This window comes from Haemaphysalis longicornis, unplaced genomic scaffold (assembly GCF_048455015.1).
Source record: "Haemaphysalis longicornis isolate Haplotype H1 unplaced genomic scaffold, Haemaphysalis longicornis Haplotype H1 scaffold_3, whole genome shotgun sequence".
Classification (NCBI taxonomy): domain Eukaryota; kingdom Metazoa; phylum Arthropoda; class Arachnida; order Ixodida; family Ixodidae; genus Haemaphysalis; species Haemaphysalis longicornis.
The window spans coordinates 170,058,163-170,202,341 of NW_027526335.1; the positions used below are offsets into that span (position 1 = coordinate 170,058,163).

Sequence of the window (144,179 nt, forward strand, 5' to 3'; positions counted from 1 at the left end):
TGCCCCACATGTGGGACCAGATGAAACCAGAAGAAAACCAGTAGGGCATTTTCACCTGAGGAAGTTGTCTTTTTGAATGTGCATGGGTGATGTATGCATGCGCACATAAAAAACAAGATCCGAGTGAAAACTAGCAGAAGGTTGAGAAAATGGATGGTTTGCGGCTATTCTCAATTTTCTTGCTCATTACACCTAAATAATAACAAAAATTGGTGCTTACGTAAAAAATTGCTTCCGCGAACCGTCCTGTCTCCCAGACCAGAAGACTGACCTGCCCCTAGTAGCGATCACTAACACGAAACCATCAAAATTTTGGCGTGAATTTAGGTAGGCGCACTCAAACTCTGTAACCTACAGCCTGACAATATCGCAGGATAAATAAATTGGTTCTGATTTTATAAATTCAGCTACCCTGATAAATTCCTGCTGCCCGCGTCGTCGGCGACGAACTTTTGGGATAACTGCCGTGTCAGAAACGAATTTAATGTACCATAATCCAAAAAGTGTACCAGTGTTCCGAGGCTGCTCAAGCCACTCAAGCTTTTGTGGTGTGCGTCCTCCTCACCCACCCGCTGCATTTGCGCACTTGAACTGCACCGGAACGCCAAACAGCGCTAAGCCTTTTTCCCTACTGGCATCCCTCGCTAGCGCTGGCAAGTGTAATCTACGCGGTCTACACGTAGTCGTGGTTTGTAGATTTTCGTGACTGGCCGTCCCTGTCGCAATGGCGCAGGAGCAGCAGCAAGCCACGCTTCTGAGCGTGCACATGGAAGGTAAGTTGCGTTCGCACACTTTGATGCCCTGTGTGGTTCGAGTGGTGCTCAGAGCGCCATGGCGGGTTTGGTGCCACCGTTCTCACCTGAGCAGCGCGCCGACGGATGGACTGCACGGCCGCCGGGCGCGTGTGCACTGCACACGTTGTGCTCGTAGGGCGATCGGGTCAATCTTTTCGAATGGGGAGACACATACGCCGTGCGGAATTTCTGCGTGCGGTCGCGCCTGTGGTCGCGCTGGTCATTGCACGGCAAGGGGAAACGCGCCCGGTGCTGCCTACACCCTTTCGAAACCTGCGTGGTCAGTTCACATTAGTGTAGGATCGTCGTGTTCCGATCAGCGACGCGTCGAAATCGAAAATTTTCATTTTGAAGTCACCCGCGGTGTAAAAGTTCAAAGCCAGTTGACTGAATGTTGCGCGAGAACTTGTGTAACGTGTCATTGCTTTGCGTCTCACTTTTATGTACAGCGTACAGGCGGTGCGGGCGATTTGTGGTGTACCGGTTAGCCGACGGTGTGAACACCGCCCGAACTTACGCTGTTGTGTTCAGCGGGTTTTACACGCGCTAGCGGACAAAGGCTGAAAAATTCCACGCGTTCTCAATTTGTTTGCAATGCTTGAAGGGAACGCGATGTTGCAAACCTGACAGCGTCGCAAACGGCGACTGTGAGACGAATTGTATCTACCTAATTGTTTTCGTGGTTTTCTCACAATGTAGGCAGGGTGTAAAAAGGAAAGAGAAACCTCCGCTTTAAATGCCGTGGGTGATATTTCAAAGTTCGTATCATTCCAGGGACCTTTGAAATTAGCGCTTTTCTTGTTTAAGTTGTACCACGCAAGTGCTAGTAGCTCCTGCACAACTAAAAATGAAATTGTCAGTCAACGCCGTGTCTGTCATCCTTCTACTACTTTGTGCATTGAATTGTTTCTATAGATAATATTGCCAACCGTCCAGGCCCCTTTATGCTAGTAATGTATTAGGGAGATCTATTATAAATTCCCTGTTTGTTGTAGCATGTGTGGCTTTTAATCAAACGTAAAGGAAAGCATGAAAGGGCGGAAAATTGCCAGCTACGCACATGGATTGTAACGCCACAAGGTTAGCCTACGCAGTGATTTATATCCCCCTCCCCCCAACACCCTTACAAAGATTCCACTACCACGAGCACCCCGCCCATGGATTTATACCCCCTCACCCCCAACATCCCCCAGGAAAATTTCGACTCCCCCCCCAAATTGAAATCCTGGATAGGATAAACCCTTGAGCCAACGCCCACTGCAATGTATAACCGTTTTGTGGACTTGCAGTTCAAACTCATATTGAGGTTACAACTCAATACTTTATCATAGCAATAAGGGGGAGATTGAGAAATGGGTACAGTGCAAGAAAATGTGGGAAATCAACATGATTTGAGTTGGAGGCAAACGCAATGAGCGTTGAATATGCTACATCAACTCTGACTGGCTCTCATAACGGAGTGAAAGCATTTTGAATCGAAGCAAGGAGTGCCGACCATTTTTGCAAAAGAGGATTGAGGGTCCAGGCTAGCTCAAGTTGTTTTATTACAGTTTCGTTGCCCAAAGCACAAATAAAGCAAATGGCTGCTCTGCAATGTGCTGCAGTGTTAGGAATGAAGGAAAATGTCAGCTTCGTTTCATCTAGTCTCATAACCCGATTGCCAATTTCCTGTTCCTGCTCGCCAGTGTCGATTTGGTGTACGTACTGTCGGGATTTGGCTTGACAACTTCACCCCTAAAAACGTACTCATAGTAGGGGTGGTCAGCAAACAACAAAAACTTAATAAAGCTTGCACTGGACCCACTGGCAGCAGTCAAACTACAGACAGGAACAATCAATTCCAAGTACCCCTTGCTGTGAAACAAAAGCATTTATACTCGGATTATACACAATATTTTCTAATGATCCCTACATGTTGGTGGGCAAATACGAGTGACTCAGGTTATGCACAATATTTTATAAGCATCTTTTAAAGGAGCCATGAAGAGAAAACACAAGTTTGGTTCATTCAAAAGATTGCCTCGTTAGAATCATGCTGACACCACTTTTAACATAAACTTCGCTCAAATACACTATATAATTAGGAAAAAAGGGAATGGCCGTGCGACCCACTAGCTCATTTCCTGCAACACAACCTATGATGTCATATGCCCTGATGTGCGATTGGCTGAGGCCAGCAAAAGCAAACACAAATTAGGCAGGCCTTAAGATTGGTAAACGAGCTATTTGCATGATTCAGGGCACATTTTTTTTTAGCAGTAAGAATTCTAGGGTGAACAATTAAAGTTACGAATGAACATGTAAACACCGAAGCAGTTAGCGTGGCATTTTGCCTGCTTGCATGCTGACACTGCCTAACACGGCTGTTGGACGCGACATCACTGAGCAACTGGCATAAGCGACACGGTCACTTACATGACCATGTTTGTCGAGTCATAGCTTACGTTTTAGGAAACCATTATTATGAACCATAATAAAAATATGGCAGGTATAGTAGGCCAGAAGCAAAGTGCAAACACTGGTACTTCAGTGGTATTGCAGCGCCATCTGTGAAAGTGGGCGATAAACAAGATAACCAAACGGCTGTCTGTGAGATGGTAGCAGCCCGGGTCAGCAGGCTATCCTTAGTTTTTGGGCCTTGCTGTGGATACGTCATTGTCGACGTCACAAAAACACGCGCTTTAGCGCAAGAATTGAAATTTTAACAGAAAATTTATAATTTCTCAGTGAATAAAGCATTGTTTGCTGCCGGGCAAGTGCTGAGGGTACTAGAAAACACTAAATCTTTCGAATAAAACAAACTTGTATTTTGTCTGCATGGCCCCTGTAAGCGTTGGTGGCCATGGTCACCAACATGGTCACATCTATTGAATTTGCCTCTGTTAGGTCTCCGCTGGATGATGTATTGACCTTCAAATTACGGCCTTTCCTCTCTCGTCCAATCATGGTGGACTAAACCTCCAGAGCATTCTATGAGCTGACGGTTCGAGTGAAACTTCAACTCTAACGTACTCAAATGACGTGCAGCTGTTAAATATTTTCCTCCTTAAATGGGCCATGAAGACAAAACTCAAGTTTGGTTCATTCGAAAGATTGCCTCGTTAGAATCATGCTGACACCACTTTTAACATAAACTTCGCTCAAATAAGCTGTATAACTAGGAAAAAAGGGAATGGCCGTGCGACCCACTAGCTCATTTCCCGCAACTGAACCTATGATGTCATACCAGCCTGCTCGGAGGAGGCCTCCAAAAGCAAAAGCAAACGCAAATTTAGCAGAACTTAAAGCTTGCCGAATGAGCTATTTGCGCTTTAAGTTTAGGGCACAAACAGTCGAAGTTATGAAAGCATACGTAAACATAGAAGTACTGATGCGTACTGCTGTTCGTACTGCGCGCACGCACTATGCTTCGTTTAGATGCACACACTGCGGGGCTTTGGGTTGTCTCTGACGACACTGGCCGATTGACACAAGCGACGGTGTCTGACGTGACCATCTTTGTCGAGTGAGCACCATGTTTCATGAAACAATTATTTTCTCCATGAACAAAAAACAAGCCAGGTTTAAAAACGGTCACAAACAAACCAAAGGCAGAAAATGGCTTGTCGCGTTGTGGTGGCGTTGACTAACAGTAAGCAAGTCTCCGCTCCACATCAAGTTTAGCTGAAAGTCCTGTTCTTGTGATGTCATTGCAAAAGTCGTTCAAACACACTTTTTGGCGCGAGAATAAAAATTTTAGCTGAAATCGATTAATTTCGCAGTGAATAAAGCATCATTTGCTTCCGGACAAGCGCTGGGGGCGCTATAGAACATGAAATCTTTTGAGTGAAACAAACTTGTATTTTGTCTTCATGGCTCCTTTAATGGCAGTAAACTGTGGGTTTCGCATGCTTCAGGTTGAAGTTGCACTGTGCCGAGGTGGTCGGTGGGTGATTTGCTTCAATACAATGATTTGATCCCGCTCACTTCCCTTAGACTTGCTTGTCAATTACTCCGGAAGATTTCACTCCTTGGTGGGCGGAACGGGCCTGCTGACGAGACAGCGTTCACAACCGCACTGTGACTGTGTCCCTATGACTGAGCTGAGGCTGCTTGTTTTCTTGCAGCTTTGGAAATAATGTCTAATCGGTACCTGTCAGCTGGAAGGCAGCTTGACATGAGGTGGTATACGTACGACAAAGATCACTGTGGTAGTGTGCATTTTGGACACTCAATGCAGACAAACGCAGCGGTCATCTAGGTGAAACAGTTGACCGTGACCCAGTTGAACTTCAATTCACTGAATCTCACTTGAGTGATGGTTTCAGAGAGTAGTGTTTTGGAAATTTCAGCAGACAAAGTTTTTTCGCATGTACTTTTGTCTGAAGTCTTTATGGAATCATGACACCATAGCATCCTTGATTTCTTATTGTTTAGAGCACCATCCTTAGTAGGGTTGGAGCCTTTCCCTGAAAAAAAAAAAAAAAAAAGGCCCTTGGGGGGGCGTGGTTGAGTTTTTGTTGATAAAGAGACGCCATGTTTTGTTGACATGCAATTCTAATTATTGCAGCATTTCGAAATCTCCCGTCACTTCCAGTGACTCAAGATTTTGGTTATGGCTCTGAATGTGGTTGTGCTGAAATGAAAAGTAGCTGAACACACTTTGTCCATTAAAAGCTCTGTTCTCCCCTTGCTGTTCCTCCCAAAGGTCCCCCAACCCGCTTGCCCCCATATTTTCTCTGCTCACATGTCTTTCTGTAGCTTGTCAATACATATTTATCATCGTATCTGCGGAATCTACGCTTATAAAATGCAAAAAACAAATTCACAGCACAATTGCCAAAAAACCGGCCAATGATGGCCGGTTTTAAGCACAAACCGGCAATCGACCTGCTGCATGACTAAAAAACCAGTCGGGTCGGACAAAAGCTGGGCAGGTGGCAATCCTAATCCTTAGACTCTTCCCCAAACTTTTAATTTGGAATGGCAAGCAGTGGTGTTCACAGCAATTGCTGTGTCCGATTAGTCCTAGATTCTGGCTGAAGTCGCACACATGGGTGCTTTTAGTGCCTAACATGCTATACGTTATTGTGAAACTGTTGTAAGGATTCTTTATAGGTTATCCTTTTGGGACCTTGTTGTTGTAGGCACAGAGAACTGTACATGGTAGATAGCCTCGCATGGAATTGGCTAAGGAACCAAAGGTATACAACTTTAATGGTATAGTCTGGCAGGGGATCTTGCTGAGAAGTAAAATCTAATGTTTTTGCACTGAAGCTATTGTAGGATTGTTTTGCAGTTTTTTTGCGGGACCCCTTTCATTCTACACAGCAACATTTTGGCAAACCGACTTGGAAACCAACCAAGGTTGCACATCAAGTGGAGGGCTCCGGATTAATCAAGTTTTGACCAGCTGGGGATCTTTAACGTGTGCCAAAATCTCGAACACACGGGCGTTTTCAGTTTTCTGCTCCACGTGAAGAGCGGCCACCGCAGCTGGGATTGAGCCCACGTCCTTGGACTCAGAAACACAACACCTTAGCCATCGAGCCATCATGGCGGGCGCTTACTGGAATGTCACAGCTTTGTGCAAGCGTAGGTGGTGCTGACTGTGCTACCTAGCCAAACAGGCAATGATTGGTTGAAAAAAATTTAGTGTTGATAGATACTTCATTGACAGCTGATTAATTTATTGACGCTTTTTGCCCCTGGTATGACGCCACATTACACTGTCGGCACTCTCCCTTTTTGAGATGTACCATCTGAAATCCTCAACAAGCAAAGCCACTGAAGTAGTCGCTCACAAAGTCTCTCACAAACAGGATCGTCCACTTGAGGTGCTAAGGGGCCATTGTACTTGAGGGAATCTCTGACGAATTCTGTGTAATCTGCAGTGGTTGAAAGCTGAGACGCCCCAGTCCAGTTGAAGGCACAGACTGGCTATCAGTCATCCGTAAAACGGTAGAAAATCACTGACCGTGAAAGTTCATAAAAATGTACATTTAAGCTGTTCCTCGAAGCGTTTGTCGCAATGCAAAAATAGAAGGGAGGGGTATGGGGCAGGGCAAAGCTCATGCACTTTTAGCACTTGATACAGGCAGTGCGCAATGTGCAATGAAGCATGCTTTCACATCAGCTGAGTGTGTCGCACAAAAAATTAGGTCCTACAGAGTTTTCAGGTATGCCCAAGGCCTACACAGTGCTCTATCACGCACTACAAACAAAAGTGTAGCAATTGTGTGCGGACACACAATTCTCGCAAATAGTTGGTTTTGTACTGCTTACCTGGGCTTGCAGTTAAAGACTTCGTTTACAGCGGTGTATGCAGTGATGCTCAAACCAGCTGGTTATTTTGACAACTCCTTCAGTTGTGTTTTGGCATGTTGTAGAAAACCAGTAAGTGTTCTCAGGTGGGATGTGCTGCCTTGGGCACCAAACAAGTATAGTCTGCCAGCAAAAATAAAAGAAATGAACAGATTTGCACTTAGCAATGCAATGCCTTTCTAGCCACGCAACGATACCGTGTGCCATCAACGGAACAGTTACTGACATTCGCTAACAGAAACACTGTCAGGCAAAAGTAGCTCATCAGGAAAATATCGCCTTGTGTTGTAACCAAGAGTGTACTTGCTTTAAACCACTTACAGGCTTTATCTACCAGTGTGCTGCCCCCTAGATATATGCTAAATTATCATAAGATGGTGCTATTAATGCTTTCAAGTAAACAATTTTAAATCCTTCCTCAGTTATCTTAAAGAATGGTGCTTTGTGCTCGGTTGACTGCGTCACTAGATACCAAACTTAAGGGCTGAACTGTTTTTTAGGCTAAGCTGCTAGTTTGTGTCCTGGTCTCTAGTGAAGAAGTCACCAGAAGTCAATTTTCTGTTCTGTTTTTACACAAAATGTACTAGTTCTAGCGAAGGTACTTATTATGTACACCATTATTTAAAATCCTAAGTCATTTAAAACAAGTTAATTAAATTCCAAAGTCCACTCATAACTAATGCTGCCTGTACATATTTATTAACTTATTTCTTTGTTTCCTGAAAACTAGCTTTTGTGCAGCAAAGCTGTTTATGCCTAGGTTCCCGTGCATTTTTCGTGTCTGTCAGTAAATCTGGTGTGGTGAAAATGCCTTGTAGCAAAGCCAACTTTATCGCGAATGCTCAGCATAAAGTGGCTATAACTCTCTCTTTATCAATACTTTCCCCAAAACATTCATATGGCGATTGGTGGCTAAAGTGAGTATATCATTATGCCAAGTTCCATTTGCTTGTCATGATTAGTTAGTTCGGAATAAAATTTTAATTGTTATAGAATTCCACCTTGCTGTGCATACATGGGCTTCTGCAGGATAGAAACGGACAGTCACATGTTTGTCTGCTATGATTAAAAACTCTAGTCATTTCAAGTCTGATTAACTAATCGATTATAGTCACTGCTGTTCCCAGATGACGAGAAAAATAAGTACCGTATTTTCCGGTGTATAAGTCGCGTTTTTTTTTTTCTGAAATTTTCGTTGGTGCGTGTCATCCACCGGTGCAACTTATGTATGGAATGAATTTGGTACGTGGTGGCTGCGCGTGGTCCACCCTCGAAAAGGTGGCTGTGTGCTGCGTGATGTCCGCGCACGTTAAGAGACACAGTTCTGTGGTCTAAATGAATGAATTATTTGTTAGCGAGTCAGAGGAAGAAGGCTTCGGTGGTTTTGCCTAATCGCCGTCTGTAAGTACATGCCATCCGTTTGTATCAGTAAACCATTTTTGAGAATTTGTCTAGACTTTGCATGGTAGCTGCATGTGTCTAGCGCTGCTTACCGGGGGATGCGTTCAGAGGCGGCGTCCGCGCAACCATGTACTTTTGCCATGCTTTCTAACGAACTGATCCTCTATGAGTTTACCTGATTAACAAGTGCGTTTTGTACATCGGTGCGTCTTATATACGTCTTTTTCTGGAAAAATTGCTGCTTTGAGGGGGGTGCGACTTATACAAAAGTGCAACTTATAGACCGGAAAATATGGTATAGTGAAACCTCGTTACAAGAGGCACTCAAGGGAACCGGAAAATGTGTCTCTAGTAACCAAGGTCTCTTATATGCGATGTTGCTAGCATGGCAAACATAGGAAAACCAACCAAACCGCTTTCATTCAAATGTCTCTTATAACCAAGTGCCTCTTGTAATGGTGTCTCTTGAGACGGGGTTTTGCTGTATATGCACATTCTCTATCCATGTGGGCGATGTGTATTTTATATAGCTTAGCTGGTCATCCATTTTCACAGAGTGGTATGGCTCGTAATGTTTCTTTCCCCGTACTGTTGTGTGCAGGTAAACCGGAAATGGTGATCCACGTGGAACCCGACGGCACGGCCGTGGTGCCGGTGGAAATGACCCAACAAGACCTGGCCGGCGGCGGTTCCCATAGGCCTGGCGGTAAGCAGAAGCTACTCTTGATGCGGGCTCTGGGCAGTTGAAGTCACCACAGAGGAGTTCAAGCAAAATGCAAAACCTACGATGCGAGCACAAGCGACGACTACCAAACATTCGCTGGTTTTTCACTGTTCTACAAACATGACATGGGAGCTAACCCACGCTGACAGGCAATACTGAATTGCTGTACAGATTATCAATGGACAACCAGTGACAACCTGACTTTTTACTGACCTTGTACTGTTCACACACATCACATTTGGAGCTAATAATGCAATGTTTAGGGGCAGTGAAGATAAACTTTACTTGGTAGCTGGTGAGTGTCGTCTTCCAGTTTTCAGGAATCACTATGCCCTTTGACTCCTTCAGCAGCTTGTTCCTTTAACAACTTCTTCAACCGTCATGATGAAATCTAAGGCTTGATGAAATCTCGTTTGGTCGGGTTGGAGATTCCTAATTAAACGGGGGATCACCAACCAAAGGTTTATTAAGAACAATGTTTTGGCTTTCATACAGAAACCTTCTTCACTGACTGTTCTTTTTTCACTGATTGTTTTTTTTTAAGTGACCTTTGCTCGACGATGTCACATTCTTTGTCCCGATGCACTTTTGCTACGGCAGGCGGGGTAAATGCCGATTTCCCCCTACTTGGTGTAGCTGCCTCTAAACATGTAGTAGCATTAGCAAGAAAAAAAAGCTGGGGGCTGCTAAGACACAGTGAATGTTTATTGCTTTTTGTGGTTGCTTTCTGCGTTAGCTCCCTGATCACGAGAAACATGTGTAGAAGCAAACCTTACTGGTATTTAACAAGAACATTTTATTTTGAAGCGTTTTTTTTTTTTTTTTTTGAGGGGGATGTAGTGAGGGGGGAATAAACATGCATGATGCTTATTTCAAATTATCTGCATAAGCGCATTTAATGATGTGTCCATGCTGTTGAACTAATGTCCGATATGACTGGCTGTTAGCTTTAAACTTGCAGCTAGAGCTCTTGACACAGTAATCAGGTGTGACTGCCTTGAAACCGTGAGCGGCTTGCTTGTTTCGGCAAGAAGCCACAGGCACCAAAAGTGCCGTAGCATATCGGCTCGAAGTTGGGTAACAATGCCAAATATGAATTTTGCAACGCGGAAACAAAGCCGGAGCTGTTGTAAACTGTTTGTGAATGGTCCTATGGTATATTTAGAACTACAATGGCACATTAAACAATGTGCTGTGGCAGTAAAACTGCCTAGACTCAAAAACTAACTGCGCAAACAGACATTACTTGATATGTTCAGCCAATTTCAGTGATCAATGATGTCTGAGTGCAAATCCATCGACTGAAAATTGTCTGTCGATTTACTGCTGCTGCACTCATAACAAAAACCAAGCCCTGATGCATAGTAATTACAAGTGGCATGCCTTTTTTCTTAAGTAGCAATGACACACCACAACCACTCCCAGTTTTTGCACTCAGGTGGTACAAATTTGTGTAAAAAAATTCACGTTTTTGTCGGATAAATGAGTGCAAAACTGATTCCAAGAGGACATTTCCTGATCTGGCCACCATTTAGGCTTAGGTACTTGTAAACATGCCTTGAAGATGGTGAGAGAAGCCACTGGGGTTGTCATTAAAATTGAAGGATTTCGAATAGGTGCGCGGTAACAAGAGTAAAACAAGCAAGGCATTACTTGTTGTCAAGTATTTGAAACGTTGGTAGGACATTTTAACTGCATAAATTCTCCTAATTTGATTAAACTTGGTTCCTAAATAACAAGCGTAGTTTTGCTTGCTGTGTACCTCCTTAAAGGAGCCATGAAGACAAAATACAAGCTGTTCTGTTTAAACAAACTAGCCTTTAGCAGCTCACTCAGCTCCATTGCAGCTGCGAAAGACTTTCTTTAACCAGAAAAATGCGAGCTTAACCTGAAATTTAACCAAAAAATTATTTAACATAAAAAAATCCTAAATGATCCTAAAAACACCTTCATGTTGTCTCCATGGCTCTTTAAAGAAGTTATGAAACCCTATTCATAATCATAAAAAACTGATATAGTTGCCTTGAGTAGTTTGTGACGATGCCTTCCAGCAATTCTTGCAGCCAGCTGCGGCTGGAAACATGTTCGTAGTTAATTTCAATTGACTTGGCTGTGAGCTACTTCAAAGTGCCACCACTAAGTGAAATCATTAGCAGCGTGACGAAAGATGTTCCGCGCTTCGAGAACTGGCTGGTTCTGTGTTTCACGTCGTGTAGCCCTTTGCGGAACCGGAAATGCTCTCTTAGGCTGCCGTTGTGGGCGGTCTTGTTTCACCAGGCGAGGTCTGTTGACGGCATCATCAGGTTTGGCAAAGTGGAAAAAAATTAACGCTACATTTTCAAAAACCAATGGAAGGCCAATATCATGAACAGGAACAAACTGAAACATGTCCCAATTAAAAATTAAACCCACTAAATAACGTCGAAGTACACGAATTTGCAAATTACTTTGCAAATTTCCCGCGGCCCGGTTGCTGCTAGAAGCTTGCGGGGGCCAATGCAGACCACAGCAGAGATGCGAAAAATGCATGTGACATGATGGGTTTGTGATTGACGTCGCAACCTGCAGCTTTGCGGTCACAACAGTAAGGCACGTAATGCCTTCAATCATGACTTAAAAGTTAAAACGTCCATTTGGGCTGCCGGTGACTGAAACCAAGACTGAAACCAAAACTGAAACTAAAACTGAAACCAAAACGCACCTACGCTACTTCCAACTGAATTTTATTGAACAAGGATGAAATATATATGGCTATAGACACAGCTGACAACGGATACACGAAAGATAAGAATTGCACGAAAAATTAAAATAATGAACCAACGCGGTGCCGTCCTACACGTATTGCACGTGCGTGCCACGACCAGTTCTTTTTTAAGCTGTTATTTTTAGTCATATATATTTCACCTTCGTTCAGTAAAATTCAGTTGGAAGCAGCACTTTTACTTGTCTTCTTTGTCCCTGCTCTCTTTTTTTGTGCACTGAAGCTGCAATTTATTGAATATCAACTAGCCCAAACCCAAGCCCTTCTTACTTGAATTTCGTCGTTAGTTGGTGGGAAGGTATTGTTTACGGCATAAAAAGCCCCGGGCCATCTCCACTAACGTGAAACCTGGGGAGGGTGCGTAGCAAGCAGTGTATCAGAGTATTCTTGGCGCCTTGGCGTTTTTGCCAACGGAGATGAAACCGTTGGGGGGTAGTGGTTTACAGCTTTGCTGTAAAAGTCTCGTGTCTTTGAAGCACGAAGCTTTCTTGCGTGAGGCATTGGAAAACGAGTGTCCCGTTGTTTTTTTAGTATGCGTTACGAAGCGTTCCAGCAGCGCAAGGCGTAAACGGGTGTCCCGGTGCTTTAGTACCATGACTACATGAGATGATGCTTATGACGACGACATGAGATGCCAACAGCCCAAGCCCCTGAGGGGCTTCGTCCCTCAAAACAAAAATGCAAAAATCTGGTGTCAGTACTCCGTTAAGATGCGGCAAGGCGATGACACCGTGACGTGAAGTCCTCCTCCTCCTCCTCCTCCTCCTCGTGGCACGCAGGCGTGGAGTGGAACACGCACGAGAGCAAGGTGCTGCTGGAGCACTACGTGCGCTACGTGCCCCAGGTGGGCCCGGACAAGAAGTTCCGCAGCAAGAAGGAGATGTTCAAGCGCATCGCCGACCAGATCTTCGAGGCCACGGGACAGCGGCGCACGGGCGAGCAGTGCGAGAACCGCTACAAGACCATCATGCGGCGCAAGCGCCGACACTCGGACCTGCCCACCCTCAGCACGGCACGCTTCCTGCTGCGCTCCGCCATCGCCGCCGACTCCGACAGCCACCAGGTGCGCTTCCCCACCTCCGTGTCCTCTTTTTAAACGACCTTCCCTTTTCTTGGGCTGGGTAGGTGTAAACGTGTTATTCTGCGGGTCTGCTCGCTACTGGAGGAGGAAGGGAAGAGGGGGTGGGGGGGGGAGGGAACGAGTTGGTGTTGTAGGATTGCTCGTGTCAGGATTTTTTGCACTGCTTCAGTGTTGTGCAAAGAAGCCAGCCCACACATTCAAGCAGTGCAGTGAAGCTTAAATATTCGCATGTCGTGCATCACAGCTAATTTTCCTTGCTCTCTAATTTGTAAACCAAATATTTGGAAACTTTGAACGCTTCGAAAGGTGCCACTGTGCTGCTAATCAAATCAAATAGCAAAGACTACTCATGAAGTATCGAAGTCTCAAATACCATATTTACTCGTGTAATGAACCCACTTTTTTTGCGGAAAATTCGGCATGAATTTGGGGGGAGGGTTCATTATGCGGGAAAAACATGGCAAGAGATTTTTAAAAGTTGCAATTTCATACAATAAAGTTGCTAAGAGAAGCGCTGTCAGAGCCTTACCATTTTCGTAAAAACACATAGGTAATTATGTAATGAAATTTATATTTTATTTGCAACTCGCCATCGTCCCCCTTCGCCATAGAGCTTCCCTCCTCACTGAAGTCGCTTGCGGCCGCACTTTTGTTGTCGGCATCGTCTTCCATGCCGTCAAGGCACTCCAAAATTTCTTTTCCGACACCAGCAAACTTCCTTTGGACCCACGAAACACACGGCGACCCCTGTTCACCGCCGGAAAACCTCTCGTTTTCTCCCGTAGCCTACACGCACTGGGTCAACACTGAAGTGCCACACAGCTGTGCCATTTCCATGTGCAGCGCACCATGCTCCGCCACCATAGTTTAAAACACCGCGCAGCAGGACCACAAAAAAAGGTTGGAACACAGCTGAACAACAAAACCACAGAGCGTAATGGCGAAGGCGCGTAACAGCAAGAGCAGAGGAGTGCGGAGTACGTGTAGTGCTTTGTTCGCACGCTGGCGGAACAAGATTAAACCTCAAATAGCAGGGAAGGAGTGCGGAGTACGTTTGGTGCTTTGTTCGCACGCCACAACGTTTTTATGGCGCAAGGTTTGTTTTGCATTCAACAAGTGGTGCACCGCAAATGGGCAATTTTTAAATTTTAAGCCACGGCATTCGTGCTCACGTCTCCGGCTACTGATGAGATTTGTTTTTCTTGGAATGCATTTTTAGCGCGTACTGTAGCATGATATCAAGTTACTGCGATCGTCTACAGCATCAGCAACCATGCTTAAAATAGAAACATTACCACCGCATTTTTTATTCAGTGACAAAAAAGTAAATTCCCAACAAGAAACGTGGGGGAGGGTTCATTACGCGAGTAAGTGCGGTATTCCCACACCCCTACTCATTTAACAGAATGGCACGAAGTGCTTGCAAATTGTGCGACATGGAAGGTACGTGATCTGTCACGCTTTGACCACTTTGTGTTGTCATCTAGTACCATGGACATCAACACTTTTTTTAGCTAAGAGCCTGCAGACACATACATTAACACTGAAAGAACGATGCATTGGCTTGAACGACTGTACCTGATGACATGATGAACGTCTGTTGGGGTTGGTATCATGTTGTTTAACAGTGATGCATGTTGTACAAGACTGGGAGCTAGAGGACGTACACTATACAAATTGTCTGCCCCTCTAACCGCTGCCTGCTTGCACCACGGCGCAGATGGAAGAGGAGGAGGTGGAGGAGGAAGTGATGGAGGATGGGGAGGTCAGGGCTGAGCAGCTGCAAGTGGAAGAGGTGGGCGACCAGGGGGGAGAGGAAGAGGAGGACGGCGAAGACAACGAGCCACAGCTGCTGCTGGAGCTGGCGGCCATGGGGGACGAAGAGCACCAGCTAGCTCGACGCACCAACCGCCGGCGAGCGGCCAACTCGGGGCTGGACCAGCAGCAGCTGCTCGACCGGCTTCAGGAGCTGCACGAGCGCCGGGAGCGCCGACGGGACGAGCGGGAACGTCGACGGGACCTCCGGCACGCCGAGCAGATGAACCTCCTGCGCAGGATTCTCAGCGTGCTCGAGCGGCCCGTGGCGACGGCAACGACGACGCCCACACACGTGCGGGTTCTCTCGTCGTCGCACCGGTGAACTCGGCTTTGGGGAGAACGAGTGATGTGAGAAGTGCCGCACTGCTTCGGTGCAAATGTGTTGGATCTGTGCCTCTAGTACGTCTCGCCGGGCTGTTTTCGAGAGACGCTTAATTGTAGATGTGAGAAGGTCTCCACCCATGCGCACGCGGTGAACTGCAGTTTCGGGTTCAGACTTCGGATTCAGGTCTGAGGTAAGAGGTACTCTGGAGGAGATGTGTTGGTTCCGTGTCTCTGGTACTCGGCACTGGACTGTTTTCAAGAGGCACTTGTGGATTTGAGGTGTGCATTCGGTACACTTGACATAGACTTTAACTGCTGGTAAAGGATGAGAGACTGTCTGCGCACAGTGCAGCAAGTGGGTTGTTGTTTGTTCAAAAGATCCAGCCACTGTTTTGAAATTTTTTGTGTCATTCCAGACTTTTGGAGGTGGTGGAGGCGGCTATGTGTGACTGAGTGATGCATGCGTTCTGGATACCGGGTTTGCAGCCAGTAAGGACCTAAGTGTAAGCGTTAATAAAAAGAATGTTGGAAACCATCGTGCGCTATAAGTAAACAAGTGCGAAATTGTGCTTTTTTCCTCTGCTGCTTTTGGTTCAACATTGGGCAACCTTCAGTCTGGAGCAGAAGCTTGAACAGCACCAAAATATGGAAGCATGGTTATCCTTTAGTACTGTTGTGTGTATTTTCACGGTGCCCTATTCAAGGTTTTGCAAGCAAGCATTTAAAAGTAGGAATGCTTGTGTGTCTCGACACTATCACAAATGTGACCAAGCACAGGTGCTTGGTCACAATGCAGCCAATGGGAAGCATTGAATTCGTTGCGGATTTTTCAGTTTTTTGGTCTACGGGAAACGCCCTCTCCCTTGCCAGTCTTTTAAGGTGGAACTTGGTAAACAACCCTTGCGGTGTCAAATGTAAACTTCAATGGTGAATGTATGCTGTGTCTTAAAATTCGCTCAGGCTTCGTGCCTTACACAATGCCCAATTTTGACTTGGTGAAATGACATCTCCCACCACCACGAGAGCACATCATCTTTTTAAGGCAAAGCTTTACTACTTTCGTCCAGCGATTTCGCGGTGGATGCACACGATGACCTTTTGACTGGAGACACCCCCCTGCGACACACCCCTCGAAGCGCATCGCGTGATTTGCCCAGACCGCTGTTGGCGCTGCTGTGGGCGCCGATAGTGGTCACCAGCGCCGCTGCGGCTGAGGCAGTTGACCACCCCGGCAGCCTCCCATGCATGCGGCGCTGGGTCTGGCTACGTCACTCATCTCGCGCCCAGCGAAGAGGAACGGTGCTTTCGCTATGAATGAACGCCGCGTTCGCCTGGCCTTCTTCTGTGAGCGTTGCACGGAACCCAATGGCTTTGAGACGGGGTTGGCAGTACAGCTAAATCAAAGGTTAACCAAGCAAAACCAAGACTCAGCCAGACTAAGCCAAGCTTTTGCTTTGCATATCCAAGGTTAGCTGAGCTGAGCCGCAGCCATTTTTTTTTTTAGCTACTGGGAATCATCAAGCTGAATTTAAGGGCTGTTTTTTGGGGAGCCATTGAAGCAGTCGGTAGGATTCTTTTTTGGAAATTCATGGGCGAGATTTGAATCTCTCAGAAGATTCTTTTTTTTTTACATCTTTTTATTCGGTTAGTGCTCAACTACTCTCAACTATTGGCTGGAAATCAACAAACCATTTGGCAGATGTCCATGAAGACATCGCATGCCTGAACCTTTGGACTACCCTAGACCTGAAAAGCCTTAATGTAAACAAAAAAAAAATTTTTTTTTTCATCTAATAAATTTTTTTCTCTTTCCTGTGAGACTTGAATTGCCCGCGATGAATATTGCAAAAAGCAAGATGTCATTTGTATGTGCACACACACTTCTTTTTCTCACAACAAGCTTCTGCTGTACTGCACATTGTTTATTAGACGAACTTTTAACAGTTTACAAGTGCATTCAAACCTGTAAGCATACCACTTGTCTTTTTTTGCATGCCGAAAAACTGTTTGAAAAGCCATGTAAAAAAGGCCTGTCTCAGTGATACAGGCACACACTCTGTTTGTAAATAAACGATGTAAATAAAGTTGTTTGGGGAAATTCTCTACCCCTCCTTGAAGCCATGGTAATTTGTAACTTCGGACATACAAGACCAACTTCAATATTAGTTTCTGTAGCAAGCGTGATGGTTCTTCCAATTGTGGGGAGGCAGGTCAGTCTTCACTGTCTGGAACAATTCTCGCGAGCCAGAGAGTTAGCGGGCTCTTGTATCCTCTGAAACAAGGGGCCGCAAGTCAATGTGGCAAGTGTTGCGCAGGGTTTTGTTGGGGAGTATTGGTGTGAATGGCAATGGCATTTCATCCTGTTTATTACTGTTGTGGGATGAGGGTATGACGGTATGAGGGTAATCTCACTCCTTGCAAGAGAGAAGCATCTTCATTGAATATAATTCTGCCCTGTGTCCAAACATTCTTCAATTGGGGTTTTAATGCATTTTCCCGCGCGGTGGTAGTGCTGTCATTTAGATTATGTGCAAGTATTGCGACTCCTAGTTGAAACTTGAGCTCGGCAAAGGGCATTTTTGAGAGGTAAGCTCTGCAATTGGTATTCGAACGTGTGAGATGAGTATGGTATTTATTCGAATATAGGTCGACCTTTGGGGAGGGGGAGATGCTACCGAAAGTTAACAGTCGACCTGTAATCGTGACCAAAGTTAGCAAGCTGACCGCCGGAACGGAGTACCTTTACCACAGGAGGAGTACCTTTACCACAAGAACAGTCTGTGCTGTCACTGATACTCTGTAATGTTCACACAGCCGTAATAGTGGCTGGCGGTTTATTGAAGCGGTGTACAACTACATCTACACTCCAGGACTTCCGAGTTCAGACTGCGCAATGGAGCGCGCTCCCACATATCGTCTTCCACTGATGCACTGCTTATTTTCCGTTCGGAAAAGGCGGCACCAGGAACTCGCCGGATCGGTGTCGCAAAAGCACATGCGGCGTGCCATTTCACGTATAAACCAGGTTTGTGGCCTTGGGCAGCAGTATATGTCATTTCTCCCTCCTTAGACAAAGTCCTTGTAATGATCAGGTGCGAGTCTGACCTCTGGAGGTCGCAGCCGTCAAGCTGTATGAGGGATGGACGATGATGCAGCTTGGGATGATGCCGGTACATTTTTTACACAAAAGAATCATTTGCAAATTTCCATTTTGTTGGTTGTTGCGAGGAGTGTTTTCCCTGGCTTGCGGTTCTGCGTATGTGATCCATATGGCGCCGTACTACCTCTCTGGTAGAACATTTGACGAGCCATGATCACGGACTGATTTGACGTCGAAGCTCGTTTGGAGTTCAGTCAGGTTCCTTCCGGAATTGGTGGATGAGCTCACACTGCCCCCCTTCCGAGAAGCGTTGTGCTTTTGCCCAGTCCACTGCAATTTCCTTTATTTCATTCCCCATTGAGGATTTCAGTAGGCCCAGAAGGTGGAAACGATTGTGGCCGAACACAGCGTTAGCGGGTGTTGTTCCTGTTTTGCTGTGGACTGTCGTATGCTACCGAAACAAAAACTGGGAAATCCGGCATTGTAGGCTGCCCGTGTCTGTTGGTAGCAGGATGGTACGTTGCAGATGTTATGGCTTATACTCCATTCACAGTGCAGAGTTTCTTGATTTCACTTGAGATGAAAGCAGTTCTGCTTTGGACACAACTTTTTTCAGCATGCCAAATGTGGCCAACAAGCTTCGTAGCACGTTAATAGCGACTTCTGTCATTACTTGCGTCACGTGACAAACGCCCACTACAGCAAACTATACATGTACTGATAGCCATCAGGTGTGCCAATGTTCCAAGTTTTCCCGACGACTCAATGAGCACCGACGTGACGTTAGAAATAGTAATCAGATGACGAATTCCATTGCTAAACATGGGCGTCATAATTATCACGGAGTTTACTGGGACAATGACGCTATTTGAAAAAAAAATGTGTTGTCTTGACGGAAGCTTAAATCACCTATGATTTATGACAACGCTAAAGTGACCAAACGTCCCGCTTGTTCGGTTGTGGTCCCGCTGTCTCCCGCAGGATGCTTCTGGGACAGTGTTTTGCCCCGCCCTCGGCCGGAAATGTGGAAAATGGGTATCAAGCCCAGTGTTACTAATGAAAAGCTGGAGGAATGAAAAAGCCAAAAGAAACAGCTTGAGGAACTTCGAGAAAAGAGCGTACGCAAGGGGACTAAGCAAAAAACTGTTGTGTGTTTCTTGCTTAGTTCCAATGGCTGAGCTGTTTTCTTGAAGTTACAGTGTATCAACAAACTGTTCAGCACACCCTTTTGCGTCTGACGAACGGTGGGTAGACTCATTTACTTATTCAGCAAATAACGCATCATTGCTCGTCGAACAAAGGCCGAGAAAACTACGAAACGTATGATCTTTCAGATAAAACAAAACTGCATTGAGCATTAGCATTCCATCAAGCTATATGCCACGTTTTTCCTCCTCCCCCTCCCCCCCCCCCCCCCCCCCCCCTTGTCCCGTCCCGCTTTGGGTTCTGAGGAATCTGGTCACTTTAGACAACGCCAGCTGCGCATGCTCGTTGTGTCACGTGCTGGCTATACATAAAGTGATGGCAACTTTTTGCCTGTCTCAGAGAAAATTGAACCCAAATGTGGTTCTGAAAGGTCGGATAATTTCTTTTATTCTTGGTCAGTGTCCAAGTCTTATCTTGTTGTTTCCTTATATTCTTTTTAATCAGTTTGGATTGTTTAGGCACCGGATGTGCGCCTTTCGAGCAGCTGCGATCGACTGCCACCTCCTCCGCTAGTAGCAGCATGCTTTCCCGCAATGCACCGGTGACGTGCGGGCAAAGGCTAAGGGCAGGGGAAAGTGCTTGTGGAGCCACTCTGGTCTCCTTGACATTGGACCCACTCCACCATTTCGCTTGCCTTTTGGCATCCCTCAAATGGCCCACGTCAGCACTCTCTAGATGTCAAATCATAGCTGTGTGCTAATAGAGTGCATCATCAGCATGCAGCAGATGTAGACGGATGACATACACGGATGACAGTCAAGTTGTTGGTCTTCTGACCAAATGATGTTCCAAGTTGACCGCTTTTAACAGCAGAGCTGTTGTTACTGGCCGTAATTTCGGTGTTGCAGGAAAAAATACCAAGAAAATGCGGAGCGCTCGCGAGCGCGGGCGTCCCGGCGACTGCCGAGTGTTCTCAGCACGTGCAGTGGCTTTAGCAAAGAAACTCCAGCGCTTTCGTAAGGCGCTACCGCGCATGTAATGGGTGGCATGAGGAACACGATGATATCGATGCATATGACGATGACTACCACTAGCACTAGACGAAACATGTAAATAAAGGATTTCAAACAATTGCTTGAACAATTGCACCCAAGCCTATAAGCTTATGCGAGCTGGATATTTTGCTGTATTTGTAGCCAGACAATCAAACATTATAATTATTATTATTATAAACTACAACAAATGCGCTGTGATGTGTCCTTTAGTGCTCACGTATGAAGAAAACCTGCATCTTCGCTACGATTCAAGCCTTGCGCGCTTAGTGCAAGCTTCTCCAGTCGAGCTGGTGGAAATCCACAACGCTGAGGATGACTTTGCATCCACCACTCGCTGCAAAGACGACGACGACGACCTCTTCGATGCATATGACTACGATTACCAGCACCGCAACGATGCAAATAAACAGTGATACTGAAACTCAACAATGTGTCCGGCAGTGTTTCCGTGAGCGAGGGGAGCGGACTCAGCCAGAACGTGAAGCTGTGCTTAAGTGTGTGGAAATGGGTCTGACTCGGACGGTCCTTTACTCGCGGCTGCCGTGCCAACGGTGCCAGCATGGGGGGCAGGCAAGCGACAAAGGCAACCGACGCAGGCCTCCAAGGGGGTTTATTCCCAAAGCCACCCTCGCACTCCATCGTCTGCGTCGTCGACGGGTCCCGCGTTGCTTGAGTGACCGGAGTCGTTCTACCCCGGCACTACCGGTGGACGATGGTTGGCCCAGGCTCGAGGGTAACAGCCGGGTCGCTCCGCTGCCGCACGCCGTAATCTCTGCTGCCCCGCTAGTAACGAGCCTCACTGCGATGAACTAAAGATGAGTGAGGGCAGCTAACTGCAGCGGCATAGGACATCGCTTGCAGTTCACGGAAGGCCTCTGATAGCGTGGATGTCCCCAGTGTTTGTGAAAGTTTTTTGCATATCACCGTCTGTTAAGGGTGTCAGAACTTGAGGTTGTGGTTGCTGGAAATAGTTGCTGCAGCTCCACTACTGCACAGATAGTGCATTCACTAGTCGATTATTTTGCTTTGTGCAGATTTATTGAAAAGTGAAAGATGATTGAAAAGTGAACACAGAGCAAATGATTTAAAAGTGAACCAAAACTCGAATTTAAAGCATACACCATATACTGTACGTCACAGAAAGTGGGAAGAGTGAAAATATTAAAGAGCAGCAATGATACTTTTCCCGTTTTTAATAACATGCGAACATGACCCATGTTATTACAACCTTCAAGGCTGTCTTGCAGCCGTTTATACATAGATTCTAACATGGGCTCAAAGGGACACTGAAGGAAACCAGCTCATACGAAAGTTAGACTGCCCCAAAGCCTTAGTGTTTATTCGGCCGTGAAAGATGCTTTAATTTCCAGGAAAGTATCAACTGAGAAACGCCTTTCATCCCCCGCGCCATTTCATGACGTTTCGCGTGACGTAAATGGAGACTGGAAGCCATAGAGTTTCATACTAATATATACTAGAGGGAAATCTGGCGCTGCATTCGCGTGCCGCCGTGGGCGGCGCCATTGCAGCTAGCGATGTTCCTCGCCTCCTTGGCTTGGTCAGCCACATGGCTTGTTTTTCGTCTTGAAGCCAAAAGGGGTAACACTTTTTTTTATTCATCTTCCATGAAGCTTCTAAATAATCCCTGGCAAATCAATCTTTATGAAGCTTTAATTTTTTAATAACAGAACAAATTCGATTAATTTTCTGCAGTAATCTTGTTGCATTTTTGCAGCCAAAGGCAACTTTTAAGCCTGTTCGTGAGCCATGCCAAGGACAAGTGGAACGTGCCTGTCCGGTACATGACGGCACGCTCGCCGAAGCGCGGCTCCCCTAGACGGTGGCGCCACATTTCCCTCTAGTGTATATTAGTATGAAACTCTATGCTGGAAGCAAGTGAGACAGCGGTGTGGTCTAGAGGGAAAACAAAAACCTACCAAGCAAATTATCGCGGCTGCAGGAGCCACTAGTCACGCTCTCGGCGCATACTACGACAAAACAACTTGCCTGTCTTACATTTCTGCAGACTGCTGCTCTGTGTGCGCCAGCCTCAGTTCCGCACGGAACGTGCAATGGTGGTTAACAACGTGAAAGTACAGCGCGGCCTTTTACTTTACATCCAAAACGTCCAGCGGACAACGCAGCCTCAGAGAGAACGATGTCAGGGGTGCTTTATGCTTTACAGTTTCGTTACGGATAGCCTAGTTTTAGCCGGTTCGATGCACTTGGCTTGATGGGTGGCGCCATCTGTTAGCCCCACTTTTAACCGCACCCAGTGCCTAGTACGAAAACAAGCCAGTACATGTGCATTTGCACGCTGTTACTAAGCAGGCGTTTGTATGCACCTTCATCCAAAAACTCGAAAAAGACATTTATATTTACGGCTTGACAGACGGGCTTACATAGCACAGCCTTAGTACACATACAATTGAAGGTAACAGGCATGTGACTACGCTGGGCAATGGTCGAATTAGTGTCGCATGATGGCCGCCGCGAGAACAGTCTGTCTTGATTTTACCTAACCGGCCAAACCGCTTCCGCTCACTGACTAGCCAGAGTCACTGTTAATCACTGATAGTGACGCTGGCTAGTCAGTGAGCGGGAGCGGTTTGGCCGGTTAGGTAAAAATCAAGACAGACTGCTCCCATCCAGTACAGCAATCCTAGCTGGTGTCGTTTCGCAACTGCAAATGATCAGTCTGTCTTGATTTTACCCAACCGGCCAAACCGCTTCCGCTCACTGACTAGCCAGCGTCACTATTGATAATTAACAGTGACTCTGGCTAGTCAGTGAGCGGAAGCAATTTGGCCGGTTAGGTAAAGACAGACTGTTCCCGCGGCGGCCATCATGCGACACTAATTAGACCATTGCTCTACGCTGAACCTGCAACAACCATCGCGACTGCCACCGGCGCCACAGCTTGGTAACTTGCGAATGTCAGCACGGCTTGAATTATACCTGTACATTTATAATTGTTTACGGCTTATGAAAGTGAACGTGCAAAGAAATATTTTATGCGGGTTTTTTTTAGAGCTCGTGTGCGCGCTCCTTGTTCTGTTGCTCTTCACGTGACTCTTGGCACATCCACTCAACTGCCGTTTGCACCATCTCTGCTGGGCAACTGATAGCTTCATTTTTTGTTTATTCACTAAGTTATACTAAAGGTACCGTATTTTCGCGCATATAACCCGCACCAAAAATGCGAAAGTTTCAGGGGTGAAGTAGAGGTGCAGATGATATGCAAGGTATTTCTTTTGGTGCGTTGGGCCACAATGCCCCTACAGAAGTAATAGTGACTAAGCCACTACTACTATCTCACTGAAAGTGCTTGTTTTGCAGACACAGCTCAACAACATACCAACCTGAAAAAATGTATGTGGCAAGTCCTCTAGTTACATAGTCAGCTAGGTAAGTTCTTTTGCCTAAACAAACGTGTAATGTTGCTTGAGTAGTAGCTTTGGCCCACCCTTTTATGTATAAAACAGGGGTGAGACAGCCCAAAGAGATTTCGGAGCAGTTTTTGGAGCAGCGAAATGTCGATTTTGGAGCTGAAGAATCTTGATTCAGAGCAGTTAGCGACATTTATTACGTCGTCTCATGAGCTTAAAAAATCATTTTTTAGCAATTTCGGGGGTCAAGTACACTTTTCAATCAGTTTTAAATACAGAGAACACTGAAACAGCCTTACGCGAAAGTGTTTTTTAAGAGTATATCACAAAGTACTAAAGGCGCTACCTTTTTACAAACTGGTGATATTGTGTTTCGAAAACTGCCGTTCACATAATCAAATTTAAGGGCTCTGCAATTATAGCGTGTTTTTTTACCCTTTGAACGATCAAATTAATATTTCTGTAATCCCAGGCTGCATTTTACGAGCGAGTGTAGTCACGGCAACAGCTGAGATTCGAGCTGACGGTCGCATAGCCCCGCCAGCCTATACCTGTTTCAATCCCCGAGGCGCACGTTCCCCCCACTGTCATTTGAGTAGCGTACTATGTTTAGCCACCTAGATTTTGGCATTAAACTTCACATCAAGTGCTATTAGTCGTGTGCTAGGGTAGCCATGCAGTCCTGCGGCTAGTTGGACGCTGCCTGAAAAGGTCGCGGTGCCACAGCGCAGCCCGCAACTTCCGTGTCGACCGCTCCATTCCAGAGGCTCGCAATCTCGCTTCGAAACACAGCAACAACTCAGCGTTTTGTAACGCCACAACGGGCCAAAAAGTTCACTTTGCGAACCCCGATTATAGACACGCGCACCGCGTTTCGCCCTCAAGGACAAACCACGCCAAAGTCGTGGGCATCCCATTTCAATGAACTTCTTTCGAGCCGCGCAGCTTCCCGTACTCTGGCACCAATCTCAAACCTTATCCCCGCGTTAACGTCACTGTTCAGAGCCACAACAGATAGAATGAATAGACTGGAACCCAGCTTATAGCGTAATATAAAAAAGGGAAAATATCGGCGATGCGCACTGCGCGCCTGATGCACCCAGCAGCAGTAGCCGGATCAGGTGGCGGTCATATGTTTGTTGCCACAGCGATGCCTAATCAGGAAGGACGTTTTAGCGAATCCGGACGAAAAGCCAATCGTGTTTGCGCAAACCCGAACGGAAAGCCTGCGCCCATCCTGTGTCTTCTTTTTCTTGCCCCGTCCGAATGCGCAGTTTTAAGTATGAATAGCCCAACAACATGCTTTGCTGTGTTTTAGAAGCTATCGCTTGCTTTGTTTCAGTCTGTTACTTTGTGCTGTTTCTGCGTTTGCGATTGACCGGTGGTAAAAGCAGTGACTGGGATGTGGGAGTCTTTATTTCCTGCTGAAACTGACATGAGCATCAAAATCCAGACTGTTTTGGAGCAGTTTGGCGCAATTTTCGTGATTTTCATGCTTTTGGAGTAGCTTGGCGCAGGAAAACGGCATTGTATCAAAAATGGGCAAATTGCGCAGCTGTCTGACCCCCGATAAAATATGCGCGCAATACGCCGGAATATATTTTCTTTTATTCGTCGACGGAAAGTGCGGGTGCGGGTTATATGGGGGACCGGGTTATACGTGCGAAAATACGGCACTGTACCAGAGACGGGCATTCTCGTTTTCTGGGGACGCAAATTTATCTATTTAGACCAACTTTGATTTCATCTTCAGTGTCCCTTTTCACGAGCAAAACAAAAGAAAGTTTAGAAGAAAGATCACGATGTACAGTTACCAACTGGATAAACAGCACTGGCGTTCTTTCCCACTGCTGTGGTTTCGACTTCACTTCACTCATCACTGTCCCCCACAGCGCTATCACCCTTGCCCGGGTGTAGCGCACGCATGTGGTATCGCAGGCAATGCACGTCTCGAAACTCCTTCCCGCAGTGCAGGCAGCGCTGCTGCTGCTGCCGGTCGTGCGCCATCACCTTGTGCCTCTTCATGTCGCCAAGTCGTGCGAACCTCGCGGGGCACGTGTCGCAGACGTGCGGCCGCTCCCCCGTGTGGGTGAGCAGGTGCGTGTCGAGGTTGCCTTTCTGGGTGAATCCCTTCCCGCACTGCGAACACACAAACGAGGACACCTCTCGCATGTGTGCGTACTGCCTGTGTCGAACCAGACTCGAGGTATGGCTGAAGCACTGGCCGCAGATATCGCACGAGCGGGGCCCCTGCTTTGCATGCACCGTCCGCAGGTGTTTCTGTAGATGGGCGCCCTGGGTGAAGCTCTTGGAGCACAGCGAGCACACGAACGGCCGCTCGCCCGTGTGCGTCTTCTCGTGCCTGATCACATGGGCGCTGACCGGGTCCAGGTAGCATGGATAAAATGAATGCGAACGCTTCAATACAAACTGCTCCCGACACTGCCGCTACACAGAAAAAGGGACAGACAAGTGAGTTTTTGTCGCGTGTGTTTTCTCTATCCCAAATGAAAGGGCATCACTTAACAACGCTTAAGGGGCCCTGAGATGGATTTCAAAGTGTTTTTGTTTGTGTTAGAAAACTACTCTATAGTTCTCGTAGAAACAAATCCAAAAATAGTAAGCATATTCGCTCACGCTAACAAAAGTTATTACCCAGACGAGACAGAACTATTTGTTGGCTCGGCGGCTTGCGATAACGACATAGTCCGACCTCTTTCCTCCATGTCCGAGGCGAAGCACTCATTTCATGGTTGGCCGCCGGAATGTCCGCGATTTTTGACGGCGGCGGTCGTTGGTTTACAGCGTCGTCGTTACCATGGTTACTTCAGCGAGTAGGTCGCGCCTGGACTACAGTCGCCAGCGATAGTGACGTTAAAACATGGTCACCATGACATATTTCTTGCTCATACAGCTGTTTCCTATTGCAGCGTACAAAAGCATAGCCCTCTAGATTAGCATACGGGAAAGCGATGAAGCTGCCGGTAGGGGGTGTGAATTCACTGTCGCCGTCAAATCCAATCCAATCCAGTTCAAGAAGTAACTGAGCAAAAGCACAATGTGTCGTAGTTCTTTTTCCAGCCAGTAAGTAGCCACTAAACTGGCATTGGCGGTTAATCCAAACATCACTTAGTGCATACTAAAACGTAGTTCCCTGCTGACTATGTATTAACAGGGCTTGACCGTAGAAGACGCTGCGGAAAGAGGTGTTCCTAGGGGACATGGAAGGCCCTCATAGTAGACTGGATTCGCACAGTGCGGGATCGACGTCCTGGCACACTCCTAGACCGTCCCAACAAGCTCGTGACGAACGCGCTTCGTGGGCACCGACGATATCTTTGAAACAGGTGCTCTGCGACCAGAGGACGGACCTTGTCATTGTGCCTAGAAGTTGAGCTCAATAAGCAATTAAAGAACCTGTAGCCGAACACTAAAAGAGGATGGCTGGCGAAAATCTGCATGCTACCTCAACTGCACAGGCCACCTCTAGCAACAGCTTGCACATGGGTGCCGCATGCGTGGCATTCAATGCCCAACAAAATGGTAGAATGCACTCGGAAGAAGTGTCGTATAAGCAACACCCCTGACGGAACCAAAGACGATATGCTGTGGGACGCTGCCAAAGACATTTGCGACGAGTGAGCCACTGAGCAATGACGGGCCACAATGCATGGCCAGCGATGAGCGATCGTTTTTGGACTTAAATTTACAACAGTTTAAACAAAACATTTTGTGCCTAGTATTCATCCTCACCACCACCATCAACCTGCTCGGGTCCACTGCAGGACGAAAGCCTCCCCCATTGGCCTCCAACCACTCCTGTACTGCGCTGTTCGAGTCCACAGCTTTTACCCCTGAATTTCTAAACCTCATCCCTCCATCGGGTTAAAGGCCTTCCCCTTCTTCTATACCCATCTCTTGGTATCCATTCTGTTACGTAAATTGTCTACCGGTTGTCGGTTCGTCTCACTACAAGGCCAGCCCAAGTTCATTACTTTTTCTCTATTCGAGCAATGATATCGTCAACTCCAGTTTGTTTTCTGATCGAGGTAGCTCGTTTCTAGTCCCCGAGTGTTATTCCTAACATTACTCGTTCCATGGCCGTTGAGCCTACCTGAGTTTGCTTTCTAGTTCTTTTACTGTTTTGCTGATTTGTATGCTTCAGTGTCAGTCGACCTCACTCCATCCCGTCCTTATTCCCATTATACACCAGCTCATACTACTTCAGCAAGCTCGCAGAAAGGCAGGCATTCTTAAGCCTTTCAGGGTCACGGACGTACATATACGTCCTCTGCAAACACCTTCAAAATGGTCAATAACGTATATGTACGACATCGCTTGTACGTTTAAAAAATGCGCCTTTTTTTGCCAACTTCTCTTGCTTGGCATGTGCTGCCACACTGCGAAAATATGTCAAATTATTTTCTTGCGCCGATGGCTCTTCTTTTTATTTTTTTATGAGTTACTTCAGCGGCGCGCCGGCTATCGCTTGCGCATCTGGTAACAAGGGGGTGCGCTGGGTATCGCCCACCGGGCGCCTCTCACTTCTTGCGCTTGCCACAGGCCAAGGGTGCCTGTGAAACTGATGAGGCTCTTTTCTCCCCTTTTTTTTTTGTATTTTATAGGAGCGGTGCGCCGTATATCACTCGCGCATCCGGCCGCGCACCCGCACGCAGTGGCTGGTTTGGGTATCGCCCTCCGAGCGCTTCCCGCTTTTTGCGCCCGCAAAACTGATGTCTATCTAATTTCAATTCACTCAAAAGATGCCCGCTTGTTACTCTCTCGTTTTTATTTAGAATTTTTTCTCGTGTTACTCACGAATAAACTACACGTATGTAACAACACAAACGATTTTTTTGCCACTTTATGGTCACCCTAAAAAAAATTAGGATAATTTTTTCTCGAAATAGATCCACCCGAAGAATTTAAATCAGCAATAACAAAAACCGACCGGCAAAAAAACTCGACCCTCAAAGGGTTAACAGAAATGGAGCAAGCGTTTACCCGTCCTTTCTATGCAGGGTACTGCCTTTTACTGCCACCTACTAAACAAAATATCTCTGCCTCCTTTTCCTTTGTGGAAGCTCAGGGTATATTGCACATTAAAACTCACTTGACTTTACTCGAATAGGGGCAGTAGGAACACTGGAACCTCCCCAGCGGCCGCTCACTCTGCTCGTCCTGTGGCCAGGCATCACCCGAATCCTCTGAAATTGTGAAAAAGGGAAGCCAGTCTTCAGACTTTTCACTGCAACAGGCATTCCGAACATAGTCGCTAACATGGAAAGTGCACATTTCCGTAGACGCTGCATATTGCACAGCACCATTTCTAGAATTGGCGTCGCAGCTGAGAGAGGCATCAATTCCGGAGCAAAAAAAAAAAAAAAGACCTTATATGATACAGTTACTCTTTGTGGAAACACCGATACATCCAACAATTTCCATTTTGCATATCTGACACCATTTTATTTTGCTATCACGTCAATCTTCCGTTTTCAAATTTCTACGGCTTTTATCCCCTCCCCCCACAATACTCTGAATTTTTGCAATGCTACTCATGATTTTAACTTCATGCAGAGTCGACAGCCCTAACCAGCAGCCATGCAAAAACTGGCAGCTGAGAAAATAGCAGCGAACTGATACTTATTTGCAATGTATTCAAATGTAATAAGTAATCTTGATTCATTTGTAGAATCAAATTCTGCACTGAATTCATGTCCCTGGCCTTCCAATAGCCTCGTTTCATTCTGATAATGAAGGACTCATCCATGAAGACTTGGCCAATATTTAAACAGTGCCTTGAAGCATATGCACACAGTGGCCTTTGCTGAAGCCTAAATTCTACTATAGGAGAGGCCTTGTACTAGCTGGGCTTATAGGAAACGAAATACCTAACAAGGTGCTGTAGGAAAGCTTTCCAGGAAAGTAAATAACATGCACAAAATATATATAGGATTTGACGCTCCTGTCATTGGCGTTGCTTCATTAATACCCAAGTCTGTTCAAGGGACAGTTGCCCAACCTATTGCAGCACCCTTCTGAGCTGAAGGCCTCACTGCGGACATATTGAGAGTACTAAGGATTAAACACAAAGAAAACACGAAACATACTGAAAAGACGTATAACACGCAGCCTCTCTGATAAAGCACAAGTGCTCGAACCAAAGGTCATCTTAATCGTTCCAAGTTACACGAGCTTTGTGAAGTCGAGGTTATCTACCGGGCAAATGCATGATTATATGTCATTTAGAGCTCCCTTCAAAAAAGGACATTTGGGTGCAAACCTGGCAGACAGAATACAAACGTATTCCAAAACAGTACAGGGTTATCTCAAGAGGCCAATCTATCACCGATCCTGTTCAACACTGTTACAACCACGCTCACGTACAATGTACAGGACATTGAAGGTGTTCACTTTACCATGTAAATAACGTCCATTCCGGATGAGCCAAACAAGCACTCCATTACGTTCAGCGCTGTGCACTAATAACAAACAGCTCTCTGTATTAAAATTACGCATCATTTATGCGCTAAACGACGCATACCCATCGGCGACTCCACGTAGTCTGAAGATAGCGTGCAGCTCAACATTTGAAGTACTACCACATTTCAGATCTGAGAGGGGCTGGGTTCAGGTTCTCGAAACAGCAATTTCTCAAAAGTGAAGCACCACAGAATCCCTCAAGAAACTGATTCGAAAGTGGTGCAAGCACTTCGTCACCATCAAAAGGGTACCGAACAAACCCATCGGCACTAGATTATGGGCCACCAAAACAATTTTTACAGCAAAGCTGTGTAAGTCCATGCACCCAGCTCTCATTCTGGTGAAGGCGCTCAGTACTGCATCTCCACTTCTCCTCACCACCACTGACACCTGTGTTTCACTCAGCTAATTGACTAGGAAGTACGCTCAACCACAAATCACGCACAAAGTGGCTTCTTTCGTTCCCTCCTTGGACTACTCCCAGCTTTGCTAGTCATCCTTTTCCACAGAGTGGAAGGGCACTGAAATTTTTGGAACCTAAACATTGAAAAACTACTCTTGCACCAATCTTGAAAATTACTTTTGCATCCATGTCCACATGACAAGAAACAGATGCAGTACCCTAAGAGTACCTGAAAAAAGTGTTGCCAAGTCCTTTAGAAATAGCAGATACCTTAAGCACGAAAGAAAACTGGCTGTCAGCCGTGAGTTACACGAGTTGCTTGGCAGAAGTTTATAGGAAGGAAGAATGCTTAAAGAATTCTACCGCTCCGCGAAATGTTTGAAGAGTAAACCTAGCCAAGAAATCACAGCCCAAAACGTATACTGCAAGTCATAGAAAGCACAAAGTGTGAAAATGTTAAAATATTGAGCAGCAAACAACTTCGCACACCCTTCACAACATTTGAACAAAATGCGTGCTACCGAGTCTGCAGGGCAGTTTTAAGCAGTTCATACACTCCGACATGGGAATATACATAAACAAACAAAATAATGTTTTTTAACAAATAAAACAGGGATGTACAAACAATACAGCTGCCTTTAGCAGAACAACATACACTCCAACATGGGCATACACAAACAAACAAGCAAAAGAAAGTTGTCAACAAATACGAGAAGTGGAAATATTACCGGTTTAAAAACAACACTCTTGACGGTATTACTATTTCCCACTGCTGTAGTTTCGGCTTCAATAAATACATTATTACTCCAACAGCACCCTCGCTCTCGCCCTAGTGTTGCGCACGCACGTGGTCTCTCAGCACGTTCACACTATCGAGCCTCTTCCTGCAGTGCGGGCAGCGATGTGGGCACTGCCTGTCATGCACCGTCACCTCCTGTTCCTTATATCGCCATGTGTATCACAGGTATGCGTTGAGACGGTCTTTGTGAATGAATACAGTCGAGCCCGCTTATAACGAACACATCGGAAACAGAAACCGGTTCATTATATCCATTTTTCGCTATATCTGAACATAAAATCAATGCATACAAATGGTAATGGGAAATGAAGATTTGTTCGTTATAGCCGGGATTTCGTTAAAACCGGATTCCCTATAAGTGGGCTATACTGAACCCTTCCACATTGCGGACACGCGAACGAGTGGCCGTCTCGCACGTGCACAAGCCACTTGTGCCAAGCCAGGTGCGAGGTCTCGTTGAAGCACTGGCCGCAGACTTTGCACTTGTGGGGCCCCTTCTTGGCATGCACTGCCCGCTGGTGTGTGTCTGTAGACTGCCTTCCAATGAGAAGCTTTTCCGGGAGAACGGGCAGATGAGGGGCCTCTCACCGCTGAAGCATTATCTCGTGCATGGTGACATCATTTCTCGCTGTGTGTAGGCTGCCTGGAAAAAAGGCATGAAAAGACTTCAGAACCACTTTTTGGCAGCACTGCCTCTACTTGAATATTAAATCAGCGGCCATGAGATGCCTATTAAAATTATGACTTTTAATGGCTCATGATGACCTTGGGATTTAACGCGCCGAAACTACACAGGCGATGAGGTGCACCATATCGGAGGACTCCAAATTAATTTTGGCCACGTGGGGATCTTTAACGGGCACCAAAATCTCAAACACACGGCGGGCGTTTTGGCTTTTTGCATCCAACAGAAAAGCAGCCGCCGCAGCCGGGAATCGAACCCGCGTCCGTGAGCTCAGCAGCACAATGCTTTAGCCACTGAAGCGTAAATGCCATCGAGCTGTAATAAACCAGTGCTCCCAAGAATTTAAAAGCCTGTTGCACCAAGCAAGAAACAACTTTTCTTCGCACACCCTAACAGATTTTATGACAACGCAACCGAGAAAAATTTGGCGTTACCCAGCTAAGCCAGACAGTGGAATATGTAAGATGGAAATAAATGGCATCTGAAAACACACACGAAATAGTGAACTCATTTAATTCTTTCTTCCAGTCTGTATTCACCCAAGCGTACCCAGTCTAAGGACTGCAAGTTGAACGTGACACGGCCATGCTGGAAATCGAGAAAACTGAACTAGGTACGTATTTTGACTGCTTACACAACTCGATGTTGAGAAATCACCGGGTCCAGATAAATACCTAAATGTGTTTCTTAACTCTTTGATGCCCAGCGTTGTTCAGGAGCAACAAGCCAAACAAGATTGTTTTTCTCCCAGGCTTTGTAGGGTTTTGGACATTTAACGGCATATATTGACCAACGAAGGTACCCGGACCTTCAAAAGTGAAAAAGAAAGGGCAGTACGTGCTTTTGCCCACAAAAAAACCAGAGAAACCCAGTCAACTCGTACCGAGCCTGGCAGCTCGATGGGCTTGTAATAGGCAAGAGATATTGTGCAATTTCGTTGTTATTACAAATGACAGCAATACCCAACTTTACATTTACAGTCTCCAATTAAACCATAAACCAAGCTGATCAAGGTAGCATTCTTGTTCAACTGACATGTGGAGCAGAAAGTGCTCGGAGTTGCTGAGGAGTAAAACCTCATTAAGTCCGTCTTGATGGAGCAAATTTTTTGACTTCATATTTGTGACGTCTGGAGTCCTTTTAGGTTAGAAAAATGTTTTCGTGATCTTAAGCAAGAAATTAAAGTTTTGAGAATCGAGGGTTGAGCATTATGCAGAACAACTTACCCTTTTCCTGCATAAAATATTTATGCTTTCACTGAAAAATGGTGCACTGCCGACAGACCGGCTACTAAAAGAATAATTCCGATTCATAAAAGTGGTAATAAATTTCTGGTAGACACGTATCAGCCCACTTCACCAACTGCTTGCTATTGAAAATCAATAGAGCATATCCTTAACAAAGCCATCATAGATTACCTCGAATCTAACAATATGTTGTATCCAAAATAACATGGATTCCGTAAAGGGCTGTCCATGGTTACACAACTAGCGGAAATAATACGAGACTTCACTGGCATAATTGATTTCAACTTCAACATGACGTAACATTCATAGACATTGTAAAAGCATTCAATCGTTTGCCTCATTCTAAATTAATAGCCAAGCTCGAATCCATTGCCATTAACAGCGAAGTAATACTTGGCTTACTTAACAAATTGTACCCAGTATGTAACTTTAAACAATGCAGATTCTAACAACCTTAGTGTTTTTTCCGGTGTACCCCAAGGGTCTGTTTTGGGGCCAACATTATTTCTTATTACATTAATTACATGTCTTCTTGTGTGCAACCAGCTGTAACTACGCAACTTTTCGCAGATGACTGCGTCATTTACACTACAATATGCAGTATTGATGACCAATTAAAGCTCAATTCTTCTTTACGAAACATTGCCCAATGGTGCGAGATGTGGGGGATGGAAATAAATGTGTCTAAAACACTGTTTGTCAGTATAACAAAAAATAAATGACCTTTATCATTCGCATACAATCTTAAAGGCTTGAATATTACTCAAGTTGACAAAGTAAAATATTTGGGCGTCACTATCTCACAAGACTTAAAATTGGATGAGCACATTACGAATACATGCGCCAAGGAATTTAAATGACTAAGGTTTGTGCGCGAAAAATTGAGCAGAGCACCTCCAGCCGTTAAACTAACTGCCTACAAAACTTAGCAGGACTCTGGTGCGAGTTGGTTGGTTCATGCTCATGAAAAGACTTGACAGCGCTGACGGAATAGAACTGAGAAATAGAAACATGTAGGACAGCGCCTGTAGGTCAGCGCCCGTTTATGCCGTACGTGTTTCTATTCCTCGGTCCTCTTTTGTTAGCGCTGTCACGTCATCTGACAGCTCCCCTGGCTGTGCAAAAAAGTTCAACAGTTATCAGCAAGCTGCAGCAAGAAACAAAAAGAAATTCCTGAGACACAGTTGTCCAGCCCATAACAGGGCCTTTTAAAAGAGACTGCCTCACCGGACGGGTATACTTTTCAGCATCAAGCGCACTAAAAAGCATCGCATAAAGTGAAACAAAAACATGCAAGAACCACAGCTCCCGTTAAGGCCAGCATAGGGGATCGCACTCAAGACCACCTTCATAATCAGACGTCATCACCACAACTCACGCCCTCTGTTAGTTTCACCACCACAGGCTTCAGACTGTCAGCAACACAAATGATGCAGTCCAGTTTCTTCACCGAGTCTCCTTGATCCACGTGGTCCCCCTTCGTACCAGCGACGTCTTGCACCTTCACTGCCTCGTATTCCCTGGCCACAAAACCTTTGACGTCAAAGACCCGGACCTGCTTGGGATTCAGTAGCCAGTGGTACAGCGTACCAGTGGTGGTAGGGTGGCAATTTGGAATGGATTTGCAGCTGTGGCTATTTCCTACAACAAGGTGGCCTGCTGCTGCAGTCGGCCTGGACGCGCGTTCGCACTTTCCACCAGCTTCGTAAGCTCAGTCCCTGGCATGTTCCTCCCAAAACCAATACCCTTTTCTTGCGCAAATAGCATCTCCTTTTTGGGGATGCTCATGTGCGGCAACACATTCCGCTTCACCGGTAGTGACGAGGTGCATTGTTCGTAACTGTTATGCTTTGAGGTGGCAGAAGAGGCAGCAATTTCTCAGTGAACCAATTCTGCACACTGTTTTCCGAACTTCTTTCTTTCCGCAAAAGACTCTCCCTGCACCTTCAGCAAACCTTTACAGTCGCAGTGGGTCCCATAACCTCTCGACCATTGGTACTTCGGACAGGCGATCCTGGTGCACGGTATCTACAGTCTCGTCAACACACAAACCAAACTGGACATGCTGCGGGCACTGGCACGCGCTTTTGCCAGTCTACCTCGGCGTCGAAACTCCGCAACCTCGCGCGGCGGTGAGACTGCACAAAGGGGCGTCGCGGCAACGAGCAGCGAGTTACGAGGCCGCTTTTTGTATTGGAATCCATGCTTCTCAAAGATCGCCTGGGTAGTTGAAGTGGATGTGGACGGCCAGTCCATTGACCCCAAATCTCGTTTCTCCGAACAGAGGCGTCCACGACCACTCACAACACGGCCAGGTCAAAGTTGCCCATTTTCTTTCTGTGGTCTTCTGCCGGCAAGCTTCAACCGCAACTCTCGGCGCGTCTCTCCTTTATCCGACGTTCACCGGTGACAGTAGAACCACTGCCGTGCACCTGACCATGAAATCCATGCTGCTGGGCCTCCAAAACGTTGGGGCGTCATATTTACAATCCGTTCGACTAGGCGTGAGCCAAGCGTACGTCTATCAGAGTCTTCTAAAGCGGCCGTCCACTTTGGAACGACGAACACGGTACGTCTCGGTACCATCCAGCGAAGTCGCTACAGTTTACGGTAGGGTCCTGCACATGCGCGGTGGCGTCCAGACGGTAGACGCAGGTAGACATTGCTGTACCGGAACGGTTTTTCCAGCTGATATGTTAATACCGTCATCTTGTGCCGTTACTGAGTGTAATTAGTCCAGGTAGGGCAGTCGCCGCTCCAGGAGGTGCACTTGAAATTGTCTCACCACTTTCTGAGGCGATACGGCGTGTGAAGTGCAGAGATATATTACCTCACTTTATGTGCTTTAAAGGGACCATGTAGACATGATACAAGTTTATTTTATTTGAAAGATTTCATGTTTTATAGTGCTCCCAGTGCTTGTGCGGAAGCAAGTGATGCTTTGTTCACCGCGAAACTAATCAATTTAAGTTAAAAATTTGATTCTCCCACCAAATTGCGAGTTTTAACGACGTCTGCAACAACACCATAAGAGCGGGTCTTCTAGCTAAACTTGGTGTCAAGCGGAGGCTTGTTTACCGTTAGTCAACCTAGATAGTGCCAGCATACATTAGCGGGTCATTTTCTGCCTCTGCTTTGTGTTTGACCATATTTGTACCTGGCTTGTTTTTGTTAAGGGAGAAAATAATCGTTCCGTGAGACATGGTGCTCGCTCGACAAATATGGCCCGTAATACGCTGTCGCTTGCACCAATCGGCCAATGTTGTCTGAGACGACCCCAAAGAGCCGCAGTGCTGTGCAGCTAAAACAAGCATAGCGCGCGCAGTACCAACAGCAGTATGCATCGGTACTTATACGTTTCCACGTGCTTTCGTAACTTATCCCACCATTCTTACTGCTATAAAAAAGAATGTGCCCTAAATTTAAGCACAAATAGCTTGTTCCCCAAACTTATAAGCTCTGCCTAATTTGCGCTTGTTTTTGCCGGCCTCAGCCAATCCCAGCGCTGGCGTGTATGACATCATGGGCTCAGTTGCGTGAAATGAGCTAGTGGGTCGCACGGCCATTCCATTTTTTCATAATTATATAGCTTATTTCAGTGAAGTTTACGTTAAGAATGGCGTCAGTATGTATCTAACGAGGCAATCTTTCGAATGAATCAAACCTCTGTTTCTACATGGCCCCTTTAAGCTTCCCGCTGATCCATGTCACTGACCACACCTCATTCACGCATTTACCATGTACTACGCCGTCACCACAATCACACAATCACAAGCCGAATGTGGTAGTTCGTCGAGCTCTAGGCCCTGATGCACACAATCATCTTCACCTCACAGTATTCGCCATTTCATAGCACGGCATTTGTTCGTGTGGTGATCTCTGGCACATGGTTGCATGTTATTGCTGATGGCAACGCGACTTGTAGGAGAGGAAGTGCAGAACGAACGATGGCAAACTTTGTCCTCGATTCTTCAGGAGATGTATCGGTGTCGTTGCGGACGCCGTTTCTCGTCGTCCGACGAGGGCTCGATCGGCACGGCGGCTTCACTCGTGAGCTGGCTCAGGACCGACGCTGCACTTGGGTTAAGTAACCCGCCACGACAACGTAACACGCGGAAAGCATTCAAGTTGAGAGCGGAAGAAATCGAGGCGTCCATAATAACACACAGAAAAAGAGACTTGGCACACGGCGCTGCATTCGGGCTCGAGGCGTGCGGACAATTTTGCAAGTTATCCGCGCGAGGCGTGCGGACAGTTTTAAAAATAATCCGCACGAGGCGTACGGATAGGGACAGTTGCCGAAACACGCAAACCGCAAACAGAGCGGTAAACGGAAACTCCGGATTCCGGTAGCACGGTAAACGGGTAAACGGTAACGCAAACACGGTAACGATATGCTAAAACTGGGCGAACGTCGGATAAAGGAGAGACGCGCGGAGAGTGGACCGCAGAAAGAAAATGGGCTACTTTGACCTGGCCGTGTTCACTCTAGTGTTGTGAGTGGTCGTGCACGCCTCTTCGGAGAAACGAGATTCCGGGTCAGCGGACTGGCCGTCCACATCCACTTCAACTACCCAGGCGATGTTTGAGAAGCATGGATTCCAATACAAAAAGCGACCTCGGAACTCACTGCTCGTTGCCGCGACGCCTTTTGTGCAGTCTCGCCGCCGCGCGAAGTTGCGGAGTTTCGACCCCGAGGTAGACCCTGGCGAAAGCGCGTGTCAGTGCCGGCCGCGCGTCCAGTTTGGTTTGTGTCTTGGTTTGTGTGTTGACGAGACCGTAGATACTACCGTGCACCAGGAGCGTCTGTCCGAAATCCCAGTGGCCGAGAGGTTATGGGACCCACTGTGACAGTAAAGGTTTGCTGAAGGCGCAGGGAGAGTATTTGCGGAAAGAAGAAGTTCGGAAAACAGTACGCAGAATCGGTTCACTGAGAAATTGCAGCCTCTTCTGCCACCTTAAAGCATAACAGTCACAAACAATGCACCTTGTCACTACCGGTGAAGCGGAATGTGTTGCCGCACATGAGCATCCCCAAAAAGGAGATGCTATTTGCGCAGGAAAAGGGTATTGGTTTTGGGAGGAACATGCCAGCGACTGAGCTTACGAAGCTGGTGGAAAGTGCGAACACGCGTCCAGGTCGACTGGAGCAGCAGGCCAGCTCGTTGTAGGAAATGGCCACATCTGCAAATCCAATTGCCACCCTACCACCACTGGTACACTGTACCACTGGCTACTGAATCCAAAGCAGGTCCGGGGCTTTGACGTCAAAGGTTTCGTGGCCAGGGAATACGAGCCAGTGAAGGGGCAAGACGTCGCTGGTACGAAAGGGGACCACGCGGATCAAGAAGACTCGATGAAGAAACTGGACTGCATCGTTTGTGTTGTTAACAGTCTGAAGCCTGTGGTAGGGAAACTCACAGAGGGCGTGAGTTCTGGTGATGTCTGATGATGGTGGTGGTCTTGAGTGCGATCCCCTATACTGGCCTTTATCGGGAGCTGTGGTTCTTACGTGTTTTTGTTACACTTTATGCAATGCATTTTAGTGCGCCTAATGCTGAAAAGTATACCTGTCCGGTGAGGCAGTCCCTTTTAAAATTAGGCCCTGTAATGTCCTTTTGTAATGTGACTGTTGAACTTTTCCGCACAGCCAGGGGAGCTGTCAAAAGCTTGTCTAAGCCCATCTTGGTGGGTTGTGCCCCTCTCCAGTTCTCCACTCTGTTTTCAGTTGCTTTCATGATGCTCGTGTACAGATTCCATCAAGAGTGCGTTTTACTTTTCTTTTTCAAGTGCACCTCACGCTTAAAAGTGTGCTTGTCAGGTTAGGCATTCTCTTCTGAAAAGCTCTGCAATATGTTTGACAACACTCTCTTTGTAAAGTTCTTTTTTTGTATTTTCTGTGGATTGGTAATAACAGCAAAAAAAGCTTGCTTGGTGACGCAAGCAGTGGTGATGACGGGATTGTCACGTTTTTTTACTATTTCGTTGTACAAGTTAGGCATTTGTCATGCCTATGAAAGTTTCACAGTGACGTTATGTTAGGTGTTCCGTTTATTCAGTAGACAGTTAACGGTGGCCCTCCTATAGTAGAATTAGGGTTTTGGATTTAGTTGATGCTTTGTGCGTAAAAACGACAAATCATTGTTGCAAGCATCTGCCTAATCTTCATCACAGAGTGGTTTACTACTAGGGCCAAAGATCTCATAGTGACCCATAGTGAATTGGCCTGGGAAGCTCCTTTCTGCTCTCCTTGCTGGCGTTGTAACCATGGTTACTCTACCTCGACTCACGAGTATGCAAAGAACGTACAAGACACATCCACTGGTAGTGATTCCGAGCTCAAACGCTCACCAGCGGTGCATTCTGACACGCCGTATGGAAAGACTAATCTGGTAACGCACAAGCGCTCGATGTGAGGCCGGTATGTCTGTTGTCTATGTCTAAACACTGATTTTCTTTTTTTAATCTTGTGTTTAGGTTTGCTTCAAAGAAAAAAATCCCGGGCCGACTCCACTGACGTGAAACCTGGGGAGGGACGAAGCATGCAGTGTACAAGTGTACTCTTGGCTCCTTGGCGTTTTTGCCAACAGACATGAAACCGTTGGGGGGTAGAGGTATACAGCTTGGCTGCAAAAGTCTCTTGTCTTTGAAGCACGATGCTCTCTAGCGCGAGGCGCAAATGAGTGTACCGGTGTTTTAGTAGCGTGACTGCATGAGACGACGATTACGACAACATTGACGACAGGAGACGCCAACAGCCCCAGCCCCTGCCCCTGAAATAAGAACTGAATCTACATTGAGGCTCATTTGTTAAGACACCGCATTATGTTTTCGTATTGGAGTCACCTGCCGTGTTTCCCCTGCATAGAAGTTGTTTGGCTGCTGAGCATGGAGGTGTGGGTGCAATCATGGCCGTGGCAGCTGTTGTTCTGATGGAAGCGAAAGACGGAAGCAGCAATGTGTTGAGATTTCGGCTCGTGTAAAAAAAATCTCTTGTGGTTTAAATTAATTCATAGTGCTTCACTGTAGAGTGCGTCACCGCCCAGTTCTAGCTTCAGCGTGTTGAACCCCCTAAATTAAAAATTAGTTGTGATATCCGGTGGTCCCGGGTATGTTGCAGCCAGCGCTGCATTTGCTTGTGTTATGTTTGAAAGCAGGATAGCTTCCTTGTTTCTGCAATGATATTGATTATTCTATTCTTTTTGAATCTGTATCTACGTAACATGAAGAACACACACTTTGACAAGAACCTCATGTTGTGGGGATTTATTGAATGGAACAATAAAATATTCTGTATTTGAGAAATGTTAGCATAAACCTTTATCTTTGAGTTGCTATGCCTATTCTAGCTACAGTGCTATGCATCACTCAATTTGCAACGAAATGTACACTTTCCATTACAGCGAGGATGTTTTGAATGTCTGTTACAGAAAATGTCAGCACTGGTTTTCATTTTTCACATTTTCAGAGAAGGCGGCCGACCCTGGGAAACAGCCTGAGACATTCCATCCATGCACTTCGTGTAACCTTCCTATCCCAAGAGAAGCTTGACCAGCACAGCGAGGACCCACTGGGCATGTTGCTGAGCTCACAGTGCAGTTACTCCAGTGATTGGAGGTGAGTTACCATATTCACTCAAATGTAGGCAGCAGGTGCTTTTTTATAAAATTCGGGGGTCGGCTTAGATTCGCGAATGCCACTTGCTCACTACCGCTAGTCACTAAAGGGTCGGTGCAGCCTAATTACAAGTTTCTTTTATTCAAAAGAGTTGGTGTTTTGTAGGGAGAGTATGATGCCTAAAGAGGGCGTGCTGCTCTGCTGTTGCAGGGCTACCACAGGCCGCACTATTGCCCCATAGCAGGCAAAGTGGATCGCAGCAGCCCACTAGACAGGTGTTTGGAAAGGTGAACAATGTAGTCCAATGAGCTTAATTCTGTCGTATTCCCAGCTGTAGATTTTTTAATTGGCGCAGACGAGAAAAAGGGCATGAAATTTATCAGGAGCAAGAACTTTTTTAACGTGCGTGGGTTATGCGACGCCACATGGAAAGTTGCTGCATCAGTCGAGCAAACATAAACACCGCAAACTACCATGTTGCAATTCAGGTTTCTAACCACCTTTGTTAGACTTTAGTGCAGTGTACTCGTATGTGCAGCTGCTCCAAGAAAGACCTTGCATTAAAAACTGGGCTAAGGGAAAGCGTTAACGCATGCTGGTTCATTTATGCAACCCACCACTTACGAACCAACACATGCCTCATTCAGGAACAAGAAACGTGGTTATGTTTTATTTGTTCATTTATCAATATTGTAGGTCTTCTGGAGGCCCATACAGGTAGCGGGCATAAGAGATGACAGGTATCTAATAAGATAAAAGGTCAAAGAAGTACAGTATTTTTAGGCAAGATATGCGGAACAGTGGAACACTTTTTCAGTAGCAAGTACATCAGCAGTACATTAGCTACATTGGGGCACTTGGAGTACACCAGAAAAAAAGAAAATACTAGCAACCGCTTGTTACACATGACAAAAGAGATGTACAAAAAAAAAGTACAATGTATCATTGGAAGACACTCTTTGCCCTATTACAACCCAAAAAATTACTATAGAGGCTCCGTTAGCTGCTGTACGAATGAAGAAAATTGATCTATAGTTGTATTATTTACAGTTTCGTTTGGTAGCTCGTTCCAAGCGTTCATAGCGCAAGGGAAATAGGAATATTTAAACGCATTGCTATGCGCACTGAAGGGCCCTGTGCATTTATCGTTGTTTTTCCTACTAGAATGGCAACCCGACATAGTCGTCGTTATGGATTTTATTGTGACCATAAAAGAGGAAATAAAAATCTTCATGGAAGCAACATTACGCGGGCGGGATAAAGTTGCTAGGTGCGCTTGATTGCGCATGTCCGTTGCGCTGACTTGCCAAGAATATTTTAAATAGCTAAATCTCAGAGCCCTATTTTGCAGTTTTTCAAGATTGTCGCGCAGCTACTTTTGTTGAGGGTCCCACAAAATACTTCAATATTCCGGAATGGGCCTGACGAGGGTTTTGTAGGTGTGAAAAGGTGTGACAGCGATAACAAAACAGGACGGAGAAATAGAAACACATAGGACACATATGGGCGCTGACCTAAATGTGCTGTCCTACGTGTTTCTATTCCTCATTCCTGTTTCGTTAGCGCTGTCACATCTTTTCATGAACATGAACCAACTAACTCGCACCAGAGTCCTGCTAAGTTTTTTAGTTTAACGGTTGGAGGTGCTTTGTTAAACTTTTTGCACAGAAGCCCCAGTTATTGAAATGCCTCATCCCATTTTAATACTTGTGAGAAAGTGATGCCCAAGCATTTTACATTGTCAACTTGAGTAATATTCAAGCCTTCAAGATTGTACACAAATGAGAAAGGTAGTTTCTTTTTTGTTAGATTTATAAACAGTGTTTTAGACACATTTATTTCTATTCCCCACATCTTGCACCATTGGGCAATGTTTTGTAAAGAAGAATTGAGCTTTAATTGGTCACCAATACTGCGTATTGTAGTGTAAATGATGCAGTCACCTGCGAAAAGTCGCAATGTTACACCTGGTCGCGCCCAAGAAGAGATGTCATTAACGTAATAAGAAATAATGCTGACCCCAATACAGACCCTTGGGGTACTCCGGACAAAACATTAAGGCAGTCGGAATGTACATTGTTTAAAGTTACATACTGGGTACGATTTTCTAGGTAAGCCGAGATCCATGCTGTTACTTTGCTGTTAATGCCAATGGATTCGAGCTTGGCTATTAATTTAGAATGAGGCAAACGATTGAATGCTTTTACAATATCTATGATTGTTACGTCAGGTTGAAGTTGAAATCAATTATGCCAGCGAAGTCGGTGTTATTTCCGCAAGTTCTGTAACCATGGACAGCCCTTTACGGAATCCATGTTGTTTTGGATACAACATATTGTTAGACTCCAGGTAATCTTTGGTGGCTTTGTTGAGGATATGTTTCATTAATTTACAACAGCAAGTAGTTAACGATATGGGTTGATACGTGCGTACCAGAAATTTGTTACCACGAATTATTCTTGCACGTAGCGAGTCTGTCGGAAGTGCACTATTTTTCAGTGAAGGTATAAATATTTCAAGCAGGAAAGGAGTAAGTTGTCCTGCACAATGCTTAAAGGAGCCATGAAGAGAAAATGCAAGTTGGTTTTATTCGAAAGATTTCGTGTTTTATAGTGCCCCCAGCGCTTGTCCGGATACAAACGGTGCTTTATTCACTGAGAAATTAAACAATTTAGGTTAAAATTTTGATTTTCCCGCTCAATCGTGCGTTTTCGTGGTCCCAAATGACATCACAGGAACCGACCGCTCTGCAGCCTAGAGTACCTTCATTCACGCATCCGCCGTACAGGGTAGAAACACGTATACGCTGGCGCTGCCATTTTCGGTTGCTCGCTCGCCGCCGTAGCAAGTCATTGTGTCAAAACCGCGCTAAAATTATCGCCGCAACGCGGTTTACTGAAGAAGTTTGAATCATATTGTCTGTTTCGCGTTGCTTGGTCTCGTGGGAAACGAAAAGAATAACGCGTTGAGCCCGTTGGCCCAATTGCGGCGGCACGGGACCGTTCAAAGGTTGTCTCCACCCTGTACAGCGGTGTTGGTTTGTTCCCGCGTTTCTTTACGTTCCGTAACCTAGATGGCGCCACCATACCGTGGCAAGCGTTTGGTTTGTTTTTGCCCGCATTTAAACCTGGCTTGTTTTTGTTCTGGGAGAAAATATTCGTTCCCTGAAACAGAGCTCGCTCGACAAATGGGGTCACGTAAGACACCGTTGGTTGCGTCAATCGGCCAGTGTCGTCTGAGACAACCCCAAGCCCCATAGTGCTGCGCAGCTAAACCAAGCATGCTGTGCGCAGTACGAACAGCAGAACGCATCAGTACTTCTATGTTTACATGTGCTTTCGTAATTTCCACTGTTTGTTCCATCATTCTTATTGCTTTGTAAAGAATGTGCCCTAAATTTAAGCGCAAATCGCTCGTTCGTCTAGTTTGTAAGCTCTACCTAATTTGCGTCTGCTTCTGCCAGCCTCCGCCAATCGCAGAGCTTAGCTCATGTGACATCATAGGTTCTGTTGCGGGAAATGAGCTGGTGGGTCGCATGACCATTCCCGTTTTTCCTAATTATGTAGCTTATTTGAGCGAAGTTTACGTTAAAAGTGGTGTCAGTATGATTCTAACGAGACAATCTTTTGAATGAACCAAACTTGTGTTTTCTCTTCATGGCTCCTTTAAGAAACACATTTGGGATTTTGTCTGCACCCGACGATTTCTTAACATCAAGTTGTATAAGCAGGTTCGAGATACCTCGTTTGGTTATTTCAATTTCTAGCATAGCTGAGTCACCTTCAACTTGCAGTCCTTGGACTGGGTACACTTGGGTAAATACAGATTGGAAGAGGGAATTAAATGGGTTAACTATTTCGTGCATGTTTTCAGTAACGGTGCCGCTGATTTCCATCTTACGAATTGTACTATCTGGCTTAACTAGGGAATGCCAAATTTTTCTTCGTTGCGTTGTCATAAAATCTGTTAGGGTGTGCGAAAAAAAGTTGTTTCTTGCTTGGTGCAACAGGCTTTTAAATTCTTGGGAGTGCTGGTTTATTACAGCTGGATGGCATTTACGCTTCAGTGGCTAAAGCATTGTGCTGCTGAGCTCAAGGACGCAGGTTCGATTCCCGGCTGCGGCGGCCGCTTTTCCGACGGAGGCGAAAAGCAGAAACGCCCGTGTGTTTGAGATTTCGGTGCACGTTAAAGATCCCCACAAGGCCAAAATTAATCCGGAGTCCTCCGCTACAGCGCACCTCATAACCTCTGTAGTTTCGGCGCGTTAAATGCCACGGTCATCATGAGCCATTAGAAGTCATTAATTTTAATAGGCATTTCATGGCTGCTGATTTAATATTCATGTAGAGGCAGTGCTGCCAAAAAGTGGTTCTAAAGTGTTTTCATGCCTTTTTTTCAGGCAGCCTACACACAGTGAGAAATGATGTCACCATGCACGAGATAATGCACAGCGGTGAGGGGCCCCTCATCTGTCTGTTCTCCCGGAAAAGTTTCGCATTGGAAGGCAATCTACAGACCCACCAGCGGGCAGTGCATGCCAAGAAGAAGCCCCACAAGTGCAAAAAGTCTGCGGCCAGTGCTTCAATGAGACCTCGCACCTGGCTTGGCACAAGTGGCTTGCGCATATGCGAGACGGCCACTCGTTCGCGTGTCCGCAATGTGGAAGGGCACAGTACAGCCACTTATAGCGAACCCGGTTTTAACGAAATCCTGGCTATAACGAACAAATCTTCATTTCCCATTACCATCTGTATACATTGATTTTATGTTCATATATAGCGAAAAACAAATACAGTAAATCCCGCTTATATCGAACACGGATATATCGAAATATTGCCTATATCGAACCCTTGTACAATTCTGGTAAAAATTACATGCATTTAAAACTTTTTATATCAAACAGGATTTTGCTCACAATGGACATATCGAACTCTCCCGCGCTGGATTTTTCACTCTCCTTAGGTATGCGGCAGGCGTTCCCGCAATACATGGGCACGCAGCGGTGGCACGGGTGTCGCTTGCGACTCCCGCGCGAGCTCAGGCGCGTTCAAACCGGTCATGTCATAGTGGACCAGCTCCACACATGCATGCCGTTGTAGCCGAAAGCACCACATTGGGCGCTGCGGGCTGCTTTGTCACCGAACTTCAAGTCCGCGCCACTAGCTGCCCGTACTTGCTCGGTTCGCTGGGTTCACTGTTATTCGCTTGTATCCATGCTTGTCTCCGCTCTGTCGAAGATGCCAAGGACTCCGTACCGCTTTCGAGCACGAGCGAAGCCATCGCTGCCGTGGCCCTGCTATGGCGATACTGCTGTGCCATTTAGGGCAGCAGTCTTGTGCTTGTCGACTGTTTAGATAACGTGGAGCAAGCAGTCACCAGCAACGCATTGTTCTCCAAGAAGCAGGCTACACTCACGCAGTTCTTCCGCCTAATAAATTAATGTTCTCTGTCCAAGAAAGTGTCGTATCAATAGTGAACTGCAGGGTGGTAAGAGCTCAGCGTTAGCTCGTGACTCCGTCGGCAAGATTGCTCTCATATAAGTTTTTTTTTGCTTCACTTTGTATATCGAATTCTTGCTATATGGAACTATTTTACAATCCTCGCGCTGTTTGATATAAGCGGGCTTTACTGTACAATGAACTGGTTTCCGTTTCCCAATGTGTTCGTTATAAGTGGGCTCGACTGTATTCATTCACAAAGACCATCTCAACGCATACCTGTGATACACGTGGCGATATAAGGAACAGAAGATGATGGTGCTTGACAGGCAGTACCCACATCGCTGCCCACACTGCAGGAAGAGGCTTGATAGTGTGAACGTACTGGGAGACCACGTGCGTGCGCAACACCAGGGCAAGGGCGAGGGTGCTATGGGGGTAATAATGAATTAATTGAAGCCGAAACTAGAGCAGTGGGAAATAATGCCGTCAACAGTGTTGTTTTACCCGGGTAATATTTCCACTTCTCGTATTTGTTGACAACTTTCTTTTGCTTGTTTGTTTGTGTATGCCCATGTTGGAGTGTATGTTGTACTGCTAAAGGCAGCTGTACTGTTTGTACGTCCCTGTTTTATTTGTTAAAAAACATTATTTTGCTTGTTTATGTACATTCCCATGTTGGAGTGTATGTACTGCTTAAAACAGCCTTGCAGTCTTGGTAGCGTGCATTTTATTCAAACGTTGTGAAGGGTGTGCAAAGTTTTTTGCTGCTCAGTATTTTAACATTTTCACACTTTGTGCTTTCTGTGACTGATGTTTCGGGCTATGAATTCTTGGTTTGGTTTACTTTTCAAACATTTCGCGCAGCGGTTGAGTTCTTTAAGCATTCTTCCTGCCAATAAACTTCTGTAAAGCAACTTGTGTAACTGATGGCTGACAGCCGGTTTTCTTTCGTACTTAAGGTATCTGCTATTTCTAAAGAACTTGGCAACCCTTTTTTTAGGTGCTCTTAGGGTACTGCATGTTTCTTGTCATGTGGACATAGATACAAAATTACTTTTCAAGATTGGTGCAAGAGTAGTTTGTCAATGTTTAGGCTCCAAAAATTTCAGTGCCCTTCCACTCTGTGGAAAAGGATGCCTAGCAAAGCTGGGAGCAGTCCAAGGAGGGAACGAAAGAAGCCATTTTGTGCGTAAGCTGTGACTGAGCGTACTTCCTAGTCAATTGGCTGAGTGTAACAAAGGTGTCGGTGGTGGTGAGGAGAAGTGGAGATGCAGTACAAAGCACCTTAGCCAGAATGAAAGCTGGGTGCGTGGACCTACACAACTTCGCTGCAAAAATTGTTTTGGTGGCCCGTAATCTGGTGCCAATGGGTTTGTTCGATTCCCATTTTGATTGTGACAAAGTGCTTGCACCACTTTTGAATCAGTCGTTTTAGGTATTCTGTGGCGCTTCACTTTTGAGAAATTGCTGTTCCGAGAACCCGAACCCAGCCGCTCTCAGATCTGAAATGTGGTACTCCAAATGTTGAGCTGCACATTATCTTCAGACTACATGGATCTGCCAATGGGTATGTGTCCTCTAGCGCATAAATGATACGCCATTTTAAAATAGAGAGCCGTTTGATGTGAGTGCACAGCGCTGAATGTAATGGAGTGCTTGTTTTCTGCATCCGAAACGAACGTTACTTCTTACATGGTGAAGTGAACACCTTCAGTGTCCTGTACCTTGTATGTGAGCGTGGTTGTAACAATGTTGAGCAGGAGTGGTGATAAATTGGCCTCCTGAGATAACCCTGCAGTGTTTTGGAATACGTTTGTATTCTGTCTGCCAGGTTTGAACCCAAATGTCCTGTTTTGAAGGGAGCTCTAAATGACATATAATCATGCATTTGCCCGGTAGATAACCTTGACTTCACAAAGCTCGCATAACTTGAACGATTAAGATTACCTTTGGTTCGAGCACTTGTGCTTTATCAGAGAGGCTGCGTGTTATACGTCTTTTCAGTATGTTTCGTGTTTTCTTTGTGTTTAATGCTTAGTACTCTCAATATGTCTGCAGTGAGGCCTTCAGTTCGGAAGGGTGCTGCAATAGGTTGGGCAACTGTCTCTTGAACAGACTTGGGTATTAATGAAGCAGCGCAATGACAGGAGCGTCAAATCCTATATATATTTTGTGCATGTTATTTACTTTCCTGGAAAGCTTTCCTAGAGCACCTTGTTAGGTATTTCGTTTGCTGAAATCCCAGTTAGTACAAGGCCTCTCCTATAGTAGAATTTAGGCTTCAGCAAAGCCGTTGTGTGCATATGCTTTAAGGCACTGTTTAAATATTGGCCAAGTCTTCGTGGATGCATGCTTCATCATCAGAATGAAACGAGGCTATTGGAAGGGTGTTTGTGTTTTCCTAGAATGTATTAGGGCTGCTTCTGAGAGTTCTTGGTTGCATTGTGTAAAAAATCATACTGAACTTTAAACAAAAAATCTATAAGAAATGTTTTGAGATATAAGAATAAATGTTTCGATTAGTAAGCGAAAGATGAGTTACTGCCTTGAAGTGCATTTTCTGAATACATAGCTGGTTTTCAACATTTACCAATACGTACACTTTTATTATACTTGGTTCTTAAATTCATTTAATTGCTCAAGTTTGTGGACTAAGAATTTACAGTTTCTTTATACACATTGGCTGCCCTATTTTAAGGTGGTCACATTTTAGTCTTCAGCTCTCCTAAACACCAGTCAAAGCTCTCTGTGCTTTGATAAAGACTCTGCTTCAGGGCAAAAGAAACGAAAGGCTGTGATAATCTTCTAATTGTTTATTTCTTTTGCATAGTGGATGTATTATTGGCTGCCCAGTTTTGACAGAATATGATTAGAGCTAAATCACGTTTCTCTTGTGGTAAAGGCAGTTTTTTTAAGTTGACTCATAGCTTTGTGAATAGGCTTGTGGCTCACCGCATTCAGTGAAGTTAGGGAGAACAACCTTTGGCCAGCCTAAAGCCGGGCAGTGTCGTAACTTTACACTGGAATAGGTGCTGTGTAGTCGGTTGAAGGCATAGTAAAATGGCTGTTAAATTTTTGATCTGAGTTTGGATGATGCTACTATACAAAAGCCACTCGGGGTAGAACCCTCAAGCAACCAGCACAATGCTAATAGGAACCGAAATGTGGCGGATTGTGTGCTTTATTGAAATTGACGCACGACCTTCATGGCTCGATGAACATTCATATTCATAGTCATGCATTGATGTTAGGAAAGATTGTTAAATGTTTTGTGGAAGGTAAAAGCAATGTTTGTGTTACAGTAATACTGTCACAGTCAGATCATTAAATAATGGTACATGGTTTGTATGCATCCTGCATGTTTGGAGGCTTGTTTCGTATATTGTGAGAAACTATTTGGGTGGCAATGTTCTTACTTGGATTTAAAGTCTAACATGGAAATGCCTGTCAGAATATTTTCTGAAATGAATCGTAGTGCCACGACTTGTGCACGAATGCATGAGGCAGTGAGGAATAAGTAGTGCTTAGTTGCACATGGCACTCCTCACAGTTGCCAGGGACATTAATATAGTGCAGAATTTGATTCTACAAATGAATCAAGATTACTTATTACCTTCGTACACATTGCAAATAAGAATCAGTTGGGTGCGATTTGCTCAGTTGCCAGTTCTTGCATGGCTGCCAGTTAGGGCTGTCGACTCTGCATGAGGTTAACATCATGAGTAGCATTCCAAAAATTCAGAGTATTGTGGGTGGGGGGATAAAAGCCGTAGAAATTTGAAAACGGAAGATTGACATGAAATCAAAATAAAATGGTGTCAGATACGCAAAATGGAAATCGCTGGATGTATCGGTGTTTCCAGAAGGAGTAACTGTATCATATAGGGTCTTCTTTTTTTTCCGGATTCGATGCCTCTCTCAGCTGTGACGCCAATTCTAGAAATGGTGCTGTGCATTATGCAGCGTCTGCGAAAATGTGCACTTGCCCTGTTAACGACTACGTTGTTCGGAATGCCTGTCGCAGTGAAAAGAGTCTGAGGACTGGCTTCTCTTTTTCACAATTTCAGAGAATTCGGGAGAACCCGGGGAACAGGATGAGCAGAGTGAGCGGCCACTTGGCAGGTTCCAGTGTTCGTACTGCCCCTATTCGAGTGATCTCAAGTGAGTTTTAATGTCTAATATATCCCAAGCAGTGATTGCGTGTAGTGGCATGTACAGCCTCTAGAGGGCATCTAGGGGATCTGGTGGCATGTGCATGGTTTCAATTGGCTTGGTTACTGCTGTCTGGGCTGCCGTCACTGACAGCCGTGAAACCACTTTTTACTGGTACCTTGGCGCAAGCCAACTGCAATGAGTTATGATGTCACCGAGGAAAGTTTTACTTATTTTCAATTGGCTGTCAACTTCCGCCTCAATGTCTGAGTTGGGATGACGCTGCAGCACACCGCGAACACCATCAGTTTGCGCGCTAAAATTGGCAAGGACTCCTTCGGGTTCTGGCCTTTAACGAGTGTTGCTGTCGGATAATGTTTTTACAAAAAAAGGAAGTAACTGAAACGGCATTTCCTGTTACAGTTACTCTGTAAGAAGGTAGCAGTGTTACATTTACAAGCTTCTCTAAATTAAAAGTAGGTAGCTACAGTTACAAGTTACTGATGTAACGTGTTGCTAGTAACTAGTTACGGTTCAAGACTCAACATGTTGTTGAAACTTTAGTCATTTATTTGTTTAATTCAAATTCCTTAAGTGTCTGTTGTATTGTGTGGGGTAAAATGCATTCAATTAAATTACTCATGGACAGTTGGTAACAAATTCTGTTTTAAAGTTTTTTTAGCTATTCACAGCTTATTATGTTAATGCACAGAATGAAAGGTTGACCTTAAAGCAGTTTTCTTTTCAGGCTTTCTTTATAATTATGTGTAATCTCTTCTTGACGTAGCTAGAGTGGTCCCCTACTCTCCTATTTTAGATGTGTTTGAATTCGTCCGCTCTCTTTTTTATGAAGTGGCCACAAAGCGGTTGACCCTAGCAACTGATACACAATGATTGTCGCATGTCGCAGTTTCCATTTTACTCTGACATTCAACTGCATGAACCTGTGCATCATTAAAATCTTGTCTCTTTACTTTTAATGGCCAAGTGGTGGCAGCCACCAATTTTTGTGAAGTGCATGTCGTCTAGCTCATACGAAAGCCCATGTTTCATATACTGGGGTAAGTGCAAGCAGAGTCCTTCAATGCTTTACTGGTCACGAAACTTCGGCACTCGTTTCATATAGAGACTGCGGGCGCCACTACAGGCGCCACCGCCGTACGAAGGGCATCCAGCCGCCGCGCGTGCGGCATAATTGGCCAGCTCTTGGCGTGCAAACGCTCGCTGCTTTTGGTGTCTGCGCGCTCATTAAGTGTGCTTTTTTTTGTAGTAGTTAGCAATGAATAGTCCAGTCATTGTGTATATCACCTGCCTTTAATGGGGTTTTATTTTTTGAAGGAAATTACCGTAGACTTCGGCCGCGAACGGCAACGGCTTCTGCGTCCTCTGGCACAAGCGCTGCGCCTTCGTGTTTGCGGTTTTTTAAATCTCTATTGCTTCTTTTCTTAAAGCAAAAGTTGTAACTACCACACATACGGTAGCTTGGTAATCACTGACTGCTGTGGGCCTATCGATAATACAATAAAAAAAACGAAGTACGGTTCGTTCAGAATACGCTAATGAATCCATTGATTGCTCTGGAATGCACAGAACGCTAAAAAAGAGAGCCCAATAGTATTGTCGTTTCGATGAGTGGGTACATACTTGAGAACATCTAATAATGCTGCAGAAATGTGAAGGATCAAAACACGAAGAGATATCTTCCACCCTTTGCAATCCTTGCAAAAAAAGGAAGCAAAAAAAGAACAAGAGAACTGATGTTACCTTACGCAACAAAAAATTTCAATATTAAGAAGGGAGACAAAACAGCGTGGTCCAGCGTACAAAAATTTATTTTTTGGTGCTGCGATGGGCAGCACAGGGAGGAAACAGAATATTTCCACGTAGCCAAGAACGACGCAAAGCTTTTCTGAATGAAGTTTATTAAAGCGAGTTCCTTCTCTACAAAAGACTAGAATGAAACACATACGTCGAAGAAGCAGTCTGCAGTGTGACGTGCACAGATGTACGTCGATAAAGTGAGTTGTGCGGCGTTTGCTATGCATGCATTACTCGCAGAACATTAATAATTTCAGATCCATGCAAATAGGTTCGAGAGCATTGTTGAATAAACAAAACATCAAGTTAGCGGCAGAGTGACAACCTTTCCATATGAAACAATATTGCCACACGGGACGTACGACAAAAAGAGCAAACGGGCGCTCCGGTTGAAACGCCACTTAAGAAAACCAGAAGCGGCCACGCGCGGTTGCAAAACAAACAAAACGAACCCTAAGAGATTATTCGCATAAATATGAAAATAAAAGCACTAGGACGTCCCAAAGCTTTTTTTACATGCGAGCCTGAGTGCAAGGTAATACAAGTTTGCAAACAGGTAATGAAGCACCGCTACTACCTGACTGATATGACAAAAATCCGGCTTTAAGTTAGCCTTGTGCAATTCTAGGTCCAGGATGCTCTCAAAAGGGTACATTGCTTTTTTCATTCTCACACTGCATTTCCACACACTGTCACACACTTATACAGGGTTCGCACAGGTCCTTGAAAACCTTGAAAACCCTTGAATTTAGAAGTGTCAATTTCAAGGCCTGGAAAGTCCTGGAATTTTTAAATGGTCCTTGAAAACCCTTGCTTTTTCTGGAGAGAACCAATGACCCTGTCTTTTCACAAGAATTTAAAGTGTTTGTTGTGGATTTTAGGTGTTAAAAATGTAAAGAAACATTGTAACAATCAAAGTTTCAGTGTATTGCATGAAATTACGAGTTTGGTGGATTGTCATTATTACGAGGCAACATTGGGAACAGCATTCCTCAATAGAATCCATGTCATGATACAATCCAGTGAAGGCCGGCTTCTCTTCTCTATCTTGCATGTTCTATTTAGTCTGTGGACGGCCGCTCATTGCATGTTTGCTGTGCCTCATACGCTCCATCTGCGTTTGCTTTTACGTGCAAATGGTGGACGTGTACATAGTTATTCCTGCCTTGCAGCAACGCTTGCTGATTTAATTTCAGCTCATATTCTTGCTGACAAAGCAGAAGATGCAGGCAACATTATGAAGTTTTGAAATCAAACAGCCTCAGCAAAACACCAAGAAAAAAGAAAGACCTCTAAATGCCAGCTGTCAAATAAAAAATAAAACTGGGGGAGCATTCACGAACCCGTTAGCGCCTATCTAAATGTGCAGTAATGTGCTTGGGTATTGGGCAATAACGAAATTTCGCACTGTGTTGAAAAAGTTGTAAATAATCGCAGATAAAACATAAGACGGCGGCCTTGAAAATGTGTTTTCTGGTCCTTGAAAGTCCTTGAAAACCCTTGAATTTTCGCCTTGGAAGCTCGTACGAACCCTGTTATATTCGAAGCTGAAATCTCCCGTTTCTTGCCTTGGAATGGCGCGCCTCCATTTCTCGCGCAGCTCCCCGTCGCTTTCTTTCGCAGCTCCCCGTCGCTCGGTCAACAGAACAAGGAAACAGTTTCTGTTGTGTCGTTGGGCAAGGAACGACATCCCGGGACGAAACACGTGTTCGGCATCGTCGTTGCACTACTTAAGTCGCATCACAACAGCAAGAGATGCACGTTACATTTTTTTCCCGCACAAAACAAACTCGCCTTGTCTCCGCCGTTCGAGCCAGCGCAACGCCGCCCAAGGAGTGACCTCAGTGAGATGGTGGTGCCACCGCGCAGCGGCCAAACGCAGCATATGCAGCTCTCCCATTGAGTTACGGAGCAGTTTCGTGACCAGTAAACATTGAAGGACTCTGGCGCAAGAAACTCCTGAATAAACAGGCAAAAATAATTGTAGTTTTCCACTACAATTTCTGGAGTCTGAAAGGTGGCGACGTGTAGTGTATGAACGTGACACTACGTTACATGTCCAAACAACTTCGTCAGTTTCAACGCGTGATTCAAAAATCGCATGAAGGAATGGGAAAAGTTGCACAATATTTTTGTTTTAGACGAGCACAAACTTTTACATACCTACTTCTTTTAGTCTCACGTGCAGTTAAAAGTGCATTGCCGCACGGATCACTGTCATGGCTGCCAGCCTTCATTTTGGCGGGAGTCATATGGCTGGTAAATCTCAGAATTCCGATCGCAAAAGTTCTAGGGCGCTATCAGCAAAACCATTTCGGATTTTGCTGCTCTTAAAACAGCTTCTTTTAATTGTTAAGTCACTGCCGTGAAACTTGTCAGTCTTGCTGATTTTTCCCCACTGATTTCAAATGTGGCATTGTTTTTTGGGTCAGTATGGCATTAATTAGAGATGATTAGTCATTTTTGGAGGAACAATAGACAAAACAGTGTTGGTCATAAAACTGTAATCTTTAAATTTACAGCTCATATTTACAGCTTTGTATTTACATTTACAGCTCATTAAAGGAGCCGTGAAGACAAAATACAAGTTAGGTTTATTAGAAAGAGTGCTTAGTCCCGATAACAATGATACCAATATCATCGCAATCTTTGAACAAGTAACGGAGATATTAAAGAAAACGTGGGAAGCAGTCGCGACCCCCTAGCCAATTTCCCGCAACTTTTCTATGACGTCACGGAACCTTGTTTGTGCAATCGGCGGCCGCCTAACTGACCTGTCGCGACGACACGACTGGACATCTGTAATGGGGCCTCTAGTTCCATTTGGCCGCATCACTTGAATGCTAACGTGCAGTTAACGCACTGAAAAATGTTTTATTGTTGGCCCGTATGACGTCATTCTTGCTGATAACACGTCACTGTGGCGCAAAATTTGAAAGTTTTTAAATACTTCTTGCTTTTTTTTTTTCGTTAAAAACCATCTTTTGTGGCTGTAATGGAGCTGAGTGAGATACTGAATCCTAGTTCTTTCAAATTAAACAAAGTTGTATTTTCTCCTCATGGTTTTATTGTTGGCCCGTATGACGTCATTCTTGCTCATAACACGTCACTGTGGCGCAAAATTTGAAAGTTTTTAAATACTTCTTGCTTTTTTTTCGTTAAAAACCATCTTTTGTGGCTGTAATGGAGCTGAGTGAGATACTGAATCCTAGTTCTTTCAAATTAAACAAAGTTGTATTTTCTCCTCATGGTTTTATTGTTGGCCCGTATGACGTCATTCTTGCTCTTAACACGTCACTGTGGCGCAAAATTTGAAAGTTTTTAAATACTTCTTGCTTTTTTTTTCGTTAAAAACCATCTTTTGTGGCTGTAATGGAGCTGAGTGAGATACTGAATCCTAGTTCTTTCAAATTAAACAAAGTTGTATTTTCTCCTCATGGTTTTATTGTTGGCCCGTATGACGTCATTCTTGCTCTTAACACGTCACTGTGGCGCAAAATTTGAAAGTTTTTAAATACTTCTTGCTTTTTTTTTCGTTAAAAACCATCTTTTGTGGCTGTAATGGAGCTGAGTGAGATACTGAATCCTAGTTCTTTCAAATTAAACAAAGTTGTATTTTCTCCTCATGGTTTTATTGTTGGCCCGTATGACGTCATTCTTGCTCATAACACGTCACTGTGGCGCAAAATTTGAAAGTTTTTAAATACTTCTTGCTTTTTTTTCGTTAAAAACCATCTTTTGTGGCTGTAATGGAGCTGAGTGAGATACTGAATCCTAGTTCTTTCAAATTAAACAAGTTGTATTTTCTCCTCATGGTTTTATTGTTGGCCCGTATGACGTCATTCTTGCTCATAACACGTCACTGTGGCGCAAAATTTGAAAGTTTTTAAATACTTCTTGCTTTTTTTTTTCGTTAAAAACCATCTTTTGTGGCTGTAATGGAGCTGAGTGAGATACTGAATCCTAGTTCTTTCAAATTAAACAAAGTTGTATTTTCTCCTCATGGTTTTATTGTTGGCCCGTATGACGTCATTCTTGCTCATAACACGTCACTGTGGCGCAAAATTTGAAAGTTTTTAAATACTTCTTGCTTTTTTTTTCGTTAAAAACCATCTTTTGTGGCTGTAATGGAGCTGAGTGAGATACTGAATCCTAGTTCTTTCAAATTAAACAAAGTTGCATTTTCTCCTCATGGTTTTATTGTTGGCCCGTATGACGTCATTCTTGCTCATAACACGTCACTGTGGTGCAAAATTTGAAAGTTTTTAAATACTTCTTGCTTTTTTTTTCGTTAAAAACCATCTTTTGTGGCTGTAATGGAGCTGAGTGAGATACTGAATCCTAGTTCTTTCAAATTAAACAAAGTTGTATTTTGATGCCCCTTTCAAACACCAAAGTTTAATGAACTGTAAAGTTAGTTCCAAGCAGTGAATAAAAAAACCGATTCTCTTATTGCACTCACCAGGGTTCATAGTATTGGAAAATATAAAGATTACAGTTTTATGGACAACACCCTTTTGTCTATAGTTCCTCCAAAAATGACTAATTATCTCTATTTATCTCGGGAACTCATTGGCTGGCTCAAAAAATAATGCTATTGTTGAAATCAGGGGGGGGGATGAAGCAAGGCTGACAAGTTTCACAGCATTTACTTGAAAATTAAAAGAAATTGTTTTAAGAGCTATGTCCCCCCTTAAGGGTTTTTAAGTGATGTCCTTTCATTCGAGATAGAGAAAACGCACTCGACACAAATAACTTGTCTGTCCCTTTGTCTGTATAAAGGCAGTGTCGGGAGCAGTTTGTATTGAAATGTTCGCACTCATTTTATCCATACTACCTGGATCCGGCCAGCGCCCGTGTGATCAGGCACGAGAAGACGCACACGGGCGAGCGGCCGTTCGTGTGCCCGCTGTGCCCCAAGAGCTTCACCCAGGGCGCCCACCTACAGAAACACCTGCGGACCGTGCATGCCAAAGAGAGGCGCCACTCGTGCGAGGTCTGCGGCCAGTGCTTCAGCCAGTCCTCGAGTCTGGTTCGGCACAGGCAGCTCGCACACATGGGCGAGAGTCCCTCGTTTGTGTGTTCGCAGTGTGGGAAGGGATTCACGCAGAAGGGCAACCTCGACACGCACCTGCTCACCCACACGGGGGAGAGGCCACACGCCTGCGATACGTGCCCCGCCAGGTTCACACGACTTGGCGACATGAAGAGGCACAAGATGTCGGTGCACGACCGGCAGTACCAGCACCGCTGCCCGCACTGCGGGAAGGAGTTTCGAGACGCGCATTGCCTGCGATACCACGTGCGTGCGCTACACCCGGGCAAGGGTGATAGCGCTGTGGGGGACAGTGATGAGTGAACTGAAGTTGAAACCACAGCAGTGTGTATAATAGCAATACTGTTTATCCAGTCAATAATTGTACCGTATTTGCACGAATATAACGCGAGGGTACATTTTGATGGCATAAGAAAAAAAATATTATTACTATTATAACGCGAACTCTTGAGAACACAAAACAGTGAAAAGAGACCGAAAGTCGACGTGCGCTTTTCATTTTTATTCTACTCGTCATCGCTGCTGATCTCCTTGTCACTGTCCGGGAAGATCGCGTCGTCGTTCGTGCCATCAATGTTGTTGGAGATGCAACACTTGAGGAAGGCGCGCCACACAATTTAGCGCGGCATAGCCTCCCATGCGTTCGCAATCCACTGGGCGACTTGTGAGATCGACGCCCGCTTGACGTGTCCCGTTGGTGTGAGCGCCTTGTTATTCTCGGCCAGCCACTCCTCGTACTCTCTTCGCACGCGATCCTTGAAGGGTTTGTTGATGCAAACATCGAGAGGCTGCAGTTGTGAAGTCATGCCCCCGGGAATCACCACGAGGTCGCTCTTGGCCTCCCTGATGGCGTTCTTGACTTCGTCAGTCAAGTGTCCCCTGAAGGCGTCCAGCACAAGCATGGACGTCTTCGCCAACGCCGCACCCGGGCGGTTGTCCCACACGACGCGAAGCCACTCGCGCATCATCGCACTGTCCATCCAGCCCTTCTCGTTGCACCTGATGTGCATGCGGGGAGGGAAAATCTCATTCTTCGGGATTGTCTTCCTTTTAAAGATGAGGAAGGGCGGCAGCTTGTGTCCGTCAGCCGTGCATGCCAGCATCGCCGTCACTCGAGTCTTCTCGTTTCCCGTTGTACGGAGGCGCACCTCCTTCGTGCCACGAACGTCCATGGTGTAGTTGGACGGCATATCCAAGAAGATCGGCGTTTCGTCCGCATTGCCAATCTGACCGATCAGGTACTTGCGGACTGTGCGTAAGCGGATCACGTGACGTTGGAATGCTATCAGCTTTTGTTCGTAGTCGGCTGGGAGCTTTTGGCATATTGAGGTTTTCTGGCGAAGTGAAAAACCAGCGCGGCGCATGAACTTCTGGACCCAAGAGTGACTAGCCTTGAAGGTGTCACGAGAGAGACCAGCCTCTCGCGCAAGCTTCCTCGCTTTCAACTGAATCGTTTCCGCATTCACAGGCAAGAATTGGCTGCGACGTTCCGGAATGAACTCTGCGAGTCCCTTTTCAAGGTCAGGGTAACGACCGCTCTTCGGTCCACGGAAGGCCTTCCGAGTAGGCGCGGCACGAAAGATCCGATTGCGGTTTTTCCTCCATCCCCGGATCGTCGATTCGTTCACTCCGAGGCGTCGCACCGCACACGAGTTGCCAACGTCTTCGAACAGGAGGATTGCCTTCTTCTTAAAGGACGCGTCGTACTGAGTCCTCTTCACCATGTGAGGTCCGTGGGTGCACGTAACACACGAAAAGTGAACGACTGTCCAGACGAGAAGACGGGGAAAAAAGCACTTCAACAGACGTGGAACAAAGAAATTCGAGTTCCGTTTGGCGCGACGCTGACGATATGCAGAACACGATACACCACCTCAACTTGGCGGCAGCAGCGAGGGGTGATCGGGTGACCAATTCGCTCTCGCCGTCTCCTTCATCCTGGTCATCCTTGGTCATCCCGCTCGCGCCTCGCCCTCGCGCTCCTCTCGCGCTGTGTTTTTGCGTGTGAGTCACAAGGGCGACGAGTTCTCCAGATTCGGTTTTCCTCCTTTCACTTGGCGCGATGTTCCCGTTCCTCGTTTTCTTCAACTGGGATGGCTTTCTCCCCTTTCTCCAGACTCGCGCGCCTCGTGGCTGAACTCGATTCCGAATATAACGCGAGGTGTGTTTTGGAGCACGTAATTTCGAAAAAAAACTCGCGTTTTATTCGTGCAAATACGGTACATCGTGATCTTTTTTTCTTCTAAAGTTTCTTTTGTTTGCTTGTTAAAAGGGACACTGAAGACAAAACCAAAGTTGGTCTAAACAGATAAATTGGCGTTCCCAAAAAATAAAAACCAGTCTCTGGGGCAGTACCGTATTTTCACGTGTACAACCCGCCCTCCCCCCCCCCCCGCTTCCCATATGACCTGCACCCCCACTTTCTGCCGATGAATAAAAAATGTATATCCCTGCATATTGCCCGCATATTTTATACATAAAAGGATGGACCAGAGCTACTGCTGAAGCAACATTACACATTTGTGTATGCAAAAGAAGACTACACAACTAGAGGACTTGCCAGACACATTTTTCAGGTTTTTCAGGTTGATATATTGTTGAACTGTGTGTGCAAAATAAGCATTGTCAGTGGGATAAAAGGGGCTTAGTCATTTTTACTGCTTTAGGGGCATAATGGCCCAACGCGCGTAGCGGTGAAGCTAGACCGAAGGAAATACCTCGCATATAATCCGTACCTCTACTTCACCCCTGAAATTTTCGCATTTTTGGTGCAGGTTATACGTGCTAAAATACGGTACCTTTAAAATAATCTTGTAAATAAACAAAAAATGAAGCTATCAGTCGCCCAGGAGAGATGACATAAACGGCGACTGAGCGGATGTGCCAAGAATCACGCAAGCAACGACAGAACGACAACCGCGCACACAAGCTCTCGAAAAAACACAATCTTTTCACAATAAATTTCATAAGTCATAAACAGTTATAAATATACAGGTAAGCCGAAGCTGCCAACCCGTGGCGGTCGCGATGGCTGTTGCAGGTTCCGCATAGTCGCATGCCTGTTACCTAGCCTCAACTGTACATATACCAAGGCTGCGCTATATAAGGCCATAAGCCGTAAATATGAATTTCTTTTTCGAGTTTTTGAATGAAGGTTGCACACAAATGCCTGCTTGGTAATAGCACACAAGTGCACACGTACTGCCATTCAGGTGCTCGTACACAGAAGTACACGGGCTTGTTTTCACACTAGGCACGGGGAATGGTTAAAAGTAGGGCTAACAGATGGCGCCACCTACCAAGCCAAGTGCATCGAACCGGCTATAACGATTATCCATAACAAAACTGCAAAGCATAAAGCGCCCCTGACGTCGTCCTCTCTGAGGCTGCGATGTTGGCTGGACGTTTTGCATGTAAAGCAAAAGGTCGCGCGGCATATTCACATTGTTAACCACCGTTGCACGTTCCGTGCGGGTGGTTAACAGAGCGGCAGCCTGCATACGTGTGAGGCGGGCAAGTTGTTTTGTCGAATACGCCGAAAGCGCGACTACTGGCTCCTGCAGCCGCGATAATTTGCTTGGTAGGTTTTTGTTTTCCTTCTAGACCACACCGCTGTCTCACTTGCTTCCAGCCTCCATTTACATCACGCAAAACATCATGAAATGGCGGAGGAATGAAACGCGTTTCTCAATAGGCAATTCCTCTAAAATTAAAGCATCTTTCACTGCCGTATAAACTCTGACAGGGCTACGGGCAGTCCAACTTTCGTGTGAGCTTAATTAACTCCATGGCAAGTGCCTTCAGTGTCCCCATGGAGGTCCCTTTAAGCACATGTCGGAATCTATATAAGGCTGAAAGACAGTCTTGCAGATTTTCATACCATGTTATTAGAGACATGAAAATTGTTCATGGCTGCATTTTAGCATTTTCACTCTTCCTGCTTTCTGCGAAATTCAGTATATGGTCTGCGCTTTAAATTTGAGCTTTGGCTCACTTTGTTGCATTTGTTGCCCTTAAATATATGTCGAGCAGTTTGTGCAACTCACAGCCATTCACCAGTTCTTTTGTGTTCAATATGAATTCTCTTTAAATGGGCCGTGCAGACAAAACACAAGTTTAGTTCATTCGAAAGAGTGCCCCGTTAGAATCATACTGACACCACTTTTATCATAAAATTTGCCTAAATAAGCTCCATAATTAGGAAAAAAGGGAATGGCCATGCGACCCGCTAGCTCATTTCCCGCAACAGAAGCTACGATGTCGTATGTGCCAGCTCTGCGATTGGCTGAGGCCGGCAAAAGCAACCACAAATTAGGCAGGGTTCATAAGCTTGTTGAACGAGCTATTTGCGCTTACATTCATAGCACGATCTTTTTACATCCGTAAGATCGGTGGGGTAAACAGTAGAAGTTATAAAAAAACACGTGAACGTTGAAGTACCGATCTGTTGGTACTGCGCACACTATGCTTGTTGCACCGCGGCGCTTTGGGGTTGTCTCAGACGACACTGGCCGATTGGCGCAAGCGACGCTGTCTTGCGTGACCATCTTTGTCGAGTGAACACCATGTTTCACGAAGCAATTATTTCCTACCTTAACCAAAAAAAGCCAGGTACAAATGCCATCAAAAACAAAGCAAAGGCAGAAAATGGCCCACCGCGGTATGGTGGCGCCATCTAGGTTGAATAACGGTAAACCAGGCTCCCCAACACTGTAGGTTTAGTAATTGCAGTCGCCATGAAAACAGAATTTGGCGGGAGAATCAAAATTTTAACCTAAATTGATTAATTTCTCAGTGAATAAAGCATAACTTGCTTCTGGACAAGCACTGGGGGCTCTACAAAACACGTCATCTTTCGAATAAAACAGACTTGTATTTTGTGTGCATGGCCCCTTTAAGGACTCTAGTTTGCCCAATATGAGATGTTCTGTTATGTTATAATGTACGCTGGGATTTATGTAATTTTGTTTTATTTTTCCTTTAATAAACGTATTTGAATTTAGTACCAAATTGCTTACATCGAACATTGTAAATTGTCCTTCGAGTTTATTTTTATGCAGTTGTCATTTGTCAGAATATTGAACAATGCATAGATAATGGGATTTTCTCGACTTGCAAACACTCCATGTAATTTGATAGGCTCTGGTGTGTTAGGAAAACGCATTTACGACTGGACCTTATATCAACGCATATTAATGGGCAGGTGTTTGGAATGATGTGAAATTCAGTGAAGTTTCTTGGTTGCTCAAGTGGGGTAATAGCGTCAGGATTGCTTTTAACAATGGCAAAACCAATCATTTGCCAAACCTTGCATTGAAAACACTTGACACATATCGTCAAGCTCAGCTAGTAACAAATGTCGGTAAACTGAATCTTCCCTCAATGGCAGTTATGAACGGGTATAAGTATATTATTTAGCATGTGTGGTCACTGGTTTGTTTATCACCAAAATTTTCCAGCACATCACAGCCTGTATTTTTATCTACACAGGGATTTATTTGGTTGACATCATCCCAAAGCTGCGAACCATGTGATGTGAATTTTTTCGTTACTGTTTTTTGCCCAAGCCTGGCTGCAAGGAGCTATCTTTTCCCATGCCAAAAACAAGGCATTCCTCTGGCTCTTCTAATGGAGGCAATGCGCTACTGTCTATATTGATTGAGAAAATTATAACTCTTTTTTCAGACTACTTTTGTGTAATCGATATTTTCTCCTTTTGGTTGTGTTTCTAGAACCGACTGTGCTTCAAAAAAGTTTCTGGAGAACACACTGGCAATAAATTTAAGGACCCACAACCGAACACGTCTCTATTTCTTCGACTTCCGCGATTTTGTTAAAGTTTCTAAGAAAGCACAAATTTACTCGAAGGTGGTATAGTAAATACGGTAGCCCTGCGATATGTTCTTGTTTATGGAACATCTGTTCAGGAGCAGGGGGTGCACCCTTAAAGGGACCCTGCAACACTCTTTGAGCAGTGCAAGTAAACCTGCGCGACGCTTAATTTACACTACCAGAAATACCTGAGCCAAACGTTACACCTGCGCGTGAAGCGGTGAGCGCACGAATCGCCGTGAAAGACGCGGAAAAACCAACCGTGCTCTCATCAGTTCTCCTCATTATGCACCGCTGGCATGGCCTAAACGACGTCATCGAGGCCATGGCTGTCCGATCGGCTGTCACTGGTCAACTTCGTGGCTAATTTCTCGCATTTCCCGTGACGATCCGCCGTCGTTGGCGCTGTGTACGAACCTCTTCTATGCCTGAACCTGTAGGCACAGTTTTGCCTTTTATTTTGTGTTTTGAGTGCGGGCGGGGTTTGAGTGATGAGCTCAATACTTCCCTTTCTACCAGACCACTCGACAACAAACGTTTATTGCTTCTAAAACACCCTATCAGCCCAAAAGCGCGCTTGCGAGCAGGGAGCCATGCCTGTTTTTTTGTGGCACCAGACCGGAAATAGACCCCTCCATGTTGCGGAGAAACGGAGAAAACTCCCCGGCCTGTCATATATAGAAAGCCGCGGAAAAGAACGCCGCGAGGCGCCCCCCCCCCCTCTCCGGGAGAAAGCGCGCAGCTTTCGTCACGTCCGCAGTCGAGTTGAGAGGGAACGATTATGCGTGACTTCCCATTGCGCGTAGTTTCGGTGGTAGTGACGGGATTTTTATAATTCTTGCGGGAGGAGATTGCTGGGACAATACACTTTACCCCAAAATACATTCCTAGTAGTCGATGGTAAGTGCTGCAGGGCCCCTTTAATGTCCCCTGACAGCTTCCAAGCCAGTCCTCAAGCCAGCCGCCGACTGCAACGTCTTCCTCCACAGCTGATTCTCCTTCAAGACGACTCGAATGTTCAGTCCGTGGCCGACATGACCAACGCTGCCACCATGACTGATGCCGCAAGCTCTTCACTAGTAGTACCCATTGCTAAGGTGTTGTGCTGCTGAGCACGAGGACGTGGGTTCGATTCCCGGCCGCGGTGGCCGCTTTTCTGATCAAGGCGAAAAGCAAAAACGCCCGTGTGTGCGAGATTTCGGTGCACGTTAAGATCCCAAGCTGGTCAAAATTAATCCGGAGACCTCCACTATAGCACGGCTCGTCGCCTGCACTGTGTCGGCGCGTTAAAGCCTTCAATGAAATCAATCAAATCAATCAGTGGTACCTGCTGTGGTGGCTCAGTGGCTATTTGTTGTGCTGCTGATCTCAAGGGCACGGGTTCATTTCCCAGCCTTCCCCAGCTTTTCTGATGGAGGCAAAAAGCAAAAACGATTGTGTGTTCGGGATTTCGGCTCGCGTTAAACATCTTCAGGTGGTCGAAATTATTCCGGAGCCCTCCACTACGTCGTACCTCATAACCTAAGTAGTTTCGGCACGTTAAACCCTATATTCAGTCAACTTTCACCAGTAGTCCTTTAGCAATTCTGAGAGCCACCTTTATTTGTGGGTTACCTCAGAAACGGTCGGAGCAGCTCAAGTGGGACAGAACGTTGAACCCCTGAGACAACACTGAAGCACTTTGGCAGCTGTTTTTCTAGTCCGAGGGGGAGAGAGAGAAAAACACTTATTCTGATAGCATTTATGGCATTACAGGAGTGGTTTCCATGGGCTGCTCTCTCGATGAGCGGGAGCTGGTTCGAGAGGCAGAGGCTAGACACCTCGACAAACAAGCTCGGCTAAGCTTTTTGGAGAGATTCAGTGTCCTTGTGCAAAAAAGAACCCACCTGTGCCTTGCTACAGACAAGCAAACAGTACCCAAGAAAGAGAGAGAGGTGGTTGTGTTCGCAGAGGTGAAAAGGCTGCTTCGTCATGCTGAAAACGAAATGTCGCAAGAGAAGAAACTTCACTTTATTATGACAAGAGTGAAACATCTTTTTGCCTGCCTTGGTTGTAAGCTTTTAAAGATAATCGCCCAGTCTGTTTAAGATCTTCCACAGCGGAGATTCTGTAGATCTGCACAAAGCAGAATAATCAACTAGTGTATGCATTATCTGTGCAGTAGTGGATCTGCAGCAACTATTTCCAACAACCACAACCTCAAGTTCTGACACCCTTAACAGACGGTGATATGCAAAAAAATTTCACAAACGCTGGGGACATCCACGCTATCAGAGGCCTTCCGTGAACTGCAAGCGATGTCCTCTGCCACTGCAGTTTGCTGCCCTCACTAATCTTGAGTTGATCACAATGAGGCTCATCACTAGCGGGGCAGCAGAGATTACGGCGTGCGGCGGCGGAGCGACCCGGCTCTTACCCTCGAGCCTGGGCCGACCATCGTCCACCGGTAGCGCCGGGGTAGAACGATTCCGGCCACTCGAGCAACGCGGGACCCGTAGACGACGCAGAAGATGGTGTGCTAGGGTGGCTTTGGGAATAAACCCCCTTGGAGGCCTGCATCGGTTGCCTTTGTCGCTTGCCTTCCCCCCATGCTGGCGTCGTTGGCACGGCAGCCGCGAGTGGCGGACCGTCCGAGTCAGACCCATTTCCACACCCTTAGGCACAGCTTCACATTCTGGCTGAGTCCGCTTCCCCTCGCTCACGGACACACTGCCGGACACATTGTTGAGTTTCAGTATCATTGTTTATTTGCATCGTTGCGGTGCTGGTAATCGCATATGCATCGAAGAGGTCGTCGTCGTCGTCTTTGCAGCGAGTGGTGGATGCAAAGTCATCCTCAGCGTTGTGGATTTCCACCAGCTCGACTGGAGAAGCTTGCACCAAGTCGCGCAAGGCTTGAACCGTAGCGAAGCTGCAGGTTTTCTTTATACGTGGGCACTAAAGGACACATCACCGCGCATTTGTTGTAGTTTAATAACAATAATAATTATAATGTTTTATTTTCTGGGTGCAAATACAGCAAAATATCCAGCTCGCATAAGTCTACACCTAGGCTTGTGTGCAATTGCACAGGCTTGTGTGCAATTGTTCAAAGAATTGTTTGAAATTGTTTATTTACATGTTTCGTCTAGTGCTAGTGGTAGTCATCATCATATGCATCGATATTATCGTGTTCCTCATGCCACCCATTACATGCGCGGTAGCGTCTTACGACAGCGCTGGAGTTTGTTCTTTTTTTTTTGCTAAAGCCACTGCACGTGCGTGCCGGGAACGTTCGGCGGTCGCCGCGACGCCGGCGTTCGCGAGCGATCCGCATTTTCATGGTATTTTTTCCTGAAACACTAAAATTACGGCCAGTAACAACAGCTCTGCTGTTAGAAGCGGTCAACTTAAAACATCATTTGGTCAGAAGAACAACAACTTGACTACAACCGACTATACATCTGCTGCGTGCTGATGACTATTAGCACACAGCTATGATTTGACATCTAGAGAGTGCTGACATGGGTCATTTAAAGGGGCCCTAAATAGGCTTCTGAAGGTCGCCATTTCAATCCCGCAATCGCTAGAGTACACCTTCACGACAGTGTATACCAAATATTACACCTCTGCGTAAAGCAGGGGCCGCACAAAAACGCAACAAAGATGCTTTCTTTCTTCCTTGAGCGCGGCCTGTAGGGGCGCCACTGAAATCCCCCTAGCGACCCGTTTCGAAAGCAGGCGCGGGAGTCCGCGGCCCGCTCCCCAGTGCCGCCGCTGCTTTTGCGGCATGTTCACGACTGAGATTTACCGTTTGTGGGCGTTTGAAATTCATATTTGTGTGGAGCGGTCACTCTGTTCGCAAATGGGGTGTGTTTACGAGAGTGTAAATGTTTCAGACGCGATCTTAGTGTAGTATTTTCGGTCTGTATAAGCGCCAGGTGTGTGTCACAGGCCAGCGTCGCGGAACCGGCGTATGATGGAGCCGATTGTAGTTACACTGACCTGAATTTACTAGCCGTGTCTCCGTAACCACCGGTTCCTCAGATGTTCATGCTACGGCTATACACTACGATTTAAATCGGTTTTGTGCGCTTACATAATCAGCGGAGCACTCATACCTGACAGCACACCCGTTACGTTTGCCAATATTATACCTCAGATATTGATCACCACCATTTACAAGCCAGTCTGTGTTAATTTCGGGAATATTCAACAAAAGTACGATGAACAATGCATAATTATACTCGGGGATCAGCACACGACAGAGTCGTCTTGTCGTGAGGTGCGCGCCCGCAGACCTTCATTTGCTACATATATCCCCTGCGAGCAGCGCGGAGACGGGCTTACAATATAATCCGCGTCCGCGACTAAATGCTTCTTCGAAATATCGTCATATGGCACAGGGAGCCTGCAGAATAAACCAGAAACTGAAATCAGAGGGCCTTATCACTTACCACACTCTTCCAACGACACATTTCATCGCTTGTTGAACAGCCTACCCTGTACATAGGTCGGCGTACTCACTCGTGAGTACACTCATTTGTACTCATTTGTACTCAAACTCACGAGTGAGTACGATGATGAGTGATCACACACCCAAAAAAAAACAGTGAGTACGATGACGAGTGAGTACAAGGGTAAGTCCACTACTCGTGAGTACAGTACTCATGAGTACACTACTCATAAGTATGAGTACTCATGAGTACAGTATTCATGAGTATGAGTACTCATGAGTTTGAGTACTCATGAGAATGAGTACTCATGAGTACACAGCACTCATGAGTATACAGTACTCATGAGTACACAGTACTTATGAGTACACAGCACTCATGAGTACAATACTCATGAATACAGTTTTGGCGAGTGCTTGCACTCTTGAGTATATGCACTCCTGAGTACAGTAGTGCAAACAGTAGTGCAAACAAGAAAACGGACGACAAAAGCTCCCACCCGAAGACACGCAGAAAAACGCAGTTTACGGCCACGGCTGCACCGTTAAGCCCTGAGCTCCCCTGAGCCCGACCCGGCCTGAGAACAAGAGGAGACGTCAGACGCAACGCGAGTGCTTACGTTCCGTTTCGCTTTCTCACAGTACTTGCCTTCGCGCAGTAAGTCGCCCAACGACAGTGCACCGCGTCAGACGTTTTCTTCCTCTCTCCTGATTTATGTGTAACCTGTGTTTTTCTAATCAATTAAACAATTTATTTTTCTACTTAGTTGTTCATTCGAGCTACGACCTAGCTAACAGTGCAGATGAGTTGATTATTCGTGAGTAATACAAATTGAGTACTCATGAGTACAGATTGAGTACTCATGAGTGCAGAATGAGTAGTACTCATGAGTGCAAAATGAGTACTACTCATGAGTAGTACTCATGAGCAGTAGTACTCATTGAGTACTCATGAGTACAGAGTGAGTACTCATGAGTACAGATTCAGTACTCATGAGTACAGATTGAGTATGAATACTCGTGAGGACAAATGAGTTTGAGTACAAGTGAGTACGATTACAAATGAGTATTTGATGAGTGAGTACGAGCGATTTTGTGAACAGACGAACTTTTTGAGTCTGAGTTTGATTGAGTACAGCGTGAATGAAAAAAATTGTGATTGAGTTTGAGTGAGTTCTTTCTGTTTTGCCGACCTATGACCCTGTATACCTCCAAAAATGCGTCCGCCGTACGATCAGCTCTTCGTTGAAGTAGAAAAACAAAAGGAAAGTGAACGCGAGATTTGTGTGTGGGATTACTAAAACGTTCATTGCTTGGTTCCGCTCCGCATTTGTACACGGCGTCCCCCTTCTCGCCCCCCCATCGATTTCTCGCGAAATAGCAGTGCGTTTCGCGTATATAGTTGGTCAAGTGAAACCTACCTGGCTTAAGTTTAGACGAACGTCTTTAGCATGCCAGAAGCTGCACTGTTTTTTTTTCATTTCCGTTAGAGCTATTATGTTTCTAAATTCCGCATTGGCACAGCATTTATTTTTCTGTGGTTTCATTTCCTTAGTTCTTGCTATATGGCGTGTGTGGGCACATATTTAACGACGCACAGGCTTGGAATATACTTTACATTTTCGCATGGTTTATATTCTTATAAAATGCATAAGTTATTGTCCGAGATTGGGTAATCACATCCCCGAAACATATTTTTCTGCGGCGTATATATGCGAAACGAAGCCTCATTCGTTGTCCACGCTGCAAAATGAAGCCAACCTCTCATTGTGCCAGTATCAGGTCTAAACGAGGCGTCGGTAGAATTCGTTTGTGCCTGATGTTTTGGAGGTGACATGGGTGATATGTTGCTGCCGTCGCCGACGCCCGGAATAGCGGCGACGAAGCGCGCAGAACCGCGTCCCCGGTTAGCTCTTGCAGGCAATCGCGTGCTCTACGAAGACGCAGCTGCTTTTTAAGTGACTTAAACGTACTCTTTGCCAATAGTCGTCACCATAACAATTTTTTTAGGGCGCGCAAAGGCGAAAAGAAGCGAAATAGAACCAAAACACTGCACGAGCCCCTATCAGTCACGCAGCGCAAATCCCGTCAACGCCGCGGAGAAGCGGCGGCAGGCGGCGCAGCGATCGCGAAGCTCAGGCGTATACCGCTTCCTTGCCGCCACACTGCCGCTCTCTGGCGTGCGACAGACTGCTTGTGACGCACCCTGTGACGCACGAAGCTCTCAACAGTACGGCTGCGCTATTGGTCGGCCCCGTTAAATGCTGTAGCCAATCTGCGTCCCCGGCTCTGCGGGAAACGCGGTTGCGCGCGCGCGTCCTGCACCGGTGGCACGGACGAATGTAGATCGTCACCATCCGTTACACGAGCTTAGCTGAGTTTGTAGATATAGCGCGTCGTTTACAAGGTATGAATAACGCTGAAAAACACGGAGCATCTCTGCGGGCACAAACGCCCTCTACACGCGCGACCGCGGCAAGCATCTGCCTGCACGGCCGACAAGCAGCCCGTGTGCGGTGTATACACGATACGGCATACACCACAGTAGCTAAAACTTGTCACCGCCCGCCAGAGCGGGACTATTGCTGAAAATCAGTTTGCAAATACGTGAAAGGGGGTGATAGTGCAGTGAAAGATTACGCGGGGGATCGTCGTCGTCGCGGCCTCGCAAAGCAGTGTCTGGATAACTGCGGTGATGCTAAGCCTTTTCCCAGGCCTCGGTGGGACGAGTTCACCGCGACAGCGCCGCATTCCGAAATGCTAGCGAGCCGCTATAGTCATCTGTGGCAATCTTCAATTATTGTCTTTAGCGAGCATGTGATGTTTGGAAGCCCTCTATTTTGCCTTCAAACGCTCGTTTCCGCCGGCGCGGGCACGGCCGGCGCGAGGAGCCGTTCGGTGCGGGCCGGCCACCGACCGACCCCGATGAACGGTAGCGGACATGTAGTAGGCGGAGCTTGGACGTCGTCTGCTAGAAAAAGAAGCGTGACGTACCGCCCAGCGGAGCCAATGGCTGCGCGCTTCTCGAACAAACCCTGTTTGTCTAGGTGGTCTTGCGCCTGGTCGGTGACGTGTCCGCGTCCACGGTGCTTTTGAGGTGCGATGAAAGAGGAAATGCACCAGGCCTTGTTGCGGGCCCTTTTTAATGAACGATAACAAGGCTAATACTGAACGCTTTAAAACCATTTTTGCGGCAGGACGTTCTTTGGGTAGTACTCCAACGATTGCGTACGTAAAATTGCAACCTTTGGAACCCTGTTTAGTGCCCCTTTAAGGGTGACCACGTTACCAGGATGCCAAAGGATAAGCAAAATGGTGGAGTTGGCCCAATGTCAAGGAGACGAGAGGGGCTCTACAAGCACTTTCCCCTGCCCCTAGCCTTTGCCCGCACGTCACCGGTGCATTGCGGGAAAGCATGCTGCTACTATCGGAGAAGGCGACAGTCGATCGCAGCTGCCCGAAAGGCACACAACCGGTGCCTGAACAATGCAAACTTGTCAAAACGGATACAAGGAAACAACAAGACAAAACTTAGACACTAACCAAGTATTCAGATAGACAAAACGTCGCAATCACTATAGCCAGCACTTCACGTAACGAGCATGTGCAGCCGGGCGGCATTGTCCCTTGAGTCCGCTTCATCGCAGCTGGCGTTGTCATGAATCATAGGTGATTTCAGATGCTGTCGGGGAAACACGTTTTTCTTTTCCCCCCCGAGTTGAAATAGCATCCTTATGTCAGTAAACTGTGTGAGAATTGACGCCCATGTTTAGCAATGAAATTAGTCATCTTATTATTATTTTTAACATCAAGTCGGTGCTCATTGAGCCGTCAGGAAAACTTGGGACATTGGCACACCTGATGGCTATCAGTACATGTATAGTTTGCTGTAGTGGGCGTTGTCACGTGACGCAAGTAACGGCAGAAGCCGTTATTAACGTGCTACGAAGCTTGTTGACCACATTTGGCATGCTGAAAAAAGTTGTGTCCAAAGCAGAACTGCTTTCGTCTCAAGTGAAATCAACAAATTCTGCACTGTGAATGGAGTATAAGCCATAACATCCGCAGCGTACCAGCTGCTACCAACGGAAAAGCGCAGTGTTATGTGGCTGAGTTCAAGAGGGCACTGCTTCAGGACAACACAGGCAGCCTACAATGCCGGATTTCCCACTTTTTGTATCGGTAGCATACAACAGTCCACAGCGAAACAGGAACAACACCCGCTAATCTTTTCCAGCTGCGGCCAGCTGTGGCCAAAGCTCGGCCAACTTTGCTCTCGCATTGCTGCTACTAGCAAAAAGAGGGCCTGCGAAAAACGACATGAGAACCCGTTCGTTGACTGCGCTGTAGGGGGGGTTTACGAAATCCCCCTCACCTGTGGGAAGTCCTACATCGGCCAAACTGGGAGGTGTTTGAACGACCGCCTAAGGGAGCATGCGGAAAATTTAAAGTCTAATGATGGCGCACATTTGACAGCGCATTGCGATTCCTGCATGAAGTGTGAGCCACGATTGTCTTAGACAAAGATACTGGGAAAGAGCAGATATCAGAAGGCGAGAGAATTGCTCGAGGCGCATTGTATCAGATTGAAGGGAAGTGACTGTGTTAGTGACACTTCGGTGGTATTGTTCAACGCTAAGGGGGGGGGGGGGGTTTAGATAAATTCTTGCGCTGACGCTGTGGGCATCTCTATTGCGCATGTCGGGGTGTGTGTATAAATGTACATTGCGGTCGTTGCTATTAAACTGTTGGAAGTGTAGCGCCTGTGCGTGTCTTCTTTCTTGTGTGTTGTGTATTTGCGCCGTTCAGTATGTTTGTAGACCTCAACCAACACGCCCAGCAACACGTTCTCTTGAATTTGTGAGTGCATGTCCTCTAGCTCCCAGTCTTGTACAACATGCATCACTGTTACCGTGTTACTACATGCCCAAAGCAACATGCTATCAACCCCATAAGAGGCCCATTATGTCATCAGATAGTCAGTGGGCAACTGCATTGTCCTTTCAGTCCTAATATACAGTAGACACTCGATAAATAGAACTTCAGGATACCGAAGAAATTAGTTCCGTTGAACAGCAGTTCCGTTTACTGAGATAGATGTGTGAAAGTGCAAATTTATGTGCGTATATGCACTCTTAATACCATTTCATGGAACTCTAAGCACTAGAAGGTGAATGTAGCTGATAGTTTTTCAGAAAGCAAGAAAAGTACAAGTGGTTTAGGCACAGCATAAACAAAGTTGATTTTTGCAACAATGAGTCGCTGTGCACTACAAAATGGATCAATTATTTCTGTTTGAGTCCTTGCAACTTCATCATCATGGAGGCTAGAGGCCTCAACTTTGCGATGCTTACGAGCAACCGAATTTAGAAGACGGCAACGTGGTAATGAAGCGCGAATAGCACCACGATGGCACGAACGAGGCAGCAGGAGCTGAGCCCTGTCTTGAATCGAGACCGAACGACTAGATGTGCATTTGTTGTGCTACCACGAATGACCCCTAACGAGACGAGATTTACGAGGCCAACGAGGTAAAAAAAACACGGAGGAAAAAAAAAAAACAAGAACGAAACAGCCGGAACCGTAAAAAGCTGATTCTCATGCCAATGAATTTCAGAAGAAGTTCCATTTTTGGTTCCGTTTACACGGCGACGCAGAAATTTTAGTACCGATCAACGAGAGTTTTTTCACTCTATCTGAATACAAAACCAACCAACTTAAAGGCCACTGTTCCCTTTAAGCGGCAATTACATTTAAGCGATTTCCGTTAATTTATCGAGATTCTACTGTATGTGTGCGCAGGCTGTCAGCTAAAAAAGTGTTGATGTCAATGGTACTAGATGACAACACTAAAGTTGTCAAAGCGTCACACGCACCTTCCATGTCGCACAATTTGCAAACAGAGTAGCAGTGTGAGAATATTTGAGACTTCGATACTTTGTGAGTAGTCTGCTATTCTATTTGATAATCAGCACAGTGGTACTTTTCGAAGCATTCGAAGTTTTCAAATATTCGGTGTTTACAAATAATAGAGAAAGGGAGAGAAAGGGAAATTAGCAGTACCGCACGACATGCGAATATCTGATCTCCACTGCACTGCTTGAATCAGTGGGTGGGCTTTTTTGCACAGCACCGAAGCAGTGCAAAAAACCCTAACATACGCAAGCCTTGCACAAAACAAGTGTACACTTAAACCTGATAAAGGTTGGCTGAAATGCAACATTAATTATATAAAATCTGTAATCCAAATTTTTGCTAAGGAAAGTTTGACATCCACCTAAATGCATCCGTTCGGCTACAAAGGAAAGCTATACAGCTTTCTCGGAAACTTCGTAGTTGAAGAAAAAAGAAAAAGAAAAAAAAATGACACTCACCCAATAGAGGCAAGCAGGATTTCGGGAAAACACTGTGTTTTTACACATTCGTCAATGATCACACAGCCAGTTCATATATCCCATTCGTTTTTGCTTGCAAATGCTGCCCATCCAATTGCCCAAATATCATTTTCAGGATTTTGTCGTAACATTCGGATAAAAAGGCAAGCAAGGTTTTTTAAGTTACACCCATCTGGACGTGGAATTCAGTTGAATTTTCCCGCGTTCGCATAGCGCTCTCCATCTGTTGGCACTTTCTCCAACTACGCGCCTCCCGAGGAGCCCTGTCATTTATCACAAATCTCAGAGAAGACGGACCGGTAAAAAGCGCAAAGGTTAGTGGTCGCCATCTGTTGGGACTTCCTGCAGGAGCCCATGTTACTTATCATAAAACTGTACCGATGAGCATCGTTCATATCTGCTGAGATAGCCCTTCCCATGAGGAAGAACAGTCCTCTTCCAGTCGGCCTCCATCGTGTGTTCCCAGCGCAATCTCCTGCCGAGTTGAAGTTGTGTTTACAACCTGGCACTCAACCTCATATCATATTAAGATTGCGAGCAAAACAACCTCCCCCTTCTTCCATCCACTCTTCCCACCCATGAGCTGTGGGAGAACATGGTAACTAAGAGCGATCTGGATGTCTAGACAATTCTTCCTCCAGAGCGAAGGCTGCCCGCTCATCACATGGCTTTCTGAAATTGGGAACCACTCCCACTTCACCGGCTGAATAAAATGTTTTTCACTCACTGACTCACTCGCTCGAGCGCACCATCTTGGTGCAATTTGTTTAGGGAGAGTTGAAGAAAAACACGAGTGCCAGTCGTTTCACATTACCACGACGCTCCTGCGGTTGGAGCCCAAGTAACGGCAGCAGTCAGGAGATCCTGAGTGTGTACCACTTCCCGATGAACTAGCCAAATATGACAACTAACAAATAGATGAACACGTGTTATACCCATTAGTGTCATATGTAATGGCCCACCCGGGCACCGCCGGATACTACCGCTAGTATATATATATATATATATATATATATATATATATATATATATACAGAAAGAAATGCCGGCAGTCTACAACGCCAAAGAAGGCATAGGGGAAGGTTGGACTATATTTTTTTTACCGTTAGTGACGTTACATTATTATTACTTTTTATTAATTACGTGAGAAAGAAAGAAAAACACGCGCCCAGAGTGGGGACCGAACCCACGCCTTTCGATTAGATCTCGAATGCCTTACCAATTCGGCTATCTGGGCGACTGTGTTCTGCTTCACTTTCTGGGGTATTTATATTTACTACAACTGTATCTGACGCTTGAGGGTGGTAGCCAGCGCCACTCAGACTACACGGGGAGAAGGTATATATATATATATATATATATATATATATATATATATATATATATATATATATATATATATATATATATATATAAGCCAGAAATAAGAATTGGCAGTCAAGAAGACCTCGGAAAGCAAAGGGGAGGATGTAGTAGCTCAAGATAAAGAATTTGGAAAATAAGAAAGTGGAGAAAAAATGCCCGCCAGGTGGGATCCGAACCCACGACCTCCAGAATATCGGTCTGGTGCGATAACCACTACGCTACCGACGGGGCTTCTTTAGCCTCCACTTTCTGGGGTATTTATGTTCAGGTGTTTTTGTTTCCTGCGCTTGGGGGTGGTAGCCAGCGCCACTCGGACTACTCGGGGTGAAGGGGACCTTCTTTTTAACCCCCGGGCCGTGACTCGAGCGTCTACGACATGTCGAGAGTGGTCGACCAGCGTTGAACCCTCTTAAGCTCCCTATGGTACCAAGACTGCCAGAACAGAGGCCCTCGCTATGCATGTAGCGAATCAGAATAGGAAATGAGGGGCTCGTTGAAAATAAGACAGAAATAAGAATTGGCAGTTAAGAAGACCTCGGAAAGCAAAGGGGAGGATGTAGTAGCTGAAGATAAAGAATTCGGAAAATAAGAAAGTGAACATAAATACCCCAGAAAGTGGAGGCTAAAGTAGCCCCGCCGGTAGCGTAGTGGTTATCGCACCAGACCGGTATTCTGGAGGTTGTGGGCTCGGATCCCACCTGGCGGGCATTTTTTCTCCACTTTCTTATTATACAAATTCTTTATCTTGAGCTACTACATCCTCCCCTTTGCTTTCCGAGGTCTTCTTGACTGCCAATTCTTATTTCTGTCTTATTTTCAACGAGTCCCTCATTTCCTATTCTGATTCGCTATATATATATATATATATATATATATATATATATATATATATATATATATATATATATATATATATATATATATATTGTCACGGGACCAGTGGACAATGCCCCATGGCGGCATAGCTCGGCGTCGAAGACGACGAGGAAGAGGGCGCGTGCAGATGGAGCGGACTCGGCCATGGCCGCTTGTAAATAATGTAAATAGATCGTTCGACCCCATTCCATCGTTCGTCTTATCTGTGTCCTGCCGCCACGTAACATTTTGGTGGAGGTGCGGGGTACAGTCCCATCCCGGCCACGAGCTTCACCCCGCCTCGACTCATGAAGCGGTCTCACCCTGGCTCTTGGAAAGCGTCGGCCCGCCCCAGCCCCGGTGAGCCATGGACGCGATCATTCCCCAGCCCCGTGTCCCCTGCCCGTGACCCGCCGAGACCAGACGAACTGATTAGCCACGACCAGACGTACTGCCGACGACGTTCCCCCGCCCAGATCTCCGGCGCTTCTCCGAGGGCTTTGGACGCTGCCTCGTAGGGTCGGCGGTGGTCACAGCTGTTCCGGGACCGGTGCTCATCACGCCCATCACCATCATCCGTGGCGGCAAGGACTTCACTGTATATACTCATCCCGTCTCGTCCTCACCGCAGGTATCGACGTCAAAACTTTCCGGCTGTGCGTCGTCATCTTGGAGCACTGCTAATACAAGGTCAAGCTGCCGACCCAGACCCTCGCAGGCGGAAGGAATCAACGGCACCGCCTTCGAGTCGTATCCCTATGGCCTCAACCGGGACGGTCGTCTTTGCCCGGGGGGGGTAGTCTCACGGGACCAGTGGACAATGCCCCATGGCGGCATAGCTCGGCGTCGAAGACGACGAGGAAGAGGGCGCGTGCAGATTGAGCGGACTCGGCCATGGCCGCTTCTAAATAATGTAAATACATCGTTCGACCCCATTCCATCGTTCGTCTTATCAGTGTCCTGCCGCCACGTAACAATATATATATATATGTATATATATATATATATATATATATATATATATATATATATATATATATATATATATATATATATATATATATATATATATATATATATATATATATATATATAGACTGAAAAGATAAAAACTCACACAGAGCGCGAAAAAAATAAGGTTAGTAGAGACAGAGACAAACGAGAAAGACTTAGAAAATAAAAATAAGTTTACTGACGTTTCAGGGAGAGGACTCCCTTTCTTCAGAGTACAAAATAAGTTCGTTTCAGAGCTATATATACTCTGAAACGAACTTATTATATATAGCTCTGAAACGAACTTATTTTGTACTCTGAAGAAAGGGAGTCCTCTCCCTGAAACGTCAGTAAACTTATTTTTATTTTCTAAGTCTTTCTCGTTTGTCTCTGTCTCTACTAACCTTATATATATATATATATGTGTGTGTGTGTGTGTGTGTGTGTATTTGTGTGTGTATTTGTGTGGGAAAAAAAGTCACACGTCGAAGAAGGAAGGGTTTGTAACGTTTCGGCGGGGGGACCGGCCTTCGTGAGGATAGCATATAACGGTGTTCACTGAAGGACCACGCGAGGGCAGAAACGATAACCTAGAGGTAAAACAATGCGAATACAGTGTATTGGGCCCTGTGCGACAATGTTTCCTTAAATCAGCATGATTATAAGTGCGACACGTGCAGTATTGGAAGTCCGCTATAACATGCGTGCGCACGTAGAAGAAAAAGGGGGAGGAGAAACGGCAGTAATATTGAATACGGTCACTGATGCAAGCAACACAGTCTTCCTGCCCTTTCATTCAAACCAGGTGTGATTGTATTGAACCTACATACAAGAAAAGATTCTCGGAATTCATGATGCGTTCGGAAGCAGGATTCAAGAATCGTGGCTTTGATATGGTCGAATAAGTGGCCCGTGACATTCGCATGTTTTGATATTGGAATGTGAGGAAATACAGATATATGAGCCCTGTGATTGTTGAACCATTGCCTGAAGGGTGTTTTCGTCTCGCCAGCATACTGAATTTTACAAATATCGCCGTTAAAGATAAGCCCCGTTGCGCGTGTCTCACGTATCGTTTCCATTTATTTTTAAGCTGAAATTAGATGCGGTGCTGCTTGCGCTGACGAAGTCTAATATGACTGCAGACTTTGCAATGCGGTTTGTTTCAAGGGAATCAGGCAGTATTCATTTTAGGTTGGCTTTTGGGCCATGTGAGCAGGTCACGGAAATTTTGGGATCTTCTGTAGGTTAGACGCGGTGGTTCCCGGAAAATAGATATTAATCGCTTGCTCTGTGACAGTATGTTGTGATGCTTTTTAAAATCAGCATTTATATTCGTGGAGGCACGGAAAAGTTAAGAATCAGGTTTGTATTGGAGTACACACCTGTCTAGTTTTGCTGCGTAAAAGTGCTTGGGGGTCATGGTTATCAGCATTTCTAACGGAGTCGTCAATTATCTGGGGTGGATACTTCTGTTTATCTAAAGCACATCGAAGCTGAGCACAGTTTGTATTAGAATTTGTACGCTTGAGGAAATAAATGCGTAGATCCAAGTATGACTTGAGGGCGGCTCCGGTAACGGAGATATAAGTCGTAGGCCACCTTAAAGATATCAAGGAAACAAACAGAAAGATTGCTTGAGGCCTTTATCACAATTTTTATTGATTTAAGAGAGAACATTTTTATCAGGGCGCCTCGACAAACGAGAAGAAATGTTTTTAGCTTACTTTTATATTCTTGACGGCTCGAGGAAAGTCAAAAGGATTTATTGATTGCGTTTACTGAAAAATCTCAAGGGTCTTGGCATATAGTAACTCAAATAAAAATGTCAACCGCTTCTTGCGGCACGTGGCAAGTGGGTGGTGCCTATTCGTCTTATCGCATTGTGGAGTCCTTGTGCAAACAAACAACGGGGATGTTTTCGGCCCTAATTCGTTACACCCTTTGATTCTGTTGCTGCACAAGGGCACTGTTTTCTCCTTTTATTGCATGCAATACATTGCTCTGAGGCCAGATATTTCTCTGAGACCCGAGGTTGAGACGCTGTTTTAAACCGAACAACCTACGAATCTGCCTTGTCGTTTCAGGGCTCGAAATTGTGTGGGACTCGATGTTTTGAACCATCTCTCCAAAGATATAGGTCAAAACTGTGTGTCGATTGCACAAATTGGTCGACATTCCAGTAACCACTTCGACAGTTCCGGCGGATTTTAAAGTTTTTGTATAGCTCTGATGATATTTGGGAAATCATACTGCTACCTCCTGCTACCTCCTCATTCGTAGGTTTACTTTTCCTAGTCATGATAATTATTTATCAGATGGTATAATTAAGTCCGCAATTTGTCCTGCATTATTCAAACCAAACAGCGCGCGCGACGTCAAACATACGGTAACTGAGTCTACAGTGCTTGCGTAAAAGCCTCCCTGGGAAAACAACAGGCGACTTCGGAAAGCCTCTGTGAGAAGGCCTATATACTCAAGTGAGTTTTTTCAGAAGTTTTCTGATAACCATTTGGCATTGCTATTTCTAACGCTAGCCCTTCTTTGTTGAAAAGAAATCGAAGTAGTAAAGCGTTATCACAATTTTATGATCTGATTGGAAGGAAGGCTGCACATTTCTATACCGTAGCAAGTGCAGAAACAAACATGCATTTTTATAAATCTCTATTCCGCGCAGTCATAATGACCCTACTTTGGAGTGTTGTTACTTTCACGGCGACATCCTACAAAAAGACACAACGACATCTTTCGCAGATTCAGAAGTGGATAACCCGCTACGATCGAGTCATGGTTGTTTCATGTTCTAATCCTCTTGACCCGCATGATCTGTTATTGCTCAAGCTAGTAGAGGTTAAATCATCTACTTGGACAGGCAGGCACACAGCGTTCAACAAGGCGCTTGAAGAAAACACGCTTCCCAATTTGAGATCAGTCGTGTTATTCCCGAATGTTTTTGCGAACCAAGCCGTGTGTATTCATGGCCGTGCCAACAGAACCCTTCCTCTGAACCTTGCGGATTGGGCAATTTTGCGCGATAGCAGCCAACCGAGTACATCAGTTACATACCGCGCAAAGCAGGCAGTGTGCGCTGGCAGCTCCGATTTCGGAAAGCAGGAAGAAATGAATGGTACGACGTATAAACCGAGAATGTATTCGCGGAGCTGCATTTCAGACCAGATCCCCCACCAAGCGGGATGGAGCGCTGCCTTTAATGGCAGGGAAGTCATATTCGCTTGCCTACGTGATAATAGGCTCCGTTCGAAAGTCTTACCAACGACCTGTGATCATTATGCAAATAATGTGACGTTCAATGCGCTGCGAGCTTTCAATGCAACATTAAAATTTCAATCGTACGCTGATTATGCCTCATCCAAAAACGCTTTGCTTCAAGGAGACGCCGACATCATTATGGCGACACTACTTGTCAACGCAAAAGGATTCAACGATTTCTTTTTTCCGGACGTTCTGGAATACAGATATGAGACGTTTTATGCGTGGAAAGGGAAAGCAACCGTATCATTTGTGAAATTCATTGTGCATTCCTGGGCAGCTATTGTTTCGGTGTTGGTGGTAATGGCGGCCTCTCTTTTGGCTCTTATTTCCAGGCAGTGCCTAGAGCGGAGGCGATACGCTCGTTTCAGTGTGCATACTGACTGGGCGATGTTCCTATTCGCGTCTTTCCTGGCGACGGCAGCAGCTCTACCATACGAGTTCAGGGGTAAAATTCGCGGTCGCTACAAAAAAAGCCAAAAAGTAATGGTGATCGTTTGGCTATTGAGTGTCCTTCCACTGAGTGTGTATTTCCGCGGGGAACTCACATCGTCCTTAGCAGTCATAATTCCTCCCGACCCAATCGACACAATAGATGAGGTCGAGGCAGCACTCGACCAGAAAAAACTTCTCCCCTGCACTGTTAACGAATACGCTTCGCACTTTTTCCTGAGGTATAACAGCCAGAGCAGTAATAAAGTTCTACGCGAGAAATTAATGGCGTCATTCAAAGACAAATGGGCCCCGGCCAAGCTGATATTTCGGGACTGGAGTGGGTGCCTCAACTCGTGCGCCACTCGAGCAGGATTTGCTTGCTTTCTTTATGGCTTGGGTGACTGCTACTTGAGGTCCGATACTAAGCCGTATGTCGAATCTCGGGATGTGTTGGGGCTCGGTTTAACATCGACTCCAGTGAGAAAGGATTTTGTTCTGGCCAAACAATACAACAAAATTACGCACAGAATATTTGAGACAGCGTTGAATCCGTACGCCTTTAATAGTTTCAGGCGGTGTGGTCCAAATAAGCCAATCAACCCAATCAGTAAGACAAAGAATATGGCCACACTGCAAAGCTTAGCCGTGTACGATGTTCATACATTTTTGTCATTTTTCTTGGGTCTGCTTGTGCTGTGTGCATGTGTTTTTTGCATAGAAATTGCGGTTTCTTCGACACGGTAGTCACAGTAAATGGCTTTAAGTAAGGGTTATATCCTTTTACCGTGCGTTAAAGGAGCCATGAAGAGAAAATACAAGTTGGCTTTATTAGAAAGGCTGCTTAGTCTCGATAACAATGATAACAATATCATCGCAATCTTCGAACAAATAACGGAGATATTAAAGAAAACGTGTGAAGCAGTCGCGACCCCCTAGCCAATTTCCCACAACATTTCTATGACGTCACGGAACCTTCTTTGTGTGATTGGCGGCCGTCTAACTGACCTGTCACGACGACACATGACTGGACGTCTGTAATGGGGCCTCTAGTTCCATTTGACCGCATCACTTGAATGCTAACGTGCAGTTAACGCACTGAAAATTATGTTTTATTGGGCCTCCTCGATTTACCAGTCCTGGACGGTCCGCGGGCAGTCCGAGGACTGCCCAGGGGCCGCAAGCCCCATAGGAACACACGGAAAAAACGAGCGCCGGATCGCGTCTTGGGCAGTGGGTGGACGATCCGGGACTGAAAATCGAGGAGGCCCATTGTTGGCCCGTATGACGTCATTCTTGCTCATAACACGTCACTGGGGCGGAAAATTTGAAATTTTTAAATACTTCTTGCTTTTTTTGTTAAAAAACATCTTTTGTGGCTGTAATGAAGCTGAGTGAGATACTGAATCCTAGTTCTTTCAAATTAAACGAAGATTGTATTTTCTCTTCATGGCTCCTTTAAAAACCAAGACAAGGAAATTGCATTTATATTAGGCGTGGAAATATTGCTTCGTATAATAAAGACTCATCAGCCTCAACTAAGTGCCATGCACGGAACTATGCATGAATCGCATTTTCAAAGTTATAAAAAATGGCGCGAACTTTTCCCACAAATTAATGGGTGTAAAACACAACATAAGAATGCCGAAATGTATGCCCTATGATGGAGATGCTACTTCTATAGGAAACATAATAAAAGGTTTCCTGCTTCGATATCCTTTCACATGAATGCAATATTGTATTTACCGTCACTATCAAGCGTCTGGGATCGAAGGTGCTCTAGGATAGGGAAGTTTTACTACGCAGTTAAAATACCTGCTTTTGCTATAGTGTACAGAAGCATAAGGTTTATTGCTACCTAATACCAACCCAATTTTATGTCACACAAAGAATGAGTTAACTGCAACTATTAGTAACACACGTCGAATTTCACCGGTTCATCCGAAATAGTGCAACTTAGGTAGTTGCTGTACGAACGTTGTATTGAGCTGGCGAAGTTGGAGTTGTTTCCCATTTCAGGAATCCATGTGATGAAAAGGCTGCCTTTGTTGTGGAGGCCGAAAGTATCTGGACGTCCACATCGCCGCTAGTCCGGAGGTTCTCCTACAGCTAAGGTGTGGGAAGAGGAGTAGGAGAGCCCGGATTTACAGCTCTCTAAACGTGACTCAGTACTTAGCCTATGGTGCGGAGTTATTTAACACCGTGTCAAAAAATAGGAACGATAAACGCTTCAGCCACAGATTAGTCATTTTAGATAATTTCATTTTCTGTGTGGCTAGCGGCAGTCACAATGAAACGAGAGGCGGACAGGCCACCAATCTGTTATTGCCGACAGCAAGGTGAGGATTTAATATTCTTTTTGAGAAGCAAAAAAATTTCTAAAAAATGTCGAACAACAATTAATAGCTAAGCTGAAAAAAATGTCTTTATCATTGAAAGTAGTTTAACACCACATCAAACGCATCATACCTGCCAGGATGTTTATGCAAAGTCGAAATCAACGGCATGCTACACACTTTGTTGCGAGTGCAGCGCCGGCAGGGTGATCCCTTCGCTGCATCCCGGCGGGAAAGGACGGCATGGAGAGGAGGGAGCATGCGACTGGTGCTTAGAAGAGATAACTGGTAGATAGCAAGGCCTGATGAGAGTTACTCAAAGCTCGAACAGTATTTTAACCGTTTCTAAACCGCAATCTTTGTGAATTGAAGGAAGACTTGAGAACTGCCTTCCCCATGATTGCGGGGTTTGCTCACCATACATTTCTTGTGATTCTTTCCTTTATAAACAACGCTTTTGTGAGTTGCCCTCGCCTAGGGGAGCAGGAGGAGCTTTAGGTATTTAGCCTCCCCTTTGGGAGTTTTGGCGTGGTGCGAAAAAATGCACGAACTTCATGTGGACATCGTTCAAAGGCGAGATCAATCTCGCCTGATGCAAGGGTTGCGAAAAAAGATACGTGAAATATTGAACAACCGTGCAGGCAGGTGGATATCGCAATGCAGTGCCATTGAAGAGATAAGCCTTTTAGGGAAGCGTTCATGCAACGTTTTTGCAACGTTCCTGCTGGTTTCGTTATCAGGAAATATGACGTGGCCTCTCCACCAGCCACGGAGAAATGGCGTCGAAGCAGGATGAGGAAATGCTACGATATGATGCTATCGTGTAGAACAGTTTTTATCCATGCCATTCTATGCGGAGTAACCCCACTGCCGGGACCGTGTAATGCAAGCCACTTGAGGAAAAATGAATAATTGGCAGAAGTAACACATGTAATCGCTATAATAGCGTAGATGGTGATAATAGTTCGGAGCGAATTTTGAGAACAAAAGGTGCAAAAATATGAAAAATAACACTTCTCAAAAATGGACCGACGAACTCAAAAATAGCCGCCTTGTTCATCTCCTTCAAAAATCGAAGAATATATTAAACACTCCAGGATAAGATCACAAGTAATGCGAATAAAAATATCTCAAATTACCAAGTCGTGTAATGCTCTGCATTTCCAAGAAATGTATAATTGGATCAAGTAGTACTTTTAACCTTTAATATGGCGTAAATGGGGATCATTGGTTGAACGTAATTTTGGTAACCAAAAAAAAAAAACATTTAACAAAAATAATTACGCATTGTGTATCTCCTCCGAAAAACGAAGAAAGAAATTACAAATGCCCTGAAAAGAACATTCAAAACAGGAATAATAATAGCGAAAAAAACACACCATCTAACGCCGTGCATTTCCATAAAAATGAATAATTGGCGGATGCAGCATCTTTAATCGTAATAGCTCAAATTGAGGTAATTAGTCGAACGGGAATTCGATAAACCAAAAAATGCAAGAATAGAGAAAACAAAAGCTTTTCCTCAATTAATTCTCGAAATGAAAATTCTACATTTTATGCATCCACAACAAACGGACACCCAACTAAAAAATTCCGGACAAGAACGCTTGATAGATGAATACAAAGTGGTGAAGAGGCGTGAATCCTGCACTGCGCCTTGCATGTTCGGACAAATCCGCAATAGATTTACATCACTGGACAGAAGAAATAAATAAAAGCCTACATACAACAATAATCAAACGTATTTGGCTAATCAGCCACATCTCTCTTTAAAGAACTCACAAGGTATACAAGCGGACTAAGACTGCAGGATTTAGGAGACAATTATCCGAATTTCTACAGACTTTTTATTACCGGCCTGGCTATCAGTGTGCAAAACCCGTGTCTTAACTCGGGAGGATGTCTCGTACGGTTTATTAAACTATTTGACTACTACGTAGCAAGAATGAAAAGTTGTCGCCGTGTGCGCCTCGTAAATAATCTTTCCACGGTTTTTTTGCTGTCGTAAGCTTAGGTAACCAGTCTATCATGCTTTGCACCCCCAGAGAGTTTCTGCATGCGCCTAAACTAGGCAAAGGCTGTATACTCGTAACCGTGCCAATCACAAACGAATCACCAGAAATGGAATTCTCAGTTTTGTGGAATATATTTAGCTTATACGATAGTTCAGCATCGGTTGTTTCGTGAATCCGCTTCGCTTCGCCAATTCTGGCGCTGCTCGGAACGAAAGCTGTGTTTTTAGGGGCGAAGCTCCTTAAGGCGTGGGTCTGTCCATCCTCGACGTATGTATGTAGCCACATCTAGTTTAGTTCTTGGATTGTTTACTAGATGGCGTGGCTACCTCTAGTTTAGTTCTTGGATTGTTTACTAGATGGCGGTACTTGTATATGATGAAAAGATGCGCTTGGATTGTTTACTAGATGGCGTGGCTACCTCTAGTTTAGTTCTTGGATTGTTTACTAGATGGCGGGGAGCGTTGTAATAAAATCCGTTCGCTGTTGGCGCGCGCTCGGAGTCGCCCGATGGATAAGGCTGCAGATGTGCGAGCCCGCGAGGCAGAAGCGCTCCGTGAAGCTGCGCGACGCCGCCGCCAAGATCCTGCCGTACGAGAGCGGGAGGCCGAAGCGTGTCGTCTGGCTGCGCGACGACGCCGCCAAGATCCCAGCGTTCGAGAACGAGAGGCCCAAGCGTCACCGCAACGGCGCGAGGACCCTGCCGTACGCGAAGCGGCACGGCTGCGGCGCAAAGAGGATCTCCAAAACGTCAGAGAACGGGAAGCGGCGAGAAAGCGCGCGTATCGGCAGGCAGACCCCGATGCAGTGAGAGCTCGTGAGGCGTCTGCAAAACGCATCAGGCGAGCTCAGCCCCAAGATGCCGACGCGCGGTTTAAGCGAGACTTTCTAGACGTTACGTTCGGACACAGATGTAGTGGGCGAACTTTCACTGAAGAGTCACGGTTTTACCGATGATTTCCCCTCAGGAGCTTCGCCCACTCATCATCATTCACCCCGTGGATATGCTGTGAATTTTTTTACGCTACTGCACCCGTTCACAGTGTTTAAAGTTGTAAGGGAGTTTTTCAGTCGCTTAATTGCTCCGGTGAGGACGCATTATGTCCGCATGTCGAAAGCAGCGATGTTCACGGAAGTTTGTGCATTTCCGAATAAATATTCAAAAACGCGCTGCTCTGTTGGACTTCAGGGTGTTTGAATATTTTGGAGACGTCCTGTGCCTCCAATTTTACTAGTGTGGTAAACGTTGGAACATTGAGTGTACAGCGTAACTCGCCCTCTTCAGCATCCATTACATGGCACGGCGCAGTCCTCGAATTGAGAGTTATCCAAGGCGCAGATGCGACAATCCGTTGGCTCGAGTGAAGTTGTTCATAAGCACACTTTCTGCGAGTAATCAACTTTATATAACAGCCTACTTGAATTAGTGATGTGCCGTGCGGGTAATTTTCTCTTTTGGGGGAATTTTCTACTAATTTTGGCCAAAAGGGAAAAAGGGAATTTTAATAGTAGTGTAGTAAAAACCCCAAAAAAATAATGTCAATAAACGGGACCTCACGTCATTTCCCACTTTGTTTTTGTTTAAAAATGCCCTTGACCCTTCGTAGGATTTATGTTCAAATATCCGCAGTCGTGTTCCCGGAAGCCACAAGCATCCGAGACCGCTCCCAATTCATTTGATAAAACAGTAGGGAACATAAAGGAAATAACACTCCACGAGAAAGAGCTAGTAAAGCGTGAAGCGGCGGCGGGTGAAAGGGTCAAGTCTGTTCGCATGTATTCCTGGCAAATATACAAAAATGTACTTCGGGTGCGCCACATTGCGCGTGCTGTCAACAAGATATGGCACCAGCAGTCCCGCCGCTGAGCTAAAATTTCCTGAATTACCCAACAGTGTCTCGTTCTTTTTCATATGGGAAGTTTTCACTTAGAGCTTTAACATGCAAAGAAAGCATGGTGTTTGACACAAAAACGTGATATACATAGTCAAATGCTGCTGGGCGGCAGATGAGGAATTATTGAAACTGAATCCGAAAGGGTACGTCAAGTATACATACGCGGTGCTGGCTAGTCCCAAACATAGAACAGGAATTAATCGACGTAAAGATCTTAAAGCTGGAAAAAGAAAATGCAGGGAAATTTGCAGAGAATTCTTGAGAAACCTGCAGGGAAAAATGCTAAAAATAGGGATATTTTGCAGCTAGAAATGGGGATGTTTCTCCTCAGTACGGCCAGAGTCCTTCAATCCTCTGGTACGGCATTAGGCCTTTGTTCTTTGAGATGTTCATCGGCCACATGGTATTTATTATATTGTTCTGATGTGACAAGCAGCGGTGGTGCGAGAATCAGAATTTCGAGCTGAGCTTAAGAATTGGAATAGCGTGGGTTCAACCTATTCCAATCGGGGCCATTACTCGGAGTGGTTTGCATTTTTGTTTTAGCCTTTCGAAAGCTTTTGTTGTGTGCCCGTAGCGAACCGGTATTCTTGCCGTTTTATGCCGTTGTGTACTCGCTGTGGTTTTTATAAAAACTCGAAAGCTTTTCACGGCTAGGTTGGGGAAATGAAACAGCCAGATGGCATGTGCAAAAGCTGTCCAGAAAATACCTTCCGGATAGCCTCATACCCCACCGTTTAAACTGACGCCGGCTTTAACACCTGCCGCAGCGACACGCGGTGCGCACTCGATCCCTATTGTCCCTGACTCATTCCGTAGCCTTGTATCAGGAATAAAGCACACAAAAAGAAGCCCACTTATTGGCTTTGATGTGTTCCATAGCGTGTATACCAGAAATAGAACACAAAACTTGGAAATCCGTGCTAAATCGACAAAAGGAGTGCGCTGTCGCCCGCAGTCTCGCGATGGCTCCAGCTTCTCTGAGCAGAGTGTCGTAAGAGCACCTGCATCAAGTAGCTGCCGAAGACTTGGGGACGAACCTAGCTAGAAGTAATGTCGCGTTCTGACGTCGGAAGAGTGGGCTTAGGGATCCTCTCCAAATTCTCTTCAAAGTGATCGCTGTTCGGCAGGGTTTTCAACAATTAGGACTTAACATCCAGGTAACAGCCAGAAGGTGTCAAAGGAAAGGAAGGGGGCTACCTTTAACGGGCGCTATTTTAATTTTTGCCCACCTGATGCAACCTGCGAAAGGCAATCGCATTGAAAACTTGCGCGGCATGTTCACGCATCTCTTGCTCTAGTGATTGCAACGCCGTCCTCCTGTTTACGTAGTGGCACTCCACTTGCAAAATCATGCCCTCGCATATGGGTGCCACTTGCGCTCATGGGGAATGGTTTCTGTCACCGGGCGCACGTTGGCGGTTGTTTCACGCACTCTCTCCTTTCAGCTCCCGGCCGCTCTTTTTCTTCGGGGTTGCGCGTCCACTGTAGCGGTGGCAGGTGTTCATTGACCCCTTGCACGGCGTGGCGCATTTATTCTTGTTTTACCGGAATGGGGTGACCGAAAAGTTGCCCCAGAAAGAACAGGGGTAACGTAAGTGCTGACGTATTCGCGGACGTTTAAAGCACTGACAAATCTAAGAATATCTTTTGAGTCTAGGTCGGAAAATATTTTTTGGGCACGTGAGCACTCATAATTATGCAGTGAATAGTAAAACATTAGTGTACATTGCCGAAAATATTTCCTCTATCACGGTCATCTCTTCCCTTAGCGTCCGTTTCTTCGCTGTGTTCGTACGACTAGAGCACCGGACATCCCCCTTAATTTAGACTCACCTGAGCTATCCTGAACACTGCGGTTTACGACGTGCCAAATAGAGTCGAACTGATATCCGTCAAGCTGACTGGACCAGGATAGTCGTAACGTGATACCAGCACAAACACGCGTACGCCCATATTCGCACGCGATTTGCTCACAGTGTTGTGCCAGAGCGCCTGGCCCAAAGGCGTTGCACGAGGCGACGCGCCGACAGCGAGGCTGAGTCACGCCTCTCCCTTTGTCGCTGCGGCGCGGCCGACTCCTGCATCTCGAAACGCTGCGGCGCGGCCGATTCCCTCAGCGGAGAACGACCCAAACAAGGGCATGTCGCTACGCCCGGAGGCGAGGCACGGAGACGGCGGCGGCATCGCTCTCCCTTTCCCCATTGGCGGCGCAGCTGACTCACCGCTTCGCTACCATTCGTCGGAATTCGAACTTCAGGCAGCGAGAGCCCTGATTGGAGCTTTTCGAACTTCTTGGGGCCACAACGAACTTCCCGGGCTATAAAAGAAGTCCGGAGGCTCTCATCGTCGGCTTTCCTCGGCGGCTTCTCTCCGGCACCAGTCTCTTCGGAAGCACCGAGTGAAAGGGTGCTGTCGCCTTTGTGCGAATGATGTAACGTTTGCTTACCCTGTACATACTGTATATAAATGTTACTTTAAGTTTTCGACGGCTCGAGAACTTCTTCGCTCTGCTCTGCGCCGCGTCGATAGCGGACGGAGCAAGGCAACGTCGCTACACCTCTGCCTGCGCTCGGATGGCCAGTCACAACAGCGGAGACAGCGTCGGGATGGCTGATTCCCAACCTCGGTGACGAGCAGGAAGGCGAGTCACAACCTTGGCGACCGCCCTGGGATAGCCATTCCCACCCTCGGAGACAACGGTGGGATGCGTTTCCCAACAACAGGTATCAGTTATTTCCGCATAATGTCGCTACGAATCTCAATGAGGACCATACTCGCGTTGGCATCCTCAAGAAATACATTTAGTGCGAATAAAATTGTATGCCATGGCCTAAATGCTACTTCTGTAATTAGCATGCTAACAACGGTCGTGTGGGTTGTAGTGCGCGTATAGACAATCCAAGGAATGTTTCCCAGCACAAGAAAAACCGATGCAAACACAGAGAACAATGCGGATGGGAAAGACGCTAGGCAGACGCTGAAGCGCGCGTCCGCATTCTTCTTGTTCGCGTCGTTTTTCTTGCGTTGGGAAACATGCCGAAGTTATCCCGGTACCAACTTTCCAAACTTTCCGCACTAGTCTCTACCAAAGTGTCGTAGGCGGAGGCCATGTGTAACTCGTCGGTTTAAAAATGGAGCCGCGGAGCAGGTAGGGCGTTGGATATGCGTGCTCGGCTCCCATTTATGATTCCCAGTTTTCGTTCTCGTCCAAACCCAAAACTACTCAGTTTTTTTACACCGATGAATGTTTTTTCTAATTTGAGCCTGTATCGTACAGATGGTGAACGCCGGACTTCACTCTCCATGGGTCATTGAACGGTTTCGTCTTAACATCACGTGACCGCAAGATTTAAACATGTTGTCTATCGTAAAAAAATATTGGCGAAGCTTGAACTAAGTCGCACTGGGCTTTAACCATTCCGAAGCTCGATGATTTTTTTCTATGTAAGTACTGAGGGACACACCGCCACGCAGTGCATTGGATTTGAAATTGTTTAGCTGCATGCTCCGTCGTCACTTTTCACTATGCTAGTAGCAGTCGTCGTCATATCTATATATATTATCGTCGTCCTTATGTGTGACTGTCGGGCCCGGATCGTTTTGTCCGCAGCCTTTAACACTTCTCCCAAAGGGGAAGGCGTCAGTACGCGCTAGAACCGCCGGCAATTGGGTTCGCGAACTGGGCGTCCTTAGCGCGAGCTGTCTCGTGCTCCTACATTGAGGCGCGCACGCACGTGAACTATTTTCTTGGTATTTTTTTTTTTTTGCGAGCGCCACGCGCAAGCCTGGACGACGCCGGGCGCTCCTCGTGAGGGGCGTGCACACGTGGGCGGCAAAAGGCGGGAGCAACGGTGACGCAGTTGTTTGATGACGGCGCACACCAAACACATTACGGCTGGCAACAATAGCTTCGCTGTTATTATTTCAAGCTCGCAAAATCGGAGCCGACTCTTCACCGTGAAATTACCCCCAATCTCCCGTTGCTGAATGGTCATCATTCACCAAGTTCAGGTACTGCCTCGCTATAGTTTCTGGACGATGACGCCGCGTACGCAATGTGGTCCGCACGCCGAATCTAGCTGAACTGCGCAGCCAATCGTGTATGGCCAATCGTCGTAAACTGAAAGAGAGATACAGAGCGTTTGGGCGACAGAACTGGAGGAATGGCCCTTGTACTACCACAAGAGTGAGGACTGTTTACTGGTAGTTTTACGGCAAAGCTGGTCATGGTAGGGTTTCTTGGAATTTCCGCGGGCTCGAACAAGTGTATTTGTAGGACGATGCGTACCGTAGGACAAGGGGTTCATGCGAACGTTTGCATCTGCGTTTGCCGTCTTGCTTGCTTACATTTGGCTCCGCATTTACCTTCCGCCTTGACGTATGAGATTCTCACCGGCTGTACCTATACCTTTCCCGTTCGAACAACGGACGGAAGTGTGGTATACACTGTGCACATATTACCGGGTACACACAAGAGCAAAATCGAGGTGCTCATGCCAAGACACTTTGATTGGTGAGGGTTGACAACACAATATCCACCATTGTCGTCGGGGATGTCAACATCCCCATTTTCAGACCGGAGAAGGAGTGTGTTTTATGGAATTTGTGGTCGAGTGCTTTGGTTTCATGTGCCCTAAAAATTGCGGCAGCCCCACAGCTCATTACAGGTCGTGCATAGGCTTGACTTTGGCTAAGGATGCGTTCAAGGTTGTACCTGACCCGAACAGTCGGCGCCAAAGAGACTGGAAGACCACTGTCAGCACATTCATGACCGAACAACAGTGCACCCACCTATCAAGAGAAATGACCACCGATCAGGACGCATTTGTGTGTGTGTTTGCGTGTGTGTGCAGCTTTCGTCGGGAAGACCAGCGATCGTGAACATACACGAGTTCGTTCTTGTGATCGACCTTCACATTCTCCTTCAAAGAGTGGGCTAAACTCAGATTTTTTTGTGTAAGTTTTTTTATCTCACGTGAGACCAAAAAGAGTGAAGTGTACCTTGATAGTAAGAGTAAAACTGACGCAGGTGTTAGCTAAGTATATCTGCACTGCATTTTACAGAGCATTATCCCTATTTAACTTCTCTGACTTTCGCGTGCCGTGGTGTGCATTGCTGTGTGTAATGTCGACAAACAAAACTGGAGCGTGTTTAGGTGTACTGCGGCATTGAGACGCTAGATGCTTACTCCTCAGAAATGACAGTCCTGAGTTGGTAGTCGCATGATGAAGAAAGCCGCAATCTCACTGTAGACAGTGTCGGGGGCCATGTCGACACGGTAGGGGTGCGAGCGCGCGCGTCGTGTGCATGTAACCCTGCCAAAATCATCCTTAACGCACCACTTACTCGAAGATGGTGGCTTTGCAAATATTTGTTGTATTGAAAGATCTACGGAAGAGAAAGGCGGGACTCGTGCTATTCGTGAGGCCGCAAATAAGAGGGAGCGGCACAGCATTCACAGAAAAACAACCAGGACACGTCAGCAGTCCTTAGGAGTGTAGCAAAAGCGAAAAAATCAGTGTGGCATTGCCGAACGTGTTCTCTCATCAGTCATGCTCATTTTCGTCCTTTTATGTTTCTCGCCATTGCTATGGCACCCCGCAAAGCCCCTTTCTCCTCGCCGAGTGATAGGGACGTTAAGAGCGTACAGATCCGTAGAGGACATGTCTCGGTGAGACTGTTCTAGCAGCGTAATTGCAGATGTGATGACAACCTTGAGTAAAAGAAGAGTTCGTCCTAGAGTGTGTACGTATGAGCCACCCAAGAAAGGTCAAGTTTAGCTTTTAGACCGCAATAAGTTTTGCCCTTTCATGCCTGCTGGTTCCAATACCACAGATGTACAGAGCACCATGTTGAGGGGCGAGTCAGTGCATTCTAAACTTGGAAGGGACGGCGTGCGTTCTGCCTGCATAAAATTTACCCTGGCAAATTCATGCGAACATTTGCTGAAAAAAAAGCGTTGCCGGCTAGACAGCCCTAGACCAGCCGGCTAACGCCACGATTTTGTACTTTGGGTCCGTGAAAAGAATAGCCGTGAAATAAAAAGGTCAGGAAGCCGTGCAGAGGGGACGGAAAAGGAAGAACGCAGTGGCGAGAATGTTGCGGTCATACTTTATTTTCGTAACATATCACATCGCTTAAAGGAGCCACGCAGACACAACACAAGTTTGGTTTATTAGAAGGATTCGCTCGTTAGAATCATACTGACACCACTTTTAACGTAAACTTCGCTCCAATAAGTAAAAAAACTTAGGAAAAAAACGGAAAGGCCATGCGACTCACTAGCTCATTGGTTGTACCAAGGTGACGAGTTGGGTTACTTTGTCTTGTTGTCCTGTTCTCCGCTTTGTCCGCCTGTCCTGTTCACTTCTTTCTTTGTTTCCCCGTCGTTTCGTGCTGTTCCCCACGGTGCTCATTGCTTGCACCAGAACATATGACGTCATATGCACAGCCGTGCATATGAGGCTGAGGCTGGCAAAAGCAAACGCAAGTGAGGCATGCGATAAGATCGCAGGACGAGATATTTTCGCTTAGAGAGTATAGCATATTCATTTTATATCAGTAGGAATGGTGGGGTAAGCAATGGAAGTTACGAAAGTACACGTGAACAGAGAAGTACCAATGTGTACTGCTGTTGGTAATGCGCGCAATATCCTTGTTATAGCTGCACAGCAGTGTTGAGCTTTGGGATTGACTCACACAACACTGGCCGATTAGTGTAAACGACGTTGTCTTACGTCACGCTGTTTATCGATCATACCCCATGTTTCACGAAACGATTACAACCTACCGTAACAAAAACAAACTAGGTGCAATACGGTCAAAAACAAATCAAAGGCAAACAGCGGTGCGGCACAGTATGGTGGCGCCATCTAGGAGGACTGCGGGAAACAAGGCTCCGCAGTCCGCTGCAGAATAAACAGCGCATTTTAAATTCGGTTGAAGACCCATCCTTGTGATGCCATGGCAGACGTCACGAAACACATAATGTGGCGGCATAATCAAATTTTTAACTTAAATTGATTGATTTTTCAGTGAGTAAAGTATCGTTTGGTTCTGGGCAGGCGCTGTGGGCACTATAAAACACGAAATCTTTCGAATAAAACAAACTTGTCTTTTGTCTGCATGGTCAGTTTAAGAAAGTTGCGGCACTGTATGGCGTGCGTGCATTCTGTGAAGCCGAACAAAAATTCGTGAAAATTTGCCCTGCAATGCCAAGAGATAGCGAGAGAACGGAAAAAGAACTTTATTGTAAGTCATAACTAGGAGGGAAGGGTAACCGGTAATTCCAGTAATTCCAGTTTTCCGGTAATGAAGATGACCCATTCCGCCAGAATTTTTTTGTGACGTGGGGTCTGAGCCAGTAAACGTGGCCTCCCTATGCTTTTCTGTACGGAATAATGGAAAGCCACATGTAGGGGAGCTGGAAAACTGAAAACTGTATTGTCAAGACTGATATAGAGGAAAAGTGCAAACAAAGCGGGCTATGGCATTAAACACGGCACAAACTTTGTAAATTTTCGAAAAAGGTGTCATCTACAGTGTCCCTTGCAGGTGTAGAAACAAATACGTTGCACGGTATGACGGATGTCACAACATTCGGCTTCGTATACCATGGCGCTCTTTGAAAGTCCCACTGTACCCGCCTGTAGCTGCGCGCGCCAAAGAGTGGACGTGTCAGTCTGAACTTCGTGGCAGGGTTGCTGTTGATAAGCATGCACAGTGGTCTAGTAGAATGATTAAAGACGCTTTTGCATTTACAAAGAAGGGGACGGCGACATCAGTTAGTTGTCTGTTGTGTTATAAGCAATAGTTGTTTTTATTAGAGTTTATTCTGTTTATTAATCCCTATTTTCACCGCCCCTACCTTGTGATAGTTTGCGGTGTGACGGTTTTGATATGACGCTCTGAAATCTCGCAATAAATTGCGACAATACATGTGGTGTGACACAATTTCTTGTTCATGTATATATAAATAAGTTTTTCCTTAATAAAAGTTCCGTTAGTAGCTCTGCGTTCGGTGTTTTTGCTAGGCCTTCGTCATCAATAGTGACTTTCCGTCAAGAACACGTACCAACACACCCATCTTGCAGTTCTTCTAAGACTACTATTTCGCATCTAGAAGGAGCATAGAGTGTCATACTAATATATACTAGAGGGAAATATTGCACCACGGTCTAGGGGAGCTGGCGAGCGTTCCATCATGTAGCGTGCAGGCACGTTCCAGTTGTCCTTGCATGGCTTATGAACAGGCTGAAAATTTGGCTCTGGCTGCAAAAAAGCAGCAGTATTACTGTAGAAGGTTCATCAAATTTGTTTTGTTATTATTAAATCGGTGCTCCAAAAATAATATTTTTGTCAGAGATTCTGTAGAAGCTTCATGCACGATGAACAAGAAAAAAATCTTACCCTAGAAATCTTACCCTTTTTTATTTTGGCTTCGAGACAAGACAAAAGACATATGGCTGCATAAGCCAAGTAGGCCAGTAACGTCGCTAGCGGCAATAGCGATGCCCACGGTGGCCCGCCACTGCAGCGACAAATTTCCCTCCAATGTATATTAGTATGAAACTATATGAGAAGGAGGTAGCAGTAAAAGCTCACGACAATACCTGGAGTGGGTATATCTGGGCACGGCTCCAACAGCATAATCAGTTTTACACCCGGCGGATGAGTACGACGCAAAAGAACCGACTATTGGGCAAGTTGGTACGTATTCATCTTCCCTAACAGCGCGCACACACGAAGACTAAGGCAAAGAAGGGGAGAGGACGAGCGCTGACTCACAATTACTTTTTATTGAAGAAAGACAGGGAATTATATAATAACAAAACACCAGCTGCACATGACAATATAAAAGAAAAACATCAGATTAACATAAAGCTTGATATGGATAACCAAAGCTAAATCATCAAAAGGTTACGCCACGGCAAAAAACAAAACTTCACCGGTTATCTAAAAACTCGAATTCCTCGTGGCTAAGCGATATCGACGGATGGCTGACGCAAGTTTTGCCCAGTTTGGAGATATGGAATGCCTCCCCTACCTCTCGAGTTATCCTATCTTTATATTTGAATAGCACTTTTGTCTCTCTGACATGAGGGTAGCACTCTGAAGAACAAGTTTCACAATGCATTGACAGGAGCGCCTGCACGAGGTCCCATTGTGGTTGTCCGTAGCAAAGGAGGCCTGATACACATTTGCAAATGGCATCGAGAATGTTCCCAGTGAAGAGGCGTGTTAGCGTTGGCTGTTCAGTGCGCAGTTGTCTTATGAATGTGTGTGTCCTGATGAGTAGATGCTTGTGTAAATGTGTTTCAGTTCGCTCTAGGTTCATATAATTTAATATTGGAAAACGAACAATGTTAGACTCTGCTCATACATGTCAAGTTTGCAAATATTCTCTATCCTTTAGGTCACATGTCCCACTTAGATACAGATAACTGTAGTGCCGATAGCCAAATCCACGTCTGAAAGAGTGTTGTGTGCCAAACCTTTGAAAGTGTCGGCTTTCAGCATCTGTGCAGGAAAAGCCTGAGAGTGGATTTTGCGCATTGTGGTCGCCTACCAGAATAAGAGGTTCAGGTGAGTGATCTGCGACAGCGTCCAACTGAAATCTTGAAGGCCTATAATGTGGTGGGATGTTCAAGGAGCACTCTGTTAAGAGCATGTTGAAAATAATTGTTGCGACTGCAACAGCATCAAGGATGGTTCGCAATTGAAATTTATGATATGGCAGAGATTTTGGTGCAACAATAACAACAGTTGTATTCAAGTGTTCCGTCGGAATACTATGTACGATTTGGAAGTCTGCTATAAAGATGAGGTGTTTGAAGGCACATCGTCCCTGGTTAAGGAGAGGGCCGACACTCATATGCATAAGAAGCATAATATTTTATGCTTCTTTTGTGTGGTGGTAAGAGCTACTGTAATGTATCTTGTTATGCGGTGTCTTAGGCGCAGGGATTTCGGGTTCGGGCTTTTTCTTTTCAGGTTTGGACATAGCAACTGTGAGACTTAGTGTTGTCGTCTGATGTCCTATATGATTTCAACTGATGGATCTCTTTTAGACGTGCACCATATTGGGTATCTTTTGCGAGCGCACCATCGTGATGCAGAGAGAGAGGGATTTCTTGTGGATCCCCCTGTCCATGGCATTCATGCCAACCAGAGAAGAAGTTCGGGGCTTTGGGGCCAGAAAGATAGGAGCTACACCGCTTTCCAAGGGGTTGTTCGGCCACAAATGTGGGATCGCCTTGAGTTGGAGTGACGGAGTGGCTGCCGAAGGTAGCCATGCGGGTGGCAGTCTAGGAAAAAGTCAGTCTTGCTTTATTTTGGCAGTGCTGAACGCAAGTGCGCATCCATCCCGGAGAGGTACGTCGGGGCACTTCCCAAGAGGAAAAGCCATTCTCCGCGTTTAGAAAGAAGATGTCGTGGGGATTTTTGTGTTGAATATTTTTTGCTTTTGGGGAGACTAATTTTGGAATGAGCAGGGCATGATGCCTCACAGTTGGGGGCAGGGAATTGTTTTTCCCGCTTTTTTGCTAGGTGTGGTGGTGTCTTGAACACTTTTCAAGTGTTCGGCCACAGTAATGCTGTGTCTGATCCGTTGCATGACACTTGATACAATAAGTTCCTACAGAACCAGAGTTAATGCCTGCGCTGATTCATTTGGGGAGCGTGCAACAGTGAAAGGTTAAGATGAGGTTCTTTGTTGAAGTTTGGTTTCTCAAGTTTTCGAAATTTGCATTGGCGATACCGTCCGGATCTCTAAGGCCTTCAAGCAGATTGATGACTGTCTGCGTCATGACATGTCTTGGATGTCACCCCATGGGAGGTGTCTAAACTGCTGTGGGGGCGTGATCTTGATATACAGATCAATCATGGTGATTGGGTAGAGAGGTATGTGGATTAGGGCGGATTTGCGCGTGGAACAACTGTTGCCCTTGAGGAATCAGCAGATAAGAAACATTGATTTTGCAGCGATCGCATTTGTTTGCAGTTATGGGGCTTACGTGTAGTGACGGTTCGGTGCAGAAGAAGTGAGGCTTCTGTATGGACCCCTTGCATGGACTAATAAAGTTTTGGGGAAGGGTTTTTGTTTATCATGGGGCGTGTAAAAATCAAAGAACGGGTTGCGCAGAATTCGCTGAAGTTATTCTAATACCCACTAAGGCCCCGTAGCTCCCTGCCTGGTCTACAAAGTCTACTTATCGACAGGAGCATGGCCAAGTGTGTCAACCATCGTTCGCAGTTTCTATCCGTTTACCTATCACTCCACGTATCACTCCGTTTACACACCATCACTAAGATTTATCGCGGCGCCCCATGGCTTCACAAATTTCTTTCATTGGCGGCGGAGGTGGGATACTAGTGTTTACAATCTAAAAATAAGAATTAACACACAAGATGACCACAAGGGTGAAAGAAGCGACCTGATAATGCTTATGAATTAGTAGACATTATTAGACAACGCGAAAAATTTACGAAACAATTTTAGGTCAACTGCTGTGTAATGATTTTGCTGCAAAATGGGAATGTATTTCAACGTTTGTGTGGCCTGGCCACCATTTGTAGAGGATGGCTTATTTAGGAAAAGCTTGAAATCCTTCAAGCACACAAGCGCATTTTCGTGAAAAGCATTTTTAAATTTTTCAATAATCCAGCGAGGATGGCTTAAATTATTTCAGAAGAAATACATGGAAGCGTTAATTCCAGGTTCGGTTTGGTAGTTTTTTCAAAAAGCGACCATGCTGCACCTCTTTTTCTAAATATGGCATTGTATACCACTGGGTACATTTTCCTCTGTATCTATACCTTCAGTATCCTATGTTTTTTGTACTATTTACCGGAATAGTAAAATACTAAAGAGCGACCAGTGTGCAATTGTAGTCAACGACGAGGCGGAAATGTATTCTACACAAGCGCTGACATCCGACTGATCGTGTTTATTGAAATTTTCGCATTTAATACCACGCACCTGCATAAAAAGTAATATGACCAACATGTACACAAGCAAGTACTGGAGTATGTTAAATCAACTGAAGACCATAGGTTGTTATAATTTGGCCTGCCAGAATATTACTACGTTTAATGAAATCATTACTGATCGCAAACAAACGCAGCTATTGCCCGCTTTTTCTATTTTTCCATGTTAAATAGGTCCACTAGTCACCGCTTTTAAAGTTAGTGGTAGCTTTATCAGTCAGGTGTGCTGAAGGTAATTTGAAGACAGTCACTGCTGCACAGACTCAGGCGGCTTTGTTTCACAGTCCACGGACGGTATAATCGTCTGTCAACCTTTCCGCTTGATTTCTGCCGGTTTGACCAACCTATTCACAGCCCAACATAGTACCCTCTTGGATACGTAAAACGCTGGTTGTTTCTTCGTGTCGAGCCTGTTATAACAGTAATACAATGCCTAATGGTAAGGAAAACGATAATCGTCCGCAGCCAACTTGAAATCAAGTGTAACATAGAGTAACGTCATTAACGTGATGTTGGTGCTTTGTGGTGTATGTACAGCATGAACGCCGCCTGCTTCTTCGCGTTAACGAAAAGAAAGCGCCGAATATATTTCATAAGATTCGGGTACAGCAAGAATAAGAGGTTGTTTGAAATATGGAGATTTCGCTTTCAGTTTGTTGCCACCCCAAGATCCGAGATATCGACGCCTGAATCGAACAGTTATCAGGTGGACGCCTCGAAAGACATGAATGCAGGGCGAACATATTATTGCGTTTGGACTGGAAATAGACGTCTGAAATGATAAATCGATGCAATACGTACAACAGAAAGTAGATGCTTGTCCCGCCCATCTAGATTCTTGGCCTCTCCTGGCAGTGTTGTCACAAAAAAACCTAAAAGAAATATGTTAAGTTCTTTTGTGGCCCGAGGCAAGGGTGTGGTTGCTATTGGTCTTATCACGCCGCTGCTTCATTTGCAAACAGTGCTTATGTTTTGCCCTTAAGCGGTCACTCCCTATTGGCTTGTTGTGGGGCAACGCAGTCTGGGTGTGTTTTTACAGGTTGTAATTTTCGTGCTCCGAGAACTGATAAGAGTCTGTGGAGGCACTTTCTAGGCGGAACCTCCTAGGAACCTGCTGGGTAGGACGATCATATAGAATGCTGTGTACTATTGTCATTTTTTGGCAAGGAGGACAGACAGACGGTAGTTTGTACACTTGAGTAGGCATTCAAGTGAGTACTGCAGCCCTTTCGGCACATTTTAAATTTTAGGTCGAAAGGTTCTTGAGGTGTAATGGTACCTGGATGATCTTAGTACGACCTCAGATATCCTAAGCTCGCTTTGGGTGACAGTTTCCACAAACTATTGTAAGAATTATTTGATTATAGGTATTTATTAATGCTAGCAGCTCAAAACTCGTGTAACAATTTGAGCCCTATTCATTTAAACCAGGCAGCATTCAGAACCACCTAAACCATGAGGTATCAGAGCCTCACCTCAGAAGGGGCATATAATATTTTAAAAACAATCCACGCCTTCAGAAAACCTTCCTAAATAGACCTATTGAATGAAATGTAGATTTCCTGTTCTTCGCACACAGATATCTTTCAGCCATTTCGCATTGCTTTTTGTGAAGCTTCACCTGCTCACAATAAAAAATAAAACGTTCATTCAATGGGTTTCTGAAGAACCCCATTGAATGAATTGTAGATTTCATTTTCTACGCACTAAGATACTCCACAACCATTTCGCGCTGCACCTGCACCATAAAAAAAAGGTAGGGGTAAATACTCAACAACAGTTCTCGATGCAATTGTAGCCATGGCGACATAAGTAGTTCCTGGGAATAAATTCATAAAACATGATGCATTCCTCAATTTCTCTGTTTCGGGCAGTAACAGTAACCGCACTTTTGAGTGTAGTTGATTTTAGGAAGATGTCCCACCAAACCACATATGGCGGGATTTCCCTGATTCAGAAGTGGATAAGTCGGTACAATAGAATCGTGCTTCTTTCCATAGAGTTTCATACTAATGTATGCTAGAGGGAAATCTGGCGCCACTGTCTAGGGGAGCCTCGCTTCAGGGAGCGTTCCGTCATGCACCGGGCAGGCACGTTCCAGTTGTCCTTGACATGGCTCATGAACAGACTGGAATGTTGGCTCTGGCTGCAAAAAAGCAACAATATTACGGCACAAATTTCATCAAATTTGTTTGATCATTATAAAATTGAAACTCCAAACAGTATAATTTGTCAGTAATTATCTAGCAGCTTCATGTACGATGATCAAGAAAAAAATGTTACCCTTTTTTGTTTATTTTGGCTTCCAGACAAAAAAGAAGCCATGGCTAGCTAAGCCAAGTAGGCGAGTAGCGTCGCTAGCGGCAATGGCGCCGCCCACGGCGCCCCGCGACTGCAGCGACAGATTTCCATCTAGAATATATTAGTATAAAACTTTATGGCTTCTTTCATCTAATCGCACTTTAGACAATCATGAATTGTTATTGCTGAAGCAAATGTGGGCTAAAAGAACCATTTGGAGCAGAAAGAGAGAGAAAGCTCTTTATTAGAGGAAATCAGAGAGGTCTGCCGGCATGTTAACGCCGACATGCTACTCTGCGGGGTACGGGAGGGGAACATATATCCCGCGATATCTCTTACTTAAATCATCAAGTTTGTGTCGCCGGACACCGCGTGATACTGCAGTGGATCCCTGCCCACTGCGGCATCATAGGCAATGAAAAAGCAGATGAGGCTGCCAAGAGAGGATTGGAACTGCGGAACGTGAGGAACATTTTCTTCACGAAGCACGATGCCTCTAGGCTAGCAAAGGAGCTTGTTTTCAGGGAAAGAAGCACCTTCTGGTCTCTCCCGGAAAACCAGCACCCATTCCTCCATCATGTCGACCCAACTTTGGCACTGAGGTTACCGGAGCGACTTCCACGTCGGCTAGAGACTTTGCTCCATCGCTTACGTCTCAACGTGGCGCTAACACATACCTACCGCTATCGCCTTGGCCTAACCTCGAACCCCTATTGTGATAACTGCGGTTCACCAGAAACCGTCGAGCATATTTTACTGGAGTGCCCTACATACAATTTGGAGCAGTTCGCATAAGCTTTTTACGGAGGCCTAGAACAAAACATGCTTCTGAAAGTGAGATCCCGCTCGCGTCACGGTCTGCTCTATGCTCTGACGGGGTGACATCGTTGGACCGTCCAAGCGACGCCTCGAATTCATGAGTAAATCGTGTTAAGGACCCGAAGACGTGTCGAAGCGGGCAAAAGCGTTTTCTCTGTGGCGACGGTGCACACCACGAGACGGAATAACTGCGCTGGCCGCAGCTTAGAACTCACGACCAGCGTGCTCGGGCCTGGCCAATCTAGGCCTCGTCCCGGAACCTTGTCCCGGAACGGACCTTGGGAACGGTATTTCGGGAATAGGCACCCGGGCAGCAACGGCGGGTCCTCCGAGACAGCTTCTGAGACCATTCGGGGTGCTCGTCGCAAGGATGCCCTTGGCTCGATCCGGAACCACCTCCCGAGCGCAATCTTTTGGCGCGTTCGCTGTCTGGCCACCAGCTCTGCCGCCACCCTCTCCTGTCGTGCTTCTAGCCCCGCGGGATTCCGGTGGTCTTCCTGCTTCTTGCTACTAATCTTTGACCGCTGGTTAGTCGCCGTCGTCTGCTAGCACGCTTTTCCGCGGCCCGGGGATGTTAGTCATCACATTCACACCCCTGCTCGAGAGGTTTGTTTAACAAACAAAACTCAGAACGTACGTTAGCATGGCCGCGACGAGACGAATGGAACTGCAGTACGTTGTGTCGTTTCACACTTTATAGTTCCACCACAAGAGTACTATCCGAAATAGTTTGAAAATCTCCCACACAAGGGAAGGGAAACCAACAAAAGTAACAGCATGCTCAGTCCGCGGAGATACGGTTCAGCTAATCTGCACCTACGTTCTCGCTACCCGTCGTGTGCTCTACTATAAAGTCATAATCCATCATTGTGAGGCCTCAATAAAGTCCATGGCTGTGAATATACCTAAATGGGTGGAAGTGAGCTTACGTGTTGTAGCCGCTCTAGAAACAAACTAATCCCTGTAATAAAAATAGTTTTCTAATGCTGCCTTACCACTGAAGTAGAATAATTGGAAACTTTCGGCGCTGTTCGGCACGAGCAGTCGGTAATTCCCAGAGTTCGAGGAATGATCCCGCCTTCAGCTTCATCATTGGATGGGTGTGGCACCTTGAATATTATTGATGGGTTTCTCTTTCCAGCGCTTGGCGAGAGGGGACAATCAGATCAATGGCAATACGCTGAAATGGCTCCATCTCCGCCTAGAGCTCTCGAGGCTACTCGGTGTTTAATTGCCGCTCGCTGACAGATGGTACACAACTTCACAAAGCTTGTAGTGTAAGCTTGCATCCCAGGCCAGTAGCACTCTTTTCATACGCGCTCTATTGTTCGCTTGACACCCATGTGATCGCCGAGGGTTCCTTGATGGGACTTTTCTAAGACGATGCCTCGTAGTTCCTTTGGAACGACGAGTTGCTTCTTTCCTTTTCTTGCCGGTAAGTGATGCCATCGATAAAGAATGCCGTCAGGCGTCACAGAATTGATCACAACTGCGTCAACTGTCACTTTTCTGCCGATCTCACCAAAAAACGATCGGACCGAAGGGTCCTGCCGTTGCAACAAGTTTAAGAAAAAAAGGTTCCTGCGTTTTCGCACCCGCCCATTTCCATAGGGGCGATCTCTCGTGCAAGCCGGGTGAATTTCCCAAGCGTTGTAGTCCCACACAAGGGCAGAGCGCCAGGCCGGAGAGTCGCGTGTACCTATTTTACAGGTAGGTGCCCGACGCCACCAAGGCACACGAATGCACATGGTGCCTTCCACAGCCACGGTGGACGCTCAACTCGCCACCACCTGTGGCAGGATATGCTACCAGACTATTTCACCCCCGGCAATCGCGCAACGCGGCATGATGGCCAGGGGCCCCGCCAGATGGACAAGGGTCAGGGGCCCCTCGGAAGGATAAAGGCAGCTTTCCAGGGCGTGGATTCCCCTTTCAAGGGTCCACATTCGACCAGGGACGCCTGTACCCATTAAAGAAACCGGTGGGTGTCCGGCGGTACCAGGATTCTAACCCAGTACCTCCCGCATACGAGACGAGTGCTGTACCTCTGAGCAATCGCTGCAGTCAAAACGTTCCTGCGTTTTTTCAGCTGCCCCTTTCCATGGGGGCTATTTCCCGTGCAAGCCGGGGGGACTTCCCAAGCGTTGTCGTCCCACACAAGGGCAAAGCGCCAGGCCGAAGAGCCGCTTGTACCTATTTTACCGGTGTGTGACCGTCGCAACGAAGGCACACAAATGCACATGGTGCCTTCCACAGCCACGGTGGACGCTCAACTCGCAACCGCCTGTGGCAGGAAAAGTTACGACCCTTTCCATTTGGGCATTTCCCGACGAAGTCGGGTAACTTCCCAAGCACTGGATCTTCTGTTCCGGGGGTACTTGCACCGATTTTTATACTGGTTGGTGTCCAGCGGTACCGAAGTACCTACCACTTTCTTGTAACCAATGATACGGTCCGGCGTGGTAATACGGTTTCCAGGAACCCCGCATGGTAGGCGGCTGTTCCCATTTTCAAACTGGTGGGTGGGCAGCGGCTGATGTCGGGGAGCAGCAGCCTCCCACGTATACCGAAGTGGTAGAGCGGGTCCAAGCCCTTTATCCCTTGCCAAGGAAGTACAGGGGGCGCTTGTGCCTTTTTGATGGGTGGGTTCCCAGCGGGTCCTGCGCGAAGGGTTTCGAGGGACCTCCCACATAGCCGTCCAAGGGCTGCTTGTGGTCAAGCCCTGAGCATTTATTCCCACGTCTAAGGCGTCCAGAGTCTTTTGGGGATGCTTGTACCCTTTAAACAAACCGTTGGGTATCCGGCGGCCCAGGATTCGAACCTGGTACCTCCCGCTTACGATACGAGTGTTTCACCACTCGACCATCGCCGTCGGTGAAAGTTACGACACCTTCCACTGGGGAATTTCCCGAAAAGGTCGGGTAACTTTCCAAACACGAGATCCCCTGTTCAAGGGCTGCTTGTACCAATTTTACTGGTTCGTGATTAAGGGTACCGAAGTACATCCTACATTTTCGTACCCCATGGTACAAAGCGACGTGGTGGAATGGTTTTTAGTACACTAGATTCTCCGTACGGGGGGCGCCTGTCCCCATTTTTATTCTGGTGGGTGACCAGCGAATCCAGAAGAACCTACCACGCCTGCTGCAGTGGTAGAGAGTGTCCACATCCGTCATCCTCCGCCGCGACAGGGGAAGCTTGCACCCATTGAACTAGTGGGTGCCCAGCGATCCCAGACCCCGCTGGAAGGGGTTCGAGGGACCAAACACGCGGCCTACCATGGCTACTTGTGGTCAAGCTGCAAGCGTTTGGTCCACCGTCGAGACGAGCTACGCTGCGGGGACGCTTGTACCCCTTAAAGAAACCGGTGGGTATCCGGCGGCCCTCGGTCCTCCCGTTTGCGATACGAGTGTTTTACCACTTGACCATCGCCGTCGGTTGAGGGATTCACGGCAATGGCAGGTACCTGCGGCGTTTTTCTTGGAGCGTCGCATTCTGCTGCACTAACGCGTTTGTATGTATTCGCCTCTGGTACAACTGGCGAAGACGGCACGTTCGGGCTACGTAGGTCTTCTGAGACACTGCCTGCTCCAAGCACCGTGCTTGAAATCACCGGTTCCTTTTCGTGAGGCTCCTCTCGTCTGATATTGGAGTTTGTCCCCGCTGCAGTGGTATCCCAACACCCTTGATGTTTCCGATGATGACATCGTAGAAAGGGTTTTCCATGCATGCGGCCAATACGCGGCCTAAAAAGAAAGGGGAATCGATCTCTATTTCTGCTTCTGGTAGCGACAGACGTGTTCGGTCTAACAGGTGAACGAAGCTCGTGCCTCCTGTCAGCTTGGTATCAGAGACGAGTGAGCGTTTCACGATGACTATATTACAGCCAGTATCTCGTAGGACGACCACGGGTTGGCTTTCAAGAAGTTATTCCGACATTGGCATCCACTCCAGCTAGGTTGTCGGCGGGTTGCATTTTGGGGACTTGGGCGTAGCCGGGCGTCATTGACATTTGTTCGACGCTTACATCCGGAAGGTTTTTGGCCCAGACAATGAGCTGGGCACTTGAGCCTTCTTCTCTGGCTGGTTTGAGCGAGCTTTAGCCTGGTGTCTGACCTTGCGGCCCCTTAGGCAGAAGGCATTCTTTTTGCCGAGCGGGCCGGAACCCGGAGACTTCAAGCAACAGTCAGCTGGACGATGCCCCTGCTTATTGCACAACAAGCAGTAAGGGCTGGTCTTGGGAACCTGCTGATCAAAAGGCCGCTGGAGTTCAGGTTGCTTGCCCCTCTCCTTTTCTCGGCTTCTTGCCAAGTTGGTGAGACCTCCAGCTTCAAGGTAGTGGTCGGCTCTTTCGGACTGCTGGTCAAGGTTTTTGCAGCCCCTTTCCTTGAGAAAAATTGGTAACTTCTCGGGACAGCTATTGAGGAACTGTTCAGCCACCATTTTGTCATGAAGTGCAGAGTAAGATTGCTTCCTTTCGGCCTTATCCTGCCAGTTGTCGAAGTAGCCGAGAAGATGACCAGCGCACTGACGCCCTGTCTCCGAATCGTGCTGCTGGTACTCCTTAAACTTGCACCGGTAGCCCTCCTCGGCGTACCTGAACCCCTGTAGAAAGTTCTGCTTTATTTTAGGGTTGTCCATGGCATCTTCGAATGACATGCGGCCGACAGCGCTGAGGGCTTCTCCTGTCGAACATCAGTGCAAGAACACCGCCCACTTATCTGATGGCCACCCTTGACTGGTCGCCACCCTATCAAAACGCTGGCTGTAAGCGTCGAGCTCATCTCGCTCGTCGTTAAAGGCAGGGCTGAACATATGAGGGCTGTGGACGCCTTGTACCGCATTAGACACAGTGTCACCACCTACATCATGGGAACTCGAAGCAGCACTCTGTGACCCTTCCCGAAGCCGCAGCTTAAGTACTAACAGTTCCCGTTCAGCCTCGTTGCTAGCTCTGGTCTCTAACTCGGTTGTCTGTGCTAGCATTGCGGCTTCTCTAGCCATCTCGCGTTCAGTCGCGTGTTGGTCCCTTTCTTTCGTGCGTACCGCATCGATCCATTACTTCAGAGCTGGACCTGATAATTCTAACTCTTTGCCGACGTACATCAGCTTTTATAGGCTCCGGACAGCGCCCAGAGGGCGACACGGAGCCCGCGACACCCAGCGCCCCCCTTCGGCAGTATGCGCAACACGGGGTCGGTCCCCGCAAGCCGGTACGCTGCTGGCTCGGGGCGCTCTTCTTTTTGCAGCACGGATTAAGCATATTAGTCGCACCTTTTGCGCTTAAAACAAAATAAGAGATTGTAAAGTAATCCTGCCATATAGTGCATGTGAATGGAGAAGGATTTATTCGTTTAAACTCGCGTATGAGAAGGCATATAACGGCCGCATAGGCGTGATTCTCAGAAGAGAAACGCTTGTACAGCCTGCCTGCGGTGCCAACCTTTCTCAAGATCAGCATGTTTCGCTTCAAAAGAAAACGTAATTTATATTGTTGACTCCACAAAAGAGGAGGCTCTGTCTGCAAATATATCAGACGTTGCGCGATGTTTCCGCGCGGGGTATTCCATCCATGTGAGCGCACTTGCATGCGACTGCAGAACTACTAACTGGACCACACGGGAGTTACATATAGGTCTTCGATCCGAATGTGATGCTCCATACATATAACCGTATGAAATTCACGTTTGTTGGGGTATAGCGAAAGTTCGGACGTTGATAAGTGCCCGCTTCGCCGAGAAACTATTGGGCTTCCAGTTGTAGCCCAGTACGTTAGTTGCATTTAAGTAAACACGCCCCCCAAAAAGAAACTCATCACGAGAAGGCTACCACAAGAAATTCCTTTGGGCAGGGATGGGATGGGGAGGGGTAAGCAGAAAATCTAATAGGCGTATCGGAAAAAATTACGGAATATTCATATTCAGGTATTTTTTTTCTCTCCACGCCAACTGGTCTGGGAGGAGACCTCCGTTAGGAAGGAATAGTAGCGCTTTTATTACCGTCAACACTTTTGCAACAAAAGTCACGGGAGAAAAAATTTAGTTCCTTGAGTACACCCCTCACTGGTCCGGAGTGACCGCAATCACAACGGATGGGATAAATAAAGTTTGTCCTCCTCCGTGTCCTCCCCGAACGCGAAAATTTTTTTCCTGTGTACATATTGTTCCAACGTTGATTGCGGCACGTCTTAGCTCTATTTTTCTTTGCTTTTCAGTGGCTTAGACAACGATTTCATTGTTTCTTTTGCAAGAAGAGGCGGCGATTTTATGCTATCCAAATGCTCGCGAAACATTTGGGAAACATTAACGCCTATAAGTGTCCGCGCCCCATTATGTGGTTATATGTATTTAATTCGGCGGTATAAGCACGTGGAATATATGAAGCAGAGTAGAACCGCTGGGTGATAAAGCTACAATGCTATAACTGTGCTTGGGGGCCCTCTTTGTTACCAAATTCAGAGCGCAATTATGTGTATTGACCGCCTATAACCAGCCTACTAACAAGCTGATCGTACACCACGGCAGCATGTAATCCGCTCGCTTAATGTGGGCCTTTCAAGATTCAGTAACCATGCTCGGTATCTGCGAGAAAAAAAAAAAACAGAGAAGAAGAATCCGCGGGAGAATGCAAATCCTTGAACACATGCTTCCCAGTTGTGCTAGCCTACGGCTGGACAGCGAGGCGACAGCATTTTATCAGTGCCCCGTTTTATTTGGAGGCTTCCCCCGACTGTATAACACTTTGCATGACTTTGTTGCACTATGTAGTACATATGCGCGCAACTAACGTTATAACAAACGCGTTTTGCTAAGTTGCGTTCACTGGCGCTGAAGGCGGTCGGCGCGGTGGGACCTACCCAGAGTTGCGCGTGTATGTCGCGGCCTGCGCTGTGCTCGCGCGGCAAACTTCGCTGTCCGGAGCCTATAGATCCACCCTCCTTTGCCGCATTCACTTGCCTGCTTAGTCTCAAGATGGAACTAGAGCTCGCAGTCCGGTCGCGGATGCCAGAAATTGAGAGGCCGCGTGTCAAGCAGGAGGGCATGTATCCCTTGGGAGGAGGATCGATGAAAAGGGAAGCCATGGCATGAGAATCAGACAGAAAATGGGTTCCAATCCACGGTGTGGAGGTGGTTGGAAAGCAAAGCTTTAAAAGACAGCCACAACAATTGCCCATGCGACGTCACTTGAATTCACACACGTGGCTCTACAAAGACTGAAACCAGAGATTCCGCCAGCCGTTACTTGGAATTCGCGGGAGCAGCGTCCCGAACGCAGCAGCAGCGTCTGCCACGGCCGGGCTAGAGCGGGGGACTCCGCCGGTGTAGCCCGGCCGTGAGTCGGTAGAGAGAAAACGGAGAGGAGCGTCTTTCGAGGAGTGAGACAGCGGAACCTAGCCATCCTTATGTGCTAGCTTGGGGCTACACCACCGCGCGACACAAGCGCACACACCGAAACAATGCGGCATGTGAGCTTAGTGATTCCCATTTATACCGATTTTAACTAGTTAGCTTAGTAGGTTTGCGAGAAAGGTGGGGGAACTTTTATAATGCCTATTTATCAGAACCTGTTGCTACTTTCACCTTTTGTAATACCTCTTAAAACACAACCGAAATGGTAATCACCAATATAGGAAATGGAGTTCCATTCGTGGCAAGCAGTGCGCAAAAGGTAACGTTTCTCTAGCGGTCTGTATGGGGTTTGCACATTTTCTTTTCCCGCCCTGCAAACCAATCCTTAACGTATTTTCTCCGTACGACCACTTAATTCCGACGGGTGCGGGGTGCTGTCGAACAAATTAATCAAGCCGGGTGAAGGCACTGCGAAATGGACGCAAAGCTGCCCCGAAACCGGGTCAAAACAAGCGCCGCTGAAGCAGACGACAAAGTCGCACTGCCAACACCGCCGCCGGCGAGCAGGCACTCCCGCGCGGGGAAGGCTGGGTAAATTCGTGGCGCCATCTCTAGTGTGCTCCGTGAGTGAAACCCTCCTCCCCTTCTCACTGCCCCCGCCACCGCCTCTGACGCCTTGGGAGTTTGTTGTACCGCACGCCACGAAAAAACCGCTGGCTGTTACAGTTAGAAAGCTTTGCTTTAAAACATATATTCTGAGGCGGACACACCAACACTCGAAAAATAGATTAGGTATCTAAACGGCTACAAACTGAAGCAAACGAGCAACGTGAAGGAAAAAAAAAGACTCAAGTCCGATCTGGAGTTCAAAGCGGGAAAAGAAACGACACGCTCACATCACGTCCCGCTCTATACTGTGACGGGGTGACGTCGATGGGCCATCGAAGCGACGCATCGAAGCCGTGAGTCGATCGTGTTGAGGACACGAAGACGTGTCGAACCGGGCAAAGTCGTTTCCCTCGTGGCGACGGTGCACACCGGGAGACGATAGAGCTGCGCGGGCCGCAGCTTGGAACACACGACCCGCGCGGTCGTGCCTGGCCAGTCTAGGCCTCGTCGCCGAACCTTGGCCCGGAATGTATCTCGGGAACAGGCCAACGGGAACAGGCACCCGGGCGACAACGGCGGGTCCTCCGAGACAGTTCCCTGAGAATGTTCTCGGTGCTCGGCGCAAGCACGCCCTTGGCTCGAACCGGAACCACCTCCCGAGCGCAATCTTTTCGCCCGTTCGCTGTCTGGCCACCAGCTCCACGGAAGACACTCCTCTCCTGCATCTCGCCCCGTGTGCTTCCGTTGGTCTTCCTCCTTTCCCCTCATCGTCTGCTAGTATGTTTTCCGCGGCCAGAGAATGTCAGTCATCACAATTCACATACACGCACGCATGTGCGCGTGCACACACACACACACACACACACACACACACACACACACACACACACACACACACACACACACACACACACACACACACACACACACACACACACACACACACACACACACACACACACACGCACGCACACGCACACGCACGCACACGCACACGCACACACACACACACACACACACACACACACACACACACACACATATATATATATATATAATGCCGTGAACTATGCATTGGGTTTGTTTAGTTGTGTTTTGCTTTTACCGCGCGGCTGCGCCGGTCTGTGTTATCTCTGTGCCAAGGGAAGCGCGTGTTCCATTCTTTCTTTTTGTGCCGCATGGGTTCTCTGTTCTGATAGTGAGAGCATTCCGATCTAACGTGAACAGCCCGGAATTATCTTCTTGGATCTACAATGTCCTCGATGCGAATCAACGGTTCGAGAGAGAGAGAGAAAGACTTTATTGGTGTCCTGCGAACGAGGAGAGGTAAGGGCCATGCAGGGCCTTCCTCCCCCCGCGACTTAGGTCGTCCTCAAAGCAAGGGCCCGCTGGCTTCCGCGCGGTCGGTTCCCGCGGGCTCTCGGGGTGGAAGCCCCAAGAGCGCGCGCCGGGACCTCCCTGCGCCTCTGCCGAGCAAGGGCGGCCTTGAGCCGCTGGATCTCTTGTGCTTGCACGTCGGGGTCATAAGTGTTCATGGCACTAGTGGTTCGAGCGGGCAAGTCCTTCGAGGCACTCGCCTCCACCGGGTTGAGTTCACAGTCCCACAGTAGGTGGGCCAAAGTCGCACATGACACGTTGCACACACTGCACAACACCGACTCGTACACTTCCGGGCACACGTGCCGCGCCAGCATCGGCGTCAGCACCGAGTTCGTCTGGAGCTGCCGGTACAGTACCGCGTCTTCCCTGCTGAGGCGGGGATGTGGGGGCGGCCGAAGCCGGCGCCCCGCACGGTACCACTGCAGGATGTCTCCGTAAGCCACCAAGGGTTCCATCTCTAGTTCCTCCGGCCGTCCCTCTGCCGCCTGCGAGTCGCGGGGAGGCGCCGCGCGGCCCGTGAGTTCGCGCGCGACGGCGTCCGCAGTCTCGTTGCGGTTTGGGAAGCCGCTTCCGCTCGCCCCCGCACCCGCGTGTGCCGGGAACCAGCGAACTGTCGTGACGGTCTTCGGGGCCGAGGACCCCGCACTGCACTGTAACATTCTCACTGCACTCGCGCACACTGAGTCCTTGAGGAAGTTCGTGATGGCCGTGCGCGAATCGCTGAGGATCGTCGTGCACCCGGCACCCGTGAGCGCCAGGGCGATCGCCGTCTCTTCGGCTTGGCAGGTCATCTTCGCTCGCACGCTGCAGGCGCTGTACAGTTCTCCCGTGGTGGCCTTCACCGCCACGGCCACGTAGGTGTCCTTTCTGTCTGGGTACTGGGCCGCATCCACGTAGAGCGCCCCCGTGTCGTTCGCGTGCGTCTCGGTCAGCACGCGCGCCCTGGCCTCCCTCCTACCCCGGTTGTGGTCCGGGTGGATGTTGCGGGGAAGCGGCAGGATGCGTAGGCGCTCCCGCACCGGTTGCGGTAGCCGCGGCGTCTTCGATGACTCCCGCACTTCTCGTAGGTTGTAGCCGACTCTCGTGAGGATCTCCCTCCCCGCCACCGTCGTTGACAGACGTTCGAGTTGCGCCGTCCTCTGGGCCTCGCTGACCTCCTCCAAGGTGTTATGGAGGCCCAGCTCCAGCAATCTCTCCGTGCTGGTGCTGGCCAGCAGGCCCAGCGCCGTCTTATATGTTTTCCTGATGGCCGCATTGATCTTGTCACGCTCCGGCCGCTTCCAGGGGTGGAAGGCTCCGGTGTACGCCACGTGGCTCATTGCAAACGACTGTATGAGCCTCAGGAGGCTGGCCTCCTTCATGCCGCTGTGCTTCGTGGCGAGGCGCTTGATGAGCCTCGTGGCAATGCCGAGTTTCGTAACTATACGGTCGGCCGACGTGCCGTTGCAACGACTGGCCTCCAGATACATCCCCAGCACCCGCAGGGTGGTGACTCTCGGAATGACGGTGCCGTCCCGCGTGCGCACCGTAATCACTCGAGAATCCTCCTCTCCTTTCTTGCGATATCTTCCCGGGGGCGGGACTAGCAGGAGTTCCGACTTCTGCGGTGAGCACCTCAGGCCGGTGTCCGTCAGGTAGTCTTCGATGGCGTATACCGCCGTTTGCAGCACTTCCTCGATGTGGCCGTTACTTCCCCCGGGGACCCACAGGGTAATGTCGTCTGCGTATATCGTGTAACACACCCGCGGGTCCGCCGAGAGTCGCCGGGCCACGCCGATCATCACCAAATTAAAGAGCACCGGCGAGATCACCGAGCCCTGAGGGGTGCCCACGCTGCCCAGTCTCTTCGGGTCCAGGCAGAGGTCCCCCGCCTGTATTTCCACAGTCCTGCCCGTCAGGAAGTCTCGAATGTACTCGTACGTCCTCTTCCCCATGTTGAGGTTGGAGACCTGTCTCAGTATGGCCGAGTGGCGGACCTTATCAAATGCGCTCTGCAGGTCGAGGCCCAGCACCGCCTTGTTGTCCTGCGTCGGTATCGACGTGTCGAGGATGTCGTGTTGTAACAGCAACATTGCGTCTTGCGTGCTGAGCCTCTCCCTGAAACCGAGCATGGTGTTCGGATAAAGGCCCTCCTCTTCCAAGTACCGCTGCCACCGCCTGTTGATCACGTGCTCCAGGACCTTTCCCGCACAGGAGGTCAGGGATATCGGTCGCATGTGCTCGATGCTCAGCGGCTTGCCCGGCTTGGGTATGAGGATCGTCCTCGCACTTTTCCATTGTTTCGGCAGCCTACCCGTCCGCCAGCACTTGTTGTAATACGCGGTGAGGGCCACCAGCGCCTCGTCACTCAGATTCTTGAGGGCCTTGTTCGTGATCTTGTCGGGACCCGCGGCGGACTTGCAGTTGAGCGTCTGCAAGGCGGCGCGCACCTCTCCCACCTCGATGTCGCGGTCGAGCCACGGATTTTCGTTGCCGCAGTACTCTGGGAACACTTCCTCCGGGGTTTGCGGTAGGTACCGTTCGTTGAGCCTCTTGCGAGTCTCCTCTTCTCCCAAGAACCACGCACGCCGAAAGATAAAAAGCCTGCAGAGCAGACGCCGGGGTGTTCGGTTGTGCGACGTTCGCCGACGCACGTCACTTTGTTGACCGCTGCTTTGCCGCCTCTGTATTCTTTTGAGTTGTTAGGGGAGCACAAGGTCGCTCCAATAAACTTGTTTCTTTTCCAAAACAACTGCATCGTCCTTGGCTTCATGACATCTGGTGGAGGTGCTGGGTACGCACCCTTCATGCCCACTACAACCTCTGGAAGCCGCCAAGCCAGTCCAACAAGAGCCAGCCTCCGCCTGCAAGATTTACCACCCGAGTCCGGTCTACTACCGGAGAAGACGAAGAAGAAAGACGTCGCAACCAGCACCATGGTCAACCAAGCCAATCCTCCCGTCGTTCTGCAGCAGCCACGGGAACCGCCATCATTCCGTGGAGCCCCCGTAGAAGACCCAGAAGAATGGTTGGAGAAACTGGAGCACGTCCAAAAATTCAATAGGTGGGACGACGCAGAAACGTTCCGGCATGTTTTCTTTTACTTAGAAGATTCAGCTCGCACTTGGTTCGAGAACCACGAGAGCTCCTTGACAAACTGGGCTCAGTTCAAAAGCGAGTTCACTAAGACCTTTACTACCGTGGTCAGGAAAGAACGCGCAGCGATTTTGCTTGAAACTTGAACGCAGCACCCCAACGAAGGGGTCATGATCTTCGTCGAGGAAATGAAACGACTTTTTCGCCGTGCGGACCCAGAAATGACGGAGGAAAAGAAACTAAGGTTTCTCATGCGAGGCGTAAAGCAAGAACTCTTTGCTAGCCTTGTCCGCAACCCCCCCTAAAACTAATGGCCGAAGTGAAGCTGCCGCGATGGAGAAGACGCTAGAAATTCGAACGAGGCAGTACGACCGCCCTGTCAACGCGCTGTTCTCGGAGACCATCGGTGCCGCAACTGGAAGCTCCGATACATTGCGCGAGACCATCCGAGCAGTGGTCAGGGAAGAGCTTCGGAAGCTTTTTCCAACGACGCCGCAACCTCAAGTGGCTTCCCTGACCGACGTAATCCCAAAAGAAGTCCAAAACACACTGGGAACTTCTACGCAGTTGGAAGCACCCCGCGAACCACAAGCAATGACCTACTCCGCGGCTGTTCGTCGACCCCGCCACGATCCAACACGTCGTCAAGAGGCCCCGCCCTACCGCCGCCCACTGTCGCCCGCCCGACCCCCTGTAGTACGAAACCAGACGCCGAGGAAGATTGTCCGGATAATCGTCGGATTATCGGAGGAAGATTGTCCGGATAATCGTCGAAACACCGGATAATCGTCCTCTGTGCACTGCGGAGAGGCCGACCACATCTACCGTCGCTGCCCATACATGAGACTCGCAATTCCAAGCTTCCAAGCTTCCAGATGCTTCCAAGCCGCCGCAACCTTTCGACGTGAACCCGGCGCTGCCGCAAGGAAATCGGGACAGATTACTGGATTTTCTCCGTCGCTACAGCGAGTGTTTTTCGGCAAACTCAAAATTACGTCAGACACCCCTAGCGAAGCACCGAATTATCACCGAAGATGGAGCCCGACCTACCCTACAGTCACAGTACCGCGTCTCTTCACACGAGCGGGAAGCCATCCGGACTCAAGTCGACGACATGCTCAGTGACGACATAATACAGCCATCGAAAAGTCCGTGGGCTGCGCCAGTCGTACTCGTGAAGAAAAAAAACGGCACATTAATGGCGTATTCGGTTGGCCGCTCCGGTCCTCTGGCTCTGAGTCGCCAGATGCCAAGGCGGCTCGCAATCAGAGCGCGAGAGGCAGCGTACCAACCGAATGCGTCGGCGATCTCGGAGCAGCTAGAGCAGCGCGCCTGTAGCGCCACCGTGCAGCCAGCGCGGGCAGCCGCCTGGTAAACCACGGCGTTTTGTGTCACATGACGCGTCCTCCCGGCCAGATCGCGCCACGCTCTCACTTTGAAGTCAGAGCGGTCGGGAGCGCTCCGAGTCGGAGGCTGACGCTCCGAAAGAACCAAACGAAGGTAGTCCGAGCGCTCGAATTCTACCAACTGAAGGCGCGGCTGCTTTTCAGAGCACTCCAGAGCGCTCGTAAACGCCCAACCGAATACGCCATAAGGTTCTGCGTTGACTACCGGCGACTGAACAAAATCACCGAAAAAGACGTGTACCCCCTGCCACGAATCGACGACGTCCTCGACCACCTCTGCCATGCGAAGTACTTCTCATCGAGGGATCTGAAGACCGGCTACTGGCAAAATGAAGTGGGCGAGAGAGACCGAGAGAAGACTGCATTTATAACCCCGGATGGCCTATACGAGTTCAAGGTGATGCCTTTCGGGCTGTGCACGGCGCCAGCAACGTTTCAAAGAGTCATGGACACTGTGCTAGCTGGCCTGAAGTGGCACACTTGCCTTGTATACCTCGACGACGTTGTCGTATTCGCCCGGACGTTCGACGGACACTTCGCAAGGTTGGAGTCTGTACTCGAGGCCATTCGTACGTCGGGGTTAACGCTGAAGCCTGAAAAGTGCCGTTTCGCGTACGAGGAACTGAAGTTCTCGGGCCACGTCGTCAACGCCGCGGGAGTCCTACCTGACCCAGCAAAAACTTCAGCCGTTGCGAACTTCCCAAGGCCGAAAGACAAGAAGGGCGTGCGAAGATTTCTCGGACTGTGCGCATACTACCGGCGCTTCGTCGCAAACTTCGCACGCATTGCAGAGCCGCTCACGCGCTTGACGAAAGATAGCACCCTTTTCAGCTGGGAAAACGACCAAAAAAAAAGCATTCTGCGAGCTGCAAAAACGCCTGCAAAGCCCGCCCGTGCTCCCTCATTTCGACGAAAACGTCGAAACGGAAATACACACGGACGCCAGTGATATAGGCTTGGGTGCCGTCCTCGTCCAAAAACAAAGCGGTTGCGAAAAGGTAATCGCCTATGCCAGCCGTGGTCTATCGAAGGAGGAGAAAAACTACCCTGCCTCTGAGAAAGAGTGCCTGGCAATTATATGGGTGATTTCAAAATTTCGCCCATACGTGTACGGAAGACCATTCAAGGTTGTGACAGACCACCACGCGCTGTGTTGGCTCGCCAATTTGAAGGACCCCTGTGGCCATCTTGGGCGGTGGAGCTTGCGCCTGCAGGAGGTCGACGTTACAGTCGTCTATAAATCCGGCAGGAAACACTCCGACTGCCTGTCCCGCGCCCCCGTCGACCCACCAGCACAAGACCCTGATGAAGGCAGCGCGTTCTTCGGAATCGTGACGGAGAGCGACCTAGCCGCCCAGCAGCGTGCCGACCCCGACTTACGCGTCATAATCGACTACCTTGAGGGATGCAACGTCACCGTACCTAGAACCTTCAACCGCAGCTTACCAGCATTCAGCCTGAGAAACTCCGTCCTCGTGAAGAAGAATTTCAGCCCCGGAACGAGAACGAATTACCTTCTTGTCATCCCCGCAGACCTTCGTGACAAAATTTTGGAAGCGTGCCACGACGACCCGTAGTCTGGACATCTCGGCACAGCCCGCACAATTGCAAAAATCAAGGCGAAGTACTACTGGGCCCGCCTTCACCCACCCACCCACCCACCCACTACGTCCGGAGCTGCCGTAACTGTCAGCGACGAAAGACGCCACCGACAAGACCCGCCGGACTTCCGCAGCCGATCGCCGTCTCATCGAGGCCCTTCCAACAGATTGGAATGGACCTTCTCGGGCCGTTCCCTACGTCACGATCCGAGAGCAAGTGGATTTTCGTAGCGACAGACTACATGACGCGCTACACAGAGACCACGGCTCTTCTGAAGGGGACTGCACAAGAAGCCGCCAAGTTCTTTATTAACCAAGTTGTGCTGCGACATGGAGCCCTTGAAGTCCAAATCACTGACCGCGGAACGGCCTTCACTGCGGAGCTTATGCAAGGAATCTAACGCTACAGCAACACGGATCACAGAAAAACGACGGCGTACCACCCTCAAACGAACAGACTTACGGAACGTCTGAACAAGACGATCGCGGATATGCTGTCAATGTACGCGACGTTGAACATAAGACTTAGGACGAAGTCCTCCCGTATGTAACGTTTGCGTACAACTCAGCGACCCAGGAATCTACGCAGATGACACCGTTCGAGCTTGTTCATGGAAGACGGCCGACTACGATGCTCGACAGCCATGCTTCCGCACGTAGAAGACGACGACCTCAACGCCGACGTCCAAGGATATCTTCAACGTGCGGAGGAGGCCCGCCAGTTCGCTCGAGTTCGTATAACGGCCCAGCAGCTGGTGGATGCCGGACGCTACAAACTCCGTCGCCGAGACGCCGAGTACCATCCTGGGGATCGTGTGTGCGTTTGGACTCCCATCCGACGACGCGGACTGAGTGAGAAACTTCTGCGACGGTATTTCGGGCCCTACCAGATTCTACAACGTGTTGGCCAACGTACCTACGAAGTGATCCCCGATGGTGACCCCGGCACATCACGACGACGTACGCAGACCGAAGTCGTCCACGTGGTTCGCTTAAAGCCTTTCTACGGACGATGACGAACATTTATTTTTATTTTCGGACTGTGGCTTATGTTAGCACCGGGTCGATGCACTCTTAGAGGGGGGTAATGCCGCGAACCATGCATTGGGTTGGTTTATTTGTGTTTTGCTTTACCGCCCGGCTGCGCCGGTCTGTGTTATCTCTGTGCCAAGGGAAGCGCGTGTTCCATTCTTTCTTTCTGTGCCGCATGTGTTATCTGTTCTAATAGGGAGAACATTCCGATCTAACGTGAACAGCCCGGAATAATCTTCTTGGATCTACAATGTTCTGGATGCGAATCGACGGTTCCAAAACCATGCGCGCCGAAAGATAAAAACCAAAACTCCCACCTCCCCTCGCGGGAACCCCTCTGTAGATGCGATGCATAGGCGCAGCGGCGAAGGGACCGCGTTTTATAGCGCGCATAACGTTGAGGGGACTGCGCAAGCCGGTCCCAGTCGATGACGACGTTGGCGTACTTGTAAAGCGGCGTGGACTCTAGGTGTTTGAGCCAAGCGTGGATGTTGCTTTGCCGGAGAACGGCACACCGGTTATATGCGCAGCGCGCCCGAAGGAGAGGAAACCGCGGAAAAGAGAGTTCTGCACATGCGCTGGCCCCAGCGCGTCTGCCGCGGCTATGATGCAACGTGCCGCGGCTATGACGCAACACAATCCAACACAATCCACTTTAATCCAATCCAAGCCAAGGCAAGCCAATCCAATCCAATCGAATCCAATTCAATGCCCCTTGCCTTCAGGCGGGTAAAGCTGGCTCAAAAATGTGTCTAAACACGAATGCCGCCATGATGCCACGCTGTAGTTGCCAGATCAGTAGTTTAAGATATGGCTAACAATTTTTCTTAAAAATGAGGCACAAATTTAGGGCCCTAAGCTAAAATTAGGCAACTTTTATGGCAATAACTGAGTTTCTTTACGAGTTTGTATGCTTTTTATTAGTTTTCTTGAAGTATTCATGCTTGACGAACAAAAATAAATGAAATTATAAGCAAAAAGAAGACGTCGGGCTGAGGCGCCAAATTCAGTTTCGGTATATTGTGAGGAGCGTCAGTCGTGTGAGGCTAATTTACAAAGGTTCACTCTAACACGCCTTAGTGTCTGCTGTGTCACTTCGTTGCTTGCGAAGACACGCTTGCGAAGACTGCCGACGATACGGAATAAAGCCGCCGCCGCCTATCTTCAAGGACACCTTCTCTACATGTCCGTAGTGGCTGCTGCCGATTTGAACTCGCCGTCAGCCGGTCATATCATGTTACGCGAAACATGCCTGGGCAGATCGGCTCCTTTTAATCGTATATGATTCATAAATTAAAAACAAACAAATGTACGAACCATTTTACCATGCCTAGCGTATAACTAGGCTCTTGATTACGGGTGCTGTTATACTTTCACTGAACGGTTTTTTACTTGAGTCAGAGATAAAACAACCGCCAACTAATAATAATAATGGTAACTTTATTTGCACGATAAGGTGGTTTTCTAGAGGAGGACAAGGCGAAGCCGAAAGGTAATCCCGAATGTAGGTGCAGAAATCTCCTCTATGGGTGTGTGCGATTGGTGCATGCTCCTTCGATCGCTGAAACACGCAATCTGAAATTTTCGAGAATATATTTGATGCTTTGCATGACTGACACATTTCTTAAATTCGGCGGATCAGCGACGTTGTTTAATTACGTATACTTGCACCTCTGCTCTCATATGGCCCATGTATATACCTGCACAGAGGAGGTGGGGGAGGAGTAAACTTCGTTCATGTGAGGTGGGCACCCGTGTGGTGGGGCGTTAAGAAAAAACATTCTGTCCTTCCCTGGGTGCCTTCGCCAATGAACGGAAACGGCAACTTCTGTTCACGCCCAATTATCAGGACCACCCCGCCTGCAGGCGGTTTTGCCAGAAATGCCTGCGGGTTCGGCCGGAAATCTGTCTGTAAACAGAGACCGCCTAGGAAGCATGTTGAGGTAACACACATATGCGCTTTCTTGGGTCGCGATGGGACCGTCATGTATTTTGTGCAAGGCGAAGTCGACGAAGGATATACGTCTCCCTTGAAAAGTAAATTAATTTGAGTGCACCTATAAATTGTTATTGCCGCTCATTAGTTCAATCGTAGTGATTAATTTTGAAACAGCTGCCAAACATAACTATAGCAGGTGAATCAGACTGCCTAGCATGAGACTATCAATCGCTAATATAGAGTATTCAGACACTTAATGTGCATTGCATTTGGCAGTCATTAAGAAAGCCGACAATAAATTGAACTCTCAATTTTATTATTTGCGACAGTTACATCTGCACGTATCGGTTCAGCCAGGGCTATCGAGACGTTCTTCAGCTGTATACACTAGATAAAAGGAAGGAATGCGATATGCGAATGCGATACGCGATAGATTGAAGGAATTCGATATGTGTAGCAACCGGCGGCCACAAATGTGCCACACCAGACCTTGTAAAATTTCCACGCTTCCATTCCAGCGTGCTCACAGCAACAAGGATGATGACGAAGTTGCATTACCGAAGCTGGGTTCCAGTAATGCTGTAGCTGATTATGAAAGTTCTGGCTAATGCTCATTCAGATTGTGGTCATCAGCATTCTTATTTTCATCAAAAATAATGGGCCATCGCAATGCCATCAGTCCGTGAATCAGAAGCAAAAATAAACACAGAAAAAGCAAGAGGGTCATATGTACAAGCAATTCTTATCCAACAAATTTTATTTCACCACCAGTAATACCACCAGACCTCTAGGGAAATTTGTGATGGTAAGAGCAAGGCTAAGATGACCTAATGTGCGACTTCAAAGAAAGGAAGAAACTGTAGAAGAAAGCTAGGGAGGTTAACCAAGGAAAGAAGAAGAACTGTCCAGCTGGCTGTGCTACATGGGGAATTGGGAACAGTAAACTTGAAAGGAAAGGAAAGGACTGGCATAAAATAAAGGACGAAAAATTCGGGAGAAAAAAAAAACATGGCGAGGAAATGGCCAGTACAAAGACAGCACCATGGACGAAAAAAAGATAGGCATAAAAGAAGCAGGCAAAATGACAAAATGGGCAAACGAAGGATGCTGCATGCTAATAACACCCCTAAACCACCTGTGACTGTTTTTCTCTCTTAATCACTGCAGTCTGCTTCTTCAAGGCAAGAACTGATTTGGCTACTCCAGCTCCATCTTGTCTAAAACCACTGAAATATGTCTGATCTTCTGTGTACATAATGTAAATAGGGTACATAATTTCTAATTTTTTTAAATTTCTCCTGAAGTGTCTGCTCCTTCGTGGAAGCTTTCGTGACTAACTGGCTCGTAGAATTGCATTTGCTTTGTTGATTTTTTGATCTTTTATGCTGCCTCTGCTTGCATTTGTTTACTTCGTTCTTCTCCTCTTCTCCAGTGCTTAGGTTTTTTATCATGAAATTGTTTTTTCTTCAAAAAGGTTTTTTGGCTTTTAACCCTGTCTGTTTATTGGCGTTAAACCTGCCATAGCTTTGCTGGAAATAGTTAGTTCCTCACACAATTTTCCTCTTTCTTTATTCTGGGAGAGGGGGCATGAAATTTTAAAAGGTAAAGAGCCCTGCAGCGATTAATGAACACTTGCACTACTTTCTTTGTAGTTGGAAGTACTGAAAGCTATAGTTCTACATGATATCTTCTAGTCTCTGGTTTGCTTTTGTCGAGAGTTTGTTTAAGCTGCTATTAAATAGAATTATTGCGACCTAATGTAACCTGACAACATTAATCATGTACCTTGTGTGACGTCCCCAAGCATACAATCAATGACAAATCCTCTAAGCGTACCTAGAAAAACGGAAAATCTCTTGAGAGAGTTTCAGTAATATTAGGCTTGGGTATTTCACGGTTATTGAATCTAAGCTAATGCAAGGGCCACTACCTAAAAGTATTTCAACTGGAGAAAAAAGTTGACACACGTGCTGCAGGGGCCTCGTAGACAGGCACAGGAACAGGCACAGAAAGCATGTTTGTTTAGCATAAAGTGCAGTCACAAATACGATTTCCATTTACATGCATTTCTTGGAAGCGTTGTCCAGTTCGAACTTCCATTCGCAAGAAAAGCAAGTAGTTGTAAAGAGCACCTCAATAGATTGCGAAAACAATCAGCTGACGCATACAGGGAGGGGGGGGGGGGGAGGCGTGTGAAACATGTTTAAATTGTGCTGTACAGACGGGACAACAAAGAAAAGACTACACAGGACTAGCGCTGCATATCAACTGAACTCTTTTAGCACACACAAAATGATATATACAGAACCAGCGCATGCGCGAATACAGGGGAAGCCACTAGGAAAAAAATCAGGGGAAAAAAGCAATCAGGGGGAAGTGATTTCTTTTTAAAGGAAGCAGGAAAATAAATGGACTGGGGATATTATTAAGCTCTCATGGGAGCTCACCTGCATTTAACACAGTCCGCAAGCAGGAAAAGTTCGGGAAATAGGATAGGAGAAAGGAAAGTAAAGATTAGAAAGGTGAGAAAACAGCAGAGAAGAGTAGTTCCACTGTGGTCGATTCCGTCGCACACAACACACCACAAACACTGTTGGCTGGCGTAATGCTGCGTCCGGGAGACGAGAAACCTCGAAGGGAACAGTGAAGCGCGGAGGCGAGCATGGTGCGACGAAGAGCGAAGTCTGCGGCGGTCCCGACCGCTTTGGAGACGGGTACTGGGAGAGGAAGGGGGGGGGGGGCGGGAGCTGGCACAACGGCCGCCCACACCAGCAGAGCGAAAGCCAGGCGACGTCCAACCGCCCGCGCTTGCAACGGGCCGCCGAAATGAAGCCCCTCCGAAGCACAGGGGCACGAAAAAACACGTCCGCTCAACTCCGAAGCGACGACCGAACTCCCCTGACGCACCCGCAAAAGCTACCTCTCCGAGCGTACGAAGTACCCGCTAATCTAGGCGCTACCCTTCTCAGTTGCGGAGAATGCAAAACTGCATCTAGCGCGGCAGCATGGCACAAAAGTTCGCTACCTACCACAGGAAAAACTTCACACAACGTTTCTGCACAGCAAAGTTTTCACGGCGCACTCACAGCAACGGTGGCTGCCATGATGGAATGCGTTGGTTAGTAGGTGAATACCGACTATTGCCGCCAACTCTAGTAGGCAAAAAGGCAGCGGGCAACGCTGTGAGGGTGGCATCATGTCAGCGCCCGGGTGTAGCACGGTTTCAATCGTTTCAATGCACGGGCTGGCCGGGCAGCTTTTGCTCTAGAGTCAGTAGTATTAACTCTATGCTTGCAAGAGAGTGTTCGCTATCGGAGAGGAGAGGGTGTGAGCGGCGGAGAGCGCAGCTGGCGCGGCGAGGAGAATGGGAGAGGGGCGGACAACGCCGACGACGACGATGCCGGAGGGACAAGGCGAGTGAATGAGATTCTCTGCATCTAAAAAGCCTGCAGGGCCGGGGTGTTCGATTCTGCGACGTTCGCCGACGCACGTCACTTTGTTGACCGCTGCTTCGCCGCCTCTGTATTCTTTTGAGTTGTTAGGGGAGCACAAGTGCGCTCCAATAAACTTGCTTCTTTTCCAAAACAACTGCGTCGTCCTTGGCTTCGTGACAATATATATATGTATATATATATATATATATATATATATATATATATATATATATCAGGGTGTCGAACCGAAAAAAATACCGGTTCGGTTACGGTTCGGGTTCGGGTGAAATAATTTCGTTGCGGTTCAGTTCCGGTTCGACAAAATCACGTACCGAACTGGTTCGCGAACCGGTTCAGGAGCTTGAACCAGTCCGCGAACCGGTTCGATGAGTTGAATTGTCACTGAAATTAGCAAAAATCACTTCGTAGTTTAGAACGACAGTCAAATCAAAACACAAACAAAAATTCAAAATGCTGCTGTTCCCCAAAGGCAGTGGCGGAATTGCAAAGCAAACTTTAAACAATCACGATATATTAAAAAAAAATGGCCGCGTATCTGCTTCTTTCGTTGCAAATGTCGTCAAAAGACGATAGTCTTTATCGACTTTTGCAAAGTAAATGCCTCCCTTCGCTCTCCCGCTCACCTCTCATGTTGTTCCTCTTGCGTCGCGCTCCTCCCAAGGTAAACACGCCAAAGGTTTGCTTAAATTATTTTACATTTGCCGCGTTCCACTGCTCCAAACCGGGTGTCTCGATGCCAACGCTGCCGTACGGCGAAGACGCGCGTGAATCGAGGCGCCCTACTTCAACGTTTATAGAACTTCGTTTCCCTACTCCACGTGCGTTGCAAGCAGAACGTGGAACCTATCTGGAACCTTTCGTAACTGTTGCCAGTTGATTCCTTAAAATGCCGCAAGAAGCTATAGTGGCGCGGGCGACAGCGAAGTGAATTTTTTTTCTGGAGTTGATGAAGTATTTAATTTCGCCAAAGTCAAGCATGTATGATTTTGTATAAGGGAACACTGCAGACATCACTTCTGTATTAATTTGTTGTCTTATATTTGCGTAATGTCTTGTTCTTCTTCAACAATGTTGACAGGTATGAAAATTGCACCGGACTTAGACGGGTAAATTTAGCTGTGACTATATAAGACTATTGCGCAGGCGTTGTTTCACTTTGGCCGGGTGGCTGAATCTAGTCACAGACAGACAGACGGACAGACAGACAGACATACAGACAGACCAAAATTTCTGGGTTTAAGTAGCCCAAGAAAGACTATCGTCTTTAAAAGATGAAGCGGCGACGATTCACCCCCTACTTTCTCGCTCAGACTTTATGTTGTCCTAGCGACTATTCATAAGGCCACCGCCAAGAGATATGACGGTAGGATATATTTTCTGCCCTTTCCTTTTTTGTTGAAATCGCAATCGTCACTATGAAACCGGCCATCACGCTAACCTTGAAGCCTTAAATTTAGGCCTGCGTACTGGTTCGTTCAAATGCCAGTGCGTGCTTAATACCAATGACGCACATTTTTTATAGTTCTAACAAAACAGAAAAATCCTACAACAGGCACATAAATACGACTAATGAATTAGATTATTTGGTCACCCTGAATAATTTGTTAGCTGTCACCTTATCGAATGTGTTAGCCACACTTTTGTTAAAAATTAAGCTTTAGTTAACGCTCAGTCACTGCATTATTGCTCGAACCGAACAAATTCTTTTTGCGATAGCTATACCGGATGCGCGCATTACAATCTGTATGTCATCGTACCGCCTGACCCCGGCCATCGTTCCGCGTGCTACATTGCGGAATCTTATAACAGATTATGCTGTTACAAAATGAAAGGGAAATTTGACGCGCGGGGTATGAGATGATGAGATGGAACTTTTAAATGCAGAGCATTTCTTTAACTCACGATGTCACCCGGCGTTGGCGTGCCTCGGCGTCCGCAACAGCCGTTCCAGGTGCGCCCTCTCCCCCACTCCTCCTCGCCTGCTCTCCGCTGCTCCTCGCGTGTTCTCTGCGTGCTCGGATCGCGTTCAGCAACAGGTGGGGCGCGCATGCGTCGTAGTTTGGCGCTGGAGCAACAACAGTTGTGGCGTGATCGTGACGTAGTCGTGACGTGGTCGCGGCGCGGTCGTGCGTGATGGGGCGGTTCTCGGTTTTCGCTCTCGCTGTCAATTTCGTTCGAACCAGATAAAATCGGGTATGTGCGGAGCTCCAATACAGTGATCGCCTGCGCTCTCTTCAGATGCTGTCGTCGGAGTCAGCGTTGTACGGGATGGAATCAAGACCTTCTACCAGTGCTGCGATGCAATCGAACACCAACGTCGCAACACCGGTTGAAAATGCTCTGCATTTGACCGTGCCCCTCGCGAGGGGGATTTTGGTTAGGCGCTCTTTAATTCGCATACAGCAGTACTTCCCTCCGGAACGAGTAGCAGTAGAAGTAATGTAGCGAGTTGTGCAGTCAGTACAAGTGCACCTTCTAAAAAAGCAGATCTGAAAGAGACAAAACTGCAGAACAAGCAGAAAAGATGATCGCTGGGCGAGTGGGACAGTGTGAGGTACGGGCCTGCCTTTCTGCACGTGTAATCTGCTTTGTTACTATTTCTGCTTCCAAGACAAGGTCGAGGGCTGCAGTTTCTTGCCAAGGGATTAAGTGCGCACCTTAACAGTTTTCCCTGACATATCTGTTGTTATTTGTATCTGTAAAAAACGGAACTTGTCCACTGTACTGTCCCCAAAAACTGACCACGGAACTCACTTCCTTCGCATTGATGACACGTTTGGTTGTGAAAGGCAGGGCAAAAAAAAACTATAGAGCAATATCCACGTTTTGGAGGTTTTTTTTACATATTCGGTTTTACTTACTTTTTGCTTAATATTTTAAAACAACGTGATTCGCCTTTTACTTTTTGTTGTTTTCCGTGTAAACACATTAAAAAAAAACTGGCGCATTTGATGCCCCGTGCTATATCTCTGCTTCGAGGCGCAGCTTATGTTTCAGGCCAGCAGACTTATTTTACCCAGCTGGTGATATTAAACGTGGATCAAAATCTCGATACACCCACGTTCTCGATTTCCATCTACTTCAGAAAAACGGTCGTGGGGAAGGGAGATCGAGGCCACTTGTGGTCAGCAGCAAACGGCTTGGCCACTGAGCAGCTCCTGCGGTCACACTTGTCAAGTATTAACAATTTGCAGGTGTCGGACCTTTTAAACAAATTATGAAATGCAAAAGGTTTGCACACATCGGGTGTGTGCTTTCGCTGTTGCGCAGTGGACCCCGCACGGGGCACCTTGAGCAATCTTGGTGACGGTACTGGCAATACCGCGGACCCCGAGCCCCCAAACATAAGCTGGATCCAACCGTGGCGATGTGTTTATAGGTGGAGGGTTAGAAACCACGAACGGTGGCCGTCGGAGCCCAGGTCAAGCTCCGGCGGATGGGCTCCCTGTCTGTTCACCAGGCAGGGAGCTCCGGGACCTCTTTGACTACCAGGGTAAGGTCAAAGAAGAAAGTACCCCAGTCTCCCTGCTTTTATACTATGCTATATGGCATTTGCAAAACCCCCCCCAAACGTGATCGGTCCCTGAAAAGGGGTCGCACCGAAGTATCTTTTCCCCCATTGCCATCTTTAACATTTCCTGAACCGGATAATTTTTCTCGTTTTCTTGTGATGGAATCGCTCAATCCAACCCACCCTCTAGCATCTCAGTCAGTCTTCTTGATCGCCAAGTATCTTGAAGCCATAGTAGGAAAATCATATAAGTGCAAAAAACAAAGGTCTGGTGAACTCCTCATCGAAATAAATGTCAAGCAGCAGTCCACGAAGCTTCTAGCCCAGACTAGACTGGCTGATCTAGACATCAGGGTCACACCCCATCGGAGCCTCAACAGCTCCCAGGGTGTGATATCCGAGACAGATCTTTTGAACGAAACGGATGCGGATCTCCTTGCCGGCTTGAAGGATCAGGGCGTCACTGCCGTGAGACGCATCACTATCCGCAGAGACGACAAGGAGATTCCCACCAAGCACATTATCTTGACTTTTGACCGCGCAGTTCTTCCACAACACATCAATGCAGGTTTTATCCGTTGCTCCATCCGTCCGTACATCCCAAACCCGCGGCGCTGTTTTAAGTGCCAGCGGTTCGGGCACGGTACAAACTCTTGCCGTGGCAGAACGACGTGTGCGAAATGCGCGGCGCATGATCATCCGAGCGACAATTGTCCATCCGATACCCTGTCTTGTGTGAACTGCGGGGGGCCGCATGCAGCGTACTCCCGCAAGTGTGAAAAATTTCAAATGGAAAAAAAGATAATTAACATCAAGGTCACGGAGAACATCACCTTCCCAGAGGCGCGAAAGAGGTTCGCCTCTTTCCCTCTGGGGAGGTACGCAGACGCGGCTCGCCGGGGGGCGGAGCGGCGTCTGGTTTCCACAGGGACCCAGTTCAGCGAGTCTGACCTGGTCCCGCCCCCGCCCCCCGCTGGGTTGCCTCACGCAGCCCAACCCGGCACCACGCAGCTTGCTGAGGCAGCAGCGGTTGTGGTGCAAACGTCTTCCGTCGGGACCGGTGCCGCTCCCGCCTCTGTCTCCCCGTCCTCCAGTCCGTTGGAGGGTACCGAGGTGATGGACACCACGGGCCCCGCACCGGCTCCCACCGTCACCGCACCGCCCGTGCCACCTCTGGTGCCCCGGACGCCCTCGGCGGTGGCGGCTCAAATGAAGGGCTCCCGAGGGGGGGCCAAGTCCGGGGGGCCCGGTCCGTCGGGCACCCCTCGGACATCCGACGACGAGATGGATGTCGGGCCATTCCTGCCTGCAACGCAGCGCAAGGAGCGGCCACCGACTTCCAAGCCTACAGACACACACACTCCATTCATTCTTAAACGTAAATAATGGGAACAGAAAACATAATTCAATGGAATTGCAGAGGCCTCCTTAAAAATCTTGATGATGTGTATGATATCCTGCATGCCAATCAGCCAAGTCTCATGTGTCTCCAAGAGACTCACCTCAATTCCAAACAGACAAATTTCTTAAATAGGTACATGGTATTCAGAAAGGACAGGGTTGGCTGCACACACTCTTCAGGAGGTGTGGCAATTGTCGCCCGGAAATCCTTAGCCTGCCACCCTGTCACTCTGAACACTGTCCTCTAGGCTGTAGCAATTCGAACAATAATATTTAATAGGTTGGTAACGGTGTGCTCCATTTACATTCCTCCTGATCATGCACTTTCGAGCTCAGATTTCGAGGCGCTGGTCGACCAGCTGCCCGAACCATACATCCTAGCAGGCGACCTTAATGCGCACAACTCTCATTGGGGCTCCTCCAGAACGGATGCCCGAGGTCGCCTGATAGAGAAATTTCTTACATCTTCAGGAGCATGCCTTTTCAACAAAAAACAGCCTACATACCATAACTTAGGACATAATACGTACCCACATCTCGACTTGGCTATTGGTTCTGCAATTCTCTTTCCATGTCTTGAGTGGGGCGTGGGCACGGACCCATATGGTAGTGACCACTTCCCCACATCCCTAACATACATAGGTAAAGGCCCATGCAGTCCATCTTCCCATAACAGGTTTAATGAATCAAAAGCAAACTGGAGTACATTCACAGAAACATCTAAACTAGACCACACAACCATAAAACACCTACACGTTGAGGAAGCAGCCCAACTCGTCACGGCGCACATAGTCGACGCCGCCGAAAAGTCCATGCCCCAGGCCTCCAGTGCGTCCCGCAACCCAAGGAGGCCCTGGTGGAACGAGGACTGCAGGCGGGCGCGAGAGGCCCAGAACAAGGCGTGGGGTGTCCTTCGCCGGTACCCCACGTCGGATAACCTAATCTCTTTTAAACGGGCAAAGGCTTTTGGGAAGCGAGTGCGTCGTGAGGCAAAAAGGGAGAGTTGGCGTACCTTCCTCACTTCCATCAACTCATACACTGACACACACAAAGTCTGGACACGAATACGAAAACTAAAAGGACAACAGACACACAGCCTGCCTCTGGTTAGTACAACAGGGGACACACTGGAAGACCAGGCTAACACGCTTGCACAACACTTCGAACACGTGTCCAGCTCAGCACACTACACAAACACTTTCATGAAACACAAAACATCTGCGGAGAAGAAGTCACTGCGTGATAGCAACAAGTCGCACACTTCTTACAATTCTCCTTTTTCAATTTATGAGCTGAAGGCTGCTTTGACCACATGTAAACCTTCAGCTCCAGGTGCAGATAAGATTACTTACACAATGATACAATTTTTACACTCAGACACCCTTGAAACACTCCTACACCTGTACAACAAAATATGGCTTTCGGGGCACATTCCACGCTCTTGGAGGGAGGCCATTGTAGTGGCTGTCCTAAAGGAAGGGAAGCGCCCTTCCTCTCCTACCAGTTATCGTCCCATTGCCCTGACAAGCTGCCTGTGTAAGCTCTTTGAGAAGATGATAAACAGGAGACTCGTGTACTTCTTAGAGTACAATGGTCTTCTCGAGAGCTGCCAGGCAGGCTTCAGGGCGGGGCGATCTACCAACGATCAACTCGTTGCATTAGAGGCGTATATAAAAGATGCTTTCCTCCATAAGCAGTACTGTATGACAGTATTCTTTGATCTAGAAAAGGCGTATGATACTGCTTGGAGGTATGGTATCCTCATCGACCTGAAGTCCTTTGGCATAACGGGTAACATGATGAACACGCTTTCTAGTTACATGTCCGAAAGGACGTTTCGCGTGCGACTTGGAACTGCACTCTCTAGGGTGCATGTGCAGGAAAATGGAGTGCCACAAGGTGGAGTTTTAAGTTGCACCCTTTTTATTGTAAAAATGAATTCCCTCAGGAAGGCATTGCCACCGTGGATTTCCTGCTCCGTTTATGTAGACGATGTACAATTATCCTTTAAGTCTTGTAACCTGTCTGTCTGCGAGCGCCAAGTCCAGCTTGGTGTTAACAAGCTAGCTGGTTGGGCAGACAGCAACGGTTTTAAATTTAATCCAGGGAAGTGCACTTGTGTCTTGTTTTCCAAGAGGCGTGGCATCCGGTCGGATCCAGACATTCATATCAATGGTGTCTCGATTCCTGTCAAGAAAGAACACAAGTTTTTAGGTATAACCTTTGACGAAAAGCTCACGTTTATCCCACACATAAAACAACTAAAACATAAATGCTTAAAAACAATGAATATCCTGAAGGTTCTGTCGCACACTTCTTTTGGTGCTGACAAACAACTTCTTTTACGTGTTTTTACCAGCTTGATAGGCTCACGACTTGACTATGGTAGCGTTGTCTATGGGTCAGCCACTAAAACATCCCTCAGAATGCTGGACCCTGTGCTTCATCTAGGGCTCCGCTTGTCGTGTGGTGCCTTTCGGACTAGTCCAGTCGAAAGTCTGTATGTAGAGTGCAACAAATGGAGCCTAGAACGTCAGCGAGCCTACACAGACCTACTTTATGCTTTTAAAATCTCATCAATGCCTCACCATCCTTTTACGTCAGTTTTTTATGATACATCCATATCTCAACTTCTTACTAATCGCCCATCAGTCTCTGCTCCCTTCGCTTTCAGAGTAAGAGAAGAAGCGTCACAACTTGATGTCATGTTCTTAGACACCATCAAAACCTCCGCTACTGAACTTCTAGTACCGTGGCAGCTTCGCCCGATATCATGTGATATATCTTTTACAAGTGTCGAGAAAAACAGAGTGCCTAGAAGCGCGATCGTGCAACATTTCTTGTCCCTGCAGCACAAATACAAGTGTGCTGAATTTTACACAGATGTTTCAAAAACTGCCACAACTGTTTTCTGTGCTGCGCATGGTGGTGGTACCTTTAATGTCTGTAGAACTATGAATAGAAATACAAGTATCTTTACGGCAGAGGCCTATGGCATACTTCTTGTAGTTAAACATATTTTTCTAAGTCGAATTCCAAAATCTGTAATTTATACTGATTCTTTAAGTGTTGTGCGTACATTATCCTCACAGAAATCTAAAAACCATGTGGTCAATGCTCTCATTAGTACTATTATGTCTGTGCATGCGTTAAACCTTGAGGTGACCGTGTGCTGGGTGCCAGGGCACTCTGGAATTCCAGGTAATGAGACCGTAGACCGAATGGCGGCTGCTGCTGCCCTTACAACTACAATTGACATAACAACAATACCCTACACCGACCTCAAATCACACATCAGACAACAACTTCGCACAACATGGCAAACGCACTGGAATCAACAGACTGACAACAAAATACACATTATAAAGCCACTCTTGGGAGCATACACCACTGATACTCACAACAGACACAACGAAGTTACCCTGGCTCGATTACGGATAGGCCACACGCATGCAACACATTCCCACCTGCTCACGGGATCTCCAAGACCCCTGTGTAGCGGGTGCGGGGAGGGCCTATCCGTAGTCCACATACTAATAACATGCAAGGCACTTCAGACAACACGACACAAACACTTCAGAGAACTCTACAGACAACATATCCCACTACATCCATCGATGTTTCTAGGTGACGATGCCAGTGTTTCTATGAAACGTGTGTTTGATTATTTGTCAGATGTTAATTTTTTAAACCTTATCTCATATCACGCATAATCAAATCTGGCCCTATACACCAGCCATCACCATTACCTTTATTTGATTTTACTATGTCCGATTTACATGTTTTTATACCTACCTTTTTGTGTTAATCACTTCGCTTCATTATATAACTTCTTTTCTGGCGCTCTTTGCCCTCGCTGGCCTTGCGCCATGAAACACCAACCATCATCACGTTGCGCAGTGGAGCACTCCTGCAGCCTGATTGGTCCGATAAAGTCGCAGCTAGGGAAGGGCAAAGTCGTTTTATATCCCCTGCAAACTGCCGAGAAAGAAATTTCGTTTGGTCAGCTCGCACTATGCTCGCGGTTTTAGCAGCAACAGGCCATTGCTACATGGTTTCATAGAGCGTGATAATGTTCAACTGTCTGGCGTGGAATGTGCGCGAGCCTTTACGAAGTTGATGGTACGTGAAAGAAAAAAGACCTGAATTGCATTGACTGTGCAATATCAAGAACGGAGGGTCGAACCGTTTCGGCATGAACCGGTAACTGTTATTTCTTTTTTCGGTTCAGTTCCGGTTCAACACCCTGATATATATATATATATATATATATATATATATATATATATATATATATATATAGCGAATCAAAATAGGAAATGAGGGACTCGTTGAAAATAAGACAGAAATAAGGGTTGGCAGTCAAGAAAACCTCGAAAAGCAAAGGGGAGGATATGGTAGGTCACAGAAACAGATAAAGAATTTAGAAAGAAAGAAAGTGGAGAAAAAACGCCCGCCAGGTGGGATTCGATCCCACGACCTCCAGAATACCGGTCTGGTGCGATAATCACTACGCCACCGGGGGGGCTATCGTTCCCCTCCACTTTCTGGGGTATTTATGTCAATGTAATTTTTTCCTGTGCTTGGGGGTGCTTTCCTGTCCTTTCCTTCTAAATTCTTTATCTGTTTCTATGACCTACCATATCCTCCCCTTTGCTTTCCGAGGTTTTCTTGACTGCCAACCCTTATTCTGTCTTATATATATATATATATACTTGAGAAAATGGTAGACGCACGATCAAAAACAAAAACTGTGGTTTACTGACGTTTCGACTTGAGGACCAGTCTTCATCTTGAGTAACCTATTCTTGAGTAACCTACTTGAGTAACCTACTCAAGATGAAGACCGGTCCTCCAGTCGAAACGTCAGTAAACCACTGTTTTTGTTTTTGATCGTGCGTCTACCATTTTCTCAAGTATTTCTTCTGGCTCCTCGAGAAATTTTTTTTACTGCTTATATATATATATATATATATATATATATATATATATATATATATATATAGTCGTGAAGTTGAGTCCTGAGTTGCTGCAGGAATACGCACAAAGTAGAAGTACGCTTTTCGGAGACTTTATTTCCAACGTTTCGGCCTGAGACAGGTCTTCCTCAGGAATGAAAGCTTTGGGTAAAATTGTACGGACTCAGAGTGGGGGCGGCGCCCCGAAACACAAGCCACATAGGAAGCAAACACACAAACGACCACACACACCATACAGAGCTTATTATGCCATAGGCAGGCGAAAAAAGAACCTCACAAAAAAAAAGCAGGAAAGGAAGAGGGAGGAACAAGGTGGCAAGGAGGAGGCAAGAAAGAGGCAAGGAGGAACACACTGCATGAACGCCAGTGATGGGGATAACAGGAAATGCGACGAATTCACGGGTGGCGAAAGGCCCAAAAAATCACCCGCATTTCCCTGAAGGGGAGCATTGGGAAGTGTGAATGCACGGGTGATGCTATGAGGGGGAGTTATGTTGAACTGTGTTGGCATTCGCCCGTTAGTTGCATTTAACACCCCCGCGTGATCAAGTGGGGATTCACACACCCCGTTAGTCGTTCTCTGGAAATCTTGGTGAATTAAAGTGTACGTTCGAGGAGATCACACACACACGCAAGTAAAGTGAAACGACAGTATTCTTTATTCAGCACTTGTTGGTGTTGTCGTAGTTCACGGTCATTATGACCGCCTTGTGGTCACTGAAATGTACGGCCAAGAGTTGTTGCAAGACCGCGCGTATCAGACAGTTCCTCGCAAAGGCCAGGTCGATGTAGCTGCCGTTGATGGTGGTGGGAGCCTCTAGCGGTAGGCACGTCATGGAGTGGTTGGCGAGCATGTATTCCATCAACCACTCGCCGCCCTTTCGCACGTCCATGTTTAAGTCCCCAACAACCACGACCGGGTCCGAGGGCTTTACGCGCCTGGCCACACTCTCCATCGCCGCGTCCACGTATTCGACGACGTCGTCGCGCGAGATGTTTGGCGTGAGGTAGAGGGTGACGACCACGATTCTGTCGCCCGAGTACGCGTCGGTGTAGACGGCACTGTACGGCGACTCGTCCCTGACCGGCGAGGTGGACACGGCGTGCGACACGAGGTTCGCGTAGTCGTGACCGACGAGGTAGACGCCACAGTACTCGCCCCGACTTCCGCTCCTGGCGAAGCAGCAGTCGTCGATGGGGAAGTGGGAATGCACGGGTGATGCGAAAGAATTCTTCTTGGCCAATCGCCCTAAGTGGGTATGTGCTAAAGAAATTAGGAACTCTTCTTGGCCTTTCGCCCTAAGTGGGTATGTGGTGCGGATGGACGGACGGCGGTGGACGCGTGATTCAGGGTCGCTTAAGAAGTGCATTCGCACTTAAAACATCCGGTGTCTCCGAGAGGGAATAACTACAAAGCACACGCCGCCACGAGCAGTGAGTTTACATGGGCGTCACCGGTAACAAGCATTAACTACCGACCGTATTCAGCGGCATGGTCAAGAATGCAAGCGGGGCCCATTACTGTAACTGAAGCGCAGGCAGCCTCCGCAACTTTGGAGGGTCCCACAAGAGCCAATAGGGGAGCCCATACAGAGCTTATTCTGCCTATGGCAGAATAAGCTCTGTATGGTGTGTGTGGTCGTTTGTGTGTTTGCTTCCTATGTGGCTTGTGTTTCGGGGCGCCGCCCCCACTCTGAGTCCGTACAATTTTACCCAAAGCTTTCATTCCTGAGGAAGACCTGTCTCAGGTCGAAACGTTGGAAATAAAGTCTCCGAAGAGCGTACGTCTACTTTGTGCATATATATATATATATATATATATATATATATTGAAAGGGGGTTTATTGGCTGGTAGATTCAGACGGTCGCAGAGGTCCAGAACCACAGAGAGCGAGAGAGCCGACGAACGGTCACACCCAAAGCCGCGCAGACCGAGCTTCTTCGTTCACACGAGCGGCTGGTTGTCTGGTAGCAACATGGCGATGACCGATGGCACATAGCCATTACAAGGGATTGTCCGCAGTTTCTAATTATTGCAGCGCGCGTTACCTCATTACAACTACCCCCCGGGGAATAAAGCGTCATCCTGGCGTGTCACGGGGCACATGACACTAGGGGATCATAATACGGCTTCAAACGCTGGACATGAACAGTCTCCTTCCCGCGGCGACGGAGGTCTGAGGAAGGTGTCATGGGCTCTATGACGTAGTTCACCGGTGACGTCCGTTCGAGGACACGGTAGGGTCCGTGAAACCGAGAAAGAAGCTTGCTACACAATCCTGGTGTGGTGGAGGGAGGTAGCTGTGTCGTCGTGCCGAGATTTTTGATGCAACTGATCTTCAGTCGTAAAGGACCTTGCAAGCTGGCGGCATTCTTCCGCGTACTTGGCAGCTTCAGAAGCTGGGGAGCACTCGGAGCGATCCGGTCGGTAGGGGAGAACCGTATCGAGGGTACATGACGGCTCGCGACCATACAGGAGGAAAAAGGGCGAGAAACCTGTTGTGGCCTGAATGGCTGTATTGTACGCATAGGTCACGTAGGGCAGCACAAGGTCCCAGTCGTCGTAATCCGCTGAGATGTACATCGACAGCATGTCGCCGAGGGTGCGGTTGAAGCGCTCAGTGAGGCCGTTTGTCTGCGGATGGTACGCTGTACTTGTTCGATGGACAACACGGCACTCAGCGAGGAGGGCACAAATGACGTCTGACAGAAACACACGTCCCCTGTCGCTGAGGAGCTCACGAGGCGCCCCATGCCGCAGAATGAAGCGCCGTATGATGAAAGAGGCGACGTCTCGTGCTGTGGCGGCAGGCAGAGACGCAGTTTCGGCATAGCGCGTCAGGTGATCGACGGCGACGATAACCCATCGGTTGCCGGAAACTGTGTTGGCAAAAGGTCCATACAGGTCTATACCAACACGGTCAAATGGTTTCTCCCGGCAAGGAAGCGGCTGCAGTGGACCCACCGAGCTGGAAGGCGAAGACTTGCGACGCTGGCAGGTAGTGCATGGCCTAACGTACTTGCGCACAAAGGTGTACATGCCGCGCCAGTAATAGCGGAGACGGACACGGTGGTTTGTTTTTAACAAGCCAGCGTGGCCACACGTTGGGTCGGCATGAAGCGATGCGCAAATGTCGGTGCGAAGGTGCCGAGGAATTACGAGCAGCCACTTCCGCCCTCCGTTGAGATAATTCCGCCGATAGAGCAACCCGTCACGAAGCATGAAATGCATAGCTTGTCTGCGCAGGGCCCGAGGTTGTTCAGTACGGGAGACATCCGAGAGCAAGGAGATGAGCGAAGCAATCCATGGGTCCTTGCGTTGTTCAGAGGGCATGTCAGTGAAAGAGAGAGGGGACACAACAGCGTCGTCAGGCAGGATGCAGACATTCTCTGGTGGCATTGGAGAACGGGATAAGGTAGCAGCGTCGGAATGTTTGCGGCCAGACCGATATATGACACCTATGTCGTACTCTTGTAGCCGTAAAGCCCAGCGAGCTAGCCGTCCAGACGGATCTTTTAGTGTGGACAACCAGCATAGCGCATGATGGTCTGTGACGACGTCGAAAGGGCGGCCGTACAAGTAAGGTCGGAACTTATCTAGTGCCCAAACTATGGCCAAACACTCTTTTTCCGTGATGGAGTAGTTTGGCTCAGCCTTTGTAAGGGTACGGCTAGCGTAGGCGACAACGTACTCGTCAAAGCCCGATTTTCTCAGAGCAAGCACAGCCCCAAGACCAACTCCGCTGGCATCAGTGTGAACCTCAGTGGGGGCGTTCGGGTCGAAATTCCGCAGGATAGGTGGCGACGTAAGAAGCTTCCGCAATGTCGCGAACGCGTTTTCACAAGCAGAGGACCACGAAGTGAGGTCTTTAGAGGTACCGGACAGAAGCTGCGTCAATGGTGCAACGATGGTCGCAAAGTTGCGGACGAAGCGCCTGAAGTAAGAACACAGTCCGAGGAAGCTCCTGAGGGCCTTCATAGATGTCGGCTTCGGGAACTCTGCAACTGCCTTCAGCTTAGACGTGTCGGGTAGAACTCCATCCTTCGAAACGACGTGTCCCAAAATAGTGAGCTTGCGAGCGGCAAAGCGACATTTCTTGAGCTTGAGCTGCAGCTTTGCGTCGGCAAGGCAAGTTAAAACTTGTTCTAATCGGCGTAGACGTGTCTCGAAATCCGGAAAAAAAAACGACGATGTTGTCGAGGTAGCACAGGCATGCTTTCCATTTTAGTTTGCGCAAAATGCTGTCCATCATGCGCTCGAAAGTGGCAGGCGCATTACAAAGGCCGAACGGCATCACATTAAACTCATACAGGCCGTCAGGTGTTATGAAAGCCGTCTTTGCGTGATCAGCCTCGGCCATAGGTACCTGCCAATACCCGGAGCGCAAGTCGAGCGACGAGAAATATTCGGCACCCTGCAGACAGTCGAGGGCGTCATCTATACGCGGGAGAGGGTAGACATCCTTTCTAGTTATCTTATTGAGGCGCCGATAGTCGACGCAAAATCGTATCGAACCGTCCTTCTTGGTCACAAGGACTACGGGAGACGCCCAGGGACTGTTGGAGTGCCTAATGACGCCTCGCTCAAGCATCTCGTCCACGTTTTCATCGATAGCACGTCGTTCTTTGTGGGAAACGCGATATGGTCGTTGTCGTAGCGGCGGGTGCGAGCCAGTGTCAATCGTGTGTTCGACTGTTGATGTTTGACTTAGCGGAGCTTTCAAGCAGTCAAAAGACAAGCGAAACCGATGGAGGAGCGCCAGCAGTTGATCTCGTTGTGTGGGCATGAAATCTCCATCGATAGCCTGATTGAAAACGTCGGATGGTAAAACCTCTGCTTCGGATGTAGCACTCAATTCTGCGATATGAGTGATAATGGGAGTATCGTCGGGAACATCGATGACAGCACTTGGCTCGACAGGCTCAATCCACCCGATAGTCTCGCCCTGTAGCAGCGAAATTTCATCCGAGGACCAGTTACTAACAACCATGCGGTTCGTACCAGCATGGGTCGTTAACAGAGCGGACGGCAGCGGAAGACGTCTCCGTCGGATGAACAGGTCGGACGGCGTAAAAAGCATGGTTGTGTCAGCAGTGCACGCACAGCACAGGGGCACGGAAACCGAGCAGTGCGGCGAAATTTTTGCATCTTCGCTGACGACCAATTTAGCAGCAGTTGCCTCATTATGATGCGGGTCGCAATCTGGTGCAAATTCAACTTCCGCACGCGCACAATCGATGACGGCGTGGTGACGAGCGAGGAAATCCCAACCCAATATGAGGTCATGGGAACAAGTAGGAAGCACGATGAACTCTACAATGTACAAAACATCCTGGATCGTCTCTCGTGCCGTGTACGCTGCAGACGCATGGACGTGCTGTGCGTTTCCAGTACGTAGCGCAAAGCCATCCAACGGCGTCGTCACTTTTCTAAGGACACGGCAAAGGTCGGCATGAATAACTGAAATGGCAGCGCCCGTGTCGACTAACGCCAATGCACGTCGATCTTCCACAAATACGTCTATAACATTTGAGGGCGAAAAATGAGGCCTTGGACAGTCGCTGGTAACGCAGTTCTTGCCTCCTGAACTGCGTCAACTAGTTTTCCTCTTCGGGAACGGTTGGTCGGCGGCGCATGGAAGAGACCGACGACGAGGGGAGGACGAGCGACGGGTAGCGAAAGTGTGGGAGTCAGAAGGTGCAGCGGTGAAGTCGGACCTGTAGGAGACTTCGCGTGGTGATTGGCTGCGAGGGCCATAAGTAGGGGCTCCGATATCGTCGTTGGTGGGCGTCAGGCGTCGGCGGCAGTATCGGGCGACATGTCCGGCACAGCGGCAATTGAAACAGATGGGACGGTTGTCCCACGTTCGCCAGGCACTGCTGGATTGCGGCGGAGGCCGAGACAAGGGCGGTGGCCTCATTGGTACAGGGTGTTGGTAAGACATGGGGACCCGCTGAGGGGGGATACCCACGGCGTCAGCGTACGTGACGATCGGTACCGGAGTCCTTGCGACGCTTTCGGCATACGGCAGCCGGGTGGTAACGCTCAAGTTATGGCGAGGAGGCGCAGTGGGAGTCGGCGAAATGGCGTCAGCAACTTGCTCTTGAATTACACTGCGGAGTGTTGGCGCCAAAGTAGACGAAGGCTCCAGGGTGTATGGCAGCAGGGAGAGCTGACGGGTGACTTCTTCCCGCACTATCTGCTTGATCTGCAACAGCAAAGAAGAGTTGTCGGGGTCACAGACCAAGCTCGCTATGGCCTCGTCTTGGACAGAGGTGCGTCGTGTGCTCACTCGCTGTCGACGAAGCTCGTCGTAACTCTGGCAAAGGTTCACCAGTTCAGCAATGGAGCCCGGGCCTCTCGCCAAGAGCATCTGGAAGGCACCCTCGTCGATGCCTTGTATGACATGCTTGATTTTCTCAGGGTCTGTCATAGATGGATTCAGACGCTTGCAGAGGTCCAAAACATCCTCGATGTAGCTCGTGAACGTCTCGCCGGTCTTCTGGACGCGGCCGTGCAAGCGTTGTTCGGCGAGCAGTTTCCGCACAGCGGGACGGCCAAAAGCAGCAATTAATTCCGTCTTGAAGGCCGGCCACGTGGTTATGCCGGATCCGTGGTTGTTGAACCACACTTCGGCGAGACCGGTGAAAGAAAAGCTGACGTTATTGAGTTTCATGGCGTCATCCCATCTGTTATGCGTACTCACACATTCGAAGGACGCCAACCAGTCCTCAACGTCTTGCTCCTCATTGCCGTTGAACTTGGCAGGTTCACGTTCACGGAGAGCGCCAGCGCAGATGATAGCTGGGCTCGGAGGCACATGGGGCGTGTCGTTACCGCCAGGCATGGCCGTTGGTATGGTGCGGCTGCGTACTTCCAGGGCTTGGTCAGGGACCCCGACCGACGCGGACCGACGCGATACTTGCTGCCTTGAGGGGATTGCTTCAAGAACCCAGACGGGCGTAGCGGAAGAACCGCAACCTCCACCAAAATGAAAGGGGGTTTATTGGCTGGTAGATGCAGACGGTCGCAGAGGTCCAGAACCACAGAGAGCGAGAGAGCCGACGAACGGTCACACCCAAAGCCGCGCAGACCGAGCTCCTTCTTCGTTCACACGAGCGGCTGGCTGTCTGCTAGCAATATGGCGATGACCGATGGCACATAGCCATTACAAGGGATTGTCCGCAGTTCCTAATTATTGCAGCGCGCGTTACCTCATTAGAATATATATATGGGACGAGGAGTTCCGTAAGAACACACATGAAAGATTCAGTCCTTATTGCGAGTGCTAATCGGTAACTTGAAGGTGCTTTATAGCGCCTGACTGGATTGTTATTTTTTGTCAACTTTGGTTTCTTTATTCGTGTGTGATGACAATCACCTCATTGACAATCACCTCATTCGGCTCTATAAAGCATCTTTAAGTAGCCGAACAGCACTCACAATAAGGACTGCATCTTTGATGTGTGTTTTTAAACGCCTGGTGAAGAGGTTTTCAAAAAAGTTTGTTGGGGGCATTACATTATGGTTTTTGTGACGCTGAATACGAAAACAAATGTTTATTTTGCATGTAAATACACCCAAAACATCTTTTTTTCGTCAAAATAAACGACCCCTGCCCGGCGGCGCAGTCAGAGCCCTGGCCGGCTGGCCGGATTGGCCGGCTGCAGATGTCTCATATTCGGAAGTGCCGGCCCTGCGGTGATCGCTCGGCCTGAAGATCCCGTTCAGATACGGGCCAGAAGGAACTGTCGTGAATGGAGGGCTCACACAATCTTTCATTAGAATACGAGAGCCTGAGGGAAGTATAAACGCAACAAGTTCGCTCAAGGCGAGCTTTAGAAAGGGTTCTCCCCCGACGACTCATGGCGGACTTCTGTTTCTTGGGTGCAGGGAAGTTGTGCAGATATTGGTTCGCCGCTTTCGCTACCAGTGCTAGTCACAATTCCTAGCACAATTTTTCAACACACCATCATCCCCATCCTCGAATGTAGAACTTTGTTTTTGCATTCGGATAGGCGGCAACGAGCTCTGTGCAGCGGCCTGCGATGCGCGCAGGCAGCAGCTAGCGATGTGGCCGCCACCGGCCGCCGCATCTCGCGGAGGGATGCTGGTGCCGGGTCGCTGACTCGCTGCTCGGCCTGTCAGGGGAACGTGTCATTGCTGCGCCAACGCAGTTTTAGAACAGGGGAATTGAACGCTGGTGGTCCCCCAAAAGGTATAGGAACCAAAACGCAGCACGCTGGTCCCCGACGAACTTTAGAAAAATGCCTTCCCAACAGATCCAGCCAGCTTGGGTTGCACGGATCGCCTCGTATGTTGGGAACTTTAGGCTTAGCACCAAGGCAGATATTTGGTCGCTGCTATCTCTACTATTGCGAATGACTATCTTTAACACAGTTTTTCACCGCACTATCATCCTCTTTCTCGCGTGGGAAACCTTGTTTTCACGTTGATAGTCATTCTAGCCATCGGTGCTGCGTTCATTCTTGCGCGCAGGTAAAGACATTCATCGCCCTCTCACCGCATCTTTTCTCGGGCAGGTTCATTTTCTGCCATCGACAAGCTCCGCGACCGGTCGGCGCACCGCATCGCGACTCAAATTCGATCACCTCTTTCAAAATCACCTTGGATGACAATTCCTAGCACAATTTTTCACCACACTATCATCAACTCTCTTGCACGTTCACTTGCTTTTCTCGACGGACTTGATTCTGGACGGCAGCGAAGAGTGGTCGCTGCCGCGTACGATACCGCGTACGATACCGCACGATACCGCGTGGCGGTACGGCATCATCAGCGACCTGAAGTCCTTTGGCATGTCGGGTAACATAATCAACGCGCTTGCCAGTTACTTATCCGAAGGAACCTATCGTGTAAGATTTGGAAGTGCACTCTCTAGCGTTCATGTGCAAGAAAATGGCCTGCCGCAAGGCGGAGGTTTGAGTTGCGCTTTGTTTATTGTGAAAATGAATCTACTCAGGAAGGCATTGACACCATCATTTTCCTGTCCAATCTATTTAGACGACGTACAATTATCCCTTAAGACTTGTAACCTGTCTATCTGCGAGCGCCAAGTCAAGGTTGGTGTTAACAAGCTAGCTGCCACGGCAGATAGCAATGGTTTTAAATTGAATGCAGGAAAGTGCACGTGTGTTTTGCTTTCCAAAAGGCGTGGCATTCGGCCGGATCCAGAAATAAACTCAATGGTTTCTCGATTCCAGTCTGAAGTGAACACAAGTTCCTAGGTGTAGTCCTTGACGAAAAGCTCACATTCATCCCTCATATGAAACCTAAACAGAAATGCTTAACCCTTTGAGGGTCGACTTTTTCGCCAAATGCGTCCCCCCAGGGTCGATTTTTGTATTGCTGATTTAAATTCTACGGGGAAATTTATATCGAGAAAAATATTCAAAATTTTTTTCGGTGACCGTAAAGTGACAAAAAATCTTTTGTGTTGTTACATACATGTGGTTTATTATGGCGTTACTCAAGAAAAATTCTAAATAAAAACGAGAGAGCAACAAGCCGGCACCTTTTGAGTGAATCAAAATCAGATAGACATCAGTTTCGCGGGCGCAAAAAGCGGGAAGCGCCGGGAGGACGACAACGAAACCAGCCGCTGCGCGCCCGGCCCGATGCGGAAGCGATAGACGGCGCACCGCTCATAAAATACAAAGAGAAAACGAAAAAAGAGCCTCATCAGTTTCGCAGGCTACCTTTTTCTGTGGCAGGCGCAAGAAGCGAGAGGCACCCGGGTACCCGGTGGGCAATACCTAGCGCGCCCCCTCCTTATCTGATGCGCAAGCAATGGCCGGCGCGCCGGTGAAGTAAATCATAAAAAAAAGAAGGTCCATCGGCGCAAGAAAAAAAATTTGACGTATTTCGGAAGTGTGGCAGCACATGCCAAGCAAG

At 47.4% G+C, this 144,179-nt stretch overlaps 3 protein-coding genes, 1 long non-coding RNA gene and 1 other non-coding gene across 8 annotated transcripts; 3 read left to right on the forward strand and 2 right to left on the reverse strand.

The window, feature by feature from the left end:
* The first annotated feature begins 359 nt into the window (after positions 1-359).
* Positions 360-15,762, forward strand: LOC144175707 (uncharacterized). Of its 2 annotated transcripts, none has more exons than XM_077704746.1 (4): positions 360-773; positions 9,100-9,204; positions 12,763-13,046; positions 14,785-15,762. In XM_077704746.1, exons 1-4 carry the CDS (start codon positions 725-727, stop codon positions 15,202-15,204), a joined length of 858 nt encoding a protein of 285 aa, XP_077560872.1. In that variant the 5' UTR covers positions 360-724; the 3' UTR covers positions 15,205-15,762. The 2 variants fall into 2 exon arrangements, with proteins under 2 accessions (XP_077560872.1, XP_077560871.1); XM_077704745.1 differs by lacking the exon at positions 360-773 and adding an exon at positions 872-1,074.
* A 5,338-nt stretch (positions 15,763-21,100) lies between these two features.
* On the reverse strand, positions 21,101-37,551 carry LOC144175709 (zinc finger X-chromosomal protein-like). The gene is made up of 3 exons (XM_077704749.1): positions 34,892-37,551; positions 29,010-32,224; positions 21,101-26,273 (listed from the first exon to the last, which is right to left on the reverse strand). Exons 2-3 carry the CDS (start codon positions 29,189-29,191, stop codon positions 25,766-25,768), a joined length of 690 nt encoding a protein of 229 aa, XP_077560875.1. The 5' UTR covers positions 29,192-32,224; positions 34,892-37,551; the 3' UTR covers positions 21,101-25,765.
* A 266-nt stretch (positions 37,552-37,817) lies between these two features.
* On the forward strand, positions 37,818-50,605 carry LOC144175710 (uncharacterized). Of its 3 annotated transcripts, none has more exons than XR_013323672.1 (3): positions 37,818-38,941; positions 40,982-41,130; positions 45,530-50,605. It is a non-coding gene; the product is annotated as an uncharacterized LOC144175710 (long non-coding RNA). The 3 variants fall into 3 exon arrangements; XR_013323673.1 differs by having other exon boundaries at positions 37,818-38,920; XR_013323671.1 differs by having other exon boundaries at positions 37,827-38,211.
* Positions 48,123-63,483, forward strand: LOC144175529 (zinc finger protein 711-like). The gene is made up of 3 exons (XM_077704605.1): positions 48,123-48,138; positions 50,603-50,732; positions 57,393-63,483. Exons 1-3 carry the CDS (start codon positions 48,123-48,125, stop codon positions 57,898-57,900), a joined length of 654 nt encoding a protein of 217 aa, XP_077560731.1. The 3' UTR covers positions 57,901-63,483.
* Positions 63,484-75,776: 12,293 nt separating this feature from the next.
* On the reverse strand, positions 75,777-75,849 carry Trnai-gau (transfer RNA isoleucine (anticodon GAU)). The gene has a single exon. It is a non-coding gene; the product is annotated as a tRNA-Ile (tRNA).
* Positions 75,850-144,179: the final 68,330 nt, after the last annotated feature.

Excerpts from the sequence above, each read along its gene's own strand:
- LOC144175707 (XM_077704745.1), top strand. The coding sequence starts at position 879 with ATGGACTGCACGGCCGCCGGGCGCGTGTGCACTGCACACGTTGTGCTC. Across the intron at positions 1,075-9,099 it reads ACCCTTTCGAAACCTGCGTG|GTAAACCGGAAATGGTGATC; the intron begins GTCAGTTCACAT and ends TGTTGTGTGCAG. Across the intron at positions 9,205-12,762 it reads CGGTTCCCATAGGCCTGGCG|GCGTGGAGTGGAACACGCAC; the intron begins GTAAGCAGAAGC and ends CGTGGCACGCAG.
- LOC144175529 (XM_077704605.1), top strand. Across the intron at positions 50,733-57,392 it reads CCCTATTCGAGTGATCTCAA|CGCCCGTGTGATCAGGCACG; the intron begins GTGAGTTTTAAT and ends GGATCCGGCCAG.
- LOC144175709 (XM_077704749.1), bottom strand. The coding sequence starts at position 29,191 with ATGTGCACTTTCCATGTTAGCGACTATGTTCGGAATGCCTGTTGCAGT. Across the intron at positions 26,274-29,009 it reads CCCTATTCGAGTAAAGTCAA|CGCCCATGTGATCAGGCACG; the intron begins GTGAGTTTTAAT and ends GGACCCGGTCAG.